General features: G+C 43.5%; 4 protein-coding genes across 8 annotated transcripts; 2 read left to right on the forward strand and 2 right to left on the reverse strand.

Annotated features, from left to right (window-relative positions):
• Positions 1-20273: 20273 nt before the first annotated feature.
• LOC144706158 (RNA helicase family protein) lies at positions 20274-111078 on the forward strand. 2 transcript variants are annotated; one of them, XM_078579065.1, is made up of 34 exons: positions 20275-20642; positions 20787-20895; positions 20966-21204; positions 40825-40975; positions 41058-41452; positions 41558-41770; positions 48580-48691; positions 48786-48953; positions 58427-58506; positions 61114-61236; positions 61420-61506; positions 62038-62138; positions 65281-65338; positions 73084-73149; positions 83457-83539; positions 83620-83803; positions 86966-87118; positions 87252-87353; positions 87428-87580; positions 88913-89017; positions 89348-89488; positions 102756-102845; positions 103006-103062; positions 105454-105537; positions 106177-106275; positions 106345-106485; positions 106603-106673; positions 107215-107284; positions 108053-108145; positions 108922-109137; positions 109361-109453; positions 109793-109915; positions 110097-110195; positions 110811-111078. In XM_078579065.1, the coding sequence occupies exons 1-33, from the start codon at positions 20349-20351 to the stop codon at positions 110166-110168; spliced, it is 4326 nt and encodes a 1441-aa protein (XP_078435191.1). In that variant the 5' UTR covers positions 20275-20348; the 3' UTR covers positions 110169-110195; positions 110811-111078. The 2 variants fall into 2 exon arrangements, with proteins under 2 accessions (XP_078435192.1, XP_078435191.1); XM_078579066.1 differs by lacking the exon at positions 88913-89017 and having other exon boundaries at positions 20274-20642.
• Positions 110666-113074, reverse strand: LOC144706159 (uncharacterized protein At5g49945). The gene is made up of 3 exons (XM_078579067.1): positions 112010-113074; positions 111321-111524; positions 110666-110993 (listed from the first exon to the last, which is right to left on the reverse strand). Exons 1-3 carry the CDS (start codon positions 113036-113038, stop codon positions 110769-110771), a joined length of 1458 nt encoding a protein of 485 aa, XP_078435193.1. The 5' UTR covers positions 113039-113074; the 3' UTR covers positions 110666-110768.
• Positions 113075-113242: 168 nt separating this feature from the next.
• On the forward strand, positions 113243-116680 carry LOC144706162 (Tmem18). Its single transcript, XM_078579072.1, has 4 exons — positions 113243-113444; positions 114288-114393; positions 114496-114644; positions 116474-116680. Exons 1-4 carry the CDS (start codon positions 113286-113288, stop codon positions 116567-116569), a joined length of 510 nt encoding a protein of 169 aa, XP_078435198.1. The 5' UTR covers positions 113243-113285; the 3' UTR covers positions 116570-116680.
• A 22-nt stretch (positions 116681-116702) lies between these two features.
• STOP1 (C2H2 and C2HC zinc fingers superfamily protein) lies at positions 116703-118584 on the reverse strand. Of its 4 annotated transcripts, none has more exons than XM_078579071.1 (3): positions 118412-118584; positions 117560-118247; positions 116703-116998 (listed from the first exon to the last, which is right to left on the reverse strand). In XM_078579071.1, the coding sequence occupies exons 2-3, from the start codon at positions 118243-118245 to the stop codon at positions 116761-116763; spliced, it is 924 nt and encodes a 307-aa protein (XP_078435197.1). In that variant the 5' UTR covers positions 118246-118247; positions 118412-118584; the 3' UTR covers positions 116703-116760. The 4 variants fall into 4 exon arrangements, with proteins under 4 accessions (XP_078435197.1, XP_078435196.1, XP_078435195.1 ...); XM_078579070.1 differs by having other exon boundaries at positions 117560-118266; XM_078579069.1 differs by having other exon boundaries at positions 117560-118305.
• Positions 118585-144179: the final 25595 nt, after the last annotated feature.

Genomic DNA, 144179 nt, shown 5'->3' on the forward strand with positions numbered 1-144179 from the left:
AGTGGGCCACATGTCCTTAATAGCTTGGGCCAATTCCATATTCCCATCTGTAAACAAGACGATGGGATCGAGATTCGTATATGATCAAAATTGTTGAAGAGCCCAAGAGTAGGAGTCAAAGTGCTCGTTGGACAAAAGACAACCAACAGTCAATACTGTCAAACCATGGTTATCGATCACTGTGAACAACACTAGAGGCATGCCAAAGTGATTCGTCTTGTACGTAGCATCGATTTCTAAAACATCGTTGAACTGCACATACTTCTCTTTGCCATTAGCTGAAATCCAGAAAACTCTCTCCAAGCGAAGTGTGCCATCATTCAATTGGAAATTGAAGGACCAACCATGATTGGACATCTCTTTCAATAATTTGACAAAATTGTTAGTCTCGCGAGCTCTGCTAGAAGATTTTTGTAACAAATTCTGTACGTCTCTTATTGTCCACGTAACTATAACATCTGGGAAATGCCCCTGCTCTATCAATGTCTTGATTTGAGAGCACCTGAGCATGCCAAGTTCGTTTAACTCCAGCATTTTTGTTTTCACTTCATCCAGAATGAAGCGATTTTGCGGCATTTGGGCCAATTCAAATTCACTAAAAAGATCGTTATCGTGCTGATTATTTATCTCATACACTTCATAGACGCCCAAGGCTTAATTTAACCGCAGCTTAATTACAAATGGACATTGACATTTCAATGTCCTGTTCTCTCTTTGGAACTCTATAGAAACTGAGGACTGCTTGATTGATGCCTGACCACCGCAAAAACAAAGAAACCTAATGAATTCCAAGTGCTTGGAACTCTTCTTACCAAGGGGGCAGTTGGCATACTCGGTACACTTCTCACGTGCTTGCTCGAGTGTTTCAAAGACATCTCCAACGGATACTTTCTGAGTATCTATAGAAGCCGAAATCAAGTTTCTACGGTTGTTCAAACTCCTTAGAACACCACTAGATGATGCAGCCCAAGCATGAGCAATTGACGATTCGACGACGGGAGCAACACCTAATACTCCCATGCTAGCACAACCAACATCTTCTTTCAAGGAGCTACCGGTGACCAACATCGCTTGAGGCAGCGGTGAAGCAGTTGTATCTTCAGAGATCGTAGCAACCCCAGCTTCAGCACCCTTCATTGCCGAAAACAGTGGAGACAACATGTTTCATTAGATAGATAGATAGATAGATGGATAGATAGATAGATAGATAGATAGATAGATGGATGGATGGATAGATAGATAGATAGATAGATAGATGGATGGATAGATGGAGAGATTGCTGAAAATGCGGACGAAGTAGGGTCCTACCTGGACTTGTCTTTCCCGGTCCATCATCGCGTAGCCTAGTAGCCGTGTCTCGGCGTTGGTGGTCGGGGCAGCGATTGTATGCGCTAACGGGGCTTTTCGAAAGCCGGAGTATCGCCGGAGGATCGCCGGGAAGAGAGAGATAGAGAGAGAGAGAGAGAGAGTAAAGTTAGAGAGAGAGAGGGGATTATGGGTTGCCCAGGAAAACTTCCAGAGAGAGCGTATTTGGTGGTTCCCGGGCTTCCACGCCCAATCCTTGCAAGACACGTGGCTTTTTTTCCATGTGTCCCGGTTGCCCAAGATTCCTTTGGGGCAACTGGTTGCCCGTGTAGCTGGGTGGTATAATTATGCAAAATCTTCTCCATTTCTATACTTACTCTTACCCCTTTCCTATTATCTTCTTCCTTATATATTACTATCATAAAATTTCCTACTCACTACCTACCAAATCTTAATATTCCTCATTACTGTATATATTACCGTAAATATAATCTACATCTTAACTAAACTCTAAGCATAATTATCCCACTACCTATCTTACTTCCTTTATTATGATAACATAAATAAAGTTCATTGTCTACTAGTCACTATATCTAATATCCATGCAACTATTAATTCTAACAAAATTAATAACTTATATTATAAACACATCACCTTTACCTTCTTTATTTTTCTCTCCAACTCTTGCAAATGGTTCCCGCTCACTAATTACTTATCTTCCAAGCTTTCAATATATTCATTATTATTATTCTTATTATTATCACTTATCTTACACAAATTATAACGAATCTCTTTTATTATCATCTTATTTTCACTAACCCTGCCTCAATCATTATATTTACCTCTAAAGGCTAGCCCCTGTGGAGATGATTTCACTCCAACTATACATTTATATGTAATTTATATAAAAGTATAGATTTTATTTGATTTAGGAACATTAATTTTTGACGACATTAAAATTAAGACTGTAATTTTTCCTCATCAGATGTGAATGATGGTAAGGTTGAATTGCTGAAGAGAACGAGGAAGAAGACAGAGGTGAATGAGATATTGAATAAAGGGACTGAGAGACTGGTCGATGTAGAAGACAAGTGATTATTATTGATAGTGCTCTGGTTGATTTCGATGTTGTTCATGAATGAATATCTTTCTTTAAAAAAAATACCACTTCATCATAAAATTCAATTAAAGTCCTTCATAAAGATAGAGCTGGTGGCCTTTTTAAAGGGAAAAAACATGCAGTTACAGAAAACAAAATCACATGTGGAAAGTTAAGAGAGAGTAATGGAGAGAGACATGGGAGTGATGGAGAGATTTTAAGAGAAGAAATATTTTGGTGAGAGAAAAAATTAGAAGATGGCCTTTGTAGAGAAAAGGAAAGAGAGAGAATAACAAATAAAAGTATGGTAGAGTAGCCACTGATGTTGGGAATTGAGATAACGCAAGAGCGATAGGGGAGAGAGAAAAAGTGGGAAAAAAGGAAAGAGGCTGTGTGAGGAGAGAGAACATGTGTTTCTCTCAATTAGAAAAAATCAAGAAAAGGGAGAGAAAATTATGGTGGAATCGTACGAGAAAGAAAGAAGAGAAAAGTCAAAGATAAGAGAGAAAGGGAGCAAGGGTAAGGGAGTGAGAGAAGGGTAAATGAGCCTAGAATAGGCCTCAAACATTTCCCATTGGCAGGTGTGTATATGTTTTAATGGACCAAAACTCTATTTGGCGTGTTGTCTCGTTTTTCAGGTAAACACTCAACTGCACACACACCCATCAAAACAGCACATATGATTTTTTTATTTTTAAACTTCAAAGTTAGATTTCTAAAGTTCTGTAGATATTGTATTTATATAATATATTTACTGAGACTAGGTTTTTTAAAAATATTGGTAATATTGAATATTTTATAGATTATAATGAAATAGTTAGAAATACATTTTAACTAATAAACTTACAAAATTACTATTGAAATACAAACTTACCTTTATAATCATCGGGCGACCACTTAAGATATATCAGATATACATGAATTGTCAAATATATGTTTTTGAAAATGTGATTTGCCTTGATCATATGATAAAATATTAGAAAGAATCGAATATATTATAGATTTGATGCGATTTAAAAGTATAATATGATGTGAGATGACCAGTAGAGGCTATTACATCTTATTTTAATAATTGAACATGGCATAAATAAGGTAATTTTTATAAGAAAGGTACAAGTAAATTTTTGTAGGCGATTTTAGGAAATGAGATGAATCTTATGTTCTGGAAAAGATGATGACATCCACCACATAAAGATTTTTGATAAACCCGAGTGTTTGAATATGGCTTAGAGAAAATATAAAAAAAAATACATTTTGACACAGATTCAACATATTTTTTATTTTATTTATGATGATTAAAAATTATAATATGATGCATAATGACTTATAGTAGTTTTTTTGTATTACATTGATGATAAACATATTCTATAAGTAAAGATTTGTAATTTAGGTGAATTTAGGAATTGATATGAATATTAAGTTATAAAAATCATGAAGGCATCCTCCACTTTACAGATTTCAAATATAAATGAATTTTACATAAAGCTTCTGGAAAATAAAATTTAGTATTGTAATGAAATAAATTTTTAGATATATCTTCAATATATTGATAAAAAATGACACAATTTAAACCTATAATATGCTGTGTGGTGAATCATAGAGTCAGTAATGGCTTATATTGATAATAAAAATATAGTTTAAATAAATGTCTATAAATTAAGTGAATTTGGGAAATATAAATGAATTTATAAACATAGCTTTCTGAATAGAGAATAAAGGTTTTTGGCGATGTGTCCCATCAATCAAGAAATGGGTGCTTGAATGTTGGATCAATTTTTAGAAAATATAAAAGGTTCAACCATATCAATCACCAGGATCTCTGAGCTAAACTCATCGTTCTGTTTGATACCATCGTTGGCATCATCTTCAAGTTCCCACCGACAATATGACATCATTAATAGATTGATGCTCGTTGTTGCCCACCTAGAGCGCTTGTAGTTGATGATGGCACAACCAACATAGAAGAATCTCTGAGGATGCATCACTACTGACATTGTTAGGGAATTCTGTTGCAATCCTTTCTAACTCTAGATACGAGGATCCTCTTGTTATCTGACACCATTATATTAAGGTTTTCTTTTGATAAGAGGTGAGATGATGTACACATCTAGCTCGTGCCCCCATCAATGATGAGAATCTGTTCAACCTTAGGCAACAATGCAATAAGCACTTCACTGAAGACTTCATCCATCCAAGGTAGGCACTATCCCCGCCACATTCTAATCAATGGTGACACTAGATGGATATAATTATGTGAGCACATTATATAATGACATTGTTCCAATAGATGTCATTTACATAACCACAGTTCCATGAAGGCATCAATGAGTGTGCCTATGATGAAGGACCAGTTGTGGGTGAGGTTTGACGGATACTTCTAACCTTTGCTTTCATCGGATCACAAACTCTTAGACGGATGTCTACTGTCACCTTGAGATGGCACCGCCGATCTGAAAAAGGGTCGCATCTCTGACACTTTGCATGAAAATATCCTAATCTGTTGTTTGTGCTTTGATGATAATGCCTCATTTATTGTTAGCACCTTAGGATAGCAAGCGAGTTTGGTAGTCTTCTTAAGGGCTCGTGATATTCCTGTAAAGTTCTATATCATTTTCCAGTCCTCTTCAACCAATACCTTTTTAGCATGTTCAACACCATTATGTCACTGACGTCTCTGTTCTTGATGTTGACAACCAGCATGACATAAGTGAAATCCCACTTCGTTGGGTAGTATAAGGGAACCTTCTGTTGATCAGGAAGCCCATGATACTTGCATAATGTTGTGTAATGCTATTCTCAAGTTTCCCCATGTATTGATTGTATTGATTATCTTCTTGAGCCTAAAAAAATCCCCCACAGAAAATTGAACTATACTCCTGAATTATATTTTTTGATCACTAATGTTGAACTTATTAGTATCGATGTCGTAAAAAATGGTTTACTCTAATGGCACCTCTACAACACAGACTTCTCAACCCAGTTTGAACAACAAGATGATGTGGGAATATTGTGCACATATCTTCTTGCACTAAAATCTGCATACACAGACTTCAATGCTTTGTTAAGAATGGTCGTCATTTTTGCTGTTAGTGCACTATATGGTTGTTGTTACCATGCACATTTGCATACAATGATGACACAATTACATTGAGGACCGACAATAAGCCAATAGTGCGTAATAAAGTCACAAGTGACATGTACCTTTGACTTCAAATTGAAATCTTTCAAATTGTGAATAAGTCATACGAGGTACTTCTTGTTGACGAAATTTTGTGGACACTCTTGCTCATGCTCTTCCATGTTTGGAGGCTTTTCAAATGGGGTATGTCAGGCACCCACTCACATAGTTTCCATTGTGCATCTACCGTATGCATAATCAATCCCAAGAAGGTTATGTTGTCCCTTGAAGTCCCATGCGTCAAGGGTGAGTGACACTCGACCAACATTGGCCAATATTCTTGTATCATCATCATGGTATAGAGAGTGTGCTTTGCCTTGATTCTCCTCAATGTTGGAACAATGATCTCTTCAGGTGCAACATATAAAAGAAGTTGTACTTGTTGCTAATGATATTTCTTAGAATCAGATATATCTATGAACCACGCTAGTTCTTCTCCTCTTTCCTAGTGTACATCAAGTAAAATATAGCTTCATATAGTGTGTCATTTTGAAGAAATATACAACTAGATGGTTATGCCTTGTTTCCCCTTGCTCTCTAGGTCACAATGCATTTTATGGTGGAACCTATAAACATGCATAATAATTTTTTTTGGCAAAAATATGGTGTCTTGTACGACTAACCAGAGGGTTGTGCTTGTAGACCAATCCCGCGGTGCCTTGGATGCCACCAGGTTTAATATATGTGAGGTTGAATGTTTAGAGGAGTTTATAGGCATGGAGCAAGCATAAATATCCCAACTACACACGGACCCCAGTTGCCCACGCCCATGACACAGAGGAAAAAGATTCAACAGTGATACCGCTGCTTGTTGCTAGGGAGACCTCCGGCGCCATCAACTTGTTTTGGTCCCCCCGAGTTGGCAATGGAGTATGTGTTATGTTCGTGCTCATTAGGTATCATCTTGGAGCTCCGTGAAGGGTAAAACATCTAGGCAGGACACCGCGCATTCCCCCCTCCAACATTCCATGTGATACACCACTCAAGGGGCCGTTGGGTACAAGAGTTTGACGTGAGTGGAGAGTTGGCATGTTGAGTCTTTTGATGCGATGGCAGCCTTGGGCCTCGTGAGGAAGATCCTACCAAGCAATATAGAGGGAATGGTTGTGAGAGTGTACCACATAGTTGGCAAGGGCATCTGTCATTTGATTCACCTCTCTTAGTTGGTGGAGAATGCTGGTAAGGCGCATCCAACACTACATGATGTCTCAACATACACCTTGGAGACGCCACTAGGAGCATGAACCTACACGGAGCGTATTGAATAAGAACTATGACTCTGATTCTATGATGATACCTTCAACGTTTCGCTCCTCACGGAGAAGCAAACCGTCGCGTATCGCCATAGCCTTGGCTGATGTGTTAGTATGAACTCCATAGAAATATGAGAAACAAAAAATAATACTCCCTAGGTCTTCTCGAAGGAGACCACCTCCACCAGTTGGCCCCGGGTTCCCTTTGGCCGCACCATCCACATTGAGCTTGACAAAATCCATTGGCAGTGGGTGCCAATGGACAATATGTAGGCAGGTGGTGATGCAAACCATAGCGACCGGGATGCCCTAGTTGTGGATTGCATCACACGTAGGCAGGGAGTGAGTGTCAGGATATAGGTGGTACGAAACGATGGGTTCATCGTAGCCATTTCTTGAAGCGGCTAGTGACATCTTGTGCGCTCATGGTGGACCCTGAAATACAAGAAGACTTTCTCTTTTTCCATATTTCGTATAATAAGTATGTTATGGTAACGTGTAGATAAGGGCTAAGCTTAGATCATGTTGGCGAGATACAGATCTTCTCAAAACACTCTAGTAGTGTTAGTGTAGTATGGAACAGAAAATCAAATGCCAATGGTCAGTAAATTGGCGCCAGATCCCTAAAAAATCTCACTATGGAAGAAGAGATGTTCCATAGTCTCAGCTTGATGAGATACGAGGCAACACTCGCAACACAAACTAATGGAGTGATCAAGATGGGTCACTCGATCTTCCGTAGGTAGGGCATGGTGCATGAATCTCCAAACAAAGAACGGGATACACTTGATAATAGTTGAGTACCAAATGCGTCGACCCCAAGCCTGCATAGGAAATGTTTCTATGAAGTTATTCCAAAACAAATGAGAGGATAAATTCTCATTAGGCGTGAGTGTCTATATAGGACGATTAAGGGTGGTCCCTATGTTAGTGGCCATAGCTGTCAGTAAGAAGTTTAATGAAAGTCCATGTTGCTCCTAGAGGAGTCTAGTGTTCTCCGTTAGCGGACGACGATGGTCGACTAGAGATGGTTGTGTAGAAAAGTAGGGTGGTGAGCTAAGGCGGTATTCGCAGGCCAAGGATTGTACCATGCACTAATTGCGCATTGGTCGATGAGCTAGCAGGCCATTGTGGGTATCTCTACCTAGTCGTGTTGCCAAGTACGCAACCATGTCGGGCTTTTGATATCAGCCTCACCGTTTGAACTTATTTAATCCATAGATGTGAAAGATCTTACCTCATTGTAGGCATTCAATTAAATTTTTATTTTGTCATGTTATTTAGTTCCACTATCACTTTTATAAAATTCAGTCCATAATATGACTCAACTCATTTCATCCTATTGAATTCAAAGTACCCTCCATTAGTTTTTTTTCTAAAAAATATTTAATGCTAATAAGATGGCTTATAAAATGCATTAAAATAACATATTATCCTTGATTCATCAATAACTCAAAGTCTAGAATAATAAAAAAAGAATAGAAAAGATAATGACATGGAAGAAGACAAAATGATACAAGACGAAAAAAGAAGGACATATGAAGAAAATAAAATGAAAAGGAAGTAAAAATGTAAGAAAAAGGTGGAGAGGAAAGCAACAATAAAATAAAAAATATACAAAAAGAGCAGAAAATAAGAACAATAGAGCAAAAAAGGAAGGAAATCATAAATAAGACCAAGAAAATACAAAGATAAGAAAACAAAAGGAACAACACAAGAAAAAAAAGTAGAATCAAATAGGAATAAAAGTAGAAATAAAATAGAAAAAATAACAAAACAGAAAGAAAAGAGGAAGCACCAGAGAACAAATGTACAAGAAAAAACTATGAAGAAAGGAAGATGAAAAGAGGAAGAAAATAAAACAAAAGAACAAGACACCAATAAGAAAATAACAAGACAATGAGAACAAAAAATGAGGAAGCAACGAAGAAAACAAGAAGATTAGAAGAACAAGAAATAATGAAGTAAAGAATAAGGCAAGAAGAACACATGAAAAATTATGGAGGGAGTAAAGAATAAGACAAGGAGAAAAAATGAACAAGAAACGATGAAGCAAATAACAAGAAAAGATGAAAAACAAAGGCGGAAGAAAATAATAAAAAGTGAACAAGAAAAAGTAAATATCAGTATAAGAAAAGAACAAGAAAATTAGAAAAAAATTGGAGGAAAATAAAAAAAGACTAAGAATAAAATAGGAAGAAATGAAGAATAAATGTAGAAGAAAATTAAGGAGAAAACTAATAAGAAAAAGAAGAAAAGTAATACAAAAGAGGAGGAAAATAAAAATAAATGAAGAACAAAAGAGAAAGAAAAGAATAATTGTATAATAAAAGAGGAGGCAAAAATAAAAGAAAAATAAAAGATGAAGGAAAACAAAAAAACAAAAGAAGAAGAAACAACAAGAAAAGAGAACGAGAAGAATAGACAAAAAATAAAAGAAAAGAAAACCATAATTGAATAAGAATAAAAGATGACTGTAATAGGAACAAAAAGACAGATGATTATCTAATGGACAAGAAAGATTAAATCAACAATTCACATATTTTCTATTTCGCTAACAGTACCCTCGGGGGCCCTGATGATGCAATCCCCTCCGGTTGTGGCTTGCTCAGTAGCACGGCGGCTCGCCAAGCCCAATGGTTTGGTGACTCCTGATCAGTGTGGCGCCGGACAGGGCAGCTCTGTGGGATCTCTTTGCATTCCAACTAGTAAAGCACACACCCACATACTTGCCCCCCAGCGTGTGGGGGGAAACCAACTGAGACGGCACCATGACCGCGGTCGGCTGCGCTGCGTTGGGCATGCCCCCGGTTGGCACCATGCCCCCGGTCGACTACGCCAAACGCCCTCACCACTCACACGTTTACATGCCCGCGCCACGCCCCATTCCTCGCCTCTCCACACACGCCGCCCCTTGGGCTTGGAAAGCCCAACGACTGATGCCCAGAAGTGGTTGACGACCAGCACAAAGTGCCACACCATACGCGATAATGTAAATCGACCATTCCATGTTGCAACCCACTGCCCCTCCCCAAGCCCCATGATAGCCTCGTGCCACCCCAAGGGATCCTGGGCAGCAGCAAGATGTAGTGCTATAGGGCAAGAGAGTCTCGTATCACCGAAAAGAAATCCCATAAAGCCGGCCCTACATGGAGGCACAACTGTATTTGTCACCCAACCATTGGGCTTCACAAGGTGACATGCCCTCAAGAGAGAGTGTCGCTAGCGGCCAGATGTGCATCGTGTGGAACACGGGGGGCGCCATCACTGAACCCAACCCCCGCCCGGTGCCCCAGCCCAACGCCATGGCAGTACCCTACCACACCAAGAGACCTTAGGGCCGCAGTAAGATGCAGTGTCTCCTAGCGAGAGTGCAACATGTCAATGAAGAGAAATCCCAAAGAGACTGATGGGACCATCCGCAACAAAAAGCGCCAAGTCAACCCGCGCCAGCACGTGAGCAGCCACGTCGCGAAGCTCGAGTGGACGAGAAGAACCCGGAGTTCAAGCACACGGCGTGATGAGAAGGCATCCCCATTCCTATTTTCCTTGCATTTTTTTGAACCTTTTTCGTTGTGTTTTGTTTGGGGAGGGCCTCCCTGTTTTGGCCCTTCCGTCGTACGCCAAACTGTCGTTTACGGCCCGATTAGGGGGTTGTCCCTAATTACAGGCCTCCCCTAGGGTCCCCTCTCTCCCAATATAAAAGGAGAAGAGAAGCCCTAGAGGAAGGAAGAGAATTTTCTTGAAGTTGATTTGGTTTTGTAGTCTACTAGAATGGGATCCCCTTGAACGAGAAGAAGAAGAAGCCGCCACCCGCCGCCGCCGAGACCCCTATCCTCCGTCGCCGTCGCCATTGCCTAACAGCAAACTTACGCCCGCCCAGTCGACTCCGGCGCGCAGCCTAACGGCTCGACAGCCAAGGGGCCGCCGACCGGCCCGGGCTTGCTCGGCGAAGGAGCTCGGCCGCCCGTACCTCCAGGTCGTCAAGTAGAGCCCAGGGCACCACCGGGCCGCTTGGTTTCCATCCCGAGCCACGGGACCGCCGACGCCTGCCGCAGGGTCGCCAGAGCGCCAGGCCAAGCCGCCGACAGAGGCCCTAACCGCGCTCGTGCGAAGACGGGTTGCCCAGCACCGCGAGCCGAGTTGACTCAGTGGGAGGGTAGACTGATCTCGCACGGAGTTGACTCAGTTTGACTCGGTATTAAGTAACTGCCGAGTCATCACTGAGTCGACTCAGTGTAACTAGGATTTAAGTAGGGGCAGGGGCACTCGAAGGTAAAAAGAGAGATCTGAAGGGGTATTTTCGTCCTAGGCAGAGGAGGACAGTTTAGGGCTCCCGCGAACCGCCTCTACCGCCTCTGCCGCTGCTCGCGACCCCCGACGCCGCCGCCACTACCGCTGCCGCTCTCCGCTAATTGATGTCGCGGTCGTTCGCAAAGCCGCCCGTGGCTGCTCGCTCCCCCCCCCCCCCGCGCTCGTCCCACCCTGCCATTGCGCACCACAGCCGCTGCTGCCGCGGCCACCGCTGCACGCCCCTCGCCGACGCCAATCGCTGCCAAGCACCAGTGCAACCGTCATCGCTTGCCGCTCCCCGCCAGTTGCCATCGTTCGCCGCTCCCACCTCATCCGGCAACGCCCTCCACTCGCCATCGACGTGGCCGCCGCTCGACTCTGCTACCACGGCCGCTCGCCGCTGGCTGCTGCCACCTGCGTCACTCGCTGCCATGCGCCACCGTCGACGGAGCCGCCGCTCGCCATTGCTGCCACGGCCGCTCGCTGCTGGCCGCTGCCACCTGCGCCACGCGCTGCCATGCGCCACCGTCGATGGAGCCGCCGCTCGCCACTGCTGCCACGGCCGCTCACCGCTGGCCGCCGCCACCCGCGCCGCTCCTCGCCATCCGCCGTCGTCGCCGTCGCGCATTGCCACCGCCGACGCTTTTCGCCGTCCCCAATGCTGCCCACCGTCGCCGACAGGCGACGCCGCCCGCTGCTGTCGCCGCCCGCCGCCGCCACCGCTGCCACCTCTGTCGCTCGCCACCACCGCCGCCACCACCGCCGCCACCACCGCCGCCACCCCCGGCCCCGCTCAAGTCCACCACGGGTGTGGTCACCCGGCAAGTTTGTTCGTCGTTCGGGCATCGCCGACTACTCAACCCCCGTCCTGTCTGGCTCGTCGGCCCATCCTTTGCCTCGCTGCCTTAGGCCGCCACTCCAGTAAGGACTCGGCTGCGATCCACCCCGACTACCTGACCTCATCCGCAGGTCACGACGCTACACCCATCCCCTATCGAGTATTATTATTTCTTGCAATATCTCCTCGCGTGCTCCACCGCCGAGGCTCGACCTGCACGTCATCTGTATCCTGGGGTTTGGGTAGAGCACTTGCCCTGATTATTCCACTCACCCACGTCACCGGGAGTAGTTAGTTGGATTGAGGATACCCGCATCGCCAGCGTCCCGTCGATTGATCTAACGGGTCATTGGAGTCGGATCGTACGCGGGACGTACAGGAACTCTTCCAGGGCGCTCGTCTTATCTCGGCTGCTCCGTTGTACTTCTCGTTGTTTTCCTATAAACATTGCATCATTACATTAGATATCGCATGATACTCGTTTTTTCCGTTTTCCCCACCCTGTGTTGCAACGCGCGCCGTCGATCCCGGCCGTCTATGTTGCATCAGAGACGCCCCGCACGACGCCACAAACGATCTGCTGTCATCCAACCATTAAGCTTCACGAGTCGCAATTGGCTGGGATCACATTGTCTGGAACAGAGAGGGTGTTGTGAACAAATCAAACCCCCACATACCGCCCTCACCTGGTGCTACGATAGGCGGCTGCCACCCTATGATAGGGCTTCATGAGTCATAGTGCCATCGAGTGAGAGCGATGCAAGTGATCAAGTGCAAGTCATCTGGTACTTGGAAGGTGCCTTCAGCATACTGAGAGGCATCATCATGGACCAAATATTCCAACCCGGGGAGGATGATGGGGGACCATCTCACTAGCCGAACATGGGACGCCAACAATCTCACCCTGCAGCCTGAGCTGACGCCCACAACCCCGACTTCAAGTACTTACGAGCGTGAGCGTTGATTTATTTTCTTGTATTTTGATTTCTAAACAATCGGATGGGCCATTGTGTTTGGACCTCGTCGGTTGTTTTTCATTTTATTTGTTTTAATGTACATCTTTTGAGGGATAATCCCTCCTCACTAGATAGTTTCCTTTGGTCTGGCCCAATTGTGCATCCTCCCTCCCTATCAAAAGGGATGGCATGCCCAAGGAGGCCTTGGAGTTCATTTGAAACTGAGAGAAAATTCTTCATCTAGGCTCCCGCCTCCTCCCATTAGGAGTTCTCTTTACAGTTTTCTAGAGAGTAGATCATGGGAGCACACGTCATCGCCATCAGCCTCACCTCATCGAGCCACACCTCTGAGGAAGAACCACACTGTCGCCACTTACGCGCACCACCGTAGTGCGAAGACCTCTTTCTTCGAGACTTCTTGAAGCCAACATTCGACAAGCTGGTGCAAGAAGAGTTTTCTTGGAGATCAATTCCAAGAGCGTCCATTCTTGGATGTCCATTCTTGTTTTTCTTTGGGTCAGGCCCGCGTTGACGATGCCACCTAATCTGAGTTCACCATCGTCACTTCTTGAACAACATAACCACTTCTTGGAGCTTTCTTGGAGCTTCTTGGAGCCAAATCAAGAAGATGCCTATCCAAGAATGCATGGCTTGCAAGAAGCACGCCAGTCTCATCAGTGCTCGTCATCATCCCAGCTCTAATTCGGACGATTGCCTCTCCATCACGCCGCCAAGAACCCTTCGTGGGTTGACAACCTTCAAGAAACCACTTCTTGGAGCTTCTTGAAGCAAATTAAAGAAGTTTGCCCCTCCAAGAATGGACAGCTTACAAGAAGCACGCCGGCCTCTTGCTCGTCACCATCCCGGCTCCGTATTAGAAGATTGTCTCTTCGCCTTGCCACCAAGAACCCTTTTGTGGGTTGACGACTTTCCACGAAACCACTTCTTGGAGACTCTTGGATCATATTCGAGAACAATCCACTGGGGTCTTCTTGTTTTCTCTCCCTGCCAAGAACACCCCTCCCTAACCACCTTCTCGGCCGAGCCCATGCTCGAACGCTTTTGCCACGTGCCGACATGCCGCCGCCCACTTGTGCCGCCTGCCCACGATTTCCGTCATCTTCTATGAAACGACTCCTCGCCACGGACTTCTGGGCCTCTACCTATTAGGTACCATCATTTCCCCACTTCAAATTTGCGGTATTATTACTGCTTTCAATGCTGACTTCCGCTACGTGCTCGCTTGCCTAGTATTTACATTGAAATATAGGACTAGCCACCTACTTGTCGAGAGGTAGAGATTTCTTGAGGTAGCAATTAAGTTCACTAGCAACGAAGGTTGTGGATGCCACTGGACATCTCGTGTCCCTCACCACTTAATACATCTAGTTGGTTAGATCGGGACATTAGGAGTCCGACATGGACTTGTCCACACCCGATCCTTTACTTGGTATTTGTCAGAAGTTGTTCCACATTTCTTATTAAATTTCATCGTACTATGCATTCGTCGTGCTAGTTACATATTATCTCACCGTCTCATTGTGTTGTACCACCAGCCGACCGATCCCAACGTTCTCCGTGTTACATCACCACTGCTCCCCTCTGTGCATACACCGGCCTGCTACCATCCTGGGAGAACCTGTAGTATTGTGACCCACTGTGTCACCTGCCAGAGAGCATTAGATGGATGTGACCACTACCGCACTCGCAACCTAGAGGGTGCCATGTGTGCGCCGGGTCATCCGCCCCCTTGATCCTCTCGTTGACGCCTCGTTGATTTCGAAGGACGGTAGTAGGTGCGACCCACGGACTTGCATTGTGCAGCAGAGACGCAGTGATGACAGGTTGCGAAGATATATGCCTGCGCGCACCATTGTCCCCATCCTCCGTCGGGCTTGTCGAAGGAGGGCCTCATTGGTGGGTGAATGGCCAAGCGAGCAACCAACACACCCACACATGTGCGGTTGCACCCCTGGTAGGACCGGTGATCATGTTCCAACTTTGTTTTGAACATGCACCCAATCCGATGGCGGGAGTCAATACCAGTCAGTTTGGGGAACAAGGTAGACCCATAGGTTTGTCGCCCCCATTATCACCTCCACGCCTTAGTCCACTCTCAGCACAACGCACCCATAATCTAGCACATGCAAGGGTGGCCCCTCCGACATGAGCGACAGAGCATTTTAGACATTTTTGAGCTAATAGCTGAGGCTACCGAGGAGATCGGCCATTTATTCCCCAAAGCTAATGCGTCCCGTATATACTCAAAACTAGATTTCCCCCTACAACATGTGGACTTAAAAGTGGGACTCGGTCAACCATTTTTTTTGGCTGGATCACCACCAAATTTTAAGAAACGTTCAGAAATTGTCCATATAAATTGTTCAAAAAAGATGCCCAAAAAAATCACTCAGCTGAGAGATCGCCGGAGAACCCCCACGGCCGCCGCTCGGCCTTGCACAAGCCCCACTTAGGTTGGGGGTGCAACGGTGATCTCATAATTCTTACATCCGCTTCCTGACATCAAGAGAGACCTCTATACATAATTTCAGGTCAAATGGATGCCTACAACTCCAAAAAAATGGTTTCAAGGATTTTTTTCATTGGGACCTCCCTCGTGAGTCGTTTATTGGGCAAAAAAATTGTGTGCCAATTGGAGTGCACACAAAATTTCAGCTCAAATGGAGGCCTACAACGTCGGGAAATTCATTATGAACTTTCCAGGAACCTCCCTTCTCGTGATTTGTATTTTGAAATATGTATCTCTGCCCACCGGTGTCCTTTGCGCCTCAAATTTTATGCAAGGTTTAGTTACAGCCAAAGGAGATGCACACAAAATTTCAGCCCGAAATGAGACCTACATGATATGTAACCAAGAATAAAAAATTCAGTTCTCACCTCTCTTCAATTCTTTTGAGAACCAAAATTGGTCATAATATTTACAATAAACAATTGGATAGGAATACAAAGTTTCAGCTCTTAAAGAGCCTCATAGACAGAAAAAATAAAGAAAAAAATTATTATAACCTACCTCGGAATGCAATATAGCCCAGGCCGCGGGCTTTGTGCGGGTTAAAGGCAGGCGTGGGCGCTTTGTGAGTGCAGACACTCTAGTGGCTTGGGAGCTCTAGGGGCTTGGTTATGGAGGGCCATTGGGAAGATCAAGCCCTAGCTCGTCAACAGTTGCGTCGTGGAGCTCAAGCCAACGTGAAGAACCCGAATTTCTGATATCATGTCTGACAACAGCTTCCTAGCGTCGTTTATTTCTTGCACATGTCAATTTCTTCGACTTTATGGAGGGCCCAGCCCCCACCCCCCATCCCATGTACGGGCCTCCCATGTCCGTTCCATTTTTGCGTGTGTGTTTGTGTTTTTTTGTTTAGACCATAAGGGGAGAGTCCTTGTATGGACATTTTTCCTAACGTCTCCTTCCTCGCCCCTCTTTTCAGTATTATTACATTCTTCAGTGCCATCCTCGTCTGCTCCGCTGACGAGAGTTATCAAGTCATAGGATTGACCATCAAAATCGTGTTAGGGATTTTATTTTTTGGTGTAGGATCTACCTCGCTCTTGGCGACGGTCAAGATGCTCACGGACTGTGATTATCCCCCACCCCAACGGCCTTCGATCGGATCACTGGGGGCATGTTGCCAAGACTCCTTGTGTTGACTATCTGGGTTGTCGTCCTCGATTAGTGGTCTTCTGTCGTACTTCTCGTTGGTTTTCTTCAAACAACGCATCATCTTCCTGTTTGCATCACATTTTCATGTCCTCTCCATGTGGTGTGACAGAAGCCGTTCGATCTATGCACTTCGTGTTACATCACTTGCGAGCTCTACGAGCGTGCGCGGGCACTCTAAGGGCATTGTGCGGGCATTGGAGGGGTGCTATGCAGGCACGCATGGGCACTATAGGGCATTGTTCAGGTGCGCATGGGTGTTGCGCAGGCGTAGTTCGGGCGTGCGGGCATTTAGGCAATGAAGACCCAAATGTTAACCCCCCTTGATCCACTGATGAGCCAACATGAGTCATTCTTATTACAATTTGAGCTAGGTGTGAGCCAGCCTAAACCAGGTGCGAGCCATTCTTGATCCAAGCTGAGCCATGTGTGAGCCACCCTTGAGCCATATGCGAGCAATCCTGAGCTAGGTGTGAGGCACCCTTGAGCCAAGCTAAGCCAGATGGAAACCTGTAAGACAAGCAAAATTGTAATCAGATTATTAAATAAATAAATTAAAAATTGTCCATCGATCATTAAAAATATGACCAAGGAGAATAATAATAAGTAGACGAGATTAATTTTTTTCAATTGATCAATATCAGTGAATTAAAAAGAGGAATATGGAAGAAGAAGAAGATGATGATAAAGTGTTCACTCTCCCGAGTATCAAATTGTTTTATAACCTTGGGTCATCAGAGGAAAGTATTTTTCATTTCATTATAAAAGTTTCATGAAATCATACTGCACAAAGATCTATCCAATGTGTTGTGCATTTGATCCATGGGATGCATGATGCGTGGTTCAGAACTTGACATCACACCGCACATTGATCATACAACTGCATTTGTCTCAAAAAATACTTATCATTCCTCCTATGCTTGTGATGTACCCAACCCAGTTTCCTACACTAACTAACCATATCGTATGACCAAATTAAACCTTGATTTTACTTAACTATGAACCATGGGCATCCGGAGTAGAGAAATTCCCAAATGCACGTGGGAAATTACAACTCTTGATGATGTTGTTGTTTATTCATATGGCTAGTTTTGTACCTAAGGGGGGGTGTGAAATAGATATGTAAAAAATTATATTTTAGTTTTCTAATTTAATTTATAGATGTTACCACATTGATTTTTCTACATGTGATTCATTGATCAATGTATTAGGTAGTCAGTCCAAAGGAGAAGTCAAAGCAAATATGGGTGTAGATGTTACCACATTGATTTGTCAACCTCATTCCAAGAAAACATAATGACGTTCATGATTGCAATTCTTCCAATATTAACTCCCTTATGAGTACTATAGGAAGGCCATCCCTCATCTACCCAGTGTTGGGTGAAGTTTGGTAGGCTCCAATTCGTTCAGGATTATCTCCAATAGTTTTATGCCCACTGCTCTAACTTCTTCGATGGTGAACACCTTCCTCACTTCAGATGAATGTGAATCATGAATGTGAACAAGTGAGCCAAATTTTTAGAGCTGTTACATTTCCACGTGCTTTTACATGAAATTCATATGTCGTTCTTGTCTCCAAGAACTCATGATGGAATATAGACTCAAGGTCCTCCACTCACTTTAAAAGAAACCCCCCTCCATCCTATCTACCATCTGATCTACTTCATCCTGTCCAATAGAGTATATTTTTTAAGGATATTGCTGTCTGATAGAAGGAGCAGAAATGATAGGTCTTACAATGTTCTTTCTATCCCTGATTTTCCCATAATTATCACATCTATCATCTTAATAATGTCATCACATATTTTCCTTTTTATTTTACCTTTTAGGATCTCCATATGAGGCAAAATACTGGCTTGTTATCTATAACTCATAGATAACATGTATGAACATAAGTCTATAACAGACATTTATTTTACCTCACCAATGATGCCGTTGAGTTTTTTAAGAAGCTAATTTTACCAGTTGTACCTATTGTGGCATTATTCCCGATACCACTTTTCCATACACCTCTCAATATAATATCACTTCAGATGTAAACCTTATCATCTTCTTCACATGACTTACACCCCTCTCCTTGAGAAGAAGGTTTTCCACCACCATTCATAACTAGTACGGGTTGATGCTCTAATGACGGCCACATGCAATTTTCCCCCTTTTGTGTTATATTTGATAGCATATATTAGAATAATCTAACATGTGATATTTGAGGAAATGAAGACACTATGAGATGATTAAATGGGGGTATCAAACAGATATTGGAAACTTAACCTATTTTGGAACAGATAATGAAGGGTTGTGAAGGGCGATCGATGATGTCAGATATCAGACTCTAATATCTATGAAATATTAATATGGGGATTTCAAATTATGATATCTCAATATCAAAAACCAATTGGCGAAGTGACTTTGTCTCCCATGGAGAAATTAAAAAAATGTTGTTATAATGTTTGCCATGACCCCAATATCTAAATTGAAATCATACCTTGTAACATCACACTCTACATGGGATTTTGCGGGACACTTGTGCCTTTGATCATTGGGAGCTAGAGGCACACACAGCTGCATCAAGCCGACCAAGATAATTTTTGCCGACTCTAACTGTGGAAGACTAGTTTTTGTTTTTGATGGTCTGTTTTGCATGTGTTAACCATGCAGCAAACGACTCATTAAAATAACAAACGGAAAAAAAATCAATATAAAAACTGTCCAAATTATGGTTTCCCATTAGACTAACATAACAACAGATTAAATCACATTACACAGGTAGACCTAAGATATTCTTATTTAGTATATTGACATGTGAAAATATTTTGTGTATTTGTTTATTTATGCATATATTTTTACTTTTACAAAAACTATTTTAATACAATTAAAAAATATCTTGTGAAACAAAAAGATCCATATTCATAACTCGAATTGAATATCCACATCCAAACCTCAAAATCTAAAGGCGCGTGCCATTTCAAAACTTGATAACATCCAAACTAACACGGTAAATTTCATATATTTTAATTAATAACATATCCATTATGTTATTTTTTGCATATTTGTTGAATTATTATTAATTAAAAAATATAATTCAGACATTATAATTTTGAATTACAGAGTGTATCTTTATCTACTTTTTAGATTTTTCAAGCCAGCTATTGACACAGAAAATTTTACTACTCAGAAATATTGAATAACATTTATTTGACGTCGTTTTGGCAATTTGAATCACTTTATTGGGAATAAGTAATATCTTGCATGTGTACCTTCCCACCTGGCTAAATTATGGCAAATTGGCAACATTATGGCATCATTATTCATGATGAAACGCTATGGCATCATTTACCTTATAGGTGATTTTTTTATTTTGTGGATACATGTAGCATGGGGAGAAAAATTAAAACATTTTACCATTAACTTTAATTTACAGGGCATAGACATGTGGATAAATTTTAAAGTCCTAGCCTTTGATAAATTCGAATTGATAGGCCAGAAATTAAGTTTAATTTACATCAATTAAGGCTTCTGATTTATACAATAATATTTTATAATTTTCTTTTGTCCCCAGTTCTTTGTTGTGCTGTAATTTTCGGCCAGAATTGTGAGGTGAACATATTTTGTTATTTAATCAGACAGTAAAAAAAAGTAATTTTGCGCTTTTCTTGGTTAACATAGAAATCCGTTCAAAGAAGCTAAGGTATTTAATGCGCAGGCGGGAAGCGTTGTGGCTTGTCCTGTGCAGAGTCCGATCCGGCCATGGCGCCGAAGAAGAAGCAGCCTCAGCAGCAGAGACATGGCGCCAAGGGAGCGAAGACGAGCGTGCCTGCCGGCGGGAAGACTGCTCCGAGGCTCGCCATATCGGCGGAGAATGAACGGCGTCTGCGCCGGCTCCTGATGAACACTGAACGACCAGAGTCTTCGGCCGGAATCGATGGCGAGGGGATCTTGTCTCGTGAACAGAAGGCTAAGAAACTCCGATCCATCTACGATAAGCTGTCGCTGGAAGGATTCACGTCGGAGCAGATCGAACGCGCACTTTTTGCCCTTGCAGTATGATCCGAATTTAATGTCTTGCGATTACGCGCTTCACTTCTTTTACTCTGTGGTGTTTCAACATTGTTTCAGAAAAGTTGGAAAGTTTGTCTGGATGCGTTGATTGGTGGATGATTGGAGAATTGTTGTTTTCATGCGCAGGAGGGAGCGACGTTTGAGGCGGCTCTTGACTGGCTTTGTTTTAATTTACGCGGAGATGAACTGCCCCTGAAATTTTCCAGCGCGGGTTCAGTGTCGGCGGTTCACGAAGGTCTGGGGCTGTTTTTCTGTGCCTCAGGTATTCTTATTTTTTTATGATTGATGATCTTCTTCTAATGCAGATGGAGAAATTTCTGTGAAAGTTATTTCGAGAGCTCAAGAGAACTGGGTTCCTACTCAATTCTCGAATGAAGTTGAGGATGAGAGGCTTCCGGTGAAATTTAAGATAAAAGGGGAACGGGAAGAGGCGTCGATAGATATTGGCGAATCTTCACAAGCTGACTGGATTAAGAAATATGTAAGACAACTGGAGGAAGATGAGGAAGATGAAAATATTGAAAAGGAAGATCGAGAAGAAGAGGTAACTGTTGAGCTAAATGCCCTGTGAGCGTTCTACTACTTTGATGAACCTTCTACTACTTTGATGAACTTCAACTTCTATGATTTCTAAAAAAAAAACTTTCAACTTCTATGCATTGATTGATCTGTTTAGTCTACCTATTTATTCTTTGTGCGTTGTTTATGCCTCCTACTGTTCATCTATTCATTTATCTGTCAATGTTTTGACCTTGTACTTTTGTTATTATTTATGTATCTTTTTATTTTTCCTTATGCGTCTGCATCTATTTATACTCCATCTTATTATTTTGCTTCTAGTTATTTGTCTGTCTACTTATGTATGTTATTACTGAACTACTGATTCATCTGTTTATTTTTATTTTTTTGAATTAAAGAGGGAAGATCACCTGAAATCGGTGATCAACCCATAAATAATGATACACATGAACATGCAGTACATAACCAGCATGTTCGTCTCCAATCAACCCTCCCTCCCAAACCAATATGTAATGAGGCTCTCCACATCACGTACCACACTGTCCGTCGAAGCTGCCCTTCCCCTGAACACCACTACATTGTGGTGCAACCATATTGCCCAAACAACGGCAAGGACCCTTCCCCATCTCATCCGTCTCCTGCCTGCACTCCCCTGGATTGAGCCCCAGCATGCCGCATCAGAAGACACTTCCACCCCCATGAGCTTCTGAGCCAATGGACATTCAAAGAAAAGACGTGAACATTTTTCCTCTTCTGAAGATGTATCCGGGAACATACGTTTTCTGAGGGCTCTGGTCATGATTTGTCTCCTAACCACTAGCCATCCAAATATCCGTACTTTGATTGGGACCTTTTGTTTGTGTTAGTTCCACCGGCCCATTGGGCCCTTAAGTCACTATGCCCGTTGGACTCCCATGGTTACGAGATGCCCGTTGGACACCAACGGTCATCTCCCTTTGTTTAAGAGGCTATAAAAACCAATGTAATCTCGATTGTATGAATTATCGTTTTGTGGTTGTTATGAAATACATTATAGCTTATTTTTCGATTATCCTCAAAGGACCTCCCACATTCTCAAACTCACATGGTATCAGAGCAGATTCGAGACAGATTGGTTTCGAAAGGGTAAAGAAGCCGCGGGAAAAAAATCGCTCGGAGCTCTTCCAGCGGAAACCTATCCTCTGGAGGGAACCACATCTCGGCGAAGATAACCTCGAATCTGGTCAGTAGCTCGTTTTTTTTCTGTTGCTTTGACGGAAATCACCCCTACTTTGGCCGCGGAGCTATCCTCGGCGGTCTTCTGTCAACTTCCTTGCAAATACGGCCTGGGAATTATTTTTCTGCGATTTCGCGATTTCGCGATTTCTTCGACGGAAATCACTCCTTCTTTGGCCGTGGAGCTACACTCGGCGGTCGTCTGTGAACTTTCTTGCAAATACAGCCTGGGAGCTATCCTCGACAACTTCTGCAATTTCGCGATCTCGCGATACCTTTGATTTCGCGATTTCTGCGATTTCGCGATTCCTCCTCTTGACGACAGGATATTTGGTGGGCCGTAGCCATTTGGCGACCACTCCTCTCTTCAGGAAGAGTCTCAAGAGCACTTTTTTCTTCAAGTTGGGTGCCGTATCTATTTGGCAGGTTTTCTCGACTGCAGGCCGTATCCACTCGGCACGAGGATATTCTTCTAGCAGTAAGCATCCATTATTCTTTGACTGGTAACTTGCTGTTTGTCCAAGCTTTATTTACCAGCCGTTAAGACTCAATGGGAGGGAAATCAAAATCCAAGATGCTGGAGAGGGAGTTAGAGACCTCAACATCTACGACTAAGGAGGCGGATAATATAGTCTAGAACAGCCTGATATTACCTGATCTGGATATGAAGTATAACGGGATCAATGGGCAGAAATGGGTGACTCTCGCCCAAAGGTCCCTTAAAGCTGCATATTTGGGCAGACATCTAACTGAAGATGCCCCGTCAGAAGATGATCGAAAACTATATATTTGGGAGTCAGAAGAGGCACTCATTGTTCACTGGATGATAAGAAATATGGAAGAAGAACAAAGAGATGACTATCTTCTTATAGACTGTGTTCGTGATCTATGGGAAGAGATAAATAAATCCTGTGCAGAGACTCATAGTGACTTCCGCGTGTTCGACCTACGGGAAACAGGAAAGGACACTGAAGCAAGGCAGTATGTCCATATCCTCATATTCAGCAAAGCTCAAGGCTATTTGGAGGGAATTAGATCTTCTTTGGCCCACCGGTGACAAGAATTCACCATCCTATCTCCGAGAAGTAAAGTTCAGGACACTCACTTTTCTGATGGGTCTAAATCCCGAATATGAAAATTTACGGAGTCAACTATTACACCGAGAAAGGTTTCCGACACTAGCAGAAGCCATCTCCGAACTACAAGGAGCAGAACGTCGGAGAAAATTGACAATCAAAGATGAAGAATCCACTACCCCTGCCTTTGTGGCTCACCTAGCTAAAAAGGGTGAGCCACGGAATAATTCAAGCTCCACGGCACCTCCTCCACCGACTCCTAAAGCAACTCCAAAGGAAGGTAATCCACCAGAAATGCTTGCTTGTGGCTATTGCAGGAAGGAAGGCCACTTGAAAAAGGATTGCAGGAAGTTGGCCTGGAAGGAGGAGCAGATCCGAAAAGGCCTCTGGGTTCCCAGAGACCAGAAAAAGGCATATATTGCAAATGAAGGGGGAGATCCCTCCACTAAGAAGAACAATGATGGAGGCGACATTCAAAAACTCATTCAATCTGAGATAAATAAAATTCTCCAGAAGATAAGCTCAACATCATTGGCCAAATCAGGTGAGCACTTTGCCTTCACTACTTACAATAATATTAGTCCTGTAACATCATCGTGGATTTTGGATTCAGGGGCGACAGATCACATGTCACCCCAAAGATCTTTCTTCAAGTCATACGATTTAGTTTCAAGTGATCATAAAGTTTTCACGGCTAATGGTGGAATTATAAAAGTTGAAGGAAAAAAGACCATTTTTTTCAAAGGAGTACTACTAAAGAATGTTTTACACGTACCTGAATTAAAAGCAAACTTACTTTCCCTAACAAAGTTAGTTATTGATACTGGTTGGAGATTTACCCTCGACTCCGATTCCTGTTTTTTGTGTATTAAGGACACCGGGAAGAAGATTTCATCTGTTAGACAGGAGGGGGGGCTTCTTCTACTAGACGACCTAGAGAAGGATGATAGCCAAAAAGTGGCCTACAACACCACAAGTGAAGAACGGGTCATCCTCCTGCATCGGAGACTAGGACATCCTTCGTTTTCTTTTTTGAAACATGTGTACCCCAACTTGTTTAAGGGGATCATTGTCGACAATCTGATTTGTGAATCTTGCCAATTTGCTAAACACAAAAGAGTCGTTTTTCCTGCTTCAAATCATCGATCTTCCGCTGCATTTGACTGTGTTCATAGTGATGTCTGGGGGCCTTGTTCCACCACTGGTCTCTTCCAGCACAGGTGGTTTATTGTGTTTGTGGATGATTTCACTAGATATACATGGGTATATCTACTGAAATCCAAATCTGAGGTCCCATCCATCATTACTCTTTTTTGCGAGATGATTAGTACTCAGTTTGAAAAAAAGGTTAGAATGTTGAGGACTGATAATGCTAAAGAATATTTCTCCGGAGAAGTAAAAACATATCTTGGAGAGCAGGGAATTGTGCATCAATCCGCGTGTGTGAACACCCCTCAGCAGAATGGTCTCGCTGAGAGGAAAATTGGCCATATTATGTCGGCAGCCAGAGCCCTCCTATTTTAGGAAACTGTCCCAAACAATACTGGAGTGAAGCCGTTGCCACAGCTACACACCTTATAAATCGTACTGCATCTAGAACATTGAATTTTTCTGCCCCCATTAATCTTATGTCTTCTGAATTTCCTCGTGTATGTCTAAGGACTAATCTGCCCGCCAAGATATTTGGTCGTATTGTATATGTACATGCTCACCATGCAGGAAAGTTGGATCCCAGAGCTCTCAAGTGTTTGTTCCTGGGTTATTCGTCTACTCAAAAGGGGTAGCGCTGTTATCACCCCAGCTCAAAGCGACTCTACATTACGGCAGATACTTCTTTTGATGAAGCAAGGATGTTTTATGATTCCGAGAGCCGGCTGGATGGAAATATTGATTCAGCGGTTTCGGAGCTTGGCGACAATGGGAGTTGGGAAACCCCAGTCTCATCTAATATGGGTCAACAGCATCTTGCAGATCAGCTCTTTAGTCCTACTCAGGAGGAGGAACGACCTGATGTCTCAGATGACATTCCAAGCACTGAAGAAACAGCTTATGAGGATATTCCCAGCAATAGTGGCTGGTCAATCGCCGTGAGCAAGGGTGTTCGTGCATGCACACAGACAAAGCGGTATCCAGTTGGCAACTATGTTTCATATACTCAGCTCTCTCCTGAGTATAATAAGATAATTCAAGCACTTGTGACTGTATCCGTTCCTACATCAGTCAAAGAAGCTATGTCGTCCACTGAATGGAAGAGGGCCATGGATGAGGAAATGGAAGCGCTTGAGAGAAATGGTACATGGAAAATGGGTCCTCTCCCAGCTGGAAAAAAGGTTGTCGGCAGCCGATGGGTTTTTACTATTAAGTATCATTCCGACGGCTCAATTGCAAGATACAAGGCTCGCCTAGTTGCTCGCGGGTATACTCAGTCATACGGTATTGATTATAATGAAACCTTTGCCCCTGTTGCCAAGTTAAATACAATTCGAGTCTTAATTGCCTTAGCAGCTTTGTTTGATTGGAAGTTGTATCAATATGATGTCAAGAATGGGTTCTTACATGGCGAGATGGAAGAAGAGGTGTACATGTCACCACCTCCTGGATATTCTTTAAGTAAAAATTTGGCCGATGTATGTCATCTCAAGAAGTCCTTATATGGACTCAAGCAGTCCCCTCGTGCCTGGTTTGGAAAATTCTCCAAAACCATGCTTTCTGCGGGATTCTTTCAGAGTGAAGGAGACCATACTCTATTCATCAAGCATAGTTCACAAGGGAAGGTCGCCATTCTTATTGTATACGTCGACGACATTATTATTACGGGAAATGATGTGGATGAAATCCAGAGTCTTGAAGCACATCTCACTAACTCATTTGATATTAAAGCATTCGGCCTCCTTACCTACTTCTTGGGCATTGAGGTGGCCTATTCCAAGACGGGAATTCTCTTGTCACAACATAATACATCCTGGATCTATTGCGAGAAACAGGTAAGTTGGATTGTCGTTCAGCTACTACTCCTGTCGACATCAATGTTAAGTTAAAAACTGCACAACATGACAAAGATGCCCCAGTGAACAAGACATCCTTTCAGCGACTTATTGGACGGTTGTTGTATCTCAACCACACCCGTCCGGATATTGCCTTTGCTGTTAATTCACTGAGTCAGTTTATGAGTGACCCCCAGGAGTCACACCAAAAAGCAGCCGATCGAATCCTTGCTTATCTTAAAGGTTCTATTGGGCAAGGGCTACTGTTTCGAAAAGGAGGAGAACCGAGTGTCGTTCTCTACACCGATTCTGATTATGCTGGCTCGTTTGAGGACAGTCGGTCCACATCAGGTTATTGCAGCTTTATTGGGGGTAATCTGGTAACATGGCCGAGTAAGAAGCAGAAAGAAGTCTCTCTCTCAAGTGCTGAGGCTGAACTTCGTGCCTTGAAGAAGGGTGTTTGTGAGGGCATGTGGCTCAAAGACCTTTTACAAGATTTATATCTATTTCCCGGGACGGGGATCCATCTTTATTCTGACAGTAAATCGGCCATTGCCATGGCCAAGAATCCTATCCAACATGAACGGACCAAGCATGCCCGAGTCGCCCGACACTACATCAAGCAAAGCATTGATGATGGGTTTATAGTTCCCCACTACTTACCCACTCTGGAACAAGTTGATGACGTTTTCACCAAAGGTCTCCCCGGTCCGCATTTTGAAACGATGGTGTCCAAGTTGGGCATGTTCAACATCTATACCCAACTTGAGGGGGGGTGTTAGTTCCACCGGCCCATTGGGCCCTTAAGTCACTATGCCCGTTGGACTCCCATGGTTATGAGATGACCGTTGGACACCAACGGTCATCTCCCTTTGTTTAAGAGGCTATAAAAGCCAATGTAATCTCGATTGTATGAATTATCGTTTTGTGGTTGTTATGAAATACATTATAGCTTATTTTTCGATTATCCTCAAAGGACCTCCCACATTCTCAAACTCACAGTTTATAAAGAGAACGGCACACACAAGTGGTAGAGTCTGCTTCTGTAGAACCTTCGCTAATCTTCTTGTATGCCTCGCTAACCGAAAAAGCTGTGCCTTTCCACTCCCAGCCATCCCATAGCCCATTCGAAGGACGCTAGTGTGCCAAGGCTTGCTGCATGCTCAGCCATTCATCCACCCTCTGGTCTGTGCATAGGGTTCCATGCATTGTCCCAACAATCTCTGACCGAAGATGAGCCTGTTGGAATAAGTTCCATGCATTGGTTCACCGATTCGTCGGATGAGCGAAGGGAGGTTTTGATGATGACTGATAAGCATGTAAACTTCTTCCCTCAGAATGCTTAGTTCGTCCCCCGGAGTAGATTGGGATGCTTTTCTTTCCTCTAGGTGCATTTCTTCAAAATCATCCTTGGTTTCTTCCTGGGCGGCAGTGGTATGTGCTTGACTTGTACGAGCTGGACGTCCATGGAGCTTCCAACATTGATCAATATTGTGATTCTGCCTTTTACAATACTTGCAGAATAGCCCATCCTTTGATTGGAACTTCTGATTCTTCTGGTTATTCTGAGTCAACTGAGGCTTCTGTGGTACTGTCTTAGACATAAGACTTGTGCCACTATCTCCAGTAAGTGGCTCTGAGGCCACACTCCAAATCGCTCTTCTTCTTCTCGAACAAGTCGGATAGCCTCCTCCAGATCTGGAACCTTCTCACGGTTCAGAATTTGGCTTCTTACAGCCTCATACTCAGCATTCAGACCCATAAGAAACTTATATAGTCTGTCTTTTAATACATAGGTCCATTCTTCAGAATTTGGATTCCTTATAGGGCGATAGTGATCGATCTCTCTCCATATAGTCTGCAGTTCATTCACATATAAGGTCACATTCCTCTCGCCTTGGACCAGGTTGGCTGCCTTGGTCACCAAGCGATAAATTCTCGAGTCTATGCCCTTGGAGCTTCCCTTGCGTGCATGATCCCATATGCCTTTCGCTATCTTTAGCAGCAGGAAATTCTTGTACTCTTCTCCAGCCATGCTTCGCAGGAGACATGCACGGATTAAGGCATCTTCCCATTTCCAAACCCTGTATCCCGGATCTGTAGGATTCAGGGAGAAAAACAGGTGTTCTGAGAGGTCCATACCTTCTAGAATAAGCTCAATGTATTGGGCCCAGTGCAGTGTATTGAGACCATCATATCTTAGTGGCTCTGGAACTCCAGGAAATATTATATTTGTTGAGCGATCATACTCTTGACCTGGTTCTGGGTTTAGCCTCACTCCTTGCATTGTCCCAGAACTGGTTTGGTCTTCTTGGTTGGCCATAGATCTGCCTGCTCCTTCCTTCTTGTAAACCCTACTCTGTCACACCTCAGACAAGGTGGGAGAAGAGAAGAACTTGGTGACCTAGATTAGTGTAGACTGCACGGGGCTTCTACTGTTCCTCCGTGTGAAGATGCTCTGATACCATGTCAGCTCTCAGCTGATCTTGGAGAGAAACAATGTAGAGGCTTCTTCTCCACCTGTCCAAACCCTAGCCGCCAGAGGAAGAACCCAAAGAAATTATGATAACATTCATATTTTCTTAGGTTTACATCATAACCCAGTCCTTATACTGGGTTTACTCGTATTGGGTCTCGTGGACCCAATATGAAGGATCCGGTATACCCATCCATAATTATAAGGGTAGATATCCAATACTGAAAATACATGGGTAAGAAACATAAAAGAGAGAGAGAGAGAGAAAAAGTGGACGTCTGCTGACAATTTCTCATCAAATACAGCATCCTTAGTTACCATGTATTTGCAAGTTATAGGATGATAAAATTTATACCCCTATTGTGTAACAGAATAACCCACAAAAACACATTTTAACCGTTTTGTAGACCACTTATTCTGTTTATGTGCATTATTATACACAGCCAACACAAGCAAATATTTTTGGAGGTAATCCAGTTTTCAATCTTACACTTGGGTAACATGACTCAAGTAATTCAAGAGGACTTTTAAAACCGAGACAGCTAGAAGGAAGTCGATTGATAAGATGTGTAGAAGTCATAACAGCAAAACCCCATAAGTTAATTGGGACATTTCCTTGAATCAATAGTGTTCTCCCTTTATCCACAATGATCTAGTTCATTATGAATGTCCCTCAACTTATTTGAATAAGTGAGGACATCCATATCCATATCCCCCTGTTTGAGAGTATAAGACTGGATGATCAGATTGATGATTTTGGTTTTATCATCCTTCTTAGAATGATTTCGATGAATGGCCTCCCATAGCTTTCTAGACGTGTCATAAGAAGTGTATCTAGTAAGCTGCTTAGAAGAAATTGAGTCGAGTAGCCACCCAAAGACAAGCTCCTCTTCCATGACCCATTTCTGATAATCTGGATGAGACTCACTTGGGCAGTTTTCTGTCAGAAGATGAATGAGCTTTCGTGGCTTTAATGCAGCTCGAATTGTCCTTTCCCAGAGTAAAGATTGCTTCCATTAAAAATATTGCACTTGGCAAGAACAGGAAGATGAGTCAGCCATCGATCAGGGACAACTAGCTGATTCCCTGCTGGAATAGCTGACATTTTTGGGGCCTGAAGCTTGGTCGATTCTTCTGCCATGATCCTTCAGGAAGAACTGGTACAAGATCTTCCAATAGGATGACTTGAGCCTGAAACAAAAAATTCTTGAACACAGCACCCTAAGGCTTCACAACAAGATCCTCCTGAAGGATGACCCTAGGCTTTGTTAGACACAGCTTGAACGTTGCAGGTCACTCCTGCTCTGATACCATGACGAAGGAAGAACGAAGAAAAAAAATTTATTTCACACAAAGAAGATCATCGCATTACAACTGTACATATGCTTTTATACTAGCCACTAACGGCTAGTTTCCAACGGTCATGTAACGGCTAGTTTTACTAGCCGTTACTGCTTTGGTGGGCCTGATATAGAGCCCGATACTGAGCATGGATAGGCCCGATAGGCTTTTCCTTTTATTTGGGCTTCTTGATCAGCCCATGTTTTCGACAAGTTCTATTTCGCTTCCATGCCGCTACAATTTGATACGATCCTCTACCCCCAATGTGTATCTTAAGAAGTTTAGCCCAGTAAGGGCATTTTAGTCATTTCATGTTTAGGGTAGATTGCTTCCTTTTCTTATAAATATGTGTAGCCCTCCCTTGAAGAGGACAGGCAAGACTTATGGTAAGATCGGCCTCTTGGCTCACTATCTCGATCCTCCTTGTCTCGGTCCCGTCCCCTTGACCGTCCAGCGATCCCCTATCCATGAGATCGTCTCACCAGATCTTCAACCGGCTCCCCTCCAATCCGATCCCTACCCTTGCCGTTTGGTTCCCTTCTAGTCTCCGACGATCCCCGCCCCCCTGATCGTCAACCCTTCACCGCGTCATCAGGCGGCTTGTCCCTGGTCAATCCCTGCCCCATCTGTTTGACCCCTCCTATCATTCTCGTTTCAACTCTCCTACCCCAGGAACATCTACCTCGCCTCGCCCTCTACCCTCCATCCGATATGAACCTAGGCTGAGGTTCTGATCACAATTTCACCAGCCACCACGGCTCCATCTATCAGCTGCCGGCCTGGTATGAATGCTGACTGAAAAGGACTGACGAGATGTCTGATCACCTCTCGTAACCTATTTGCCAGAGTCTTTGCAATTATGAGATAGATAGAGTTGGATAAAGAGATGGGTCTAAAATCTTCGAACCTAACTGCACCAGGGAATTTCGGTATAAGAACAATGTAGGGCTTATTAATGCGCTCCAAGCCATAGTTTCCTCTCCAAAATTCCTCCACCGTGTCCATAACCTCCCCTTTGACCTAATCCCAAAACTCCCTGTAGGAAACCACTGGGAACCCATTTGGGCCCGGAGCTCCCTCTCCATTTATCCTTTTCATTGCCTCCTGAACCTCGTCCAATGTGAAAGGCCTCACTAACTCAGTCTGTTGCTCCTTTGGCCACTCTATTGGCCCCAATGCCTCTTCATTTCCATTTGCTCTTGGCACCACGTCTAGAGAATGCCCGGAAGTGTTCTGCCAGCATACATCCTACTGCCCGAGACCCCTCAAACTCTTGGCCGCGACTTGCACCTTCCATTTGTGGTTTGCACTATTCCTTCCGTTTGCTGTTAGGTGAAAAAATATAGTGTTGGCATCGCCCTCTTTCAACCATATTTGTCTTGATCTTTGTCTCCAGTCCATCTCCACCTTCCTGTCCTCCTCGGCAATCGTGTCTCGATAGTTCCTTCACATCTTTATCTCCTCTTCTGTTAATGTTCTTGTATCTTCCAGGTCATCAAACTGCTTGATGCCTAGCAAGGCAGCTGTCCGCCTTCGGTTTCTCTCTTCTGGAATATGTTTCATGGCTCCCCTGAGATGTTCCCGAAGCCCTGCTAGCTTCGGCCTGCCCCTCCTGAGAGTTGCCGCCCCTTGGATATCCTGTCCTGCCCACAATTTCTCCACCTCTTTCTTAAACCCCGCCTCCTGTAGCCAAGATTTGTCAAGTTTGAAATATGTGGATTGGCCCTGCCCCTCCTGTGTCTGCCACATAATGGGTGAATGGTCAGACAATGGCCGCGGTAGTGAGCAAACATCCGCCAGAGAGAATCTCTCAACCAGCTCGATCGAGCACAAGAACCTGTCCAGTCTTGATTGTGATTGCGGACTCTTTGTGCTTCGCCTAGTGTATACACTATCTTTTGGTCCCATTTCATGCAGTCCTGTCTCTGATATAAATGACCTAAAGTCCTCCGAACCCAAGTCCCGGCTGTAAGCTTCATTGGGTCTATCCCACTCCTCAAGTGTGACTTTGAAGTCACCCCCGTACAATAGCGGTAGCCCCTGAAAAGGGAAGCCGCTCTATAGAGCTCCTCATAGAAACGGGTACATGTAAACAAGAAAAGAACAATTCTTGATAGCAAATGAAAGAGATTACAGGGTTTTATAGGAAGCCCTAATGGGCTGACTAGAGAGGGCCCTTAATGGGCTAACAAGAGAGAGAAAATAAAGACATGTAATACTCAGATCAACACTCCCCCTCAAGCTGGAGCGTGGATGTTATCCACACCCAGCTTGGAACAGAGCTCCTCAAACCTAGGGGCATGAAGCCCTTTGGTGAAGATATCTGCAAGCTGTTCAGCGGACGGAACATAAGGCGTGCAAAAATCTCCCGATTCAAGCTTCTCTTTGATGAAATGGTGATCGATCTCGATGTGCTTTGTACGGTCATGCTGAACGGGGTCATGAGCAATGCTAATCGCCGATTTGTTGTCGCAGAACAGCTGGACAGGAGAGGGAACTGGACACCGTAGCTCACGAAGAAGCTGGGTAATCCAAAGTGCTTCACACAGACCATGCGCAAGGGCACGGAACTCCGCTTCAGCACTCGATCGAGAGACCACTTTCGCTTGCTCCTCCAAGTAATCAGATTGCCGCCCAAGAAGGTGCAATACCCAGATGTGGACCGACGATCAACCACAGAGCCGGCATAATCTGCATCGGTGTAGACTTCAAGACGCAGGCGGTATGGCGGCGAAACAATAATCCACGCCAATGGTGCCCTTCAGGAAATGGAGGAGACGATGAGCAGCATGAAAATGGCTCATGCGAGGAGTCTGCATGAACTGACTCAGAACACCCACTGAATATGCAATGTCCGGGCGAGTGTGGGTAAGATAAAGCAGTTTTCCCACAAGTCTTCTATATGGGCCAGGCTCAGCAAGCTCCTCATCCGCATCGGCACCAAGTCGATGGTTCGCATCAATCGGTGTCGAAGCAGGCTTGGCGTCCTCCTTTCCAAGCTCACAGAGAAGGTCCACCGTATCCTTTCTCGACAAATAAAGATCCGCTGGAAGAATAGGCCACCTCTATGCCAAGAAAGTACCTCAACGGGCCAAGATGGCGAATAGCAAATTCCGACGAGAGATACATAGCCAGCTCAGTAATGGTCGCCGATCATCACCCGTAATAATGATGTCATCCACGTACACAAGAAGAATAGCGACTCCCCCTGACGTGGAATGGCGGTAGAAAAGGGTGTGATCACCATTACACTGACGGTATCCACGACGCTGCATGGCCGTCGTGAAACGACCAAACCAGGCACGAGGAGATTGCTTCAAGCCATATAATGCTTTCTTCAGGCGACAGACAACAGACTGCAGAGACGATGGCACTAAGGAAGTGTAGCCAGGAGGTAATGCCATGTAGATCTCCTCAGTCAACTCTCCATGCAGGAAAGCATTCTTCACATCATATTGTTGCAAAATCCAGCCCCGATCCGCAGCAAGGGCCAATAAGATCCGCACAATGTTCAGCTTGGCGACGGGAGCAAAGGTCTCCTGATAATCAATGCCATGTTTCTGAGTGAACCCTTGTGCCACAACCCGGGCTTTGTGGCGCTCAATAGAACCGTCAGAATTATGCTTCACAGCATAGACCCAACGGCTACCCACGAGATGCATCCCGGCCGGTAGAGGAACCAGATCCGACGTTTCATTGTGAGCAAGAGCCTGAAGTTCTTCCGCCATGGCCTGACGCCAATGCGGAAATGAAAGGGCAATGTCCACCGTCTTGGGAAGGGAAGTGGCATCAAGGGAGGTGAGAAGGGCATGATAAGAGGGTGAGAGGCGATGAGAGGAGATAGATTCCGCCAACGGATAGAGGGGAGAGGAACGGGAAGAGGGCAGCACGGCTAATGAGGAGGGGGCAGGAGGGGTGGAGGTTGAGGTAGACGGGGCAGCAGGAGACGAAGAAGGAAGCCGAGGCTTGCGACGAGCAAGGGTAATACCATAGCGTTTTTCAGGCGGGCAGCGACGGATAGGGAGCGGAGGAATCGAAGAAGGTGCAGCAGAAGGGTCGGCGCAGGAGCAGATACTGGAGGAGGCTCCACAGGAGGACTGAGACGGCGGCCGAGGCGGGTCGGGAGGCACAATTGCTGGAGGAGCAACAGGCGGAGACACGTCGGGCGGGGCCGGTGAAGAGGGACGAGGGCGAGGATGAGAGTCGAGTGGATCGGAGGGAGATGGGGACGATGAGGGTTCAGGAGAGGAGGAGGAATAGTAGGGAAGCAATTCATCAAGCGTGGCATCTTTGGTGACGACGAACCGGCGAGAGGGTGGATGATAGCATAAATAGCCTTTTGGGTGGAAGAATAGCCAACAAACACACACTTGATAGCACGGGATCCAGTTTATCGCGACCAAGTTGGTGGTTGGGCGCATAGCATACACATCCAAATACACGAGGAGTAAGATGAGTTCGGAGAGAGAGAGTTGGAAAGGAATGCTGAAGACGGTCAATGGGAGTGGAGTAGTCAAGCACTCGAGATGGAAGGCGATTAAGAAGATGGATGGCGGTGGAGACGGCTTCCCCAAAAATACTTGGGCACATGCATATGGAAGAGAAGGCTCGAGTCATTTCAAAGATGTGACGGAATTTTCTTTCGCAACGCCATTTTGCTGTGGTGTATAGGGACAAGAAGTTTCATGGATAATGCCTTTGTCTTGGAAGAAGGTTCTTAACGTGGTGTTAACGTAGTCTTTAGCATTGTCGGGCGAGGCGGCGAATGGATATAGAGAATTGAGTTTGGATAAGGGAGTAAAATTGAGGAATGACACGAGATATCTCCGATTTGTTCTTCAAGAAATATGCCCACGTGAATCGAGGAGCGTCGTCAATAAAGATGCATAACCACCGAGAACCGGAAGTACTATGAATAGGGAAGGCCCCACACATCGGTGTGAATAAGGGAGAATGGGGTCGAAGAATGAGAAGGCGAGATAGGATCGTGGTACGATGATGTTTGGCAATTCGACAAGCAGTACAAACAAACGGTCCACAGAATGGCCTTGAAAGAGTTTAGGAAAGAGACGATAAAGAGTAGCAAAGAAGGATGGCCGAGGCGTCGATGAAGAAGCCACAAACGCCGTGGGAAGCCGAAAGGGAAACTGCCGCAGCAGCAAAAGCAAGAGAACTCGAACAAGGACGAACAAGATAGAGCCCCTCATGCTCCTCAGCAATGGAAATCGTCCTCCCCGACACCTTATCACGATAAAAACATGAATTAGGAGAGAAGGTAAGGTCTTGTTTCAAGTCGTGAACAAGGCTAGATAGGGAGAGAAGATGATGAGTAAGGCGAGGAACATGAAGAACTTTAGATAGATGCATAGAAGAGGAAAGGGCCACACAACCAATACCCGCCACGGTGAGAAGATCGCCGGAGGCTGTTTTAACTTTGGAGGAGCCAGAAACGGGTGCGTAAGTTTGAAAGGCTCGAGGATTTGGGGTCATGTGGGCGGTGGCACCGGAATCAAGAAGCCAAGTGGAAGAGGAAAAAGAATGGCCAGGAGGGGATGTAGGTGTGGGAAGACTGGTGGACATACCTGCGTGGGCCAAGGAGCATGAGCCCACGACTGGAGGATCAAGCAAGCGGCGTAGACGCTCCATCTCTTCCGGAGTGAAGCTAGCAGGCGAGGCACTAGTCGGGAGAAGACCGTACAGCATAGGCACTTGACCCGGGGGGGGCACGGACGAGGCGGCTGCAGCAAGGTTGCTCGGTTGTGCGCGTTTCCGTTGAAGCTTGTAGCACGTCTCCTTAGAGTGACCTCGCTTCTTGCAGTAATTGCAAAACAGCGAAGGATCACCCTTTGGAGAATCCTCCGTCCGAGCCGTCGGACCACGTGGCAAAGAGCCGGGTGGTGGAGTCGGCGATGGCGTGCGGCGAAGAGGAATGAGCTACAAGTGCCGAAGCCGAGTTCTGGGCCTGCTGAAAGCGGGATTCTTCAACCCGCACACTGTGGAGCGCATCCTTGAAGGTAGGACCAGTCTCCCGATGAATAAGCTGAGCCCGTACAACTTCATATTCCGGGTTCAGTCCCATAAGAAACTGGAAAACCCGAAGTTGAAGAGTATATTGGCGGTCCACCGAATGGGGGTCGGGCGGCATGTAGTAGTCAATTTCATTCCACAACGAAATGAGCTCCGTACTGTACTCCATGATAGACCGGTCCCCTTGACGCAGGTTAGCGGCCCGCTGTACCAATTAAATGCAGTCGCAATGTTGTGCTTCTTGGAGTGGCTCTCAAGTGCTGCTTCCCAGACCGCCGAGCCGACTCTAGAGACATGAATTCACCTTTAACACTAGGTGAAATACTGTCCAAGAGCCAACGATGAACTACCCCCTCAACGTCCAGCCAGTCATAATACTTGGGATCGGTCCGGGAAGGTCCGTCTTCTAGAAGATGGCGCATGAGACGCCCTTTTAAAGTTATCTGGACGTACTGGCGCCATTGCAGGAGATTGAATCCAGTAAACATACCATCCGGAGGCATCCGAGGCAAAGAGGATGGTCCAGAGGAGGACGACCAATTCCCGGGCTCGAGAGGCACCGCAGATGCATGTGGCGTAGATACTGGCGTCGAGTCTGGCGTAACAGTAGAGGTCTGGGCTTCAACCGGGTTCGTCATGATGAAAGCAGAGTAGACCACAGTCAGAAGGCGCCGGAACGACGAGAAGCCGGGACTGCAGGTGCCGAGACGTCGGGCGCTGGGACGGTGGGAGCCGGGATGGCGGGTGCCGGGACGTCGGGCGCCGGGACGGCGGTCGCCGGGACGACGGTCGCCGGGACGGCGAGCGCCGGGACGTCGGTCGCGCCGGGCGGCGCGAGCAGGGCGCGAGCCGAGGCGCGCTTGGCCGGGACGGCGGGCGCCGGAGCGGAAGACGCTGGGACGGCGGACGTTAGAACGGCAAGCGCCTGGGAGGCCTGGAGCGAGACGGCGAGAGACCGGAGCGCGAGATCAGGCGGTTGTGAGAACCGCCGAAGATCGGAGCGCAAGGTCGAGCCCAGGAAACCCAGATTAGGGTTAGGGTTAGGTCTCTGATACCATGTAAACAAGAAAAGAACAATTCTTGATAGCAAATGAAAGAGATTACAGGGTTTTATAGGAAGCCCTAATGGGCTGACTAGAGAGGGCCCTTAATGGGCTAACAAGAGAGAGAAAATAAAGACATGTAATACTCAGATCAACAGTACACAATGCATGTATGTTGGGGCCGTACACTGATATAACCACACATTCAAAGCCATCACTTCTCCTTTTCAACTTTACTGCAGCCACAAATTTTCTGGTCCACGCATCCTCTCTAGAGAACATTTTCTCATTCCAAGCCAACACCACCCCTCCAGAGCGCCCCACCGCATTCACTGCCAGGAAGCCGTCAAGAAAACCTCGGCCGACTTTTTGCCACTCTTTTGTTTCACTTCGCTCCAGCATTGTCTCCTGTATGCAAGCAACTGTAACGGCCCATTCCCGCAAGTATCTTCCCACCACTCCTCGCCTCTGCTCATCCCGCAGGCTGCACACATTCCATTGATAATCTGCTTTCCCTCCCCCCTTTGAGTGCAACCTTTGAATGTTTGCTGCTTCGGCTACCTTGCTTGTCCGATAGTTTCCTATCAGGTCCGTCTCTGCTCTTGTCTGCTCTCTGAACTGTTGTCCCGACAGTGCTCTGTGTCCAGCCGCAAAGTGCAATGTATGCCGCCATAGACACGACCCGGAGAAAGAAGGCTCCTCCCTCCAACCTCCATAGTTCTGCTTTCATCCCTGCTGGGAACTGTGTCCGTAGTCCTTGTTGTACTTCCTCGAGATTGGGTGATCCCTTGACCACAACCCGTGCCAAGCAACCCCTTAACAGTTTGCTGTTGTGCTCTTCCTCCCCCCTTTCCTCGGGCACATTCCTCATTGCACTGCATAAGTCCGGCCCCACTTTCGCTTGCCCCCTCTCCATCATGGCCTTTGCTCCACGGCCTCTTTGTGGCCACACATGCCACCGATGGCCCGTGCCTCTGCATCCGCGGCAGATCATCGGCTCCCGACACTCCCTGGCATAATGCCCTTGCGAGAGGCACCTGTAGCAAGTTGTCAACTGGTAACATTCCCGGATCTCCTTTGCTCCTGTGAGGCCTCGAGTCTTTTTACACCGGGGTTCAACCGTCACCCAGCCTGCCTCCTTGCCTACCTCTTATGTCAGATGGTTCCTGCCTGTATTCCTCCGAGCTTCTCCAATGCACCCTTGTCGATGATGCCTCCCCCTCGATTCATGACTGTTGAGCTCCCTCATCCTCGTCCGGGTCGCACTCGGCTCTACTCCGCCTGGCCTCTGTGGGAATTTCTTCGGTACATCTCCAGGCCTGTCACAATAAGGGTGAGTACGAGTACCCCCAGAGGAGTTACCATACTGAACCCAGCTGCCATCGCCACCTTCACCTCCACCGCGGCGATCATGTTGCTGCCTGGCCCCTCCAAGAAGGTCAGAGACGTCTTCTCCACATGACAAATACTGGTGCCGTTGCTACCTCTGTCGACTCTGTACTGGTGCTGCCTTCCACCGCCAGCAAAATCGTTGTCTCCTCTCTTGCGAGGCAGGCCCTGATCCCACGGCTGTTTGCTCACTTGCGGGTCATTCGACTGTCTGGACAATTCTCTTTGTCGAGCTCCCCATCTATCTCGTCTTTGACTGTCTGTTTCCCTGGGCCACCTGGCTAATCCTCCAACTCTATCTCCTCTTAGACGGTCCATTTTCTCCACTCTAGTGTTCTTTAACAGCAACGTGCTCACCGTTGACCTCTTCCGTTCACCCCCGCTGATCGCTGAAGGCTACCGTTCACCTCCGAGCACCGCCGTGCTCCCCTCCCAATCTCCGGTCACCACCGATCTCCTCTGTTATCCTCCGCCAATCACCAACCACCGCCGTAGACTCTGCTCGCAGCTGATCCGCCGCCAGCTCCGCCGTTCTCTTCCGCCCTATCCACCCTCTGCCCTAGTTGAACCGATCTCCTCCGTCTATCTCTTCCGTTCTCTTCTGCCGATATAAGATCACCGTCGAACACCACCAAGCGCCGCCGTTCTCTGCTACTGTTCTCCAAACTCCGATCTCCCTTTCCGCCCTTGTCCTCTCCTTCTTCATCTGTTTATTAGTATATCTAACTATATATCTTACGTTTAAAATTATCAGGAGAAGGAGATAGAGATTGGAAATGAGAAAGAGAAGGAAGCAAAGATAGATCAGGGCAGAGAGCATGGAAAAGAGCAAGGCACAGAGCAGGGCACCCAGAGGAACCCCTTGGCCCTAGGAGCCGGACAGCTGATGTAGATAAAACCAAAATCAATTAAATTAGGCGATCCCTATACTTAATTAACAAAGGGAAAAATTAACAAAGGGAAGTTAGAATAATACCCCCAGGCCTCACTCTCACCGTCAAGCTTGAGTAAAATTCCATTCCTAGCTTGGAAGATGTACAACAAAGAGAGCTTGGAGAAAATAAAGATAGGAATAAATAGAACAAAAGATATACTCTTTGAAAGAGCGCATGTTGCTGTTGAAGAACAAATGCTGGAAGAAGATCACCAGAAACTCTTTGCTGGTGGAGAAAGGTCACTGTGAGAGAGCCATTAGAAGAAGATGCTCGATCCAGAAAAGATGTCCCTGGTGATGAATAATTCCCATGGTAAGAGAGGGAAATTCTGACAGACGGGTGAAGAATCCGGCCCCAAGAAAAGCTTTGTAAGGACACTGTTATGAATCCCAACCCCTGTGAGGATTACCTCTGTCATTTCTGCGCTAGGGCCATTCGCTTCATGTTAGCTTTCCATGCGTTTCCTCTAAAATAGATGTGTCCCTCCTTGTTGGAGGGTTGGAGGGCAGTGAAGAAGTTATTGGAAGTGTGAAGCTTGGTTCCCTCTAACGCCCACTTTGACCATATCTCCTCTCTTCTACTGCAGACAATTTTCCTGCAAATTGGCAACAACACCCTCTTGCTCCATCCTTGCGGATTCACACTGTCACTCCATACCTCTCTATGTTGAGAATTGTGACATCACCGGGGTTGTAGCAGACATGATATTCTGTATGGTTCGTTACATTGGTAGGTCCTTGACATGATATTGGTAGGTCCTATATGGGAGATCCAAATGATTCTTTTACTACTCACTGTGGTCCATCAGGGTGCTGTGTCACTTGCCCTTTTTTCCCGAGTGTTTGACTTCTTGATCTTTGGTATGGTTTGCTTTAATGGGTTCCTATCTCCTTTCATTATGATGCTTGAATTATTTCAGTGAATTTGTCGGAATGTGTGCCTTTCGTGTATATTTCAAATCTTAGAATGCCTTGTCATCCGTCTTCAGTGTTACTATTTTAATGGTAACTAAAAATTGGTTAATATCACTAATATCTTTTCATCATCGGGCATTGAGAGAAGACCCTTTTTTCTGATAGAATTTTAAAATAGTTTTTCAGCAAATTACAGTTTTACTGACTTTCATGCACCTTATCTTCATTGACGTACACCATACCAGGTGTGTGATACGCAGCGCACGTCATCTGTCGTTGAAGAATACCATTTAGCAAGATTTGCTGCACTTGAAGCGAAAAGAGCCAAGGACAAAAAGAAACAGTCTCATTTTAATGAGATAATTCGTAATCTCAAGCAAGAAATAATTTCATTAGGTTAGTTTCTGTTTCTGGTTTTTTTTATAACCTGTTGCCTTTGCATTTTCTCGTAGCGAGTGATTATTATTCTCTGAGGCAGGACTATTGGATGAGATAAAGGCTGAGCGCGAGGGCCATCTTGAGTCATCTGATTTTGGATTGTCGACATCCACAGAGCTGGATATACTGTCTGATTCGATTAGCCAGTCGTCTCAGCACATTGTACATGAGAGTGAAAATGTAAAGTTTGAAAAACAACACGACTATTCCAATTTAACAGAGATGGAGCTTAGGATGGATCCATTAAGCGTCTCTGCTGAAAAACAAGCCGAAGATGATCTTGACGATTTAGAACTTCCAGAGATAGATAGCTTGTTCTCTGAAGATTTTCAGGCAATTCCAGCGCCAGAGGCTTTGAATCAGTGTGCTAAGCGAACATCTTTTCAGTTTTCGCAAGGAGAGTTTCCACGAGAATTATTTTCACTCTGGAAAAGGGTTAGACACTCATATCATATCTTGCCTTTTTATTTTATGTACTTGTACTGTCTCTTTTTCGTGAATTTTATTATTTAATTTTAATGAGATCAATCTGGGTTACAGGCTGATTCTGTAAGGTCTCCTAAGGCTCTCCTTCAAAAGATATGTCAACATTTAGGGTGGGATGCACCAAAGTATGCAAAAATTTTGGAGAAAGAAAGAAAGTATGCCTATTCTGTCAATATATTGCGTACAGCCATGGGGAGGGGAAAGAGCAGGAAAGCAGGGGGCTTGATTACCTTCCATCTGGCAAATCAGGAGTTTACCTCTGTTGAGGTTTTTTTTTTTTCTGATGATATTAGATTTTTGGAGATGAGAAATAATTGTTCGATCATGTTTTGGCAATACGTGTTCTCTATATTCTGAGCTCCTGTTCTGCAGCACTTAAAAACTTTCATTAACGCAATTTTTGATTGGTTTACGAATCCTTTTTTGATGTTCTCAAGATGATCGCATCAGAAAAACTAGGCTCTCATCTCGTTATTATATTTATTGTATTTGAATACTTTTTTATTAACTTTAGACTATGACGATGACATAGTCCCTGTCGTATTTTGGGTTAATTTCATCCTTTAAACCCCCGAAGGGTGTTTCAGTCTTTTTCTTTCATATGTATTTCACTTTAACTAGGCAGTTCTCCGTTAAGGAGGGGAACTAGGATGTAATATTGAAGGAAAATGTTGCTTCTCCTGTATTTGTCTCCTGATGCGATGCCTCTTCCCTGCACAATGTACATTCCACCAGTGCTCTCCTCTTCTCATGGCGACGCTCTTACCATTTTCTCTTTCTTTTCTCAGCCTCCCCCTGATAAGAACTTTGGGTTTTTGTCAGACGATGTCATGGATTTCTACAGAGAGACCATGCATGCTTTCATGTCATAAGGTAGTCTCAGAATTTAGAGAGCATTTTTTCTAGTTTGTTTAGGAAAATTATTTTGTCGATTTTCCTCGGACTGTAGGTGAATCTGATGCGATACGCACTAGCATCTACGAACATTGACCCCGGGCCACTCAATAGGGCGGCAGGCCTGCCCAGAGAGGTCCAATATCCAGGCTTTCTTAAGCCAGCTAACCGATGGGAGAGGGCAGCTTTTGACTCCTATGTCCATACATGTGAGCATGGGCCGGAACTCCTCCACAATTGCATGACGTTGTCCATCCTGCTGGCTTGATGACATCGTGCACTTCACTGGCCATCTCTCCTCTCCTTCATTCTCGTCTTCTCTTCCTCTCCTCAGAACTACTCTCAGGACATCATGGGAATATTATCATGAATTATTGTGAGATCGGGAGATCAGAGGGAGAGAAAGATATCGTAAACAAAGATAAACTCGTATATTCATCAATCAAAAAACACATGTTGTACATTAGCTTTTATAGCCGTTTAGACAAGAGGGAAAAATACCCGTTGGACTCCAACGGTCATCTCATGACCGTGGGAGTTCAACGGTCACATTAGTAGTCACATGTGAGCCCAATGGGCCAGTGGAGCTAACACCCCCCCTCAAGTTGGGTATAGATGTTGAACATGCCCAACTTGGACACCAATGCTTGAAAGTGAGGGCCCGGAAGGCCCTTGGTGAAAACGTCGGCAACTTGCTCCAGAGTAGGAATATAGTGTGGGACAATAAACCCATCATCAATACTTTTCTTGATGTAATGGCGGGCTACTCTGGCATGCTTGGTCCGTTCATGTTGGACTGGATTCTTGGCCATGGCAATGGCCGATTTACTGTCAGAATAGAGATGTATCCCTGTTCCAGGGAATAGATGTAAGTCCTGTAAAATGTCTTTGAGCCACATGCCCTCACACACGCCCTTCTTCAAGGCACGGAGTTCAGCCTCAGCACTTGAGAGGGAGACTTCTTTCTGTTTCTGGCTGCGCCAGGTAACCAGGTTACCTCCAAGAAAGCTGCAATAACCCGAGGTAGATCGGCTGTCCTCAAACGAGCCAGCATAATCCGAATCGGTGTAGAGAACGACACTAGGTTCTCCGCCCCTTCGAAACAATAAGCCTTGCCCAATAGTACCTTTAAGATAAGCAAGAATGCAGTCAGCCGCTCTTAGGTGTGACTCCCGGGGGTCACTCATAAACTGACTCAGGGAGTTAACTGCAAATGCGATATCAGGACGAGTATGGTTGAGATATAATAATCTGCCAATAAGTCTCTGAAACTACGTCTTGTTTACGGGAGCATCTTTGTCATGCTGTTCAGTTTTCAGCTTAACATTGATGTCAACAGGGGTAGCAGCTGGACGACAATCTAATTTACCAGTTTCCCGCAATAAATCCAAGATATATTTGTGTTGTGACAATAAAATCCCTGTCTTAGAATATGCCACTTCGATACCCAAGAAATAGGTAAGGAGACCAAGAGCCTTAATATCAAATGAGCCAGTGAGATATGTCTCAAGGCGCTGAATTTCATCCGCATCATTTCCCGTGATTATAATATCGTCAACATAGACAATAAGAATAGATATCTTTCCTTGCGCACTATGCTTGATGAATAAAGTATGGTCGCCTTCACTCTGAAAGAATCCAGCAGATAGCATGGTTTTGGAAAATTTTCCAAACCAGCCACGAGGAGATTGTTTGAGACCATATAGAGATTTCCTGAGATGACATACATCCCCCAAGTTTGTGCCTAAAGAATACCCAGGAGGAGGGGACATATATACCTCCTCTTCCAACTCCCCATGTAAGAAAGCATTCTTAACATCATATTGATACAACTTCCAATCAAATAATGCTGCCAAAGCAATTAAGACTCGAATAGTATTTAACTTGGCGACAGGAGTGAATGTTTCATGATAATCAATACTGTATGACTGAGTATATCCCCGGGCAACTAGACGAGCCTTATACCTTGCAATGGAACCATCCGAATGATATTTAATAGTAAAGACCCATCTGCTGCCAACCAGCTTTTTTCCAGCTGGGAGAGGACCCATTACCCATGTGCCATTTCTCTCAAGGGCTTCCATTTCCTCATCCATAGCATTCTTCCATTCGTTGGACGACATAGCTTCTTTAACAGACTGTGGAACCGACACGGTCATTAGAGCTTGAATTATTTTATTATACTCAGGGGAAATCTGAGTATAGGAAACATAGTTGCTAATTGGATACCGCTTTGTCTGTGTACATGCCCGAACACCTTTGCTAATAGCAATAGACCAGCCATGATTGCCGGGTATATCTTCATCAACTGCTTCATCAATTCTCGGAGTACTTTCTAAGACAGCTAGAGGTTCCTCTCCTTGAGTATGAGTTAAAAAAGGTTCTGCCATATGCTGCTGACTCACATTGGACGGTACAGAGATCTCTTGACTCCCATTGTCGCCGAGCTCCTGAACCATTGGGTCAAGATTGCCGTCCAACCGGCTTTCGGAATCATAAAACATCCTTGCCTCATCGAAGGAGGCGTCTGCTGTGACATAGAGGCGTTTTGAGCTGGGATGATAACATCGGTATCCCTTTTGAGTAGAAGAATAACCCAGGAGTAAGCACTTTAGCGCCCTGGGATCCAATTTTCCTGCATGATGAGCATGTACATACACAATACAACCAAATATCTTGGCTGGCAGATTAGTCCTTAAACATAAATGAGGAAATTCAGAAGACATAAGATCAATCGGGGCAGAAAAATTCAAAGTTCTAGATGCAGTGCGATTTATGAGATGTGTAGCCGTTGCAACTGCTTCACTCCAGTATTGTTTAGGACAATTGCCTTGAAATAAAAGGGCTCTGGCTGCAGACATGATATGGCCAATTTTTCTCTCAGCGAGACCATTCTGTCGAGGAGTATTCACACATGATGACTGGTGCGCAATTCCCCTATCGCCTAGATACGTGTTTACTTCTCCGGAGAAGTATTCTTTAGCATTATCGGTCCTTATCTGTCGCACCTTTCTTCCAAACTGAGTATGTATCATTTCGCAAAAAAGGATAACGGCTGATGGAACTTCAGATTTGGATTTCAGTAGATAAACCCATGTATATCTGGTGAAATCATCCACAAACAAAATAAACCATCTGTGCTGGAAGAGGCCAGTGGTGGAACAAGGTCCCCATACATCACTATGAACACATTCAAATGCAGCGGAAGATCTATGATTTGAAACAGGAAAAACGGTTCTTTTATGTTTAGCAAATTGACAAGACTCACAAATCAGATCGTCAATGATAATCCCCTTAAACAGGTTGGGGTATACATGTTTCAAAAGGGAAAATGAAGGATGTCCTAGTCTCCGATGGAGGAGGATGACCCGTTCAGCGCTCTTGGTGTTGTAGACCACCCTGTGGTTATCATCCTCCTCTAGGTCGTCTAGTAGGAGAAGTCCCCCTTCCTGTCTAACAGACGAAATCTTCTTCCCGGTGTCCTTTATGCACAAAAAACAAGAATTGGAGTCGAGGGTAAATCTCCATCCAGTGTCAACAACCAACTGTGTTAGGGAAAGTGAGTTTGCTTTTAATTCAGGTACGTGTAAAACATCCTTTAGTATTACTCCTTTGATAAAAACTGTCCCTCTTCCTTCAACCCTTAAAATCCCACCATTTGCGGTAAAAACCTTATGATTGCTGGAAACCGAGTCATATGATTGAAAAAGGGATCTTTGGGGTGACATGTGATCTGTCGCCCCTGAATCCAAAATCCAAGATGATGATATAGGACTAACATTATTGTAAGTAGTGAAAGCAAAGTGCTCACCTGATCTGGCTAATGAAGTGGAGCTTATCTTCTGTAGAATCTTGCTCATCTCGGATTGGATGAGTTTTTGAATTTCTCCCCCATCATTGCTCTTCTTGGTGGAGGGTTCTCCCCCTTCACTTGCAACATATGCCTTTTTCTGGTCTCTTGGCACCCAGAGACCTTTTCGGATCTGCTCCTTCCAGGCCAGTTTTCTGCAGTCCTTTTTTACGTGGCCTTCCTTCCTGCAATAGCCGCAAACGAGTGGTTCTGGAGGATTACCTTCCTTTGGAGTTACTTTAGGAATCTGTGGAGAAGGCGCCCAAGAGCTTGAATTATTTCGTGGCTCACCCCTTTTGGCTAGGTGAGCTACCGAGGTCGGAGTAGTAGAGTCTTCATCTTTAAGCGTCAATTTTCTCCGCCGTTCTGCTCCTTGCAGTTCGGAGATAGCTTCTGCTAGTGTCGGAAATCTTTCTCGATGTAGAAGTTGGCTTCGTAAATTTTCGTATTCGGGGTTTAAACCCATCAAAAAGGTGAGTGTTCTGAACTTGACCTCTCGGAGATAGGATGGTGAATTCTTATCTCCAGTGGGCCAGAGAAGATCTAGTTCTCTCCAAATAGCTTTGAGCTTTGCTGAATATGAGGATATGGACATACTGCCTTGCTTCAGTGTTCTCTCCTGTTCCCGGAGGTCAAAAACACAAAAGTCGCTGTGGGTTTCTGCACATGATTTATTAATTTCTTCCCAAAGATCTCGAATGCAGTCTATAAGAATATAGTCATCTCGTTGTTCTTCTTCCATATTCCGGATCATCCAATTCACAATAAAGGCCTCCTCCGACTCCCAAATATATAATTTTGGATCCTCCTCTGAAGGGGCATCCTCCGTTAGATGTTTGCCCAAGTACGCAGCTTTGAGAGACCTTTGAGCAAGGGTAACCCATTTCTGCCCATTGAGCCCATTATATTTCATATCCAGATCAGGTAGTATCAACCTGTTCTGGGTTGTAATATCTGCCTCTTTGATAGTAGAAGTTGACGTCTCTAATTCCCTTTCCAACGTCTTGGACCGAGATTTGCCTCCCATGGAATCTAAGCAATTGGTAAATAAAGTGGGGTAGATGAAGAGTTACCGGTCAAAGACAGTTGACGATGGTTGCTCGAAGAAGACGCGTGCGCCGAATGAATACGGCCCGAAGTAAGTAAAAATAGCCAAACTGAAAGAACTGAGAAAAAAGAACTGCAGAACACCGTCGGGCGCAGCTTCCCGTCCGAAATAAGGTGAGTGCCCGAAATAGAAGAAAATCGCCGACTGGATACGGCACCAGGTGAGGAAAAACTGCAAAGCACGGTTGAGAAAGATTCTACGGCCGAAATCTGGCTATTTTCCGTCCGAAAGCTGCCGAAAATCTGCCGAGAGCAGATCTACGACCGAAATCTGGCTTCGCAGGTTCGTTGATAACAATTTCCGTAGGCACAGGAGGTTACGAACGCAGAGCTCCGCCGAGAATAGCTCAACGGACGGGAACAGGTACGATTTCAGGACGACAGAAACACGTCGTAGGGTTGACGAGATCGATTTCCTTCGGAGAGTAGGGTTCCGCGAGAAAGCTTCCAAATTCTCACGGTCTTTCAATCTTTTGAAGTGAAAGAAAATTTTTTGGATTCGCTCTGATACCATGTGAGATCGGGAGATCAGAGGGAGAGAAAGATATCGTAAACAAAGATAAACTCGTATATTCATCAATCAAAAAACACATGTTGTACATTAGCTTTTATAGGCGTTTAGACAAGAGGGAAAAATACCCGTTGGACTCCAACGGTCATCTCATGACCGTGGGAGTTCAACGGTCACATTAGTAGTCACATGTGAGCCCAATGGGCCAGTGGAGCTAACAATTATCGATCAAGAACATTTGGAAGTTACATATCATAACAGAATCTCCATCATCCTATTTACCTTCTCCATGTTGTACCTAAAGACATTTTAGGAAACTGTAGTTCTGATTAAATTTTGAAACTTCTTATGATTTTTAATATAAAAACCTACATGCCTTCTCAAATTTCATTATTTGGGTTATGTGCATCAAAGCACTAACTGGATTATTCGGATAATCTGTTCAAGACTTGGAGATTCACAAGTCGCCAGAGGTACTACAACAGGCTGCCAGAGGGGCTCGTTTTAAATAGTGCGTGGAGCTTTTGACACTTAGGTCACAAATTAGATCAAACGATTGTCCCTTTAGTAGAAAGTTAATACTCGTATTCTTCATTGGGGTTGCCCTTGGGTATAAGCGATGCCTTAATTTCTAGACATAGTTGATTACTATTATCCTAGACCACACATCTTTTCCCTGATCTTGTGTTTGCCATTTTTTTGATTTGTCTGTAGCATGCACAGAACTCTGTGGCAGCATTTGCTCTTTACCAACTATTTCCTGATTATCCTATTCATGAACTAGTCATAGAGCCATACGTTTCAACCATCAGGAAATGGCAAGAAGGTGATTTTATCTGGGCTATACATTTTACGTTCTACTGATACTTTTTTATAATGAAGTGAGCATTATTTAAGTCATTTATGTTGAACATAAACAGGTGAACAAATGGCTAAATCTGTTGTAGATGAGGATGAAAGAAGATCTGGTTTTGTTGAGAACTTACTCAATGTTGAAAGATCAAGTGCACCGCCTTCTGGTGATGTTGCCCATATTAACCTTCTTGAGCTTCCTGAAGAGTTTTCCATTCCTCAAAAAAGAGAAAAAGGTTTGTTCATCATTATTGTCTGCATGCATCTCTTCTCTCTTTTTATATCTTTTTATTTTTTAATTCTATTTTACATAATTACTTATTATTGCATAATTTTAATGAGATCCTTGTTAAACAGATTCAACATTTGTAAGCCTTATTGGGCGCACTCAGACCCAAACCTTATAACCCCATTTGTTATGAGGGGGGACCTCAATGGAATAAAATAACCTTATAACCCCATTTTAATGAGATCCTTGTTAAACAGATTCAACATTCGTAATCCTTATTGGGCGCACATAGACCCAAACCTTATAACCCCATTTGTTATGAGGGGGGACCGCATACGTGTCGGTGTGCGGATGGACACAACCAGCCTCTGGAAACGGATTGATAAGATAGCGTCGAGTGCTTCCCCGAGATGGGACTCTCTACAATGAGACTCAGAAGATCATCTTTGAGCTTCGTGGGGTACTAATGGGGTATCGGGTTCGTAATGTACTAGAGACCTTGGTTAGACCGTTTGGTTGACTACAGCATATTATATCAACGGGTTTGGACTATGGAGACCCGAACGTTGCAATACTAGAAGTTGACATGGATACTGGTCTCTCACCTCCACCTTGGCTTATGCTTAGACAACCAGAAGGTACATGCAGGGTGAAGGTGTCAGTGTGCCACCCCCCAATGACCCCGCCACCAGAGGTGCGAGGGACGAAGGCAAGGCAATGCCCGAGTAACACAATCTTATCAACCGAGATGCAGCAAGGGCAAGACGAAGTATAGGGAAGTCTAACGACATTCTGCAACTGTTGGAGGCTCCATTGATGGCAGAAAAAATAAACGAAGAATCCAACAGGACGATGGCCATTATCAGAGAGGACCTAGAGTAGGTCACGGCATCTCTGGATTTTGCGACGACACAAACCCCACCAGCAGACAACATAGATCTGCAGAATAGTGCACCAACCGCCCAGACGAAGACTAGACGAAAGGTACAAGATGAGAAAGTCATTCTAGAGGGCAATCATCATGCGGGCGGGACTGAATGTCAGGGAACAAGAATTGTGGGAGGAACCAAACTTGGAGCACCAAGAAGATTGCACATGGGACGGCCGATCATGACGGGGGATATCTTTGGCAAACTCATCGGTTATAGAAAAAAACAGTGGTCTGTTTGGGATGAGACAGGTGCAAAGGTATGGTTGGTAGCGGGAAAAGGAGGTTGCCTTCGGTTTGCAGAATTAGGCAAGGCAAGTCAGTTATTGGAGCAACGGGGAACCTGTGAGGATCAGCCCACTATGGTGGAAAACATGAAGGAGCAGAATAAGATGAGTATGAAGGGAGCAGCGGTGGGTCAGGAAGTGGAGGCAGATTCTAGTCGTGAAAGCTATGATAAAAAAGGCAAGAAATCCTTATACGAGACAAACATTGAGATAGATGATTGTATGACAGTGGATGATGTGGTAATCAGATGCCGGGGTGAAGAAGACAGGGATTCCGACTCTCGGATTCAAAAAGTAACAGATGGATTGGGATACTGGCGGGAGCAGAGCACAGAAGGGGTTGATCCGGTACTTCCATGAAATGCATATCATGGAATGTGCAAGGGCTCGGAGACAAGCGGAGAAGAGGTATAGTGGGGAGATACCTACGTGAATGGGGAGCAAATGTGGTGTACTTGCAGGAGACCATGTTGGAAAAGTGTGAGGCGCGGGATTGGAGAATTGCAGGTGGAGATTTCCTCACTGGATACTTGCCTGTGAATGCGGTAGGAAGATCCGGAGGACTGATGGTGGCCTGGAATGAGACATTGTTTTCTAAAGAAGACAGTTGGATGGGACTTTTCAAGGCAGCAGTTCAATTGAAGAGGGGGATAGTTTTCAGATGGTGGTCATATCAGTCTATGGGCTGGTGAACCCAGTTCTCAGGGTATCCCTTTGGGGAGAGCTGGCAGAGGTGGTGTCAAAATATCAAGGATTACCACTACTGTTTGGGGGTGATTTTAATGTGGCGTTGGAGGCGGAAGACAGGCCTAATGGAGCGGGAGGATGTGACCCAGGATCTGAAGAATTCTGGCTCTTATCGCAGATGCATCACTAAAGGAAATGGGGCCAGGGGATTGCACATACACATGGAGGAGCTCGGCGGGCCCTACAACTCTCTTGCGGCTGGATCGATTTCTATGCTCGGTGGAACTCCTTGAAAAATTCCCCCTGGCAGATGTGAGATTGCTTCCTCGATCGTTGTCAGACCACACTCCGATAATTTGGCATTCGCAAGAGAGAACCTCGTGATCCACATATTTACAAATGGACAGGTCTTGGCTTCTAGAAGAGGGCTTCAAGAAGGAGATAACAAGATGGTGGACTGAAGTTCTACAACAGGGGTCTGCCACAATAAACCTGTCCAACAAAATTAGAGCCCTACGCAACCATCTCTTGGAATTGAGAAATCATATAAGAGAGAGGCGAAATAGAAGGTGAGTCAAAGCTCTTGCCAAACTCAGGGTTTTGGTTGACCTAGAAGATGTTGGAGTTTAACACAAGCGGAATCAAGAGAGCGCCATAAACATAGAGAGATAATAGCCAATGAGGATAAGAAAGTGGAGATGGATTGGAGACAGAGGTCGAGACAACTGTGGTTGAAGGAGGGAGACGCCGACACACGATTCTTTCATCTCGTAGCAAATGGGAGGAGGCGAACAAATCAGATATTAAGGGTGCAAGCAGGAAACCAAGAGTACGTCGGTGCTCGAGCTGTTGGCAGAGCACTGACATATCACTTTAGGAGCTTCTCAAGACGAGGGGCTAGACACCAATGGAGGTGGAGTGGAAGAGGAGCAACTAGACTAAATGGGACACAACAAAGAGACCTGGTGCATCCTTTCTCAGAAACAGAAGTCCTAGCTGCAATCAAGGGACTGAATGGGGAAGGAGCCCTGGGGACTGATGGCCTCCCAGTCTTCTTTAATAATGTCTTTTGGGAGACAATCAAGGCAGAGGTAATGGCTATGGTGGAAGAATTTCGACGAGGAAACTTTGGGTTGGAAAAAATCAATCGTGCTTATTTGGTTCTCCTCCCAAAATTTCAAGGGGCTACTAGAGTGGGAGATTTTCGACCTATAGCGCTATTCAATTCCATATATCTTATCATAGCCAAGGTCTTGGCCAATTGGCTCAGGGAAGTGATTGGCAACTTGGTAGCTCCTTTTCAATCTGCCTTTATTCCTGGTAGATAACTGATTGATGGTGCATTCGTTGCATCAGAAATCTTGACCGCATGGGAACGATTGAAAGTTAGAGGGTTCATGTGGAAAGTGGAATCTTATGGGCCTCGATAAGGCATCGTGGTTTTCCAGCCGAATGGGTAGGGTGGATGAAAAGATGTATTACATTTCACTCTTTCGCGGTGCTGGTGAATGGACGCCCCGAAGTTTGTTGGATTCAACCGCAACGAGGGGTTAGACAAGGATGCCCTCTGGCCCCGCTACTTTTTGTCTTGGCCGTGGATGCTCTTTCCATAAGCACAATGAAGGCTTGCTCCAATGGTCTGTTAAACGGTTTTCGGACCCCAAGTTTTCCGGCAGGTATTCCTCTTCTACAATATGCGGACGATACCACCTTTTTCATAGATTGTGCTGAGGAGGAGGCCAAAAACCTATCCATCCTACTTGACCTTTTCGCAGACTGTTCGGGACTACACATTAACCGCGCCAAATCAACCTTTGTCAGGTTCGGATTATTGCAAGAGGAGGAAGTTCTCTGTTCTAGAGCCTTGGGGACACCTAGTGGTACACTTCCCATGAAATATCTGGGTCTCCCATTGACAGGGGGTCGTATCAAATCTATAGGCTGGCATCCAGTAGTGGAGAAGATTGTGTGGAAGTTAGAGGGATGGCAAGGCAGAGTGTTATCGGGGGGGGGGACGATTGGTGCTTCTACGCCACGTGCTGTCAGCGCTACCAATTTTCTACCTCTCAGTGTTGAAACTACTAATGGGGACCAAGAAGCATCTAGAAAGTATGATGAGGAGATTTCTATGGAATAGTTCAGGATCGGAGGAAGGGAGGGGGATATCTCTCGTAGCATGGGATATAGTGTGCAGACCAGTTCGCTTGGGGGGACTAGGAATTCTTAAATTGCAAGATCTCAACCTAGCATTACTGGTCAAGTGGGTGTACAGACTTATGGGATAGGATACATCGATGGCTACACTAGTTTTGAAAGACATGTATGGCTCGAGTTTGAACTGGGAAGTTCGTGGATATCCAGTCCGAGCAGACTTTGCATTCTAGCAAGGGTTGAGGTATGTGTTTCCTCAAGTCCGTGATTTCTTCGAAGCCAAGCTAGGAGATGGCACGTCATTCCGGTTTTGGCTAGACGCATGGCTCCCCCTGGGCAGATTGAAGAAAAAATTCCCATGCTTGTATGCCCTTGCAAGGACCCCCCATGCCACAGTGAGCGAGTGTTGGGATGGCACATGGACCCCATGCCTAGGTGACACCTTATCTGACCAAAGACTGGAAAACTATACAAGGTTGCAGCAAACACTAATCCACCTACGCCCGCGAGGAGAGACAAAGGATGGGTGGAAGTGGATAGGCGCATCCTTTTCTGATCGAGATGCTTATGCGAAGCTTAGCCGCGGAAAGGTAGGGGAGGAATTGAGGATCCCTTACGCTTGTCGCACCATATGGAGACAAAAGTTTCCCCTTAAGGTGAAAATATTCTGTTGGCTGCTCCTCCAACGAAGAATAGTGACGAAGGTTTTTGGGAGGAAATGGCTCCCAGAAGCTTCGGCATTGTGTGCCATGCGTACAAACGGTGATGAGGATTATGCTCACCTCTTTTTTGATTGTTCCTTTGCCCGAACGGTATGGACCTGTGAGCCACTCAAGGGGGTGGATATCTCATCAGAGGTGGCGTTTTGGGAGTCAATACAAAATGGAGCACCTAGGGGGCGAGAGGGACAGGTTCGGCCCTTCGCAGTGCTATGGGCACTATGGCTGCACAGGAACGAAGTCGTCTTCAACGAATGGGAAGCATCGACGGATGTGGTGATACAAGAAGTTGCGGGTTTTACTGTTGCATGGTGTAAAATCCCAAGGCCAAGGCCCTGACCGGCCTTTTAGGCCCTCCATGTACTTATCGTTTATATTTATATCTCACTGGGAAGGTCACCGACTTTGTGTGATCTCCCTTACCCTTATTTCAAAAAAAATAATCCCACCAAGGTCTTCCTCTTCTTCCGCCACGATATGTTCCCTTACAGGAATCATATGAGGAAGAAGGAAGCCGGAGGAGAAAGGCTGCTAACAATTGTTTTTAGACATCAGACATAATTATGACGTGTTGCAATTATATAAGCTAAAGCTTAATAAAGAATATGAGGATTTATTTTTCATGAAATTCAAAACTTGCGAAGCATTTATTTAATTACTCATAATGCAGGATTATGGTTTAGGAAAAAGGTTCATCCATAAGAAGACATGCCTCCCACATAAATAAAATTTACACGATAAATCCAAACCCCTTCTCACTGTTGAACCAGCTCACCATGCCACTCTCCCAACCACCCTCCGCAAATCCTAACTGTAGATCAAGCTCCACAAGGATTTAGGAGGATTGTGTGTGGAGATAGGCCTCATGGAATTGGGAGGCAGGATCCTGGTTCGGCTGCCTTTGGGCATTCTCCAGGTGGGAGAGGTGAAGCCGATGGGGATGGTAAAGGAACATATAAAGGAACATATAATCTGGTGAGTGGATTTAGTCTCGAGAGATTATGGATGCGCATAAATTTCTCTTGCCTAACTGCCAAGGGGCCATTTGGGTTGGTAATTTTCGGCCTGTCTTGTTTTCTAATTTATTATCTCATCATTGCAAAGGTCTTGGACAACAGGTTAAGGGGGTGATTGGAGATGAAGTTGGGTCTTTTCAGTCTGCATTCATTCTTGACAGGCAGCTGGTAGACGGCGCAAAAGTAACAGGTAAAATCCTAGCAGCATGGAAGGTGAAGGGGATCAAAGGGTTCATGTGGAAATGCCACGTTGCGAAGGCATATGATTCCCTTGACTGCAATTTTTTATAGTCCTTGATGAGGAAGAGAGGCTTTCCTCTGAATTGGTAACATGGGTACGTCAACATGTTACATCTCATTCTTTGTCAGACTTGGTGAATGAGTTTCCAAAGGGGAATGTATTAATCTGCAACAAGGGGCCAGACAGGGATGTTTGTTGGCACCATTATTGTTTGTTCTGGCAATGGATGCCCTGGCCACATGCATGTTTCAATCTTGAGCACATGACTTGCTGATGGGTTTCCAGATGGCGAGTTACCCATCTGGCATTCCATTGCTTCAGTGCACAGAACACATTACAGTCGATACGGAAGGCTTTGTGGAAGGAGCTAGGAACCTCTGAACATTATTAAATCTATTTTCAGATTTCTCGGGGCTTTAGATCAATCGCGCTAAATCAGTTTTTGTGGGATTTGGGTTATCGCCAAAGGGAGGGTATAATACTCGGAAGATTAGACATGGCCATTGACGTGGGGATGTCTTTGGTGACTAGTGGTGCAGAAGTTGGAAAGGAGATTGGAGGGATTGCATAACCGACTGGTGTAGAGGGGAGGCCGTTGGGTGCTACTGCGATCGATCCTTTTGGCGATATCAATTTTCAATCTTGATCTTTAAAATGCCTACAAGTGTAGGAAATCGTCTAGATGGCGTGATGATATTTTTTTTCTTGAAAGGATCCGGGTCTGGGAATGCCAAGGGAATGTCTTTGTTGACAGAATGCCTTAACAATCTTCCCATTTCCTTCCAATGAAAAATCATGATGGCGGAGGATCTGGTCATGAATGTCTTGAAGACAACTATGGCTCGGTGTCATGCGGTCAAATCCCGAGCTAGGAACAATGCCTGGATTGAACGCGTGCCGGCCCCAGTACTTGGATGAGATCACTGAGCAGCCTTTGATTGTATAGCGGAAGTCTTGTGCAATAGCTTTAGAATGCTTGGAGGTTAGGGAAAGAGGGTGGGAATGCATCCCCGTACAGGAATAGGTTCATTGCATTAACTATCAGAATGGATTACGTATTATTCATAATGGTTACATGGGGGAACACCAGGTATGATACCGAAGTAACAAGACGAGGCGCCGTGTGCCTGGGTAGTGTCGCTTTTGCGCCTAGAGGCCCACAGTCCCCCGCTTGCGCTTACTGGTGCCGTTGCTACACGCATGCCTCGGGGCAGGCGCTGTGCACTCGTGGGCCTTGGCACTCGACACACCTGCCAGTCCAACCCCAGCCTTGGCGCTCTACACGCCAAGCACCCGCACTAACACCATCGCGTGCGACCCACGTAGGCGCCGCCGTGCTCGACTCCTCAAACTGGGTGCAGCGTGCCCAGCACTACCCGTGGGAGTGCCGTGCGTCCCACAACCATCCCGGCGCTCTCTGTGCGCCAATGCCTTAGTCTCATGGCAGGAAGTCTCCCGCCCTGTGCCCCGCACATGCAGTGCGCGCGGCGTGCGCGCGCTGTTCCCACAGGTGCGCACGCGGTGTGTACCCCTCGTGCAGGCGTGCCCGTGCGTTTTCTGTGCCTCTACCGCCCAGCCTGCACATGCCCCGCGCACATGCGGCGCTGGGAGCCCTCGCGCGCTTACCTCTAGTGGCCCGGTGCACCCAGCCCATGCGTGGCCTTGCCATGATCCACTGCCATTGCGCGTGACGAGCAGGAGCACCAAAAGGGCGTTGATTTTAAAGATCAGGGTCGGGTGTCACCACCCCGATGCGTATGGTGTTTTACGCTTAAGGACTCTATCTCAAAATCATGGGTCCACTACACGGACATAGGCCTTACACTCGGGGCTAGATTGGTAGAAATGAATGGCTTCAGTTTGAGGGGAGTCTACTTTATAGCATGGCATGTGACAGACCTTTCCCCAAAATTAGAAAATTTTGGCCCCAAGCTTGGGGATGTATCTATTTCTAGATTGGTCATGCCAAGGATGGAGAGCATTGGGATGGCACAGGTAACATGATCTTAGAGGGTGCTTTATCAGATCAAAGGGTGGAGGAGCTGCTGGGCATGCAATAGTTAATATTACATCTCCCACCTTTGAGCAGGGCACAAGGTGACCGGGAGTGGGGAGGCACCTTCCTGTCAGTAAGAAATTCCTGAGGGAAGAGTGGAGGCGGATTGCTTGATGAACTGATAACCACCACCTCATGCTGTCTTCTATGGAGGCAGAAGGTTACCATCAAGACGTGAATTTTTGGATGGTTTCCGTTAAGGCGGCGACTAGCGGCTCAAACCATCCGAAAGAGAATGTTCATGGACTCTTCAACAGAATGTGCTATGTGCACAAGAGACGAGAAAGACTGTTCCACCTTTTCTTTGCATGTTCTTTTGCCCACGTGATATGAGCATCGCTACAGATGCCCTGGGTGGACACATCCTATAACAAAGCCTTCTGGGGCCCTATGAGGGAAGGCGGATCTAGGAAGAAGGTGGAATGGGGAAGGCTCTTGGCAGTGCTATGGATGATTTGCTTACATTGTAGTGAAGTGGTTTTTAAGGGGAGGACAACCTTAAAAGATGATGTTTTTCATGACATGTAGTGTTTTGTTGCATAGTGGTTTAGAAGGGAGTAAAAAGGAGCGTCATCCTGGCCATCATTTGTATTAATCATTTATTTATTTTTAGCAGCATCAGGTTGGTCACCATTCTTGGGTGATCTTTCCTATCTTTTCAAATAAAAGGAAAGTACAGTTTACATGAAGTATGGGGACAAACATTTTAAGTGGGGCCAATTAGGACATTTGTAAAAATTGGAGAGCCCAACAGCAAAAGTGATTACAAGATAATATGTAAATAAAGCAGCATAACGCTGATGTTTTCTGTCAAACTTGCATCAGCCCTCCTCTCCTCTCCAGCTGCTCCCTGCCCTGAAGCTCTGTCGGGTAGGGTTTTGGCCAAAAACAACATATTTTCTGTTGAATGGGATAGGCCCACCCTTAAAGGCCATACAGGGTGAGAGGGTGGGGCCCATGTCACGTAAACGAAATGGGCCACTTATAACATGTGGCCCATTAGTAAATGAAGAATAAAATAAAACGAAAGAAAAGGACTGTCTAACATTTTCCACACTTCTCGTTCATAGTTTTCATGGTTTTCAGTAATCCCCGAGGACTAGTTTCCTGCATCATTTCATGGTTTTTTTTTTTAATTTTCACAAAAAAATGATTTTTATGATCCATCTCGTCTCAATGTGAAACCAGTGATACAATTATTTCTGCTTTTAATCTCTTATATCCCAACCTTTGCCTTTGGAAACATATATTTCAAAGATGTCAGATTCTGTGACTACCTTCGTTTTCTCAGTTGACACGCCTTAAAACATTTCACATTAAACGTGTAATACTGGCTTTCTCTCCGTCTCTTCACTTATTGATTTTTCTAAAAGTATTTTCCCAAAATCTTCACAGGAATAAGGTACAATCTGGATGCAGAGAGTGACATGTTGAAAAGGGAAATGAAGAGGAAATTGCAGATGTCCCAGTACAGGGTATGGTTTATTGCCTTCATTCAATTCTTTATTTGGGAAATTTTCCTCACTATGGTACTCCCCTGGTGACCTTTGGTGGCTGTATAGGGTTTGGTAGAAGAATAGGAAAACTTACTAACATGTATTGTTTTCCCCATATTGATGGGTTACAAGTGGGCCGGAAGTAAAAGAAAAGAAATTAAAGTAAAAGATAGAACTAGGACTGGTTGCGTCCAACACGGCCCCTCAAGCTGGCGAATAGATGTTGGGACTCCCTGCTTGCTCAGCAACCTGTTGAAGAGAGATCTGGTCAATCCCTTGGTAAGCACATCTGCAGTCTGGTTAGTTGACTTAACATGTTCAACATGAACATGTCCTTGGTCGATCTTCTCCCTGATCCAATGCTTATGTAGCTCAATATGTATTGTTTTATCATGTAGGACCAGGTTATGAGCAATGTCGATTGCTGCCTTACTGCAATCGATAGGTTTGTTCTGTGCCACCCCAATATCTGTGAGGATATTTCTTATCCATTGAGTCTCACTAATGCCTTTGACTAAGGCTCTGTAAGCTTCAGCACTGTATAATGTTATTACTGATTCTTTCCTGCTCCTCTACTGTTAGAATTAAGGCTAACCAAGTTGGGCCCATTAAGGGCCCAATAAGAGCCCACTAAGGGCCCATTAAGGGCCCAATAGTGAGGAGCCCAATAGGGCTTAATATTAGGTCCAATAAGGACCTTATATTTATTGGGCCTGATTAGCATCAGGCCCAGTCTCCAACGGTCAGAAAAAAAACAGCTGGATGTAACAAGTCCCAACGGTCAGAAAATATGACCGTTGGGAGCACTCTCTCTCCTCTGTGTTTTTTTGTATAAAAGGGCCTGGCGTGAAGTAATAAAGGATCTAGTTTTTTGGCCCCATTTTTCCTGTGTTCTCCTCTCTCATTCTACCACCTCGCATCCCATTCTCTCTAAATTTACATCTACGTTACCACATTTCCTCCTAAGAATGCACAGTACCCTGTCCTAGACCATCTATCTGTCACTGAACCTCTAAAATCTGCATCAGTATACATCTCCACATTGGTGTTCCCATTTTGGCTAAAGAAGATTACTTGACCTGCAGAGGCCTTCAAATATCCTAGTGCAGGAAACTCTGCCTGCAAATGAGACTGTCGTGGACTATCCATTAATCTACTCAACAACCTCCGTGCAAAAGCTTTATCTGGTTTGGTATGATTCAAATAGATGAGTTTCCCAATCAACCTCTGATATTGCCCTTTGTCCACTTGCGCTTCTTCCTCACATAGATTAATGGGTAGAGGAGTGGGTTTGCATCCACTCATTCCTGATTCTTGAAGGAGATCAAGAATATACTTGTCAATCTCACCTTGGTCATACCTTGCCCATGCTTTGACAACTCCCACGACACTGCATCTCCCCTAAATGCCTTTTCTTGTAGCCATGATCTGTCCATCTTGAAGTATGTGGACCTGCTCTGGCCTTCTTGACCCTGCCATACTATCAGGGACTCGTCTGACAACAGTGTGTGGAGTGCTCAGACATCGGCAAACGGGAAACTCTCCACCAATTCCACCAAGCATGGGAATATATCCAAGTGTGAGAACATGGTGGGCCCCTCGTGTGACACGTGCGCACACAGCCCAAAAGCCCCATGTCCTGTAACCCTGCTTCCGATATGGAAACTGAAAGGCTGATGATTCCAAGTCTTGCCTTCCAGCTCCATGGGGTCTATCCTCATCTCCAACATCACATTAAAGTGTGTTTCCCTCTTCTGGTGACGAAACTATGAACTCTGCCTCGCTTTACGCTGGGCTGCCTGCGATCTGCTGGTGGGCCATGCACTCACCGTGGTTGCCATCTTCCTCCACTAAACCTTGCCGGTGGTCCACGAATATGTTGCCGATATTTTTAACTTCATTACCTCTGTTATATCAGTAGGCTATCACTGTCAGTCCTCTGCTGTCACCTATGTCAGCCCTCCGCTTGACGACCCAAGGAGAAGAGTTTCCTTTGACCTACTGCTGCTGGGAAGGTTAGCGGTTGGGAGTAAGAGAGGGGTTGGGTGGGTTGGTGGGGGTTAGATTGCCGTAGGGGTTAAATTGATTAGAATTCAGGCTACTGCGACCCCATAGGCATCTGGGGTGAAACCAAGCATAAATTTGAACAAACTGAAAACTCATAACATTTGAACTGAGGCATGTAAAGATGCCGTGGGTCCTGTTGTATAAAATGTCTTATATGATCATGGAACCAGGGTAAATTTAACCCCTCTGAAAATCATTCAATTAAATATGGGTCCTTGGAATTCTTATGCCCCCCACATTCTCGTCATTTACCTCACATCATTCCCACCAGAACTTCAACCTGGTATCAAAGTCTATCTGAACCATTTAAATCCCTGGAGATTCTGAACCATTTAAAATTTATATGATATAATATTTAATTTATTTGTCATTTTTGCACATGCCATTTTTCCCATAACAAAGATCAGTGATGGTGAAATAATATAATGAATTAGTCAGGAATGATGGCATGAGTTTTTTTTTTGAATAAAATGATGGCGTGATTTTTACTAGCTATTATCATGGTACTTGTCTTCACAGGAAATGCAAAGTGCCAGATCTTCTCTTCCAGTTGCAGCACTCAGAGATCGTTTATTGCTGCTTTTAAAAGAAAATGATGCACTTGTTGTTTGCGGGGAAACAGGATGCGGGAAAACAACACAGGTATGTGTCATGGCAGAAAATGATTATCCAGTTTTATCCACTTGAGCAGTTATATTCTATATACCTATTTCAGTAGTTTTCATTTCTGCAATGGATGACTGCTGGCACCTTTATGGTTGCATTGTTGTTTATATTTTTCTAGTGCATCATTTTAACTTCATTTCTAATCAGATATACTTTTAGGTTCCCCAATTTATCTTGGATGATATGATTGAATCAGGCCGAGGAGCCTATTGTAATATTATCTGTACGCAACCAAGAAGAATTGCGGTAAATAATCCTTTTGGTTTTTCCCATGTCTTATTTTTCTTTTTCTACTGCTTTTGCCATACATTTGATTCTTATATCTCCACTTTTTTGTTGGTTTCGTAATAGTATATAAGATTTATAATCTTGAATACTCCAATTTCATGCACAGTTGTTAATGGAAACTTTCATGTTTCTAATCTTTTTCCTCAGAATAGATCTGATTCCTTTAGTGTTATTCAAATTCAAAGCATTTTTCTTGAAAAAAATAGTTGTTGAATCTGAATTGAAGAGTTGTCTTTTTAGAGCCTGAACTGAAAAATATTCACAATATAATAGGATTTGTATTTCATGTTTGTATTAGTATAAGACTTGTCCTCAGTTTTTGCATCCAAAGCATGAGCCATGATTCTGTCAGGAAAAATGATGGAAAAATGATTTAGAAGGATGAGCCATTTATGGAAAAATGATTTAGAAGGATGTTCTAGGGGATTTATTTTAGAGGATCTTTCAACTTTATATAGCTGTGGTCTTTTTTTTTATCCTCTTATATAGGCCATATCTGTCGCTGAAAGGGTATCAGAGGAGCGTTGTGAACCTCCCCCGGGCTGTAGGAATTCGTTGGTTGGCTACCAAGTTCGTCTGGACAGTGCCAGGTAAGGGAGACTTCTGAGAATATGAACTTTGAAAATATTTTCTTAAATATTTTGTTTTCACATCGCATGGAAGTAGGCAGATCTCCTCTTCCACATAGGTAAGGTCAATGATGGGGACCCCTCTGGAAGACGACCCTTATTGCTTTTGTTTCTCTGTTTGGAACATCTGTGAGGGTTAGTGCGTTATCTTTTTGGATTGATCCTTCTGTTCAAATGCAAACGAGACTTTATTAAGTTATCAGAATACGATAAATGCTTATTTGAGTCAGATTGCATCAAATTCATGAGTGTTATTGATTAAATGGAGTGACATTACAGTCTGGTAGATGAATAATCCCTTGACCATTTTCTTAATCTTTCTTGAAGCGAGTATTCCTTACAGAACGAGAACTTAGTCTTCACTTTCATTCATGAGCTTAGCCCCATTCCTTTTTCCTGCTGCCTTGTGACAAATCCATATGGATATTTTCTGCCCGTGAATGAGAGCGACTACTGAGTCCTCATTCCATATGAAACACCCGTTCCGTTGCTTAACTCTGAAAATTGTACACAATCACTACATTTATTGAGAAATTAGAGTAATATCATTTTACTCTTTAGAATGTTTCTATATTGGGCTATGCATTTTTTTATTTTTGGTTTTCATAGAGGTCTCTGGTAAATGTGAAAGAAATGTCAGCGCCAAGGATGAGAAGAGGAAAGGGACCAAGGAGAGATTGAGAGACAGAATGTAAGGGCTAGGAGAGAGGAAGGAGCTTGAGATCAGAGGGGAAGGGGGATGACCTAGAGAGAGGTTTCATTAGAGATAGAGAGGGAGTGTGTTAGTAGGATGCAAACACAACTTCTGTAGCCCCTTATCCAGTGACTTACCCCAGTGCTTATAGACAAGCCCAAAAAGAGTTAGCACCTATAGTCTTGTTTTTCCTTCCAATAATGTTGTATCGGCAAGTTGGCATTCCACATCAAGTACAAAAGAAAATATTGTCGGAAGCTCTTGACGGGCAAAATCATAGCGCCGTGGCAAAGAGAGGGGAAGAAAAGCTTCATGTGGAAAATTGACTGTGCAAAGGAGTATGACTCTCTTGATTGGGACTTCTTGTGGGCCTTGGTGAGGAAGAGACACGTTCCAGTAGAATGGATGAAATGGGTAAGGAGATGGGTGACTTTCCATTCTTTTTCGGTGATAATGAACATCAAACTAGAGGCCGGATGGATCCATTCCCAAAGGGGAGTTAGGCAAGGATGCCCTTGGCAGGACGCCTTGGCTACCTGTACTATGTAAGTATGCACACGTGGCATGCTGAAGGCTTTCAATCGATGAGCTTTCCAGTAGGCATTCCATACTTTAGTATGCAAACAACACTACCTTCTTAATGGAAGGCTTAGCAGAGGAAGCTTCAAACCTTTCAATGTTATTTGACCTCTTTGGAGACTTCTTGGGCGTGCAGGTAAATCGAACCAGATATGCTTTTCTGGGGCTTGCAGATTAGCAGGAGGAAGAGGTTCATTGCTCTGAGGCTTCATGGACTCCCATTGGGACGTCACTCATGCGCTACCTGGGGTTGCCCTTGACAAAGGGGCAGATGAGTAGGCCCCAATGATTGAGAAGGTGGTAAGGAGACTAAAGGGCGGGCAGAGCCGTGTACTGTCAAAAGTTGGCCGGCAGGTATTGCTGAGGTTGGTGCTCTCTGCAATCTCAAAATTTTACCTCTCAATTTTCAAGCTGCCTAAGGGGATCAGATTCTACCTGGAATTCTCGATGAGTCTCTTTTTCTGGAATGGGCCCTTGCCGGGGAGTAGTAGCAGATCTTCTATGGTATTGTGGGAGGTGGTTTTCTGGCTGGTAGAGCAAAGTGAGCTGGGGGCACTACATCTACAAGACATGAATATTGCATTGTTGACAAAATGGGTGGGCAAAATTGTGGGACCAGAGTAGACATGGCCACAAATGTCTTGAGAGATAGTTATGGATGGAGATGAGCTGAGAATAACGGTCGACCTAATCAAAGGGTAATCCATTTTGTAGCTGGTCCTGAGACAGATTTTCCCTCAAATTCAGATTTTTTTAAACCAAACTATGTGATGGAGCTTTATTCTGCTATTGGACAAATGACTAGTTGGCCCGAGGCAACTTGCAAGAGGCTTTCCCTGTCTCTTTGCATTGACGCGGAACCCAAAAGAGTCGGTGTGAGGACTGTTAGGATGACACATGGAGTCCGATTGTGGTGGGTGCGCTGTCTGATCAGAGGGTGAACAAATTACTGAACATGCAACAACCTATCTTACATCTGCAGCCCACAGATGGAACACAAGACAGTTGGGTGTGGAGGGCTGCATCTGTTTCACTTTGGGATGTATACAAGAGGATCAGAGGGGATATAACAGAGGAGGGGTCCATCATTAGTGCATGTCTGCGTTTATGGACCCACAAGTTCCCATTAAAAGTGCAGATTTTTCAATGGCTGCGTTTTAGGAGATGAGTTATGACAAGAGTCTTCCAAAAGCGTATGAGTGGACAAGGCCAGGAAGACTGCTCTCACATGCTTTTCGTGTTTTCATTCGCTCAGGCAATTTGGAGATTGCAGAAGCTCATCAGGTGGATGTGACATCTTGTGAGGGATGTTGAAGCTCACTCAAGGGTGGTGCATGTAGAGGACACTTGGGGTGGGGAAGGCTTCGTGCAGTGCTCTATTTGATATCACTGCGCCGCAATGAGGTTGTGTTTTAGGGAAGGGCTGTGTTGCTCGATATTGTACTACATAATATGGATAATTGTAACACCTTCTGGTCTAATATGGATTGAAGGACAGGTGGATCAAGCAGGTTGGTCATGCATTTTTCAATAAGATGCATATTGTTGATTTCGAGTTGATTACCAATTTTGGGTGATCTTCCCTTTTTTCTTTAAAAAGAATCCAATTTTGTGTGCATGACCTATTGAATGGATTTCTATGATATATTACAAATAATAATCTGTTAGATAAAATTTGAGGCAATGCACATCATCAATATGACAATGTACTATGTGATTTCTTACTCATTTTCTATCTTTATTTCGTTATCAATCTATGATCTTCATTTCTTCAAAAAAAATCAATCTATGATCTTCAACCTCAATTGGACTTTAAAACACTGAATGCAGGAGTGAGAGAACAAAGCTTCTCTTTTGCACAACTGGAATCCTTCTCCGTCGACTCTCTGTAAGTTCTGTGTTTAGATATGTCATCTGCTTCATATATATGGGCTTAGGCCCTTGTGTATCTCTCCGCTTTCTCTGCCAATATGCATCAAACTATGCTATTGAATGAAGTTTGAGACAGTTATGTTGTATCAGATCCAACGATCTTGGGCTCCTGTTATGTCGTTTCCAATGCCATATTCTGCTCCCCCAGGTCACACATGGTGGTGGCCTCTAGCTTCATCCTTTGCACTGTGTTTTGCATTCTTTCTTACCTGCTTTGTCACACATGACTTCAAAGGCGGCCTCCTTAGTGGCTCTTCTACCAGTGTCTGAATTGTGAATCCACAGAATCAGTTAATACAACTCGTGAGTCCACAACGGGGATTTAAATCCATAAGCACTACTGAGAAAATCTCATGACAGGAAGAGGCCTTGAATAAGGAAAAAAATTATTAAATTAGGGGAGATTTTATATTGCCTGAGGAGTGAATGAACGGGGCTTTCTTGAGGGCCTAAAGTGGAGGGCTTGAAAGGAAGGAGGAAAAGTGACAATGCTTGTGGCCTCCTCTGGCCATGACAATCAGTGGCAAGAGTGGCCTTGAGAATTACAAAAAAGAGTTTTCTGAGCTCTAGCAGACCTGAGAGAAGATTATGGTAGTTATTAAGAGGATTATTTCAGAACATATTCCTGACACCTCATTGCACAACAAGATGGCCCATTAGAATGAAGGGCCTTATGAAGTAAACAGGTCACGTTGAAGAGGAAGTTCATAATTAGCCTTAAATAGAGATCTATGTCTCTACTTCAGCGTGGAGAACTGTATCTATATACGATACATCTCGTGGAAATAGATTGTCCCTGAGCTTAATTCAAACTAGCATGGTTTTCATAAATATCACTGACATTGATTGCCTTCAAAATGCATGTCTCTGGAGAGTGAATGGTATGTGCGTAGCGATAAATCTTCTCAAATAACCTTGACTGGTTTTCACTTGTTTAGCTTTAGCTTGTATTAATTTCCATCAGGAGATTATTGTTTTCACTAGAAGGCAAAATTTTGTGTCTCCTTCTGGCGGCTAGGGTTTAGACAGGTGGACCAAGGAAGTGTGTGAGGAACAACAAAGTGTTTCACCGATGCTGATTATGCAGGATCTCTTGCCTTTTCTCAAGGCAGTAGGCCAGCACAATCTGTCATCTTGTGTGATATTATCGTCCTGCGCCTCCTCAGTGACACCTGCGGAACCTGTAGGAAGCTCATCAGGATGAACATTTCGTCTATCCTCACCAGGAGTTTCATCAGTTGCTTTTGGGGATTCTGGCATTAGATGTTTCTCAAAAGGAAAATGTAATGGTGGTATTTCATAGTCCTTTGCTATGTGTCTTGACATAATAATTTCAGGTTGAATAATAAGTTAACTCACCATTTGCTTGCAACTCTCCTGGGAAAAATAATACGTAGCTTGCTCATTAAAGGTTACATCAGTGGAGATAAATAATTTTCCCAATCGAGGGTGATAACATTTGGACCTTTTTTGGGTAGGAGAATAACCTAGGAAAACACACCTAAGAGACCTGGGCGCCAGCATGCTGGGTGGTCGACTCAGGGGCAACAGACCATATGACCCCAAATCAACCTATCTTCACCACATATTCTCTATGCTGCACTCCAAGGAAGGTGATCACTGCTGGTGGAGAGATACTTCCCGTGACTGGAATTGGAACTGTCTTCATTAATCACCTGGGTCTTCTTAAAGAAGTACTGCATTTACTGGGCCTGAGAGCACAACTTATTTCTCGACAACGACTAGTGAGAGACATTTAGTGTGTTCTGGTCTTAAACTCTGATGAGTGTTTTTTATTTGACAAGGTACTCAACCGAAGAATTGGATCTATTAAAATAAAGAACGGCCTTATTCAAGTGGATGAGAAACCTGGAGATGCTTTGATGGTGGGGAGCCCCAAGCCTACACGAAGAGGGGACGAGGGTGCAGAACTAGAGAAGCTGAAAGAGCTAAAGATTTTGCATTCCAGAACTAGACACCCATCTTTTGATGTTTTGGGAAAAATATTACCTGTTTATGATAAAAACAGTGGTCTATCAAACTTATTTTGTGATGCATGTCAATTTGGAAAACAGAAGCAAGCCTCATTCTCAGGCAATAATGAAAGTAGATATCGTCCATTTGATATGATTCACAGTGATATTTGGGGACCATGCGAAACCCCATCTATTACTAGGAAAACTGGTTCCTTGTGCTTGTTGGTAATTGCACTAGAGTGACATGGGTACATTTGTTCAAATATAAATCTGAAATATCAAAGATCATTAGAGATTTCTGTACAATGATTGAAAATTAGTTCTTTGTCACCATCAAAAAGTTTCGGTCTGACAATGCAAAAGATTACTACAACAACTCCTTGACAACTTTCTTTGGTGATCATGGTATTATCCATGAGTCCTCTCGTGTTAATATGATTGGATCCTTGATAGGATCCTCAACCTTTCTCGGGGTAGTTTCGTCATGTTAGCCCACAGGGGCATTTCAATCATTTGGCTATTACGTATTTCCTTTAAATAGGGATGCACTCCCTTTAGGAGCGCAGCCAAGAAGAAGAAGAAAGAAGTGTTCTTGTCTCCCCTCTCCACATCTAGGTCTGGGCTCCCTCTCTCCCTCTAGGATCCTCGTCCCTCGTGATCGCCTCTTCCTCACCGTGTCTTCAAGCGGCTCGTCCCCAGTCAATCCCTGCCCCATCTGTTCGACCCCTCCGCAGATCATTCCCGTTTGACCTCTTTACCTTGGGAACTTCTACCTCGCCTCGTCCTGTACCCTCCTTCGGATACGAGCCGAGATCCAGGTTCGTATCATAATACTCCCCAGCAAAATGGAGTTGCAGAAAGAAAATTGGACATCTGATTGCTACCACCAGGACATTACTCTTCCAAGGCCAAGTTCCCAACCAATTATGGGGAGATGCAATTTAACTGCTGTATATTTGATTAACATGCTTCCATTCAAGTCACTACATTATCATAGTCTGTTGGAGTTGATGTCGAGGCACTTTCCAGAGGCAACAATACACTCTCCTATTCCCCTAAGAGTATTTGGGTGTACAGTTTTTGCTCATGCTCACAATCCTGGTAGCAAGCTCATGCCAAGATCAATCAAGTGTGTATTTGTGGGATACTCTTCTACTCAGAAGGGTTACAATGTTCCAGCCCGACCTTGAGGAAGTTTTTTATCTCAGCAGATGTGACGTTTAATGAGGACGAAATGTATTACAGCTCATCAAGCAACACTAATGCAGAGAGACTTATCCTAGATTCCATTGAGACAGGAGGCGGGGAAGAACAAGATAATGTTACTACACCTATATTAATCAAGGAGAGTCACCATCCGTCTAGAGAAGGATCTAGTCCTATTATTCTTGAAGACAATAATGCACGGCATCCGTCCAAAGATGTTACAGAACTAGAAGCAGAAAACTCTACCATCGATGAATAGAGACCAATCGAGGAAGATCTTAGTGACGAAGACCTGCAATGGCCGATTGCCCTTAGAAGAGGGAAGCAGACATGCACTCAACCTGGAAGGTATCCACTATCACATGTGGTTAATTATGCAAAAATATCTCACGAACATTGATAATGAAGATAATGAAAATATCTCACGAGAAGTGTAGAAGAAGCTATGAAGATATTGAAATGGAAAGAGGCAATGACATCATAAATGGAAGCATTACTTAAGAGCAACACATGGGAGGTGGTACCAGTCCCAGGAGACCGGAAAGTAGTCAGCTGCAGGTAGGTATATACAATCAAGCATAAGTCAGACGGTTCAATAGAACGTTATAAGGCCAGACTCATGGCCAAAGGATATACCCAATCCTATGTAATAGACTATAAAGAGACACTTGCTCTGGTGGCAAAGCTGAACACTCTGAGAATCCTGATAGCAGTAGCTGCGAAGTTGAGATGGCAGATGTGTCAATACGACTTCAAAAATGCCTTTCTTCACGATGACTTGGACAAAGAGGTATATATGGACTTACCCCCAGGGTATAATGCTGAACACGTGGGGAAAAAGGTGTGTTGATTGAAGAAAGTCCTGTGTTGGTTGAAATAGTCACCCAAGGCATGGTTTGGAAGATTTTTCTCTATCGATGAAAGAAATGGGATATAGTCAAAGTAACTAGGATTATACTTTGTTCATCAAACATTCCCCTTCTAGAGGCATTATAGTTCTCTTGGTAGATGTTGATGATATTATAATCTCATGAGACAACTATGAAGAAATTCAACATCTAAGCAATCAGTTGGGCAAGCTGTTTGATATTAAGTTCACGGGTCTTCTACTGTATTTCCTGGAATTGAAATTGCTTTGTCTGATGAAGGGCTCCTCATTTCTCAAAGTATATAATTGATCTTCTTAATGAGGTTAAGATGACTGATTGTAAACTAGTGTCCATCCCAATTGATGTAGCCTAGAAGCCCAATTTTCTGAGGCCCATTAGCAACTTGTGGCCCAAAAAGGAGATTCTTCTAGAACTGACAGGATTTGCAGAAATTTACCTAGAGCCCTTCAAAATCCTCTGACAAGATTTTCTCTGACTGAATTCTCTGGTAGGATTTTCTCTGACAGGATCTTCTGACAGGATTTTCTCTGACAGGATCCTCTGACAGGATTTTTTCTGATAGGATTATCTCTGACAAGATCTACTGACAGATTCATATCTGACAAAATCCTTTGACAGATTCTTCTTTTGCCAGGATCTCTGCTCTAACTTGTCAGAGGTGCCTGTCTTCTGTTTTGTCTCATCAGGATCTTCTTGAGCCACACAAATATCTACTCACAGCTTCTACATGCCCTCGAATCTGCATGATATATCTGCTTAGGCATATCAGGCTGCTTATTCTCTGTTTTAGGTTGACAGAGTTGTTTTTCTCAATGTTTTGACTTGTCATTTCATGGGTACAGTCATTATGGACGAACCTGCACTTGTTTTAGCCTATATAAAGCCCCCCTGTACCCCTGAATGAGCATAATGGAAATCTGTTATTTTGTGGAAACTGTTATTTCTCCCTCTAGTTGTTCTCTTTGGTAGAGAGTGCTTAGCTGCTTGTTGATTCAAGCAAACCCCTTGTGGACTCAAGGGTTGGAGAAGCTAGTTCTATGGATTCAGGTCTCAACTCCTTCAAGTAGAGCACGGCTTGTGGATTCAAGTGATGTTCCTACACTGTTCGTGTACTAAGGCTGCGTCACCAATTGACCCCAACAGCAAGCGTGGTGTATGTGAAGATAATGCACCTGTCAACAAAGATCAGTGCCAACAATTGGTTGGTACGTTGATATACTTGAGCCATACAGGACCAGATATAGCATTTGCAGTTGGATTATTAAGTCAATTTATGCACAATCCAAAAGAACCTCATTTGCATGCAGCACACATCGTTGTCATATTTGAAAGGTACAACTGGACGAGAGATGTACACAGATGCAGATTATGGAGGATCAATTCTCGATAGAAAGTCGACATCAGGTTATTGTTCACTCATTGGAGGAAGCTTGACTACATGGCAAAGTAAGAAGCAAGATGTAGTTTCAAGATTGAGCTCTGAAGCTGAACTCAGAGCATTAGCTCAAGGAATCTGTGAAGCACTGTGGATGAGAGGAATTCTGGAAGACTTGGGAGTTTGGACTATGTGAAATAGGAGAGCGTTCTGGAGATCTGGCTGGTTGGTTGGAGACATCTTACTGACTGGATATAGTGGGTGAGCATATCTCCCAGTAGTGCTCTGATACCCTATTGCTCCTCAGATGCTTCCTTCCTCCACCTGTCTAAACCCTAGCTTCCAAAAGGAGAAACACAAAAGAAATCTTCTTGTTCCATTCACATTCGACTCCGGTATTTACGTATTGGGCTCCAAAAATATTTGGTCTAAGAAACACAATACTATGGATCCAATAAGAATCAAATCTAGTAGGTATATTTACAATAAGAAAACATCCAGGGTTTTAAGAAATAAGTAAACTAAAAATAAATAGAAAGGGAATGTCTCCATTTTTACGACACACTTTATTTCTCTCTTTCTTGAATTGGACACCTGGCTAAGTGTACCTTTCAATAATGCCACTATGTAAAGAGGAGGCTATAGGTGTAATTCACGAGGTTACAATATGATCTGATTAAGTAGGCTCCCGACAAGTGCAATATTACGCCGAGTATGATTCAGGTAAATTAATCTCCGAATCAGATACTGATATGACTGTTGGTTCACTGGTGAACTTTCCTCTCTGATCCCTAACTGTGTTTGGATCTACTAGAGTGGTCGCAGGTTTACATGCCAGTTGGCTTACTTCTCTTAGAAGATCTAAGATGTCCTTGAGTTGGGACATAAATATGCCATCTTTGGAATAAGCCACCTCCATACCCAAGAAATATCTTAGTCTCCCAAATGACTTAGTATAAAACTCTGTTGCAAGTGATTGCTCGTGATACTTTTCTTGAACTGGATCATTCCTAGTAATAGAAATATTGTCCACATATAGAATCAGGGCTATGTTGCTGATACGTTCTACTCAAGAAAATACCAAAGGAGGCGCAAGTACAAGCAAGGTCGGAGCAACACCTACTCCGGGCTTTGACACCAAGTCAAGATCCAGAGTTGGTTGGACACTATAAATAAAGTGGCCGTGAACCACCTTAACCACTTCTGGCATTTTCTTTCTTTTGGAGGGAAGAAGCGACCGTTCATTCCGTCGGGGTCGACAGCGGGAGAGCGTCGCTGACGGCAAACGCTGCAACAATTCAAGAAGGGAAGGAGGGAACCAGATTGTGGAAGGAGCTACCTCCTCCAGAGAAGCTGTCTCGATCTGAGTTGCGGAAGGAGCTCGTCTTCGAGGAGGAGGGCCGTCCGTTCTGTCTATCTTCTTGATCTCAAATCTTCTTAACGTACATTTTGAGATTGAGGTTTCATTCTGGATTTCTTACCGATTACTACTATCGATACCAGAGTGTATCAGTTACTCAGGACACTTACTTTTGACGAACAAGGTGTGGCCTTTTTGCTTAGGCAATACCCCAATTTCTTCGTAGTCTTAGCAAGTCTTTCAAACCATGTCTGTGGCAACTACTTTAGACCATAAAAAGTCCTCTTCAATTAACAAACATTCCCGTCATATGGGTATGTCTAAATCCTAGAGGTATGGTCACATAAACCATTGTGGTTCATCATGGATAAAATCATTCTTCATGCCATACAGTTGGATATTCCTGGCTACCCAGGCAAACATTTCAAAATAATCAATTTCATAGTATTGTGTGAAACCCTTGGCTACAAGCTGAGCCTCATAGCATTCCAATCCTCCATCTACTCTGTACTTAGAATTTCACTTTTTCCTTCTTTGTGTTGTAAATGTTCCTGTGTGAAAGATCCTGTTGAAAGGGATAAAAGTGGATGTTGGGTGCTGTCTTCTAAGATATATACTTCTAATTAACAAGATTGAAACTTTTTCTTAATTAAATGAGTATTTCTTTTTTATCAAGTAAGCTATGTGAAGCATTACAGCATTATGTAGAAATGAGATTTTTTATTTATATTTGTCATCGGATCGTATTTATCTTTTATTAAATAGCTTTGTCATTAAAATTGAAATCCATAGAATTTGTTTCTAATAATTTCTAGTAAACTAATTTTGGAAAAAACTTGAAATATACTTTTGATTAGACAGTGACACCATATTCATGCTTTATGATATCTCTAGGATGACAAAGATTTGGTCGGTGTCACCCACGTGATTGTCGATGAAGTTCATGAGCGTTCTCTTTTAGTAAGTTCTTTCTTTGGAGCCATAAAATTTATTTTTCTTCTCATTCAATTGTCAAGAACTCTATTGAATATATACGTTTTTGGGCAAAAAAATTCTGATTGAATTGAAGCAAAATATTTTTCTGAAGAAAAATAGGGGAGATCACACAAAATCCATTACCATCACTGCCAAGACCATTATCTGATCATACTCCCATCGTGTGGGCATCAAATGAGACTTTTAAGCGATCCACATATTTTAAGATGGATAAATCATGGTTCCATGAAGTCAATTTCAGGGATGAGATAGAGCAAGCATGGACTGCACAACACAAAGCCGGGTCGGTTACAGAGACAATGGCTGAGAGACAGAAAGGGCTATGACAACATTTGATTGGGTATCAAAAATGGGTTTGGGAAATCAGGAGGAAGGAAGAATGAAGCTCTAACCAGAGTAAAGCAACTGGATAAGTTGGAAGACATTAGAGTAAAAGATGAAGAAGAGGCTCAAGAACATTGAGGATGGCAGGGGGTGGTGGTAGAGGAAGACAAGAAATTAGAGATAGATTGGAGACAACGCCCAAGACAATTATGGTTATGAGCAGGTGACGCAAATACGAGATTCTTCCACCTGGCGGCAAATGCCAGAAAACGTACAAATCGATTATTGAGAATAAAGGTGGAACATCGAGAACACATTGGATCACCGGCAGTGGGACAGGCCATTGCAGACCACTTCCAATCCTTCTCCAAAAAAGGGGAACAAAGCCGGTGGAAGTTGTGTGGGAGGGGGGCAAAGATGGTGAGCCCTGAACATCAAGCGGAATTAATTCATTCGTTTTCAGAAGATGAGGTTAAGGTGGCAATCAAGGAGTTGAATGGGGAGGGAGCTCCAGACGGCATCCCAGTATTCTTTTACAGTGAGTGCTGGAATTTGGGTTGACCGTATGTGATGGCCACGCTTGAAGAATTTAGACCAGGACGAGGGAATATAGAAAATATCAATAGATCGTATTTGTTCCTCTTGCCGAAATGTCAAGCGGCGAATAGAATTGAAGATTTTAGACCCATATCATTGTCAAACTCTATCTATCTCATTATTGCAAAGGTGCTGGCAAATAGGTTGAGGGCCAGGATAGGAGAGCTTGTTGGACCCGCTCAGTCAGCTTTCTTAGACTCTTGGGTGACAGCGCAGTAATTGTGGGAGAAATACTAACAACATGTAATTTTTTGACATGTTGACTGGTTTGGCTCCCTGGATCAGATGTATCTTATGGTCAATGGGCGGAAGATATTGGTGATTTTCGGCCCATCTCCCTCTCTAACTCCATCTATCTCATCATGGCCAAAGTGTTGGCTAATCGCTTGCAGGAAGTGATTGATGGACTCATCAGCCCCTGTCAGTCCGCCTTCATTCCTGGCAGGATGATGACGGACAGCACCGTCCTGGCGGGGGAAATGGTGGCGGCATGGAAGCGCCGAGGAACCACTGCATTCCTATGGAAGGTGGATTTCGCTAAGGCGTATGATTCCTTGGACTGGGGTTTTTTGTGGACGGTGCTGCGTTGGCGAAACTTTCCCGAGATGTGGATCCGGTGGGTGAAACTATGTGTGACAACCCACTCCTTCTCCATTCTGCTTGATGGGCGACCCGAAGGGGGATGGATCCAGCCACAACGTGGGGTTCGACGGGGATGCCCGTTGGCGCCACTGCTATTCGTCCTCGCTGTGGACGCCTTAGCCATATGCACTCAGCAGCTCTGTGGGAGGGAACTGCTCCGGGGATTCCAATCTCCTAGCCAGGCCCAGGGAATCCCGCTATTGCAGTACGCCGACGACACGATATTCTTCATCGAGGGATCGGCTGCGGCGGCGGAGACCGTCTCCACTTTACTTGACTTGTTTGCTGATTTTGCAGGTCTTCGTCTCAATCTGCATAAATCGTCGGTTGTGGGATTTGGCATGACATCAGAGATGGAGCAAAGGTGTGCCGCCATCCTCGATACCCCTCCCCATCCGTTACCTGGGGCTCCCGCTCTCTGGGGGGCAGATCCGGGCCCGATACTGGCAACCAGTTATTGATAACATGGAGAGGCGCCTGGAAGGAATGAAGTCAAGGCTGTTGTCCAAGGGGGGGCAGCTGGTTCTCATCAAGGCGGTGCTCTCGGCCATCTTAACCTTCTATTTGTGAGTATTCCGAGTCCCGGGGACTGTTCAGACCTGCATGGAGTCCCTTATGCGGCGATTCTTCTGGAAAGGCAGCCAACCAGGGGATTGCCGGGGAGCGGCGCGGGTGGCTTGGAAGGACGTATGCCGACCTACCAGAGCCGGAGGCCTCGGCATTCGAGACCTGCAGCTCTCCAATCAGGCACTCCTATCTAAATGGGTATGCCGGTTGTTCCACCCATCGGAAAGTCTAGTGCCTCAGATCCTTCGAGATGCCTACGGCACCAGCCTGGATTGGCACAACCTGGGTGGCCGACAACGCAGGCCGTCTGCGTTCTGGCGAGGTGTTGCACAGGTCGCCCAACTGACTCGTCAGTACTACGGCCCCCAGATTGGCGATGGGAGGACATTTCGATTCTGGCTCGATGATTGGTCGGGGCAAGGGAGGCTAAAGGAGGCATACCCCCGTCTGTTCGCATTAGCGCAGGATCCGGGTGCTACGGTCCGGGAGTGCTGGCGCGGGGGATGGTCGCCAACCTTTTGAGGGCTGCTGTCAGATCAACGACAGCGGGACCTCCTAGAGCTGCGACTTTATATTGGGGCAGCTTACGCCCAATGAGGACGAGGCCGACCGAGTCGTATGGCTAGGAGCCGCTTTCTCCGCAAAAACGGCATACACACGACTATGTCAATCCCAGTCCCCGGCTGCCCCAGATCTACCAGGGGGGTGCCGTCTAGTCTGGAAGCGGAAGATCCCCCTGACAGGGAAGGTATTTGGCTGGCTGCTGCAGAGATGTCGCCTCACTACGCGCTCTGTACGGCAGTGCTGGCTCCCGGGGGAATCAGCCAAGTGTGGCCTGTGCATGGGTGAAATTGAGTACTGTGACCATCTCTTTTTCCGTTGCCCCCTGGCACGGGAGGTGTGGACTACGGAAGACGTCCCTGGTGTGGTCACCCGAGCAGTTGAGTCCTTCTGGACATCGCTCCGGGGAGGACCATACAGGTCACTCCAGAAGCTGTTCTAACCTCCAAGATTACACCGGCAGGATTATCTGTCTTAATCAAATGGCAGGGTCTTCCAGCTTATGATGCGACTTGGGAAGACGCCACCAACATCGCCCGAAGTTTCCCACACTTCAAGCTTGAGGACAAGCTTCAACTCGACGGGGGGAGTATTGATAAGAGATTCCAAAAGGCATATCAAAGGCGTCAGTTTCGCAGGGGGAGAAACGACGCAACAGATGTCGTTTAGCATTCTCACACGCATTGGAAAATAAGGATGCGAAGGAGAAAACCGCACGGAATTTCTTTGAAGAGATCTCAAGCAGCTAAGGGCGGGCGCTGGAGCAGTCAGGAGTTTCCCGACGGCCAGAAGGAGGCTCTACCTCCCCCGCATTACCTCCCTACTCTATCCCCATTCTCCTTCTCTCTGTCAAGTGTATTTCTGTTTTGAATCGCACAACGTTTGCTGAATTACTTTGTGATCATTTGGAGTTATACCAGTGATGTTTAGGTTTTACCTTTGGGAGGTCAGTTAAATATTCTTCCTCGTAAGTGGAGTCGATAGCAAGCAGAAAAGGTTGGACAAAAATATTATGCTCATGTTATTATTATTTTTTTTTGAAACGAAAAAGGGAGTCACCAGAAAGAAGGTGCCCCCATTGCTATAACTATGTAAATCATTACAAGGTATGAACGCCTAGAGGCGAAACACGGCTACATGCCGCGGCACCACACCGAAGCGAGAGCCCTGGCGTCTTGTATGACCACCAGAGCTACTGGTGGGCGACTCTGGAAGATGACCTCATTTTGGTGAAGCCACAAGGACCAAAGGATGGCAAAAAGTCTTTGCCACTCGGCTTCACACCGGTATGGTCCCCCCCGGAGCGATGTCCAGAAGGACTCAACCGATCAGGTGACCACACCAGGGATCTCTTCCGTAGTCCACACCTCCCGCGCCAGGGGGCAGCGGAAGAAAAGATGTTCGCAGTCCTCAAGTTCCCCTCTGCACAGGGCACACTCGGCTGATTCCCCCGGTCGCCAGTTTCGCCGTACACTGCGCGTAGTGAGTCGACGCCTCTGCAGCAACCAGCCAAATATCTTCACGGTCAAGGGGATCTTCCGCTTCCAGATGAGACGACACCCACCGGGGAGGTCTGGGGCAGTCGGGGAGTGAGACTGACAGAGCCGTGAGTATACCGTTCTCGCAGAGAAAGCTGCTCCCCGCCATACGACTCGGTCGGCCCCGTCCTCAGTGGGCGTAAGCTGCACCAGTGAAAGCTTCAACTCCAGGAGGTCCCTTTGTCGTTGATCTGACAGGTGCCCTCGAAATGTCGGCAACCATCCCTCGTGCCAGCACACTCGGACCGCGGCGCGCGGGTCCTGTGCTAGCGCGAACAGGCGGGGGTATTTCTCCTTTAGCCTCCCTTGACCCGACCAATCATTGAGCCAGAAGCGAAAAGTCCCCCCGTCGCCGAGTTGGGGGGCGTAATGCTGCCGAGTCAACTGGGAGACTTGTGATATTCCTCGCCAGAACGCCGACGGCCGCCGTTGGAGTCCGCCCAGGCTGTGCCAATCCAGGCTGGCTCCGTAGGAATCTCGACTGACCTGAGTCGTCAAGCTGTCCAGTGGCTGGAGCATACGGTAGACCCATTTGGACAGGAGTGCCTGGTTGGAAAGCTGAATGTCTCGAATGCCTAGGCCTCCGGATCTGGTTGGTCGGCTTATGTCCTTCCAAGCCACCCGCGCTGCTCCCCGGCAATCCCCTGGTTGACTGCCTTTCCAGAAGAAGCACCTCATAATGGATTCCATGTGGGTCTGGACAGCCCCCGGGACTCGGAATACTGACAAGTAGAGGGTTGGGATGGACGAGAGCACCGCCTTGGTGAGAACCAGCCGCCCCCCCTTGGACAACAGTCTTGACTTCCATCCTTCTAAACGCCGCTCCATGTTCTCAAGAACTGGTTGCCAGTCTCGGGCCCGGATCCGCCCCCCGGAAAGAGGGAGCCCCAGGTAACGGATTGGGAGGGTCTCGACGGGGGTATCGAGGGTGGCTGCACACCGTCGCTCCGTCTCCGGTGTCATACCAAATCCCACAAATGACGATTTCTGCCGATTGAGACGAAGACCTGCAAAATCAGCAAACAAGTCAAGTAAAATGGAGACGGTCTCCGCCGCCTCAGCCGATCCCTCGATGAAGAACATTGTGTCGTCGGCGTACTGCAATAGTGGGATTCCCAGGGGCTGGCTAGGAGATTGGAATCCCCGGAGCAATCCCCTCCCACAAAGCTGCTGAGTGCATACGGCTAAGGCGTCCATGGCAAGGACGAATAACAGTGGCGCCAGTGGGCACCCCTGTCGAACCCCACGGTGCGGATGAATCCAGCCCCCTTGGGGACGTCCGTCAAGCAGGATAGAGAACGCGTGGGTTGTCACGCATTGCTTCATCCACTGGATCCACAACTCGGGGAAGCTTCGCCGGCGCAGCATTGCCCACAAAAAGCCCCAATCCAAGGAATCATATGCCTTAGCAAAATCCACCTTCCATATGAATGCAGTGGTTCCTCGTCGCTTCCATTCCGCCACAATTTCCCCCGCCAAGACGGTGCTGTCTGTCATCATCCTGGCCGGGATGAAGGCTGACTGATAGGGGCTGACGAGTCCGTCAATCACTTCCCGCATGCGATTAGCCAGCACCTTGGCCATGATGAGATAGATGGTATTCCAGAGGGAGATGGGTCGAAAATCACCGATGTCTTCCGCTCCTTGCTTTTTAGGCAACAACACTAGGTGTGATCGGTTAAACCGGGCCATGTTGAGCTCCCCCCTCCATAGTTGTGCCATGGCCTGCAGCAGGTCCGGGCCGATTGCGGGCCAAAATTCTTTGTAGAAGAAGACTGGAATGCCGTCGGGTCCCGGGGCCCCCTCGGCGTTGAGGCCTCGTATAGCCGCCTTAACCTCCTCCTCCGTGAATGGAGTGGTCAGTCCCTGCTTTTGGGTCTCCGTCAGCGTGGCTACGCCGCGGCCCGACCATTGCCAGACATGTCTAGGTCCCTTCCGAGAGACGGCGAAAAAATGTCTTGCAAGAGCCTGGCCAATCTCTGCCGCCTCCATGTGCACCGTGCCCCCCACACGCACTCTGGCTATCCGGTTCCTCCTTCGCCGCCCGTTGGCGCACATGTGGAAAAATCGGGTGTTCGCGTCCCCCTCTTTGAGCCAGAGTTGTCTCGAGCGCTGCCGCCAATCCATTTCTCGTTTGTAATCGTCTTCCGTCATCGTGGATTTGTGCCGACGCTGTTCTTGTATCTCCTCCCCCGTAAGGGGTCTGGTATCTTCGACATCATGCCACTGTTTTATCTGTTCCAAGGCTGCATCTCTACAGTGGCTCCGGTCCGCTCTCCTTTGCTTTTGGGTAGACTTTAGGAACGAGCGGAGGCCACTCAGCTTGGAAGGGAGATCCCGGGCTCCAACTGAGGAGTGCTTCCATGTCTCCCACCACCGCTGGACTTCGTTCCGGAACCCGTCTTCCAGTAGCATTGATCTGTCCAGCTTGAAATAAGTGGACTGTCGACCATCCGGGCTTGGCCGCCACTCTATAGGTGAATGGTCAGACATCGGTCTTGGCAGCGCGACAACTTCAGCCGAAGGGTATGTCTCCATGAGTTCCGCCGAAGAGAGGAATCTGTCCAGCCTCGATAGGGATTGCGGATGGGCGGAGCTGCGCCACGTATACGTGCAATTCGACGGGCCCATTTCCTGAAGACCTTCGGTGGAGATAAAGTCCCAGAGCTGTTGTGACCCACAGTCACGCCCCCCCCCCCCAGCCATTCGGTCGATCTCCCGCTTCTAAGGTGACATTGAAGTCCCCCCCACCAGTAGGGGGAGCCCCCGGAATCGCCCCGCCACCGATTCCAGGTCCTCCCATAATTCTGCGCGGTTGGATGGGGACGCCGGGCCGTACACCGAGATGACCACCCATTGCCAACTGTTCGTGCGGCGTGTCAATTTAACCGCCACTAAATGACGTCCAATCCACCTATCAGCTTCTTCGAAGTGATCCTCAGACCATGCCACTATCACCCCTCCGGCTCGGCCCGTGGCCGGACGTGCCGCGAAGCCCTGGAGATGTCCCGCCCCAAGACATTCCAAATGCGTGCATCGCACGTTTCCAGCATGGTTTCCTGGAGGCAAATGACTGCAGCTTCCCATTCCCGGAGATATTGGCCGATTATCCGTCGCCTACGGGCATCTCGGAGCCCACGAACATTCCATGAGATGCACTTCATGGGGAAGCCGGTTGTACCTCTTCGAGCTGCAGCAGCAATTGCACCCCTGCCGCCTTAGCGATCTTTTCCGCGTCTGGGGATATAACGGGCCAGACTGTGGTCCCATTGAGCTCTTCCAGGTAGGTGTCAACTTCCTGCCGGGACATGATCGTGCTTGGCTTCCGATTGCTACCCTTGCGCTTGTAGTAGAGATGTTGCGCCACTAGCATTCGCTTTGCACGCCCCATATTTACCGCTCGGATGACCCTATTACCGTGGTCCCGATCCTCCCGATTGGGGCGGTGGCTTGTAGCGGTCGAGCCCGCTTACTGAAGCGTCGTAGGGCTCTGGATGTTGTCCGCCACCGGGGGTTGAGGCTGGTCTGAGTCCCCGGGAGCACGGGCGGATATTGGGCTCGGCGAAGGAGGCGTAGGCGCCGTTTGTGGGAGAGCCGGCGTCGTGTCCCCCTCCAAGGTCACTGTCCCCCGGGTGGCAATGGGGGGCTCGTGTTCCGTGGTGAGGGTGGGTGAGTCGTCGGAAGGAGTCGCCGGACCCGTGGTAGAGGACGGGAAGTGCATCGACTGTGCCGCCTCAGTGTTGGACTGCTGCTTCCTCCGGGTTGACGGCGACTGCTCCGTCGCTAGTGGTGACGGCTCCGTACGGGGCGTTAGGGACCCAGTTGTTGGATGTGCGGTCTCTGTTGGCGGGAGGTTATGGGACGACCCCGTCTTGCTTTGGGGTGTTGCTTTGGGGGGGGACTTGTCCACCTCCGGCGACCAGTCCGCGGGTCCGTCGTCTTGGCCTGCTTGACCACTGAACCTTGGTTGCGTCGGCGGAGGGGGGGGCATCGCTACCTGGATCATGTAGGTGACCCCATCTCCTTCGCTAACGACTACCGGCGGGATGGTCGTCCCGGCGGGGACTGCAATCTCTACAGCCACACTCTTCGGGTCACCTGATCTGAGGCCGGTGGAGATGATCCGACGTAGGGCTGAAATAGGCCGTGTAATCTTGGCTACCGGCGCCCATATCCGGCGCCCGAAAGGGATCCCCCGGAGTATAAGCGGCACAATATGTTGGGTGGACTTGTTCGCCCCATCCGCAGGATTTGGCCTGCGCCATATAATTCGGCCGCCTCCGTTGACTTCCTCTTCCTGTCCCCGTGATGCCTGGAAGTTGGCCCTCGTCAGGTTGCGCAGGAAGAAATCACCCGAGGAAAGTCGATGAACATCTGCGCTCCCCGTGTCTGGCCATTTGGACTGAAGGTGTCGCAACTCTTGTTCCACTTTTGGCCGACCACTAGTCACCACCCCAACTAGGCAGAGAGCAGGCAAGCCTGGTGGGGGCCACGTCCAGGCGGGCTCACGATGGTATGTCTGCGCCTGCGGACAGGCGGCCTGTCGGTGCCTCGGGTGGAAGCACAGACGACAGACGACGGGTTCCCGGCACTCCCGAATAAAATGACCTCGTGAGAAGCACCGGAAACACTGCCGTTCGCCCTCCCTGGTGGCTGCCCGGAGGGCGACTGACAGGCGGCGCCTTCGGCGGCGTTGTACTCTAGTCCATCCCGCTTCCTCTTCCTCATCGCTCGGGTCATCTGCTATTTCCCTGACTGCTTCTGCATAGGACCGACGCTGTTTTGGAACTGTCGCCTGGGTCGGTCCAGTAGGGGAATCCGAACCTACCCTGTTGCGAGCGGCCAGAGCAGATGGAGGTGGTGGTCGACGGTGCGGACGCATACGAGAAGGGCTGTGTAGGAGCCGGAGATCTGTACCGACTTGGCCATGTCGGTAGGGGCCTCCTTGGCGGTCGATGGGTCTGTCGCCACCCCGGACCTGCCCGATCAGCAGTAGCAGCCGTCGGGTGGGATGGCCGCTGCCGCGACTGGTGCCGCCGCGGCAACCTCGGTTGTTGAGACTGTTGAGCCTGCGGCCTGTTCCACCCATGCCACGGGTGGGCGCTACTCCTGCGGTCGCCGGTGGAAGAGGTCGGCGTCGGCGGAGAAACGCCGCCGCGGCCTCTCCCACGGCCGGAGCCCGACATCCAGCAAAACCGTTGGGCTCGCTGGCAGCGGGACCGTCGGGGGGGTTGGGGGTGCGGGCATGGGACCGCCGGCGGAGGACCCGTCGGCGGGGAGGGGGACCGCCGGCGGAGGACCCGTCGCCCGGGGGGGGGACCCCCGGCGGAGGACCCGTTGGCGGGGGGGGGGTGGGGTTGGCACGGGACCGCCGGCGGAGGACCCGTCCTTCTGCTCATGTTATTTTGATTGCACCTCTGGATCATGTCCTTCTTAAGAAGGGTAATTAAGAGGAAATCAATAAGAGCGAATGACATAATACTTTGATAGCAGATAGCCAGTGTTTAACCCAGAAACACCTTTCATTGGCCCTCGTTTAAGTCTTCTCCCATACAGTTTGGAATCATCTTCCGGGCCTCTTATGAAATCCATTACCTCTTATTGTAGTCCATTGCGCACTATAACTCCATTCTCATGAAATCGTCTGATCAAACGACAAACCTTTGTTTAGCTTAGTGATGATTCTTACATTTGCCGCGTCTTCCCTGGATTTTTGGTGTAGTCATGAGTTATGGGAAGCATGAATGCCTTTTTATCTTGTTTTGGCCGTTAATCTTCTTATCATTTCTTGAATGCTCAACTTTTATCTCCTCCTTACTTAGTATGTTTAACTTTGACTTGTACTAGTTTCAATTTCCAGAGTTTTAGATACCCTAAACGATTAAGTTTCATGTTTGGAAACAAAGAAAAATCACTGGAAGACTAAAGTCATTTTTTTAGCAAGAAGAAACATTTTTCTGTTGAGACAAACTTTTCCTTCCACTTCAGTGATTCACTAGGTGAAGCATGCCCCATATATATCCACCTTCTTCATTTTTTCAGGGGGATTTTTTGCTCATTGTTCTGAAAAACCTGATTGAGAGACAGGCTTTGAATGGGATACCGAAGTTGAAAGTTGTTCTAATGTATTATTCTCGACCTAACGATTGAACTTTTGCAATTATTTTAGTCACTTTGTCTTGGCCTAACTTAGTATCTGTTCAAGGTCTGCAACGGTTGATTCTACCCTGTTTTCAAGATACCTTGGAAACTGCCCAGTAATCACAGCGAAGGGGAGGACATATCCTGTCGTGTCATCTTTCCTTGAAGATATTTATGAGAAGCTCAAATATTGCCTGCCTTCGGATTCTTCATCTGCAGGAAGACGTTATACGTCAGCAAGAACAAAGGTCAGAATGTTTACCACAGCGTAGGCATCTTCCTGTATTTTGAATGAGTATTTTGATAGGTTTGGATCATTAAGTAAACTTAAGTATAGGATTGCAGTCAAATGAGACAAAATGTGCAAGTTTATTTATGCTTTTTGATATAAAAATGTCTCGGATTCCATAACATGGAAATTTTAAGGAATTTTGGTCGCCCATTCTAGAAATTGGATAGTAGTTATTTATATCAAAAAGCAACAGATACTAGAAGTGGTTGGAGGAAGATAAATAAAATAAGACTTGTAAATCCATGTTTTATGTGAGAGGACTATATGAACGTACAAAGTTGTTACATTTAGACGGTCAAAAGTCATATGATCAGCCAAAAAGTGTTACCAGAGTTTCTAAAAAGTACTGAAATAGAAAAATTAATGATTTCAATGGATTTTGTTTTTTAAGAAAATGATTTGAGAAGATAATACTAGATTGTTCTCAAACTAAATCCTGAACCAATCTGACCTGGGTCCAAAAATCACAAGTTTCTCCAAGAAGAGATCCATAGTTTAATCACTTTTTGTTTATCATGTCATTTTAGCCGATTCATGTTCCTAAGACTATGTATCCTGTTTGTGAGTTCCTTGAGGTTTATCTACTTATCCATGGTTCTCATGTATGCTAATTTTTAGTCCTCTTTGGAATTTAAATCAAATTCTCATTTGGCATGTCAGATTTTTTGCATAGAATATATTTCTAAGATGAGGAAGATTAATGTTGCATTATTTAAAGAGCTGGTGAAAGTTATTACCGTTATCCATATTCTTGGCACCCAGTTCTGTTATGGTTACAGTTATGTCTGTCTTGTGGTGGACAGTGATAGGATCCTAGGGGTAATTTTGTCATGTTAGCCCACACGGGCGTTTTAGTCATTTGCTATTATGTATTTCCCTTTAAAGAGGGATGCCCTCTCTTTAGGAGGGCAGCCAAGAAGATATAAGAAAGAACTTATTGTCTCCCCTCTCCTCGTCTAGGTCTGCCCTCCTTCTCTCCCTCTACGATCCCCGTCCTTAGTGATCGTCTGTATTTCATCGCGTCTCCAGGCGGCTCGTCCCCGGCCGATCCCTACCCCCCTCAGCTCGGCCTTCCCCCGACCATTCCCGTTCTCCTCTCTACCCTGGGAACTTCTACCTAGCCTTAGATTGGAATTTTTTGTTGGCCTCCATGAAAAGGAGTGGCTTCCCCAAAGAATGGATCATGTGGATGAAGAGATGTATTACCTTTCATTTAAACTGTGGTAGTGAATGGGCACTTAGAGGTAGGCAGGATACAAACTACAAAGGGGTGTTAGGTAATGGTGACCACTAGCATCACTACTGTTTATTTTGGCAGTGGATGCACTCGCCATATGTACCAATCAAGTGTGCTACCAAACAAAAGGCTATCCTAATTGCATTCCTTTGTTGCAGTATGCGGATGGCACCACCTTTATTGAAGACTCCATGGAGGAGGCGAGGAGGTTGTCCATTCTACTAGACGAATTTGCAGATTAAAATCAGGTCTTCAAATTAACCGGGCCAAATCAGCTTTGTAGGCAGAGGGTTATCCAATGGGCAGAGGCATTGACAATACCAATTGGGTGATTACTGATGAGGTATTCGGGCCTGCCATTGAAGAGGGGGAGGAGGACGAAAACAGATTGGCAACCTGTTATCGAGAAAGTAGAATGGTAGCTTGAGGGTTGGCAAGCCAAGGTCTTGTCGAGGGGGCGACACTTGGTGCTGTTGTGATTGGTACATTTTGCGATCCCCATATTTCATCTTTCAGTTGACAACATGATGAGATTCTTTTTATGGAGGATACGGGCTAGAACAAAGTCATGGGCTCGCAATGGTTTCATTGGGACATTCCGTGTCAACCTACCAAATTGGGATGACTGAGGGGTTTACACATACATAGTATGAATACAGGACTACTAATGAAATGGCTGGAAAAGATTATGAATACCCTAGATGACCTCACCATTCAAAAACAGCGGGACAACTTCAGGAGGGGGTTGAATTGGGAGAGAAAAGCAACTCCATTCCAAGGGGCGGCACCCTTTTGGCCAGGACTCAAACAGATTTTCCCTTTAATATGGAACTTCTCCACCAAGTGAGGCCATAGCTCTGTATTTCAGTGTAGTTTGGATGCATGTTCGCCACAGGGCACATTGTGTGAAGCCTTCCCTTGCTTATATGCACTCATACAAAGCCCAAACCCCAGGGTTCGGGACTGTTGGGGAGGGTGGAACCTGATGTTAGTTGGTGAATTTTGGGATAGGCTGCAGTCCCTAGGACAGTTAGGCCCCAAGGTGCAGTGAACAAGATGGTTGGACATGGCTCAACGACCCTGTTTGAGTCCAAAATGCTTACATGAGATTCTAAAAGGGGCAAGATGAAGAGCCAAAAATCATCCGGGCATTTAGGTTCATCTGGCGTCAGAAAGTCTCAACAAAGGTATGGATTTTTGTATGGATTCTTTTATGGAGAAGACTAATGACCTGGATCTTTTGCAAAAGGCTATACCCAGATACATCATCGGCATTTGTGTTATGCTCAAGAGAGGAAATAGACTGTCAACACCTATTTTTCGAATGCCTTTTGCTCCCACAATTTGGGCCAGCCAAGAAATATCAATGTTGAATGTGAATTCGAAAGAGGCTGTTTGGCGCGCAATCCAAAGTTATTGTTAAACCCTAACCCTAATCCGGATTTAGGGTAGAGAATGGAAGAACAAAGAGAAGAAACTCACATTAAGAGTAGAACTGTAGAACTCAATGCATCAGACGGCGCCCTAGGGTTTTTTATAAGTAGCCTGGGCGTTTCAGTCATCCAGGCTATCGTGGACCCGATAGCCTGGATCTGCTTCACTTATATCCGATAAGGACATAAGTCTACAGACAATACAAACACGTATAAATACAGATAAATGATAAAACATCATAGGCGGCTGACACCCCCCCTCAAGTGGGTAAGTAGATGCTCCACTTTCCAATTATTGAAGAATGAAATTGTAAATGCAACAATACCATTTAAGAAGGCAAAAACTTGACGATTTTATCATTCTCTTGGATGCTTTGATGATAAAACAAATCTCTGTTTCTTTATTTTTTAAAAACTTTTCTGCCTATCTGCCTCTTTTATGGTTTAGGTCAACCAGAGTTATGTCGGTAACAGACGAGGAAAGAAGCATCTTGCTCTATCTTCTTGGGGAGATGAAGAATCACCCCTGGATGAGTATGTGAATCCTAATTACAATCCAAGTTCTTACGAGGAATACAGTGAGCAGACTCGACAGAACCTGGTGTGCTTTCAGAATGACATTCTTGACCCATAGGACAATAGAAGGCATACTATAGTAAATGCCTTAAAAATTAATGATGCGTTTAAATTTGACACATAAAGTGCTTTTTTCCACAAATGACATGTCCATGCAGAAAAGGTTGAATGAAGATATACTGGACTATGACCTTCTGGAAGATTTAATATTTCATATTGACAACAATTGGCCCCTGGGCGCAATACTTGTTTTTCTACCGGTAATAAATTATGATCCTACATATTTATTCTTTAGCTTGTTTTTTTTGTCAAATTTCCTCATTGTTTATCACAGGGTGTTGCAGAAATTTACCTCTTAATTGAAAGGCTGCGTGGTTCCTACCACTTTAAGGGCACATCATCTGATTGGATTCTTCCTTTACATTCTACTCTCTCTTCTTTGGAGCAAAAAAAAGTGTTTCTATCACCTCCAAGAAATATACGAAAGGTTATCTCCCATTAGTTCAACTTCAGTTACACTAATGCTTTTCACCTGCAGAATGTTTATATTTTGACCGCTTCTATCATTCATGTTGTTGGCTGTTGGATCCCTAGCTTTATGCCTTATCATTCAAGCTGTCCCTTTTCCTTATTAGCAATGGTTGCTTTCACAGTAAAATTCATTTCGACTCTGAAATGTTGTAACTTGACTCTTTGTACACTTGTATTTGAATCCTTACCTTTGTATATATAAAGGAACAAGATTTATGATGCGATCTAAGATCAAATAAATACTCTGTGAAGTCAAGAAGAAAATAAAACATTTATCGCGCGATGTCATGCTCCCTCCAATTGATCTCCTTGTCAAGAAATCCTCTTCTCCTTTTTCCCGTCACATACAACCTTCACCTCTTAGAGAAACTCTATCCAGCCAACTCCAATTGAAACAATGCCTTTCTGTCCCCTCCCCCCCCACCCCCCTACGTATTTTATAGTCTCAGCCTTCCAAGTAATTGTCACTACTGTTATACAACTAGTCTTGAGTACTTACGCCATCACGTGGCCCTCCCATGTGCTGGCTTATCTTCCTTGCTTTGATGGAATCACGGAGTCACCACTTAATTTGCATGAGTCGCTCTTCAGAAAAAGAAGATGAATATTTCTCTCTACTCCCTTGATGCTTCCCCACAACCTTTATTGTCCAACTTCTCCTTTGGAACGGTTACAACTTCCTGGATGAAATAGAATTTATAATTCTTATGTTCACATCACTTCTTCCCTCATCGTTGCTGCGACTTCAGAACATGATGGTGAGCGCTTTGCTCAAGAGCAACATTTTGTTGTAAATTTCAAAATTCACTAATCATAAATTAGTGATCAAGATTTGTCCTTATCATGGTGCATTATTTTTCCTAAGGGACTTGTCCCGATGTGTACTTCTGATGTCCATGGGCTTTTTATTTAACATTTAAATAACATAGAATTATCACCTAATATTTTTATTTGGTTGCATTTATTGAATGTTTAGGTGTTTTTGTTGGGATGTGTTTTATTTCTTGGGATGTGTTTTATTCTGTTGTGTTATTTCTTATAAGGATTCACGTTTGTCATTTTAAAATGGAGGGCAAGAGTAATAAGGGTCCGATAGATTGCAATATTTTTGGAAGGTGGTTACCGTTACATGGAATTTTCATCTACCTTCTGTGAGCTGATACTTTAGGATGGAAAGTTATCTCTGAGATTAAAACTTGGAAAAAAAGACTCATGTTTAATAAAATAGTCCACACTTAAACATTTCTATTGAACATTAACAAACATTTAATTTGTTATCAAATTATAGGTTATTGTTGCAACAGACATCGCAGAGACCAGCATCACGATTGATGACATAGTCTATGTAATTGACTCTGGAAAGCACAAAGAAAAACGATATAATTCCCAAAAGGTGTGGAGTTATTTAAATTCTCTTCCATACATTTTAAAGTCTCTCATTCCTTTTGAATTTAATAGAGTATTCAAAGTTTCATTTGGTGTTCTGTCACAGAATGAGTACATTTGTATGATATACAGTATCCCCACTCTAAATGTGACTGGCTCTTGTTTTCATGGAAGTAGAATGTGCTTTGTTCTTCAACATTTTCCTCGAATTTTATAATGACTTGTTACTTGAAGAGCTTTTACATCACAATCTTTGTCCTTATGTTCTGTCAAAAAACCGTGAAATCTTTGTCCTTATGCTAATGTCACTTGAACTTATTTGGTGTAAAAAAATCAGAGAATGAGTAGCATAGTAGAAGATTGGATTTCACGAGCAAATGCAAAGCAACGACAAGGAAGGGCTGGGCGTGTGAAACCAGGCAATTGCTTTTTCCTGTACACGCGCTACAGATTTGAACAATTCTTGCGGTCTTTTCAGGTATTTTATCTTTATCTTAATCACTTAATAAAAATTTATTTATATTTATTGATATATTTTTCAGTTTTGGGGGTGTGCTAGTATGCTTTACTGTTTTATCATCTTTGATATCTTGCTTTTTAAGCTGCGTAGGGCATGCACAGCTGTTCTTGCTTAAGGTTCTTTATTGGTGTTTTAATTAATTGAACTTCTAAAAAAATCATATGATTGAATTATTTTTTGTTATTTTTATTTTTGAAAAAAGGAAAATCATCCGAAAATGGTGATCAACTTGACGCTATTAAAATAAATAAAATGTTCAGGACACACGATGACCAAAATGGCCCTCCCCTCCCCTCAACTAATATCCCATAAGACACTCCAATTCAAGAAGACAATTGTTCCTTGAGGCTGTCCTTCCCCAAAGCACCACCTCATTACACTGCAGCCAGATTACCCACAGCACCGCGGGAATCCTTCCCATTCCATCGTTTGCCCAGATCTGCATTCTCTGATAGAGTACTAGAAGGCCTTGACAGAAGAGAATCTACCCTTGAGATCCTCTGCGATGCCATATTACTTGGGCAAACTGACATGCAAAAAAGAGATGACAACAGTCTCCCTCACCCCTTTTGCATTTAATGCATTCTGCCAAAGAACATAGGTGCATACCTTTTCAAAAGGCTTGTGTCACTGGTCACCGCCTTATCACCAGCCAACAAAACAGTTGCACCTTTATGTGACCTCTTGTTTCCACAACAAGCCACATATATTAGGTTATACTCCCCCTCTAATCTTCATATAGGCATTGTTGATATAAAAGGAGGTACCATGCCACTCACAGCTGTAAATGAGTGTGCGATCACATCCTTTTGGTGACCCAGATAGGTCTCCAGTCATCCTCCCCTCCTGTCCCCATAAGGGTAAAAACTCCTCATTCTTCCATGCCATTCCCCAAATCTCCAAAACAATTGTCAGCGGAGGCGTGGTGATAGGATCCTCAACCTATTGAGGGGTAGTTTCGTCATGTTAGCCCATAGGGGCATTTCAGTCATTTGGCAATTCTGTATTCCCGCTAAATAGGGATGCCCTCCCTTTAGGAGGGCAGCCAAGAAGATAGAAGAAAGAAGTACTATTGTCTCCCCTCTCCACATCTAGGTCTGGTTTCTCTCTCTCCTTCGACGATCCTCGTCCTTCGTGATTGTCTCTACTATATCGCGTTTTCAGGCGGCTCGTCCCCGGTCGATCCCTACCCCTCAACTCGGCCTTCCCCCAGCCATTCCCGTTTCATCTCTCTACCCGGGGAATTTCTACCTCTCCTTGCCCTCTACCGTCCTTTCGATACGAGCCTAGATCAAGGATCTTATCACGTGGCCATACCCTGAAGACACTCTCAGGGCCTTAAATCTGAACCATCTCAGGTTGCTGGTTTCCTTCCTTTGATTGAGTATGACTGGAGACCTAACAAATGAAACAATAATAAAGAGCATTGTCTATTATAAATTGCAAAAATACACTTGTTAGGATTCTATTATATATTGCAAATTATATATTGCAAAATACAGTTGTTAGGATTCTATTATATATTGCAAGAGATGGGGCCAATTGACTGTTGTTTCACATGGAGGAGTTCGGGGAGAGCGGCTTCTAAGTCTCGGCCGGATAGGTTCTTTTGCTCAGTGGAGTTGATGGAGAGATTCCCGGGGGCAGATGTAAGAGCCTTGCCTAGGCCTATATCGGACCATACACCGATCATGTGGCAGTCTCATGAGGGCCATGGGCGGACCACATACTTTAAATTTGACAAGTCATGGTTACGAGAAGGGGGTTTCAAAGAGGAGATAAAGGACATATGGCGGACAAATTCGGAGCAGGAGCCAGGAGCGAGCAGATTGGCAACTTGCATAGATGGGTTGAGAGATCTCTTGAAAAGCTACAGAAGGAGGATAATGGAGGCGAGATGTAAAGTGAGAGTCGAGGCCCTCACAAGAATTAGAGAACTGGATGAGGTGGAGGAAGGTCGGACATTAATGAGTGCGGAGATTCAGGAGTGAAAGAAGTGGAGATATGTGGTGGCCGAGGAGGATAGGAAGGAGGAAATGGATTGGAGACAAAGATCCCGGCAGCTATGGTTAAAGGAGGGGAATGCAAACACGAGGTTTTTCCACCTTGTAGCAAATGGATGACGGAGAGTGAATCAGATATTATCAGTGAAGGTCGGAACCCAAAGGGTTACAGGGACACGGCAGTGGGTCGAGCAACGGCGGAGCACTTTCGTTTGATGTCACGGGGGGGGGGGGGCGGAACAGTTGGTGGTGGACGGGCCAAGGGGCGCCTCAGATAACGCAAGGGCAGAGAGATGGTCTGGTGCGGCCCTTTGATATGGAGGAGGTTCGGGTAGCTATGGCAGGGCTGAATGGCGAAGGCGCCCCAGGACCGGACGGTAGACCGGTGTTTTTCTACAAGGAGTTCTGGAGTGAGGTCAAAGATGATGTGATCGCCACTTTGGGGGAGCTCAGGAACCCTCAAGCAAATATGGAAAGGATAAACAAATCCTTCTTATTCTTAATACTGAAGCGGCAAGGAGCAGAGAATGTAGGCGACTACCGGCCCATATCGTTATCCAACTCCATATATCTCATTATGGCAAAGGTACTGGCTAATCGATTACAAGGGGTACTTGGGGACTTGGTTGGGCCGTCTCAGTCTGCTTTTGTCCCGGGGAGACAGCTTGTTGACTGTGCAGTCATGGCAGGGGAGATTATTGCTTCGTGGAAGAAGAATGGGACCAAGGGGTTCATGTGGAAGGTAGATTTTGTGAAGGCATATGATTCTTTGGATTGGCGGTTCCTATGGGCAGCGCTACGAAGGCGAGGTTTCCCGGAGGAATGGATCAAATGGGTGAAGCGATGCGTGACGTCTCAGTCAAGGAACGGGTTGGTAAATGGCCACCCAGAAGGGGGGTGGATCAGACCGCAGAGAGGGCTCAGACAAGGATGTCGACTAGCGCCGTTGCTTTTTGTTCTGGCAGCTGATGTACTAGCCATAAGTACTTCTTTGGTATGTGGAACGGGTTGTATTAGAGGTTTTCAGACGCCGAGCCAGCCATTGGGCATCCCTTTGTTACAGTATGCCGATGATACACTGTTCTTCATCGAGGGATCGGTAGAGGAGGCCAAGAATTTGGCAGCACTCTTGCGGGTGTTCGCAGATTGTTTGGGACTGCACATCAACAGAGGAAAATCGAAATTTGTGGGGTTCGGCCTATCGATGGAGGAGGAGACCTTGTGTGCCAGTGCGTTTGAAACGCCAGTGGGTTCATTGCCTATGCGATACCTGGGGCTACCCCTATCTGTTGATAGCCTACAACAAGTAGACTGGCAACCAGTGGTGGAGGTGGAGAGACGGTTGGAGGGTTGGAAGCAAAGAGTCTTGTCACGAGGGGCGAGACTGGTGCTGCTGCGATCGGTATTATCAGCAATTCCAACTTTTTATTTATCCGTGTTTAAAATCCCAGTGGGTGTTGAGAAACGCCTGAGTGAGATCATGCGGAGATTTTTTTGGAAGGGGGCAAATGCAGGGGAAGGACGTGTCATGGCGCTGGTTTCATGGAATGACATCTGCACGCCAACTAAACAGTGGGGACTTGGGGTGCCTGACCTAAATACACTGAATGTGGCGCTATTAACGAAATAGGTTAGATGGATCGTGGGACCGGAGGATGACTTGATTAAGGAGGTGGTGAGAGACAGATACAGATCCAATTTGGATTGGGAGAAGTTGATGCACAAGGTGAGGGGGCAGTCGGCTTTTTGGAGAGGGATGAGGAAGGTGTTTCCCTTGGTCAGGGAGCTTTTTCTGGCCCAATTGGGGAATGGCGCCGGTTTTAGGTTTTGGATGGACAATTGGTCGTCGCATGGACGATTCTGTGATCTGTTCCCTCGACTATATGCCCTTGCTTGTCACCGGCATGCCTTGGTAGATGAGTGTTGGGATGGAGTGTGGTGTCCAACTTTTGCGGCCATCTTATCTAGTCAGCGGTTGGAGGAGTTTTTAAGCATTCAGCAAATTCTGAACAACTGGAGGCCAATGGAAGGGATGACAGATGGGTGGGTATGGGCATTGGGTCTGTTCTCCAGCCGAGGTGTGTACCAGAGTTTGAGACCACACCACTATGAGGACCCAATCATCTTAAGGGCATGTCGCTCAATCTGGAGGCAAAAGATTCCTTTAAAGGTCAGGGTGTTTGCATGGCTGCTCGCCAGGAAGCGGACAATGACCCGCGTGAGATGGCGAAGGTTTTTTCCGGCTGAATCTTCACTATGCCTTGGGTGTACGGAAGAGGAGGAGTGCGAGCATCTTTTCTTCCATTGTCGGCTTGCTCAGGCGCTATGGGCTAGCCAGGGGTTGGCAGAGGTTACGTCGAGCTCGCAGTTATGGGCCACACTGCCGCGGCACCAGCATGAGATTGACAAGGAGCGGAGGATGAGATTCGCGGTGCTTTGAGCGATATGGTCTCACCGCAACGAGGTCGCCTTCAAGGGGGCGGCAATGTCGGTGGAAAGGGCTATAAATGATGTATAGAGGCTGGTTTTTTGTTGGTTTGGTCCTGGATGAGGTGGTGGATATGGGGGGAAGGATGGGCTTATGCTTTTTGGCCTAGACCTGTCCACGTCCGTGTGTTCGGAGGGTCACCAAGTTGGGTGATCTTCTATATTATTCAAAAATATATATATACATATTGCAAAATACGCTTGTTAGGATTCTATTATATAAGAGAATATTCTATTATATATTTGATTGGCAGCTGCTGCCCTGGAGTCTCCCGACAGAGCTGACCATAGCCTCCATAGCCAGTCATCTTCAATATCCCATTGGAATCCCATGTACTTCCAGGTCAATCGGTTCCAGTTCTCTCCTTTCTAGGTAGAGCCCCACACCATTATATCTCCATGCCACCGAATTCCCTCTATATTTAGTCACACTCTCACATATAGGCTGCCATGGATGCTCCTCATATCCAGGGGGCACTTGTACCTAGCCGCCATAGTTACAGTTGCCCCAACATCGGGAATTTCTTCTGAAGCCACCATAGTTACAATGGACCTATACATCCACAGTATCCTGACTATGTCTCTTACCTGACACCTCCAGAGGAGGCTACTACATGGATCCGTCCCCTTCACATCTGCCAGATTCTCTCCCATGCCCTCTGATCCTACTCTGTGAATCACCCTCCTGCACCTTTGGTTTATTGCCTTTGTCTCCTCTTGCTGGGAGTCAAATTTATGGTGGCCCACACCTATGCACCGTCGGAAAATCACTGGCTCTCTACATTCCTGTGTATGGTGGCCCCATTCCAAGCATCTAAAAAAAACTCCCTGCTATGAGCAGTGCCTCGCTCAGGTCATAATACTTTGTCTCAGCATGATCTCACCTTCACCGATCTATCGTCAATTTCCCCCTTATTCAGAATGTTGACTGATTCATCGTTTCTATGACTTTTGCTTTTGCAATCCTTTGGGAACCCTTCTTTGTTCCGCTGAACCTTTCCTATAACACCTGCATGTTGTTGTATGTCACGTGCGCCATTCCAATATACCTGTGCCCACAGCTCGATGAGACCGCCCAGTCCCCTTGAATAAGAATGTACTAGTCCCCTACCAGTGAACTGTGTCATGAGACCGCCATTTCTGGATTAATCACGGTGTGCGTATGATCTCCCTCTTAAGTATTGTAGTTCACAGATTTGTGTATGCAGGATAACCTAGGAAAGGAGTACAACTGAGTGCTTCTAGGCAGAAGAGGAATATGGGAAGGCAGGCAGGAGAGTTAGGTGGTGGGCGAGGAGGGGTGGGGAATCGGCAGAGGTTGCCAGAGGGGCGGATAGGTATATGTTTGGGGGGCATACTTTCGGTTTCTTCTATCCTGATCACCCACGGGAGACCATCCTAAGATATTTTGGAAATTTGATAAGAATGTGAGAGTTCTGATAGGTTTCCCCAGGCCGTTGTTTTCCTTTATATTCATTTAAATAGCACAGCCCTCCTTCTGGGGAGGGTAGACTGGATGTTGGTTCTTAAGTGATTGGGGTTTTCCCTTCCCTCTCATCTCTTCTATATCCACGCTCCATCCCCCTCCACAATCCCCGTCCTCGTGATCGTCTCTGCATCACCGCGTCTTCAGGCGGCTCGTCCTCGGCCGATCCCTACCCCCTCTGCTCGGCCTCCTCTCATATCCTTCCCCTTTCTCCTCTCTACCCCGGGAATTTCTACTCCGCCTCGTCCTCCACTCCTTCTGATACGACCCTAGATCAAGGTTTGTATCATTTTTTGGCTGTAAGGAATAGAGGAGGAGAATCAGCTGTAAGATCATCACCTGCAACTGGGAGGGAAAAGGAGAGTGCTTGAAGGAACAGTGGTGGAGGTAGGTAGGCGGCAGGAAGAACATTGTCGGAGAAGTAGATATGAGATATGATACTGGTATTATCAACAGAGCAGCTGTCTACTTGGAAACGGGAAATTATGAGGACTGCATAAAAGACTGTGACAAGGCTGTTGAAAGGGGGAGAGAGCTGCGGTCTGAATTCAAGATGATTACAAGGGCTCTTACAAGGAAGGGAACTGCGTTTGTGAAACTTGCCAAGTCCTCTAAAGACTATGATATTGCCATCAAGTCTTTCCAAAAAGCATTGACGGAGCACCGAAATCCCGTTTCTGTCAAGAATTGTCTAGGGATAGGTATCACCACCCCTTGTCGATTGATAATACCAGTATCGCCACCCTTTAGTGTTTCTGTCAAGATTTGTCTAGGGATAGGTATCTCCATTGGTGAACAAAAGTAAATGGTTTTCAATTCTGATACGACCCTACATCTGGAGGCATATCCCAGATAGTACAGGCCTCATTCTTTTAGCTGATAAAACTTCATGTTCAGTCACTCGACCAGGCACTCATACAATCCTGGTCTTGGTCAGCAGCCAAATCAGACAAGAGGTGCATAGAAAACAAATGTTTTTTACAATAGTTATCGCCAATCTTCACTACTTTGTTGAGGCCTCTGCTACTGTGTTTGGTTTTGGAATATTCTGAATCCATGTAAGGAATCTGGTAGAAGAGAAATAAGATGACTGAATGATGCCTAATGTTGCACGGGACATCATGGAGTTTGTTTTCATCGCCTTATGTCTTTCTTGAGTCAATAGATGTATAATCTCCCTGTTCATCTTACTTATTAAAATCAAGACAAATAGACTAATACATTATAACTCGGAGATTGTATGTTAGACTTGATGTTTAGCTTACTTGGAGCAGAAGCTGTCTCCTTATTTCCTCAAATATGCTCCAGACCAAAGTTACATTCTAATGAAGGAATGTGATACATGACTATGGATGCCCTACGTAAGGGAACCCTCATGTGTCGGGGGGGGGGGAGGGAGTACATGACAACGTAAGGGTTAAGAAGAAGGGGCAAGGTGTCGAGGGTGGGCACACTTGAAAGTAGGGTTTTGGGTAGAGGGCTCCTGGCCATTCGGCGGGAGAGGATGATGGTAGTGGATTGTGTATGAACTCCTCCCTAAGTTTGCTTGCTTTTTGTCTCTCTATATCAATCGACAAGGGGCTACCAAAATGGTATCAGCACCAGTCTCATTGCTGCAAGTTCGGGCCATGACGAGGATTCTCCTAGAATGACCAGCCCAGCCCTTCCCCGCAGCCCCGAATCATGCAGAGGTTCTGCTTGCCCCTCACTCACGAGGTGGCTGTGAATGATCTTCACCTGGCATTGTCAGATGGACTCCTTTGAAAATCAACCGACTGCCTTCCACGCCAATGCCCAAGCTACCAAGACCTAACTCCTCACAAATCAACAACGCACAACAGTATACTTGACCATCTGACCCAGAAACTTGATTGCATGGAAGCAGCTCTTCATGTTCCTCCCTTCCACGCACGCTGCCGCCACCCTTCCCTTTCCCCCGGCACACCGCTGTGCACGACCCCCTCTCGGTGGAGTTCCCCATTTTCTCGGGTGACAATGCGGATGGGTGGCTGTGTCAAGTGGACGTTGCTATTGCCTCAACTCCATTGGTGAGCCTGACTGTCTCAGTTCAGTCTCGTTAGATCTGGATAGGGCAGCGCTCGACTGGTTCACCCTCTTGGAGGGCAAACAACCATTCTGCCATTGGGAAGACTTTTGAGGAAAGCTTGATCGGAGCTTCAGCACGTCTTCAGATGACAGGTATGACCGACTCTTGAGCTTATGTCAAGATGTCTCTGTCTCAGCTACCAAGGGGAATTCGAGTGACTGGTGGCATACCTACTCCGTCTATCGGATGAAGTTCTCCAGAAGACTCACTTACATTTGCTACAACAAGACATACAAGGCGTTGTGGCCAAGGTGAAGCGCTCCAAACCTGTGGACTTCCACAACACCAGGGGCACGACCATATCTTATGGTTGCACCGCCACTTCAGTTGCCACCACAGCCACAACGCTTGCTGGGCCCTGCCCCGTCCACAACTGCTGAGAACAAGTATGTACCACCTAACCACCAACGATGACTACAACTCACTGAAAATGATTTTGAGGCATGCAAGGCCCATGGACTCTGTTATCGGTGTGATGAAATGTACACCCTTGGTCACTTTGGATGTTGGGAACTCAATCTGATCTTGATCCATGATAATGAGATGGCCGGTCAAGACCAACCGTAGACTGGATGCAAGTGGAAGACGAAGAACCCATGGGGATGGCCTAATTACAGATGTCCCACGTCTCGTTGGCATCGACAGTGAGCCTCGCAATGTGCTGGATGTTGACATTTCAAGGCACCTTATGAGGCTACCCCATCACCATGCTGGTAAATGGGGGAGCTAACCCCAACTTTCTCCTAGACGACATCATTCACTACTTGGAGTTTCCATTGCAACATGCACCACACTACACGATTACAACAGGAGATGGGCACATCATTCAAGGCACCCTGATCGCAAAACAGGTCACAATCACCATCCAGGGCTTGGAAATCACACAGGATTATTTCGGGTCATGCCCTTGGGGGGTAGAGACAAGATACCGAAGCTTTTTGTGATTTGAATGGAATCTTGGAGACAGCACGAGGTCAGAACTCAGAGCATTCTAGATCACCCCCTCAGGAGAAGTAATACTATACTTTCCCCTAGAGGCAGGGAATCCTTTGCGTGGAGAAGGGATGCAGAGATTGAAGCTCTCCAGAAGACTGGAACTTGTTAAACAGAGCCCCTTATTTATCTTTTATTTCACTGTTTTAGTGACCTCTTTATGTGAACTAAGTCACTTAAACTCGACCCAGGTACGGGCCTAGTCTCAAGCGCACTCCAGGCCCAAGCCCGCAATGTAGGTTATTGGTATTTAAACCCCAGACTCTGAGCATGAATTTGAAGTTGTCTTTTTTATTTCTGAAACCCTAAATGTGGAAGCTTACTGCTGGCCTGCTTGCTGTAGCAGAGCTGACATGGTATCAGAGCCAAGACAAGAATACCTCAGGCTCAACTTGTGACTGCCTTCCGCTGCTGATCATCGTCAGCCTCCACACCCAGGGGCTATCACCCCTCCACTCGACGTTTCATCTTCTCTGCCTCTGTGAAATTTGATGAATGTGCAGCGTTTTATGGAGAGAACTTTCAACAGCCAACCAATGCGTCAGCTGATTTACCAGTTGATCCATTGAGTCTGCCATTTCACTTATAGATATCAGAACCAGTGAGTAATATGGAGCAAAACTTCCCGAATGAATCTGATGACACATGTATCCTTGATAGGCAACATCTAGCACTGAGTCATGAACATCCACAAGTGGATAATGCTGAATCAACTCCTGCTATGTTTAAGTCGTGGTCTAGAGAGGTGAACAAACTGACTGACGAAGGCCTTTAGTGGCCCGTTTCATTGCGTAAGGAGACCCGAAGTCGCACTCTGAGACCCCTTTATACCATTCCCAATTATCTGTCCTATGATCATTTAAGTTATGCTTATCAGACTTTTCTCAACAAAGTTGATTCAATTGAAGTACCTAAGTCAGTTGAGCAAGCTTTTCGTAGCAATAAGTGGAGTCACGCTATGGGTACGGAAATGGCAGCATTGAAGAAAAATGTCAATCGGAAGCTAGTACCACTACCTCTTGGTAAGAAAGCTGTCGGATGTAAATGGGTCTATACTCCCAAGTATCGAGCAGATGGAGAATTGGAACACTATAAAGCTCAGCTGGTAGCCAAGGGTTTCACACATTCATATGAAATTGATTATTTTGAAACATTTGCTGGATATTGTCCAGATCCTTGTGGCCTTAGTTGCTCACATAAACTCGAATTTTGGAGGCAGATACGAGAGAGTTTTAGCTGGATACTACCCGTGTTTTCTCCACGGTGAATTGGTGAAGAAGTTGTCATGACCATGCCTCCTGTATGGTTTGTAAATTGAATAAGGCTCTCTATGGTTTAAAGCAGTCTCCACAGATGTGGTTTGGCAGATTTGCCAAGACTATGAAGAAACTAGGTATCATCAAAGCAATGGGGATCACACCCTATTTGTCAAAAGTCAAGTGTCCGGAATAACAGCCCTGATCATCTATGTGGACGATATTTTAATTACTGGGAATGATTCAGTTGAAGTAAAATATCTCCAGGAATCCCGTGCAGCAGAGTTTGATATTAAGTCATTGTGGAGACTAAGATATTTCTTAGGCATGGAGGTAGCTTACTCCAAAGATGGCATATTAATATCACAGCACAAGTACATCTTAGATCTTCTCAAGGAAGCAGGCCAACTAGCGTGTAAACCTTCGAGCACTCTAGTGGATCCAAACACATTGTTAGGGATTTGAGAGGAAAGTCAACCAGTGAACAGAGAGTCATATCAGCAGCTGATCGAGAGATTAATTTATGTGACTCATAATTGGCCTTATATTGCATTTGCTGTAAGACGCCATAGTCAATACGTGCACGAACCCCGTGAAGTACACCTACAGGCCGCTCATCGCGTTCTGGCATACCTAAAAGGTACACCTGGCCAAGGTGTCCAGTTCAAGAAAGGAAGAAATAAAAGTGTTACACTTTACACCGATGGACAGAAGGTCAACGTCAGGGTACTGCGCATATTTGTGTGGCAGTTTGGTGAGTTGGAGAAGTAAAGAACAACATGTTGTTGCCAGGTCTACTGCTGAAGCGAAGTTCAGATCACTGGCTCAAGGTATATTTGAGAGCATCTGGATCAGAGGAATCTTACCTACAGTTCCAATCTGAGGGAACAGTATGTGTATACTGTGACAATAAACCGGTTCAGCATGATCGCACAAAGCATGTTGAGATCGATCACCCCTTATTGTATCTTTTATTTCACTGTTTAATTGACCTCTTTATGTGAATTAAGTCACTTAAACTCGGGCCGGGCCCGGGCCTAGTCTGAGGCCCACTTCAGGCCCAGGCCTGGGCCCAAGCCCACAATGTAAGTCATGGGTATTTAAACCCCAAACTTTGAGCTCGAATTTGAAGTTGTCTTTTCTCTTTCTGAAACCCTAAATGTGGAGGCTGGTTGCTGGTCTGTTCTCCTCCAGCAGAACTAACAAAACCTAGGAGTTAGTACCACTTCATTTTGGCAGAAAGATTTTTGGGTATCAGTGGGTGTACAACATCAAGTAAAACTCGGATGACAAATTGGAGTGATATGATGCTGCCAAAGGATATGACACCATCTAAATGAACATTTGCCCCAGAGGCTAATATTCATTTAAATGTTAAGAAAGCTGGATATTGTCATATCCTTTGCCCCAGTGGCTAAGCTGTTCCTCAATAGTATGGCCAGGATTGTAGCCAAAGGGTACAGCCAGTTATATGATGTTGACTTAACAGATGTTTGCTCTAGTAGAAAAGCTTAACTCTGTTAGGACATTAATTGCAATAGTTGCAAACTCATGATGGGATCTGAATCAGTATGACTAGAAGACTGTATTCTCACATGTAGATGTGGAGGAAGAGTTATTCAAGTGTCTGCTACCCCAAAAACTACTCTACTAAGAAAGGCAACAGCAGACAAAGACTTAGTCTTGATGGAGACCTACTGGAGGCCTTTATCAAAACTAAAGATGTCTTTATAATTTGATGTACTCCTGATTTAGTGAACACTGCTTTTAATATAGCAAAGGAAGCTGTGGGATTATTTCTATAAGTTTTTTATAAATTCTGAGTATGAATGAATGTCCCTGAATAAAATCGGCCGACATCTTGTACCCTGAAGATCAACATAAATTCATACTGATTCTGAGAGCTGACCATATAGGCCTAATGGACTGATGGGTTTACCTATCCTTATCCTGTTCATAATAATGTCTCTTCATTTTCTAGCAATCCATATTCTAACTCTTTGTATATTCTCTCTTCATAATAAGGGGTTGTCCTTTCTCCCATCTAGACTGATAAACTCAATTGCATTGCTATTGCATATGTTCCTCTTTTCTAAGATTTCTCCGGTGGCCTCCTATCTTAACACAATATGTGCATGATGGCAGTATTTGGGGAACAGCAGAATGCACAGATGGCAGTAATGGTGGTGCATAGAATGGCACAGGGGATTATAACACTCACAGAACTGTGCATAATGGTCAGAGGTAGAAGCTCCATACTATTGAGGAGCAGCAACTACACAGAGGATATGACACCATCTAAATGAACATGATACGTGGCCAATAGGGAGGGAGAGAGAGAAGAAATAGAGAAAGCGGTCAAGGGCTTTACATAGAGCAGTCCAATCCAACATAACATAGGATATCCTATCAATCCTTTCCAAGGAACAACTATTTTGGAAGATTTAATTATTTTAGGCTTTGGATGTGCCAAGATTCACGTGCAGTGAAGAGAGTAGAGAAGAAGAGAAGGGACAAGCCCTTAGGGCGACGAGAACAAGAGGAATAGAAATGGGTGTTTTTTTCATTGAAAACAATAGAATATATGCATATAGCCGTGTAACGGCTAGTAGGGCATATCACGTGCTGTACTCACGTGATACGCTCTAACAGGATGCATTTCAACTGGGATTCTTCCTACTATGGCTTATTTCTTGGGCCTTTTTTTAACCTTTTTGATTTTATTAGGAGACCATCAAAGCAAGTCCAAGGTAAGGAGAGTATCTGGGTGTCCTATTACTGTCACACGTTTCTTCTGATTGTCTTGCTGAAATATTTGATTTAAAATACAAATCCTTCGTGAGTTTCTGACATCAATTTATTTTTTAAGCTTTTTCTTTATTTTACTGTGAAGGTGCCCGAGATTTTGCGGGTCCCCTTGACTGAGGTGTCTCTTCAAATAAAATCACTGGGATTGGGTGACATAAGATCTTTCCTAACGAAGGTGAGAAAATTATACAAAACTAGTTTGATGATTTCAATTGAACTCTGACCTCAATTTCACTTAAACCATGAATTGGAGACTGTATCTCTTTCAGTACAAATTTCAAAGGCTGTACATTTTTGGGCCCATTATATGAGGTGCTAAATTTCATATTTTTCAGGCCATTGAAGCACCACGTGAAGAAGCAATCTTAGCTGCAATTGACACACTTCGTGAGGTTTGCATACCATCCAATTACTCATTTAAAAGTATGAATGCTCATTGCCATATTTACTCTAATAGATGACTAGAGATACTTGAGGTTATTTTAGGTTAGAATGCGTTCCTTGTGTCCTTATTATTGGATAATTTTAGAAACTTCAGATTCTTTTGAGATAAATTATTTCTTCTGTTTATCTCATCAACCTGGATAAAGTCATGGGTTCATTTTGAGAGACTTAAACAGAGCAGATTTGGTTCTACTCCCCAAGCAGCAAGGCACGGAAACGACTCGAGGACTTCAGACCAATCTCCTTGTCTAACTCTATATACCTTATCATTGCAAAGGTATTGGCAAACAGATTGAGAGAGGTGATTGGGGAACTTGTGGGACCCTCCCAATCAGCTTTCATACAGGGCTGTTTACTAGTCGACAGTGCCATAGCAGCAGGCGAGATCCTAGCAACATGGATATGAGATGGAACTAAAGGTCTGATGTGGAAGGTTGATTTTGCCAAGGCATATGACACGCTTGACTGGGGATTCCTCTGGGCATCAATGAAAAGGAGGGGCTTCCCGAAAGAATGGGTCACATGAATGAAAAGATGCATCACAACACATTCCTTCTTAGTGTTGGTGAATGGAAGGCCGAAAGGCTGTGTATACAACTGCAAAGGGGGGTGAGGCAAGGGTGCCCGCACGCAACCCTACTGTTTGTGCTAGTGGTAGCCACGTGCACTAATCTAGCATGTACACATGGTCTTCTGAAGGGTTATCAAACTGTTATTGTCCCTGGGGTTATCCGGTTATTGCAGTATGCGAACGACACTACTTTTTTTGTAGAAGGCTCTATAGAGGAGGCAAAAAACCTGTCCACGTTACTCGACCTATTCGCGGACTTCTAGGGCCTACGCATCAATCGGGCTAAGTCTGTATTTGTGAGTTGTGGCCTGTCCTTGGAGGAGGAGGCTCAATGTGCAGAGGCACTGGGAACACCGATTGGTAGCCTCCCTATGAGATATCTGGGTCTACCGTTAACTGGAGGCCGAATGACTATGGCGGATTGGCTGCCGATGATAGAGAAGATCGAGAGGCGGTAGGACGGATGGCAAGTCAAAGTGTTGTCTAGAGGCGGTAGGTTGGTGCTATTGAGGGCGGTCCTGTCCAGAGGCGGTTGATGAGACGCTTCCTCTGGAAAGGCAGTGGTACCGATCAGAGTCGAGGGCTTGCACTGGTTCAATGGGATACCGTATGCAGGCCCACCAAACATGGCGGACTAGGAGTATTACATATTCAAGGCATTATTAGCAAAGTGGGTGACTAGGATCGTGCAACCAAGCGATGACCTCACCATAGGGATCTTGAGAGACAAGTATGGTCGAGGATTGAACTGGGATAAGAAAATAACCCCAATCAAGGGGGTGTCAGCATTCTGGCAAGGCCTCAGACAAATCTTCCCCAAGGTCTTGGAGTTCTACTCTGTCTGAAAAGGCGATGGCTGTCTCTTTAAATTCTGGACAGACCCCTGATCATCGCGCAGTGCCTTGCGAGAAGCATTCCCTCAGATATTTGCACTCGCACAATGCCCCGAGGCTACAGTAGGTAAATGCTGGGACAGTACCTGGAATCCAAGGGTTGATGGTGCCTTGTCAGACCAACGACTAACTGATTTCTTGGGCTTGCAACAAGCTCTAAATCAGATCCGCCCTAACCCAGGTGAATCAGATGGTTGGGATTGGACAACAGCTATGCACGGATCCGACAGGGCAACAAGGAAGACAAAAATATGATCCAGGTGTGTCGAGCCATCTGGCATCTTAAGGTTCCGCTTAAGGCCAAGATTTTTGGGTGGCTCTTGCTCCGAAAGAGACTGATGACCCGCGTCTTTCTCAAGAGGATGTATCCAGATGCCCTGACGGTATGCGTGTTGTGCACATGAGATGACGAATATTGTAATCATTTATTTTTTGGATGCCATTTTGCATGCACAGTTTGGGCCACCCGAGCACAGTTGGCGTTGAACACATCATCAGAGGATGCCTTTTGGGAGTCCATGCAGAGGACCAGTCCCAGACAAAGAGAAGTGGGGGGCCGACCGCTGACAATGCTGTGGGGAATCTGGCTACACATAAATGAGGTGATCTTCCGAGTGGGGAAGGCCTCTACAGACAGGCTCCCCCATGAGATAGAAAGTCTCATAGCACCATGGTTTTCTTCGTGATGCGGATGAAGAGGGAAGAGGAAAATGTATACATGTAATAGAGTCCTAGGGCTCGAACCATGCACTTGTCAGGTGGTTACCGATTTGTTCGGGTGACCGCCTCATATGATTTCAAAACATTTTTTTTTTGAGAAATTTAATTAGGTGGCTGTGTTATGTTTATTTTGTATTTTTATTTTCATGTTGCAGGTTGGAGCCATTGAGGATAATGAAAAGATGACTCCTCTTGGCTATCATCTTGCAAAGCTACCAGTGGACGTCCTCATTGGAAAGGTTGTTTGCTTGTTTTAATTTCTTTACATTAGATGGTGGTAAGATAGACACAATAAGTAGACGTGGTCGTTCTGTTCTTTTTGTGCGAATTTGTCCGAATTGTTCGTTCTATTCGGTTTTATGAACAGAACAAAAAAGAATTCGAACAGAACATCGCACAGACCCGTGCGCGGTTTTTTTGTTCACTTAGTGCAAATTTTGTTCGCGTTTTGCACGAATGTGCGAATTTATGTGAGTATGCGAATTTTGTTCATTTTTTAAAAAAAAAGAACAGAAAAAGAACGAAGCCCTGTGTGGTTCTTTTGTGCGGATTTTTTGTTCGTTTCAAATGAACAGAACAGAACAACCATGTCTACTTGCCAGAATAACCAATTTCACTATTTGAATTTGTGTTATCACACGGACTGGAATTCCATATTTCCTGGCTAGAGACTTCAAAATGTGCAGCCTAAGTCAAGATGTACAACCCAAGCCCATATATTCTTTCCCGATGATCTTTGGCACATTCTATTTCTCTGGATTTTATCACCCATCGTGTTTACAGTTCGAGGCTTAAGTCTCTGTACTACAAGGGCTTTGCAATATTTTTAATTTTCGTTTACCCTTAGAATCCATGATATTAATATTCCTTTATTGCAGATGATGCTGTATGGTGCAATATTTGGCTGCTTGTCACCGATTCTCTCTGTCGCAGCATTTTTAAGCCATAAGTCTCCATTTTTAACATCCAAGGAGGAGGTAATTGCTAATTTGTCTTTTAAAACCACAGCTTTCGGCATTTGAACAAAAATGGGAATTTTATTGCAGAAAGAAACCACTGAGAAAGCAAAGCTAATGCTGTTGGCCTCTAAGATTGATGGAATAACTGATCCCTGTGAAGGAATGAGGCAGTCTGATCACCTTTTAATGATCGTCGCTTACAAGAAATGGTCTCAGATTTTACATAAGGTAATAAAATTCTTTTTATGCTGATTTCCTTGAGTCTTCTATTTTGGACGGCTTATCATTTTTCCTTTTGTATTTTTAATATACCTCTCCTTCTGCTTCTGCTTTGGCAATGATCAGGAGGGAGAAAAGGCTGCACAACAATTTTGCCGTTCCTATAGTTTGAGTTCCTCTGTTATGTTTATGATAAGGTAAATTTCTTGTGCCGAATACTTCTTTTTAAGATTTAGTTTATGTAACTTATTTCACAGGAGAATTTAGCATTATTTTCATAGCTTGCATTGTAAGCCTACTCTTTGGAATGTTCTGCAATGGTGCATAATTTTAGTCCTTAAAACTCCATGATTGAAGATGTAGCAATGTAGTGAAGTTAGATGAAATATACAGTTTTCAGCACTCAGCTCAGTGACTCTGGCAGCATTGGAGGAAAAAGCAGTATTTGAAGAAGAAACCAAGCATTTGTATCTTAAAAAATTATGTAGGATATAAAATTGTGGGGCTGACTGATTCATCAGGTGTTCACCCCTTTTAAATTTCAAAAAAAAATTATGTAGGATATATTGATGGCTTTATTCTCTAATTTTTCTATGATAAAGTGACTATCATCTTCATCGGTACCATATGCTAGACGAACTGCTGAAAGATTCCATCTGCTCATTATGAAAGTCTATTCCATTTGTTAATTTTGATTTCTCTATGCTTTGAGGCATAATTCAATGAGATTTTATACAGGGACATCCGAATACAGTTCGGGAATCTGCTTGCAGATATTGGACTTATCAATCTCCCCACGTACATTCAGGTCATCTTTCTTAAACCCTGACAGTTGATAACAGACAATCAATCATTAGTCTCGCGTGACTTATACCTGATTTTTGAGAAGATTTATGCCTGTCATGGTCCAACAATTTTTTTTTCTCATCTCTAGTTTCTTTGTATTTTTTAATTTAAAATCAGCTGAAATGTTATTGTCTTTATTCGGTTAGTGGTGCAATTTGGGACTCAAATGCGTTTGAACATGAAATGCAATATATCAGTAGTTCCACTCTCTGAGAAATTACATGAACAAAACTTTTTGTCTTTTATGTTCCCTCATTATAACCCTGAAATTTTCTCCTTGCTAAGAGTCTGGTAAGTTTTGATCCTTAGAATTTTTTAGTTGATGGCCAATGGTGAAGCTGACTGTAGAATTGGCTTTTTATTTGCTTGTGTAATTAATCTACCGTATTCAATTATTGTCTGGTACATCGTTATAATAGAGAAAAACCTGAAATTCTGTTTTTTGCGTAATCCTCAACTGCGTACAGCCTTGTAAAATTTTAGAAGTCCATATCTGTCAGTACGAAATTTTGATATGCACACTCTTTCTCGTTCAACTGAAGTCAAGGCTTTGGTGCTGTTTTATTTTATTAACTATGGTCAGGAAAACCAGTTTCCCTCATGCTCGTTGAAGTCCAGTTGTGGGCTGCTTATTACAGCCATCATTAAAAAGATGTCTTCAGTCATTTGAAACTTTAAGACAGTTTTTTATGGTCATTTGATCTAACTCGAAATGACTTTTGTCAAACAGGGATCAGACAAAATGAAAGACAGACTTGATCTATGGTTCAATGATGCAGCCCAAACGTTCAATACGTATTCTAATCATCCGTGTGTAGTAAGGGTATAGACTATGACATTGATATGTTTCCTTCAGTCTGTTTGCTTAATCATATATGTATTACGCAACGATATTTGGCGAATAAAATTAATAGAAATAATATAGAAGTTGGATGTCGGAAGAAAAGGCAGATGAAAAAATATTGTTATGTTTTAGGCAGTCTGTGGTAGACTACAAGTATACCTCTATCTAGAAAGGAATCTTGGAAGGAAACTTTCAGGGATAGAAAAAAAGATTGTAAGATGGCAAGATTGTAAGACAGTAGTTGAGTGCTACAAGTATTTGGGGTAAACAATTCAGAGGTCAAATGACGAAAATACCCTTTGTAGGGACTGGGCATGGTATCACTTAGGGGAGGGCTTCAAGTATTTAAAGGGAAATATGTTGAGGCGAAATGATGAAAATACCGTTCATAGGGATTCAGAAAATTATCACTTAGGGGAGGGCTACAAGTATTTGTAGAGAATTATGATGAGACCGAACAAGGAAATACCCTTTGTTGGGATTCTGGATGGTGTCACTTCTGGGAGGGCTACTGGCATTTAAAGTGAACTTGCTGAAGCCAAGTGACGAATATACCCGTTGTCCGGGTTGGGGGTTGGCATCACTTAGGGGAGGGCTAGATGTATTTAAAGGGAACTATGCTGGGGCCAAATGACGAAAATACCCTTGATAGGGGTTAGAGATCATATCATTTTGATGTTAAGTTTCTTCATTACTTTGATTGTATCACGATGTTCTATGTGATGTGCACTGAAAAAAAATTGTGATTTCTGCAGGCCATTATATGCGCCGGCCTGTATCCTAATGTGGCTGCCACTGAGGCAGGAATAACTGGGCCAGCACAAGGAAACATCAAAGAATATTCTACTTTCATGGGTTCAAAAGGCAGCTCTCTGTGGCATGATGGTAAAAGGGTTGTTCACATACATCCATCATCGGTCAATCACAACATAGAAGAATTTCGCTATCCTTTCCTCGTCTACCTTGAGAAGGTTTCTTAGCTTCATCTTATCTAAGTCACATCTTTAAATTTTCCTACTTTACTTTCCCAATCGATCATGATAACTTTGGTGCTTACAAATTAAAAAGTCTACTAAACGATATCAACATTATTGGGTCGGTTTCCATAATTTAAATTTGCCATTTATCTGATGTTTATGTGATTTAAGCTACTGAACTGTTGGAACCATGATTCAAAGTTTTTCACAAATACAGATTGAAACCAGCAAAGTATTCCTGCGGGAGACGACCATTATCTCGCCATACTCTGTTCTGCTATTTGGTGGCGCCCTCAGTATTCAACATCAGGTGTTGTTTCAATCTGATAATAGCTCAAGATCAATAATTTCGTGGACTTTTTTTTGGATAAAGTATCCTTTCATAGATTTCACTTGTATTTTTATGAGTATTACTATAAAAATAAAAAGAACCAGAATATTCGTATCTGGAAAAGAGAAAACTGATGTATTTCTCACATATGCTTTAATAAATTTCCTGAATGGTAAAACTATCATCAGCCTTGCAGTTTCTTTTATTTTCTTCCTCTCGTCTCATCTCGATCCACCATACAGTTTGCTGCATGAATTATGCTTGAAAGCACAGTTCATTTGAACTTAAGAAACCAAGTTTTCCCTTTATGTGATGCAGATAGGAGTAGTCATTATAGATGGTTGGTTGAAATTGAAGGCATCGGCGCAAACTGCCGTCCTGTTCAAAGAACTCCGGTCAACACTGCACGCTGTTCTACGAGAGTTGATTAAAAAACCAGAGGTAAACGTTACTTTGCTATTGCGTTGCCATCTAAAATTTTCGATCCACATTCTAGATGAGCAATGGGAGACTATCCTTGTGATCCCCAAATTATCATAATTTTTTTTATTTTTTTGATTATTTTTCTTTATCCGATTCGGGTTAAATCAGACATTAAATTAAAGATGGAGGTGAACTTCAGGTGGGCAAGGTGTCGGACAATGAAGTCGTGAGGACAATTGTGCATCTCTTGTTAGAGGAAGATAAACAATAATAGGCTGGCAGCTGAGAACTTCCGCAGGTAGAATTTTGTATTTTCCAAGTTTTTCCATTTCATTTCAGCATAATTATTGGTACCAAAAACTATGCATATGATTTGGTGGATACATTAAATATCTGTAGATGGAAAGAAAAATGGACTGTGTTATCCATCCTCCACCGGATGAAAAGAAATAGCCCTAGGATTTGGGGAAAAACTTTCGAAAAAAAATGACAAGGAGAGAGATCATTTTTCCCTATTTTTCAGTTTCCTCATGATTATTGGTACCAAAAAATATGCTGATGACTTGGGGCATCCCCTGATAATCTAGAGAGAGGAAAGAATAGATTGAGGGTCATTCATTCTCCAGAAGATGAAAAATTAATATCAATAGGAGAGAATAAACGACTGTATGAAAAGAGGAAAATGCCATTTTTACTCCATTTTCCAGTTTCACTGCGGTTAGTGGTACTAAACTACATGCTGATGATTTAGGTCATGCTCTGATGATCTAGAGAAATAAATTTAACCTCATTCATCGTCCAATAGATGAAAATAAATATCCCTAGCAGTTTAAAACAGTTGAAAAAAGAAACAAAATATAGAGGACATAATCTAAGTGCGGACCATTTTGACCCTGGGCATTGATTTTTTCAGCTGGCGGGCTCGCTCTTTCTCCTCTTTCTTTCGGAGGGCCTCCGCGTTGAGCTTGGCCTCTGCCTCCAAAAACTTCTTCTTGTCTGCTTTCTTCCTTTGCAGAGCTTCCTGCCTCGCGTTTTGCAATTCCTTGTATGCCTCCTTCGCCACACTCGCCCTCGCCGACTCCGTCTTGCTCTTTGCCTGTAAGATAGAGAGAAAACCTCAGTACCGAATAAACAAAGGTTAAATTTTATGTAATAAAACCAAGTGGAATGGTTTTCGATTAGGGTGATTGTCACAGTCATCCATGAGTGCCTTGAAAGAATTGACAATTTTATTTCAAAAAAGAAAAGGAAAAAATGACGATTGCAAATCTTGTCCATGTTTGCCATTATCATCATCATCATCATCATCATCATAATCATAATCATAATCATAATCATAATCATCGTCCATGTTTGCCATTTATTGAATTGACGATGACAAGTAGTTTAAATAAATATCTTCAAGATTATGAATGGTTTTTACCTGTGGGCTGAGCTTGTAGCGACCAACAAGATCGATGTAATAGGGAATGAGGGTGACTAGTCTGGTCATATCAGCCATGTTCTTGGCGTCTGGCAGCAAGAATTTGAAGAGGAGCAGTTTCTTGGATGAACCTTGGTAATAGTCGGAGAAGTGCATCGAGATGAAGCCCTTTCCGAATGACTTGAATGACTTCTCTCCAAAAACCTGCAAAGCAACCCAAGGTTTTTATACATTTCTTTACGGTTCAAACCTTTCATCACTGTTATTCAAGGCGCTAAAATTTGCTGTTCCACATCAAATCTTTTATTTTCGTGAGCCAGTAGAGTAAAAATTGAAGAATGTGCAAAATCACTAGACTACCCAATGCCTTGTTCTCTAAAATCTTGCTTAATCTTCTCAAATAAATTGTTCGCTGCCCCCTCAAATCAAGAATTTTACTTGCAATAGGTAAATCGAGCTTGGACATAAGTATGAGCATGATCTTCAGCCAAGCCAACGTCTTTTCTTTTTTTTCTAATAACCTGATCAATATACTTATTGAATGAAGTTCCACTGCAGTAATTACTGCAAGTTCCGCTGCCTTGAATCTCTGAGAGGTATGAAATTTGATTCAAGGCAACCAAACTTTGAGCAGCAAGATGATAAATTGAGTATCAAAAATCGCAAAAAAGCAAGAATGTGAGGCTCACCTGCTCTAGAACAGCTTCAGTGATGAGATCCCCAGCTACTTCCTTTGATTCGGATACAACAAGCAGATCATCAGGCACCCACTTCCTCCCGGCCGGCGGCGTCGTAATCACACTCGCAAATCTCTGCAGATCTCTCTCATCCTTCTGCATCGCCTTGGCGAGCTTCTTCTTCGCCACCGCAAACACCACTTGATCCATAGCCTCATCATTCATGACCACCTCGAAGGTAATGGTGTCCTGCTTGGGGAGAACCAGATCAAGAACCCTAGAAATCAGATCGTGCCGCGACCTCAGATCCATGGTCGCCAGCAGCCCCTGACAAAATCTCCGGCCACTTGCGTAGAACTTGAAGCAATCCGACGCTTCTTTCAGCAACAAGGGCGTGTCCTTCCCATCCCCAGTCCCCAGAAGGCTGAAATTCTTATCGAAAATCGAGTCCTTGGTCGCGAATCTCGACGCCCAGGCGAGCGCGATTTGCTCGTTCTCCTTCTTCCTGGTGAAGTAATTGATGAGGAACGCGATCAGGAAGCTTATGCAGGAGACTTCGATGCCGTATCGTTTGAAGAACGAGGCGCGAGCGGCATCATTCAAAACCTTCGCAGAGGCAACTTCCGGAGAGGGCTTTTCTAGCACAGAAGAAGAGGAATCTTCTGTAGTTTGCGTCGGGATTCCTTCGAACTCGTCCTCGTCCCACTCTTCCGCCATGGAAGCGCTTTTCGGGGCTTCGATCGGGGGAGCCGATTCCTCCGATTGAGGGGGTCCGTGGTCGGATTCCGGAGAGGATTGAGTGAGGGTTGTCGGAAGAGGGGAAAGCGGCGTGTTGGAGGTGAAATCGGGCAGCGGCGGGGAGGAGAAATCCTCGTCTTCTTCCTCGAATCCCTCGAAATCCGCGGCGAGGACGGAGTGGCGAGAGAGCTCGTAGGAGAGAAGAGAGACTATGGAGAGGACGGCTATGGCGTAGCAGAGCGCGTCGCCGCCTCGCGGAAACAAGCAAGCCGCTGCGCTCCTCGTCCACCCCGATTTCGCCATGATCGCGCGAGAAAGAAAACCTTCGATCGACTCCAGTGGAGAAGACGACCATTTAAATACCCCTAATTTAAGGAAGAAAATTCATGGTTTTAATTTTAATTACTTAATTTTTAATGCGTTTGATGTTTTGATGCAGCGGTTATGCACCTTGGTGCGAAGCGCTGTGCACGGGGGAAGGTGCGATGTATTTAGGGCTTTCGGTCGTTTTAATTCGAAATTTGCAGAGGAGCTCGCTTGAGTCTCGGTCATGGCGGTCGCCGGCGCTATGGAAGAACTGAGATCTGCCTTGAGAGATCACGTGGAGCTCGTCGCGGAGTTGGCTGACAGGTTCTCCTCCGAGCTCCGCGGCGGGATCCGTCCGGCGATTGATAATTTCGTCGGGTTCTTCCACGCTATCGATTGGAAGGTTAGATTCCGTTTTCGGTTTTTAAATCGTGTTTCGTTGTCCGTATAGATCTGCATTTCTGGAAATTTGTAGTCTATGTTAATTCTTCAATAATCGTCCTTGAGGAATCTGAAGTCCGCGGCTCTGGTTTAGTACCGAACGACTGTGATTGCTAGATCCGGTTTATCTCGATCTGTTTTCTAGCCGTCCTGTCCGTATCGATTCTGTATCACCTCGTTGTTAGCTTGATACTGTGTGAATGCCTCGCGTTCGTCGGTTGTCGTGCATTCATATCTCAGACGTGAAGTTAATTTGATTTAATAGATTGCAAGCTGGTCATGTGAATGAAAAAGAAAAGTCGATGAGGCTCTTGCACATCACTTCATTTAGCAATTTCATGGCGGGCCAGCTGAGTGAAATTAAAAAATGAACGGTGATTATCTTCAGATGAAGAAAATGACTGGTCGAAGACGGCAGTTTTTTCGTAATATATCTATGGGTAGGATTCATTTAGTATCAACATGGTTGTTATGTGATAGCCTATTTTATTGTGTTATTGCTATTTTACATTATTAAAAAAGAACAGGCCTCAAACGAAATTCAGTTAGCTGAGTTTGGTGAATCAACAGTAGTAAAGATTTCAGGAAATGGGGATACGAACTTAATCATTGAACAACTTCTGTCTCAGTAAAGAAATCATTCAGGCGGAAATTTACCTTTCTCCTTTTTTTGAATGACGAGTATTAACACTTATTTCCGTATCTTTCAAGATGAATGATTTTTGAGAACTTTCGTCTGAACATTTCCTACCATTTTCCTTGTCTTACTAATTTCTTTTTTTCCATTCTATCATTCCTTAAACAGGAGCCTTGGCTGATTGGTCTTCTTCTTTTTCATGCCTCTTTCCTCTTGGTCGCAATCATTTCAAGGAAGAACGTAAATTTACAACTATGCTTATCGATTATTGCATGTAAGTTTGCGGCTTCAGAGTAAAACATAATCTACTCGGATTAGTTTTTTTTTTGTAATCTGGGCTTAACTTTTTCTCTAAATTGCTTGAAAATCGATGCAGTTTCTGGGGTGTTACTCGCTGAGAGAATCAACAGTCTTCTGGGCCACAACTGGGAGAGCTTTGCCGGTCAGAACTACTTCGACTCTAGCGGCGTCTTCATGGCAGTGCTCTGGTCCGGCCCGCTGCTTCTCATATCTATATTCATTGTGGTAAGCTGCCCCTCTCTCTCTCTCTGTCCCTCCCTTTTACTCTCTCTATCTCTCTCTCTCTCTCTCTCTCTCTCTCTCTTTCTCTCGCTGTCTCTCTCTCTTTCTCTCGCTGTCTCTCTCTCTCTCTCTCTCTCTCTCTCTCTCTCTCTCTCTCTCTCTCTCTCTCTGTTTCTCCCTCTGTAGTCTGTATCCCTCTCTCGAACTCTCTTTCCTCACTATCTCTCTGTCGCACCCTCTGTCTCTCCCTCTTTGCCCCTCCCTCTAGCTCTCTCTATCTCTCTCCCTCGCTCTATCTCTCTGTCCCTCCCTTTCACTCTCTCTATCTCTCTCTCTCTCTCTCTCTCTTTTCTGTCCTCCCCTTTTACTCTCTCTCTCTCCCTCTCGCTCTCTCTCTCTGTCCCTCCTCTGTCCTCTCCCTCTTTGTCCCTCCCTCTCACCCTCTCTCTCTCTCTCCCTCGCTCTCTTTTCTGTTCCTCCCTTTTACTCTCTCTCTCTCCCTCTTGCTCTCTCTCTGTCCCTCCTCTGTCCTCTCCCTCTTTGTCCCTCCCTCTAACTCCCTCTCTCTCTTTCTGTCCCTCCCTTTTACTCTCTCTATCTCTGTCCCTCCTCTGTCCTCTCCCTCTTTGTCCCTCCCTCTAACTCCCTCTCTCTCTTTCTGTCCCTCCCTTTTACTCTCTCTATCTCTGTCCCTCCTCTGTCCTCTCCCTCTTTGTCCCTCCCTCTAACTCTCTCTATCTCTCTCCCTCTCTCTCTTTCTGTCCCTCCCTTTTACTCTCTCTATCTCTTTCCCTCGCTGTCTCTCTTTGTCCCTCCTCTGTCCTCTCCCTCTAACTCTCTCTATCTCTCTCTGTCCCTCTTCTATCCTCTCCCTCTAACTCTCTCTATCTCTCTCTCTGTCCCTCTTACTCTCTTTATCTCTCTCCCTCGCTCTCTCTCCCTCACTCTCTCTCTCCCTCTGTCTCTCTCTCTCTCTCTTCCTTTGTTCCTTTAACTCTCTATCTCTCCCTCGCTCTCTCTCTCCCTCAGTGTCTCCCTCTCTGTCTCTCTCTCCATCTCTTTCTCTCTCCCTCTGTCTGTCTCTCTCCTTCTGTATCTCCCTCTCTCTCTCTCTCTTCATCTCTCTCTCTCCCTCAGTCTCTCTCTACACATGTATCTCTCTCTCTGTCTCTCTCTCCATCTCTCTCTCTCTCCCACTGTATACTCCTGTCTCTCACTCCATCTCTCGCTCTCTCTCTACCCTGTATCTCACCCACTCTCTCTCGCCCCCGCTGAAACTCCCTCAGTCTCTCTCCCGCTGTATCTCCTTCTCTCTCTCCCCCCTGTATCTCTCCCTCTCTGTCTCTCTCCCGATGTATCTCCCTCGCTCTCTCTCCTGTCTTTCTCCACCCACTCTCTCTCTCCTACTTTCTCTCCCTCACTCTTTCTCTCTTTCCCTCACTGTCTGTCTCTCTCTTGCTGTGTGTCTCTCCCCTCTCTCTCTCTCTCCCTCACGCACGCACACAGAACTCTCTCTCAAATAACCCACTCATGTCTCTTTCTCACTCCCCCCTCATCTTTCTCTCTCTATCCCTCTCACTTAACCCACCCTTTCTGTCCCCCTTCCTCTCTCTATCGCTCTCAAACTACCCACCCCAATCTCTCTCTCTCTCTCTCTCAAATGGCCCACCTCGGTCCATCTTTTCTCTCGCTCACTACGCTGTAATCCGCCTCCTTTCTCTCTCTACGAAATAACCCACCTCTGTCTCTTTCTCTCTCATATTAGACAACGACCCGCCAATCTCTCTCTCTTCACTAATTGACCCACCCTTTGTCTGTCTGTCTCTCTCCAGGTGAACACCCTTTTTACTTTGGTCAAGCTGATTATCCAGTGGAAGAGGGCCGAACTACGCCACCGCGCTAGACTGGCCCGCGAGAAAACAGAGTAACAACCCAACCCTCATCCACGCCATCTATTCCCCCCCCCCTATCTCTCTCTCCATTATCTTCTTGTACATTCACTTTATTTATACATTCAAGCTACCGCTTCTTTGACCGAATTGCTGATGCGTCAACCGTCAATTGAGAAACGTTGACGAAGTTAACTAAAGGTGAACTAGAATTGTACAAAGCCCGGTCATCAATTATTCAGAGGGCCACATTCGTCGAACAGGAAGGCCCCGTCAGAGGACCACTCAAACTCCAAAGACTCAAAGTCGACGATCGGGGACGACGGCACCATGACGGTGGTGGCGGGCTCTGAGGACGTCGATGGTGGCGGCGACGAGGCGATAGCTGGGACGTGGCCGTGGAACAGCGCCACGTGACCAAAGAGCTTATCCTTGCGGGAGAAGGTCGTCCCACAAGAGCAGACCCACCTGCATATTTTCAGCAATGTCAACGTCATCGTCAACCGTCGGGTATGCTTATAGTGCAGGGACGTGGACGGGACGGTTTCTTTGTCCCGGGACGAAAAAATAGATCCGTCTGCAAGCTTAGACAAAAACCGGGACGGAAATTCGTCCCGGGATGAACAGACGAGACAGTTTTCTTTTAGTTGGACAAAAAAACCTTCCCTCCGGGGTTTCGGACAGGTTTCGTCCTTGCTTTTTTTCGCGCTTCCAAACTGATGCCGCCCAAAAGTAATTGTAATGTCACTCCACTTTCTCTCTCCTCAATATTTCCCTTAAAAACTTAGAAAAATCCATTATCAATTCAATCAGACCTTAGAACTATTTTTATTGGATATTTCGTAGGGGACGAGGGACGGGACGGTTTTTCTCTGTAAGGGACGGATGGGACGATCTTTTCGTCCTGGGACTAAAAAACTGTCCCGTCCGCGACCCTGCTCTGATTCCGACTATCTTCGTCCAGTCCCGTCCACCTTGCTATAGGTATGCTATTTATGTGTTGACGGTTTTTTTCTTAAGGAAACGTACCGGTCTCTGCCGCAGTGCTTCTCGTGGGTCTTGAGATCGGCGACGACGGAGAACTTCTTGCTGTGGCAGCGGCTGCAGGTGAAGCTCTTAGCGCAGTGGCTTCTCTTGTAATGATTCTTCACGCAGAGTATCGTTTTCAAAGGCTGAAACTTGCCGTGTTCCTTGTTCCTCTTGCAACCCTTCACCGGGCAGGAATACCTCTTCCCGCCGCCGCCGCCGCCTTCGCCGCCAGCGCCGCCGCTGGGCTTGGCCAGCGCCGCCACGGTCTTGAACTCGTCGCCGTGGCCTCTCATGTGCATCCTCAGGTTAGCGTCCCGCTTGAATCCCTTCCCGCAGATGACGCAGAAGTGGGCGTGCGGCGCCAGAATCTCCTCCTCCGCCAGCTGCAGAACCTCGTACCGTCTTCCGTCGTCCGTCCCCGCGTCGTCCGTTCCGGCGGGAAGGGTTGGGATTAGGGTTCCAGCCGCGGCGACGAGCTGCGCGGTGATGGAGGTGAGATTCGCCGCTATGAGCTGTTGTTGTTGCTCGTGATGGTGATTCGCGGCGGGGTTTGTGAAGGCGGCGCGCACGGCGGCTTGGATTTGGTGGATTTTGTGCTCCAGCATGGAGAGGTTGTTCAGGATCGCCGCCGGATCGCAGCTCACCTCCTTCTTCGGCTCGCTGATCGATCGCTGGCTCTCCTCCATTCCTGCCGAATCAGATCGCTCCTAACAAGGGATTAAAGCTACTTCCGTCCGATCGCGGCGCTACGGTGAGAATTTTTCAAGTTTTAAATCGTTCCAGAGGAAGAAATCACGAATCGAGATTCGCAAGATCTTGATCGGAAAAGACGGAGAAGAATTTGAAACGCACCGAGATGGATCGTCGGATCTCGGAGGCGGAGGAATTACGAGAACTGATGATCCAGCTCGCGTCGATCGATCTGTCGGCGACTGCGGAGGAAGATCGAGGCCGAAGACAGCGGCTCTCGATTCATCCCCTCTCCTCGCATCTCCGCCGGTTCTCCCTCGATCTTCCTCTTTCCCAGGAAGTAGAAAACATCTCTCAACTGAAGAACCGCAGTCTTTATATAAGAGTCTCCGCTGTGGGGCCCACCCGTGGGAGCCACACGGGATAACGCGTTTCAGAGTTCGCTTAAAATTATCCTGCTCCGCGGTTCAGAGTTACTGATCGGCCTGCAGGTCCTAGTCAAATCTCTCATCGGAATCGATCGACGCCTCAGATCTTGCCACGTCGCAGCCCCCTGCCCTCTTGTCGCCGTCGTCGGCGACGAGGCTTAAGGTATGAGCTCCATTTATTAAACTAGGGCAATCATGCAGATTATTTATTTGTTTTTTCCTCTATGATTTAAGCTGCGTTCAAATCAGCCACGGCAGTCTTACATTTTTTTTTTGTTTTTTTCTCGATCATGCGTATTTTTTCTCCGTGGTGTGTGCTCTATTGGTTTGGAAAAAAACCAATTTTCTTTTTAATTGATAAACTGAACAACTCAGAATGAGTTACCAGAATGAACTGGCGTGTTGCGCTGCCACGTGGACATGGCAACGGTCACATCCACGTGCATGCTGACATTTGTCGGCATTGCCGTCGTCCACGTGGCGACTGGTGGGTCAGCCCCAATTGGGAGAGGTATGAAGTCTTGGTCGTTTCAAATGGACATGAAGGGAAGAAATGGCCAAGGAAAGAGGAAGAGAGAGAATGGTAGTGAGAGAAAGAAATAAACAACGGATAAGATAATGACAATGGGTTTTCAAGAGAAAAGATAAGATAAAGAAAATGAAAATGAGAGAGCCTTCAGGTTTTCTAGTAAATAGAGATATTATTTTTTTTAATATATTGGGAGCTCGATCCTTTTTTGTCTTGTTGTTTATCTGTGATTTTCACGCATCAATTATCCTGGCATCAATTTTGTCTTCATTGAAAGTTGATCGAATAATGTAGTATTGCATCATAATTAAAATAAAATACAAAATAACAATTTATCTGTACAGTTTTAAATAATGTGTGATCTGCACTGTTAGTGTCTTTCCTTCGTTAGCTTGTAGCCAAGATTAGGTATACTTGTTTCAGCATATAAATTAAGAGCCTATTTACTTTGTGACAACAGTATGCTCTGAAATGTTTTGAGAGGAACAATTCCCAAAAAATACCAGGGACATCCCAGGTTCTTCAATTCAAATAAAACACTTTACTATGAGATATCTGTGCATGTCTAAACTTTACTGCGAAATCTCTTCACCATTGTCACTTAGAATCATATTATCATTAAATTAAAATGTCAAATAGCAACTTCATCAAAACTGTTTGGGATACTGTGATAATATTTTTTCCTGGGATGATTTGAGAACACCAGTCCTATAAAATACCCTCAGACATCTCCAGGTTCTTCCATTCTATCTTTAACTAACAAACATCTTCTACATTATCACTTGCAATCATAAGCTCATAAAAATTATGAAATACCAACTTTCGTTAGAGTGTTATAAGTAGTGTATTATCAGCACCGTTTGCTTATATAAAAAAATACAGGAAATTCTTATAAAATTATGAAACAGGTGGAAAATTTGCCAGCAATTAAGACACGCATCAGCTGACAACAACTTGTCATGGGAGAAAAATCCAAGAAAGAAATCAATGTTTTGAACTGGAAAGTCAGATCAATGGTGATGTCAGCTGCCACGTGGAGCATGATAATGGAGCATGGGCCTGCCATGTGATCCTTGCTTTATTATTGAGGGTGAGATGTCTTGATTTTTGAGACAATCTTGGCTGCGGAAACAAAGAGAGTAGTGTGCCAGGAGATAAGACAGAAATGACCTGATAAGAGAGAGAGAGAGAGAGAAACAAAGAAAGAGGAAGAGAGAGTTCATTGGGAAGGATGGGTTGTGGTGAGATGGATCAAACAGGGAAGAAATATTCAAAGCAGGAGAGCTGCAGAGAGAGAAGAAACAGGAAATAAATGTACAAATAAAGAGAGAGAGAGAGAGAGAGAGAAAGATAACAGGAAATTAAGATACAAATAAAAAGAGAGACAGAAGAAAAAGGAAGTAAAGATACTAATAATGAGAAAGAGAGAGGAAACATGAAATAAAGACGATAAGAATGAGTTTGAGGGATAGAGGAAAAAGGAAATAAAGATAAAAAGGTATAGAAATGAGAGAGGAAAAAACCATTAAAGAAATATATAAAGAAAGAAAGATGGAAAAAGATAGATGAAGCATGAAATAAAAATACAAAGAAAAACAGAGACAGAGATGACTGGAATAAAAATACAAATAAAGACAGAGGGAGAGAAAGGAAAAATAAAATAAAGATACCAAGGAGAGAGAGAGAGAGAGGAAACGGGTAATAAACGCACGAAGAAAGAAAGAGAGAGAGAGAGAGAGAGAGAGAGAGAGAGAGAGAGAGAGAGAACAAACAGGAAATAAGCATACAAAGAAAGAGAGAGAGAGTGTGCGTGTGTGAGGAAACATGAAATAAACATACAAAGAGAGAGAGAGAGAGAGAGATAGAGAAGAAACATGAAAGAAAGATACAAATAAAGAGAAGGGGAGAAAAAAGATGAAATAGAAAAATAAAACTACAACAAAAAAGAGAGATAGATTGAGATAACATGAAAATAAGATACAAATAAAGAGAGAGATAGAGATAGAGAGAGAGAGAGAGAGAAGAAACAGTAAATAAAGATACAAATAATGAGAGAGAGTGGAAACAGGAATAAAGATGCAATATAATAGAGACAAGGATTGAGGAAGTAGGAAAGAAAGAAACAGTGAAAGACAGAGAGAGAGAGAGAGAGAAGAAACATGAAAGAAAATTACAAAGAAGGGGAGAAGGAGAAAGAAAGATGAAAAGAGAAATAAAATACAAAGAAAGAGAGAGACAGAGATAACAGGAAATAAAGATACAAATAAAGAGAGAGGGAGAGAGAGGAAATAGGAAACAAGAGAGAGAGAGAGAGAGAGAAAGAGGCAGAAAAAAGGATAGACACATGAAATAAAGATAGAAATAAAGAGAGAGATAGTTAGAGAGAAAGAGAGAACAAACATAAAACAAAGCTAGAAAGAGAGAGAGCAGGAGATAGATACTTGAAAAAGGATATAAACTACAAAAAAAAGATATAGATTGATAGATAGAGATAACAGGAAATAAATATATAAATGAAAAGAGAGAGAGAGAGAGAAACAGTAAATAAAGATACAAATAAAGAAATAAAAGGAAACTGAGGAAACAAAGATAGAGAAAACAAAGATACAAAGAAAGAGACAGAGAGAGAAAGGAAAAGAGAGAGAGAGAGATAGAGAGAGAGAGACAGAACACAGGAAACAAAGACACAAAGAAAGACACAGAGAGAGAGAGAACAGGAAAGAAAGATACAAAGAAAGAGAAGAAGAAAGATGGATGAAACAGGAAACGAAAATACAAATAAAAAGAAAGAGAGATAGAGAAAGATAACAGGAAATAAAGAGAGAGGGAGAGAGGGACAGAGAGAAAATTAGGAAATTAAGATACCAAGAAAGAGACAGAGAGCTAAAAATATGTGTATATAAAATAACGGTACAAATAAATATGAAAGAAGGATACAAAAAGAGATAGAGCAGGAGAAAGATGCATGAAAAAGTAAGTAAAAATTCAAAGAGAGATAGAGGCAGATAACAGAAAATAAATATACAAATAAAGAGTTAAAGAGAGAATAAATTGGGAAAAAGATAAAAACAAAGAGAAAGAAATACAGGAAACATGAGATAAAGATACTGAGAGAGAGAGGGATAGACAAAACAGGAAATAAAGATATAAAGAGAGAGAGGGAGAGGAAACATGAAAGAGAGGTACAAAGAAAGAAAAGGAGAAAGATGAAAGAGGAAATAAAATAAATATATATATATAGAGAGAGAGAGATAAATAAATAGATGTATAGATAGATAAACATAGATAACATGATACAAAGATACACATAAACAGTGAGGGGGAGGGAAACAAGAAATCAAGATGCCAAGAAAGAGAGAACGCGAAACAGGAGAGAGATAGAGAGAGAGAGAGGAAGCAGGAAATAATTATACCAAGAAAGAGATAGAGAGAAAAAGCTAGAAGAAACAGGGAACAAAGATACAAAGAAAGCGGGAGAGAGATAGAAGACCTATGAAAGAAAGATACAAAGATAGAGAGAAGGAGACAAATGGATGAAAAAGGAAATAAAAATATAAAGAAAAGGAGAGAGAGAGAGAGAGAGATAGAGAGAGAGAGGTAGATACATAGATAGAGACAACAGGAATAAATATACAACTTAACAGAGGGACAGAGAGAGGAAACATGAAATAAAGATACCGAGAGAGAGAGAGAGATAGGAAACAGGAAATAAAGATACAAAGATGGCGAGAGAGAAGAAACATGAAAGAAAGATAAAAGAAAGACAGAAGGAGAACAATAGATGAAACAGGAAATAAAAATACAAAGAGAGAGATAGATACATAGATAGAGATAACAGGAAATAAAGATACCAATAAAGAAAGAGGGAGAGTGAGGAAACATGAAATAAAGATACCAAGAAAGAGAGAAGAAATATAGATACTTAAAAAGCGAGAGAGAGAGAGAGAGAGAGAGAGAGAGAAGAAACATGAAAGAAAGATAGAAAGAGAGGGGAAAGATAGATGAAACAGAAAACAAAAGTACAAAGATAAATAGAGATAGAGATAACAGGAAATAAAGATGGAAATAAAGGGAGAGAGAGATAGAGAAGAAACAGGATATAAAGATACAAATAAAGAGAGAGGAAGCGGGAAATAAGGATACTGAGAAAGAGGGAGGGAGAGATAGAGTAAATATAAAACAAAGATACAAAGAAAGAGAGAGAGAGAGAGAGAGGGAGAAAGACAAATGAAATAAGAATAAGGATACGAAGAGAGAGAGAAAGAGAGAGAGAGAGGAAATAAAGATACAAGGAAAGAGAGTGGGAGAGAGATAAAAGTGTTGTAACTCGTTGAAGAGAAACAATGACCCAAGACGCTACGGTGAAATGCGTAAGCAACTCGGACGTGATAACTGTGTCGGTGTATAGAGACAGGAAACAAGAACCTCTTTACGTCAACGGCGAGACGTCAACGTGCAAGGCTCTTGGTGCAGGGCAACGACTTCTCGTATGGTGCTATGGAGCAACTCCTCAAACTCCCAAGACAAGGGAGCGGCCACCAAGGAGTGATGAAGACAAACCAAAGGAGAGAGAGAGAGGAGAAGAGAGGAAGAGACAAGAAGAATGAACAGAAAACTCATATGCCTTGCATTTCAGAATAGATTTTCCCTCTATATATAGAGGGCCAATTACAGTTTCAGGGAATTTGAAAGGTCTGGAATATGAAAAGCCAAGAGCCTTTTCATATTCTCCGAAGAAGCATCTTCATATTCCCACAAAGACACAAGAGGAGGGGGGTTAAAACTTTTCAACTCCCCCTTCCTTTATTGGGGTTTGACTAGTCAAGCCCTCCCCCTTCACATTCCCGTAATGGGGGGGCTGACACACCCCAACAAAAAGAAACATAAAATAAAGATACAAGGAAAGAGAGTGGGAGAGAGATAAAAGAAACATGAAATAAGATACAAAGAAAGAGAGAGAGACAGAAAAAAAATAGGAAACAAAGTGAGAGGTAGCAAGGTAGAGGAAACCGGAAACAAATATACAATGACAGAGAGGGAGAGAGATGGATGACACAGGAAAGGATTATACGGATAAACAGAGGGGGAGAGAAGGAGAAAAATGGAAAGAAATATACAAAGAGATTGGGGGAGAGATGAAGGAAACAGGTGAGAAATATACAAAGAAAGAGAGGGAGAGAGATAGATGAAAAAGGAGAGAAATATACAATGAAAGAGAGGGAGAGAGATAGAGGAAATAAATATACAAAGAAAGAGAGGGAGAGAGATAGATGAAAAAAGAGAGAAATATACAAAGAAAGAGAGGGAGAGAGATAGAGGAAAGAGGATAGATATATACAAAGAAAGAGAGGGAAAGAGATAGATGAAAAAAGAGAGAAATATACAAAGAAAGAGAGGGAGAGAGATAGAGGATACAGGAGAGAAATATACAAAGAAAGATAGGGAGAGAGATAGAGGTCATGGAATGACAAACGAAGAGAGAGAAGTGAGCTAGAGAGAGAAAGAGAGAAGCAACATGGGTATCGAAAGAGTGGGGAGAAACCAATGGACAGAGAAAGAGAGGAGAGCAAAAGAAAAAACGAGGTCTAGAGAAATATGGAAGAGGGAGAGCGTCTGAGTTCAATTTACCAGTGTTGGTTTATGCGTAAGGGAGATGGAGAGCAAAACTTTCAGGTACTTGACGCTTCAATACCCGGATCTTATTCCTGAACTTAAACAAATGAAGTATGGAGGGAACTACCAAGCTAACTTCAATTTTTAATCATAGTGTACATTCGGTTAAACATTATGAAAAGTGTGGTTTTTCAACATTTGAAATAAAACTTTAGGTTGTGTGCCGAAGTCAAGCATGGGACAACGGTGGATAAGGCGTATAAAGAATGAAAGGGACATGAACAGAGATTTATGGAGGAGAGATTGAGGGGTACCTAGGGTTCTCCATAAGAGTGAGTTCCATGACCTCAGAATACCATTTGTTGATTTGGGAATTCTTCCTCTTTTCATAAATTACAATGATGATACCTAGACTGAGTGATTAGAAGTACGGAGAGAGTTCAATCCTTCAAAATTAGACATTGCTACAGTGTTCAAGACGTTTATGAGCACATCTCATTGTCAATTTGTGACTTTCACAAATGAGACTTTTATGAACAGTTATCTCATCATCTTCTCCTAAATGAAATGGTGATCTTTTTATGTGTTCCTCCATCATCCAATAAACTTCATGTGTCACTCTGAGTTTTGTATCAACACAGTATAAGAATAATAATCCAGAGAGATATTAATTATGATACTATTCTTACTAGAATATATTTTTAGTATCATTATTTATGTTAATTGATATTCAGATTATATGTAAGATAGGATAGCTATATCTAGTAAGTAAATGGATATTAAGATCTAACGATTTAGGGAATAGTATGCTTATTTATAGCCGAAAATAAGAGTAAAGGGATATAAGAATTATGATGATAGTAAGGAAGAAATTATTTAATTTCATTTAGATTAATGAAGTGTAGAAAGATGTATATACGATAAAAGTTTCATATTAAGAGAGATAGGGTGAGTACAGGTTTGGATTTCAAAAGAGTTTACTTAATTAGATAAAGAGGGAGAGGATAAGAAAAGATAGAGAGGAGAATCAAAGTAATTAAGTAGTAAACATTTATAATATTGTCTGGCTGATAAGCCAAAAATAGGGGTAAATTTTATGAAATGTTAAACCCTTGTCGTTGTCAATTTCAGCTTATACAATAAAATTTATAAAACCTCACTTAAGATGCACAATGATGAGTATAGGTATTTTCCAAGGGAAGCGAGTAAGGAGTTCAATTTGATAATTTTTTTGATAATTAGGATTAACTTGATCTTCAATGAAGATCAAATTAACCTAATTAGACAAGGAATTTAGAGAGGGAGGTAGAAGAGATGAGAAGAGTAGAAGAAATTAGGGAACTCTACGTTGAATTAATTGATCCAAATGAAAGGATCAAGGAATTCAATTTAGAGGGACTAAGAAGAAATTTTTGATTTAGTTGGTTGGTTTTTGTAAATTTGATAATTCAGAACTAACTACACTATTAGATAAAAACTAAAAAAAGAAATTTTAATACCCTAGAATTTAAAGTTTTTTAGAGTTTTCTTTGGGAATGCACTTGCATACCTAGTTAAATCTCTCAATTTCTCCTCCCAATCCTAATCAGGGCTTGTACATGCCACTCAAGCCAAGCGATTTAGAGGTTCAGACCAGGATCAAGAAAAAAAATCAAGAAATTGAACTAATTTCATTCAAAATGCACCAAAATTCAAATACAATGAAGGGAAATGTACCAAACTGGTTGATCCAGGCTGGGGCTCCTCTTTGTCTTGCAGCTGTGATAGAGAACCATCAAGAATGACCCTCTCCTCTCGAAATTTGGCTTTTATACTTAGGTTAAATGGTAAAAATTACCATTTTACCCCTAATTAGTGATTAATTTTTATGTATCAATGTAGGCTTGGTTGATGATCCAACCGTACAGATAGAAAGAGGGGATCAAGATGAGCAAATCCATAAAAAAATTGTCTCGATCGGACTTCTGGATCAAAAGTTATTAATAAATGCATTTAAACCAATTTTAACCCTTGGATTTAAATCATTTATTTAAATATTTTCTTTTGAGACACGCAATGATGTGTCGAGCGTTCATTGGCCGGCGACAGTTCAACTTCTAAGGGCGGATTCAATCTTGTTGCGCCACGTACACCCGCCCAGTGGCCTCTATCACTGCCCGCCGTCGGATTCTCGTCCGATGGCTGTGATGAGGCTACGTCGTCGCCCACAAAGGTCGCCCTGACATTTTACATATAAATCCTTTGTGAAACGAAAAATTGCCGCCCGACGCCGCCAAAACATAATTTCGTGTATACCCCTTGAGCATTCTCTCTCCTCTGGTTTTTTCCTAAAAACATTCAAACAAGTATTATATAATTGCAATAAAACCCTAGAATATTTTAAATAGTATCTTTACGCCTGCAACCACGACCGAGAGCTATTTTGAGGGTATCATTACAACAAAACTTTACAAAAAGGCCCTCCAAAGTTTGAAAATAATCTTAATACTCATTTTCCTTATAAATATACTTTTTTTCTTAGAAAAATAGCATTTCTTCTTCAAATAAATCTCAGAAAAATCCATAAAAAATCGTAAAAAATCCTAGAAAATTCTAGAAAATTCACTGATTCATCCGCGTACTGATAAATCTCGAAATTAAATATTAAACTTGCCATTTTCATTCAAAAATAATTATTTGAAGCTCAAATAGATCCCTTAAAATTCATAGAATTAATATAAAATTAGGGAAAAATCAGAAATCACTTAAAAACAGTATTTTCATGAAAATAGATGGTAACAACCCCATTTTAAGCTCTTTAAATGCATAAAATTGTGTGAATAGCATGAAATAAAGACCGAATTTAGGGTGTTATCACTGGCCAATAGAGGGTAATGGGGAGGTGGTATAAATAAATTTGAATTATATAGTTTGTATATTTAATACATAATTTTGGGTATTTTATTATATGATAAAAATGATAGAAAATAAGGGAAAATCAGACAAAATGGTTTGCGCCCGGTAGATGTTTATCAAAATGCCTCAAAGAAGCCAGTATTCAAACTTCTCTTTCAAATCCAACTCGACAAGTGATTCAATGAAACTATGTGTAAATATAAGATGTTACTCAACTAATTTTCATCCACATTGAGTTAACAAGATATCAGATCTGCCCTGATTGATGAACAGGGGGTTGGGGCACCGATTGCCACCCTCTAGCCTTGGTGTGCCTACCCTTCTTTTCTCCTCCGTGCTATCACAGATCTTGATCTTTTTCCACTTTGTTAGGCACCATCCAGAAGCTCCTAAACTCCTCTCAGGTAGTCACAACCTAGGAAACACTGATATCCCTCTGAAAGGGTTGCCTTCTTTCTCCCTATTCTTATAGCGAGAGACGAAGACTTTTGGGGTCATATTAAGGCCTTTAGGGTCCATAGAGTCTTCCTTCGACCCTCAATTGCATGCAACCCAATCCAACAACCTTCCCATGGCCACTAGATTGGTTTACAATCAGCCGTCTCTGGCCTCCATCGGCCAGCCGATGGGGACGATGACCAGGGGGTGGAGAAGGACAGGTTTACCTCCCGGTGGTTTGATCTCCACAATATAGGTCCAACAAATGTAATTAAGTCGCAGCAGTGGACCTTTTTCTTTTTTTTGGTGTACATCCCCTCCTTGTCTGCTCACCCTGTCAGCCCCCTCATCAACATGTTGCCCTCTGAGTTGGTCCATTGTGTGGCCCCATCTTTCTCACCAACATCCACCAACAAATTAGAAACCTATAGGAAGAAATAAGGATGATTACTTTAAGTATTTTAAATCTCATAATTAAAAGCAGCCCGTTATGATGGGGGCTTCTGGCCGGGTTCAGCCTGAATTCCAATTGATTTTTCTTTCTTATTTTCTTAAGATTGTAGCCCATTAGGCTACAATCTATCTCCTTGTTTGGTCAGCCGGGCCACCTACAGACTTAAACCCATGGAAATCAGTCATGTTAAAACATATTTTGAATGAGATTTATTGGGCCTGAAAACTATGTAAAAATTATAATATAAAGTTTATTTTAACAAAATGGGCCAATTAAGCATGAAATATGAATCATATCAAAATGAGGAAAATATCTATAAAGTGATGCCAAACATAGCCCTTTGGTATGTATGATTGCATGTATCAAAATGGATTATCATTGGGACCCCAAAATGGTGTGTGAATGAGAGAGAGACACCATGAGACAGTTTGTGCAAATTTTTGATTGCACGAGAGGTACTGTGCAATGCGCGATACAAATTCGTGCAAAAATTTGCACCGCACATCGCACAGATTCGCACAAAATCAGAATTATTATATTCCGCCCTTAGAATTTTTATTGCATATTTATGCCTGTAACGCCCAACTGAGAGCTATTTTAAGAGTATGTATGCAACAAAAATTTAAGAAATGTCCCCTCAAATTTTGAAATGGCATGGAAATCGTATTTTCCTTATAGTTGTACCCATTTTATATTTTAAAAATCATTTCTTCCTCAAATAAATTCCCAAAAAAATTGACAAAATTCTAGAAAAATTATAGAAAATTCATAACTTCATTTGAACATTAATTATTCTTCAACTAAGTATTTAAATCTGCCAGTTTCATTTAAATAGAGTTTTTCCAGGCTTAAATAAATTTCATAGAATTCATGAATTAACAGGAAAATAGGGGAAAATCTGGCAATCACTTAAAATAAAAATTAAAATGTAAATATATAATAAAAATCATATTTAAAACTATTAAATTGGATAAAAATGTGCTAATTACAAAAATTAAATGACAAATGATAACATTAATCAATTCCAGGTTTATTAAAAATTTCTCATATTTATGATTCCATGACTTAAATATTTATTATTATACAGTAAATATTTAATGTTCCATGGAAATTAATTTCTAACTATGAATTTGTCACAATGAAAATAGTTTATCGTCATTAGGTACCTACTGGATAATTATTTGGAATAAATTATTTATTATTCTTTAAAGTAAATATTTCACATTTTAATTTACATCACAAATATTTTTAGTTATATACAGTAAATATTCCATGTTCCATGAGTAAGTTTTTATAACTATGAACTTGTCACAATAAAATTAGTTTATCGTCATTAGGTATCTACTGGATAATTATTCGGAATAAATTATTTATTATTCTATACAGTAAATATTTCACATTTTAATTTCCATAAAAAATAGTTTTTGTAATATACAGTAAATATTCCATGTTCCATGAGTAAATAAAAATAGTTTATCGTCATTAGGTATCTACTGGATAATTATTCCAAATAAATTATTTATTATTCTATACAGTAAATGTTTCATATTTTAATTTCCATAAAAAATAGTTTTAGTAATATACAGTAAATATTCCATGTTCCATGAGTAAATTTTTATAACTATGAACTTGTCACAATAAAAATAGTTTATCGTCATTAGGTATTACTGGATAAATTATACGGAATAAATTATTTATTATTATATACAGTAAATGTTTCATGTTTTAATTTCCATCAAAAATGTTTTTAGTAATGTACAGTAAATATTCCATGTTCCATGAGTAAATTTTTATTACTATGAACTTGTCACAATGCAAATAGTTTATCGTCATTAGGTATTGCTCGATAATTATTCCAAATAAATTATTTATTACTATGAAATTAACATTTACTGATTAGGTGAAAATAATAATATTTTATTGTCATCAGATTTGTGGACTGTAATAATAGGTTGTTTAGAAATATTTAATCTTTAAAATGAACATTTATTTTAGTCAGTCCTCTTTATTTAAGACCTACTTGAGGTATGAATGTCATAAATAAAAAATTTAAGACTTACTTGAAGTACAAATGCCACAACTAGTTTCAACGCATAAAGAAATGTATAAATGGTTCAACAAGTTGAAGGAAAAAGAAATGAACTTAATGAACACTTGGGTCATCATCACTATCTTTGTATGTTTTCTCGATACCATTGTCGTCATTGTCATCCGCTAGCCACCAACACTTGAGCGTCATTAGTAATTAGATGCTCTCTACTGACAACGTGGAACGCTTGTAGTTGATGACAGCACGACTCGTTGCGGAGACTAATAAGAATTCCTTCACAACCATTACCAAGCTTGGCTATGAGTGTTCTGTTACTTTCCACCAATACAATGGTTCTGTCCCCTTCAGAGGAGTTGAGCTATGTACACATCTACCTCATGCCCTAGACTAAGGGTTGGTGTGTGCTCAATGTCTGGTAACAACTCAGCTAGTGCTTCACTAAAGAAAGTTGTAGACGTCCACTCTAGCCGAAAACATCTAGAAGAGTCTATACGAATTGCGCTTCCAGCATCGGTGACCTTGGGAAATGCAATAAGCTTTGCACATACATGATTGTTTCATCTCGGTCGTCGCGGTCAAGTAATTGTAGCTTCATGGAGAGATCAATGAGCGCAACAATGGTGAAGGCCTGGTTTCCAGTAAGGATTGATACATATCTACTCATCTTGGTCTTCATCGCCTCACAAGCCTTATACACTAATGGCTGATGTTCAGTGTGATGGAAATCTATGTGGCCGACAAGCCAATCACACATTCCACATCTCGTTCTATGTTCATTAATACAACACATTCGTTATAGTGCACGTGTGATGCTTATAATGAAGTCCATGAATATATCATTGGGCTTAGTGAATTATGATGAGATCGTAATACAGAGATCAATAGTCTTTAAGCATGTGTTCCAAATATTCATATTCAAATGATACACGAGAAGGACATCAAAGTATCTGGATAGAATAGAACTATCTAGCCTCACACATATGATGAGTATGGCCGGTCCCGTAACTATTAGTGTGGAGACACTAAGTATATATAGTGGGCACTCTTTAGTGGAAAGAGTTCACTGAATTGATCTGTACGAATCCCTGAATGGTATTATACCAAACTGTGAATCAGGTTGATTCACCTTACGGTTGTGTAAGTGGTCCTCAGACCTAAGACACTAAAGACGTCTTATGGACGGACGGTTGTACTTTGACTATGGCCAACGAGTCCCTAATCATGAGATTATAAACGGCCTTAATTTGGGTACATCAAGAAGTTCACGAAGAAGATTGAGTGGTCAAGATGGGATCGTCCACCCTCAGTATTAGAGGTGACAGCTCAAGGAAGATGATGAGATGAAGTCCTTGGCCAAGGCAGTGAAATATCGTAGAAGAGTTCTCCCATGATTTCCAAATGCATCATTACTAACTCGGATGATCGATTAGGGTTTGATAGTTGACTATAGCCAAAGTCATCCAAGGAGCGTCAATTGGATGAGGAATTATACGTACGTCCATGAGTGAGTCGATATACACTCCTTTGTATCTTCTAAAGCACAAGGTGTAGCTTAGCACCCCACGTGTTGGAGACTCGACCTATCGATTGAGTTAAATCGTTCCAACATTAATTAATCTATATGTCGATATAGTTAATTAATTTGGAAGACCAATAAAGGTTATTGGGCTGCTGGAGTCATTAACTAGTTTGATACATGGGCATAGAGGGTCACATGCAAATGGTCTTTTGGACGTCAGAAGATATACTTAAGTTTTGGGAGTTTTTATGAAAATTACCAACTTAGTGTAAAGAGGGGAAGGCTTTGATTGAAATTCACTCAGGCCAGAATTATTCAGGGGTATTTTCCCTTCTTCTCCCTTATCCCCACACCCCTTCTCCATGCATGATGCGATCAGAACGACGTAATGATTACGTTGGAGGTAGAACGGGGCTCGCTAAGGAGGAGATTCGACATGCCAAGGATCGCGTGGATATGTCTAGAGGCTTCACACTTGAGCTGCTCGAATCCTCTCACTCCGGGATCCAAGAAATCACGCATGCGATCTGTGCAAAGGTACTTCGTTTCATGAGTTTTGTTGATGTCGTTTTTATTCCATTACGTGTCTTACGCTACGTGGAATCCTCGTCTTCATCCATGTCAAGGCCTCTAGAACCCAACAGTGGTGTCAGAGCTAGGTTGTGCCTTGATTTGGATGAAGAACAGCATCAAATACGTCCAAAATGGAGTGCAAAAAGATAGCTTTTTGATAACTTACAAATTAAACATGATTAATTAATGAATTTTACATTATATTTATGTGTTTTAATGACTATATTTGCATGTTATCATATTAAAATAAAGATAAATCATTTGCCCTTTCATTTTATTATTATTTCTGATTTTTTATCATTTTTTACATGGAATTTAACCTCATTTCAGTGAATAAATATTTTTTTACAGGGCTTTAAATACTTGTTTAAAGGTTGGTAAGTGTTTTCATGATTTTTCTGGAATTTTTCCATATTTTTATATAATTTTTTGACCATTATATAGCCAAGAAATGATTTTTACATATTTAAATAACACATATTTAATTTATTTGGCATTTATAATATATTTAAATATTTACTAAGGGGTATCCACGTCATTCGCCCGAAATTCGGGCGAATAAATGGATATATTTATTTAAATAAGAATAGAAGAGAGAGAGAAGAATAGTCAAATATTGAGGCTATAAGATTTAAATATATTTAAAAAGAGAGAGAAGAATTTGTCAAACATTGCACCTATATGATTTAAATATATTTAAAAAGAGAGAGAAGAATAGTCAAACATTGCTGCTATATGATTTAAATATATTTAAAAAGAGAGAGAAGAATAGTTAAACATTGCGGCTATACGATTTAAATATATTTAAAAAGAGAGAGAAGAATAGTCAAACATTGCGGCTATATGATTTAAATATATATATATATATATATATCTTTATTTTTTAGATGGGAGAATATTCTCCAATCATTGTGGGCGCTGATGACGCGGACAATCACATGTCAGGACGTGATCCGAGGACGGGGACAATGAGAAAAATGCATTCTGACCAATAGAAAAGCGCCATTTCCTAACTTATTGGAGGAGAGATAAATTTAATCTAACCGCTAAGATTAATCCTCACTAAAACGTTGATATCTTGAGATCTAGAAGTCCGATTGGGCTGAAATTTAGAGGGTAGGTTCGTCTTTTCTCCCTCTACAATCCCGACGTTTGGATCTTTAAATGGAGGTCTGGAAAAGGGCGAAAAACACTTTTGGATGCTCTCCCCAAAGCAATTGGCCAGGAAGGACACAGGAGGCATTCTTGAAGTCGACAGATCTTGCTTCTGAACTCAAATTTGTAAGTCTCTGATTTGTATTTCAATCATCTTCTTGAACGATTCTAAAAAGCCAAGGCATGGGCGAAATGTACATGCCTAGAAGTTTGTTTTGAATGAAATTACCACTTCATTTTGATTCCGATTCAAGATCTGATTTTTGTTCCTTAATTATAAATCAATTTAGAACATTTCTGCATCATTAGATTTTTTATTTAGGGTCGGATTTCATCTTTTCCCCAAATTCTTCACTTTCTCTCTCTAGGTTAATTTGTTTAGTTTCTCTCTCTAGATTTCAATTTTTATTGTTTAGGAATTTAATTTAATATATAAAAAACCTAAAAATAAAATTTGAATCGAAAATTCATCTATCTTAAAGTCCAAATTAAAAATCCATTTCTTGATCATTTAATTCCCAATTTTAATTCATAAAAGTTGTTTAAAATTTTTTAATAATTGGGAAATTAATAATCTGAATTAATCTGAGATTATAATTAAAATATTCATATCTTGAATTTTCTGACCGAAATATTAAAAATCAAAATTAAGTTTTACTTAATTTTGATTAATTAAAGAATATTATTAAGGATAATGAAGATTTATTAATTGCAAAATTAAATCATCTTTGAATTAATTCATTGAAATTGGATAAAAATTCTCATTTTTTGCCTCCCTGTGGTTTGACCCCTTGCTCTGTATTTTATATTTAGTGAATAAGGGAAATTATAAATTTTATTGTATAAGTCTAAATCCAAAATCAATGACATTTTTATGTGCATTTTTAGGCTTATCACTTTTGCACTTGTTTGGTTCATCTCTGTTCGGATGTGTTCCCCGGTTCCATTTTTGGCTCTCTAGAGTGTTTGAACGCACCTCATTTAGTGGTTGAAAGGGGTATGTTCAGAGTGGAACAGGCCTCCTCGTTCATCCTGAACGGGGCATGTGATTTCCTAAGGGCGGAACGGGCCCCGCTTAGCGGAATGGGGCCACCGTAGGGCGGAACGGGGCCGTATTCGACTTGAACGGAGCCTCCTCCTCAGGGCGGAATGGGGCCTCGTTTGGCCTGAACAGGGCCTGTTCAGCAGCGGCAGGCCACGACGGCTCATCGACGGGCCAGATCGGGTCTAACCGGCCTAGTAACCACCACCAGATGGTGGGGCCCGCCTATGGATGAGCGGGCACCACCTGGCGCGGACCAAGTCAAGGATCAGATCCTCTAATGGTGGGCCCCACATTTGAATGTGGGCCTAGGTGGCGGGCGTCAGCTAGGCTGGCTGACCGTTGGGCCCGTGCCACCTAGGCGGACGTCTCGGGTGGCAGGCGACAGCTAGGCTGGCCGTTCACTAGACTTGCGCCACCTAGGCGCCCGTCCCACATGGCGGTGCAACGTTGTAGGCATCAGTTAGGCTGGCCGCCAGTAGGGCCTGTGCCACGTAGGATGGCGTCCTACGTGTTGGGTGCCAGTCAAGCGGGATTGGCGCTAGCTGGGAGCCATGTAGGCTCTGAGCCTATGTGGCAGATGCCAGGTAGGTGGGTCTGGCGCCAGCTGGCGCCACATGGGCGCGCCCGTGGCAGTTAGGTAGAAAAAAACATGTTTTTTTAATGTTGCGTCTAAGGGGTTTTGAACCCCAAACCTGGTGGTCGGTGGGCGAACCCCACTAATTATATCCTTTAAAATCAGAATATTTAATTTACCGTAAATAATTTTGAAATAAATTATTTTAGGCATGAAATAAAAAACAATCTGGAAAAATCAGGAAAATTATATTATTGATTTCTTGACACGAAAAAATTTTAATGTTGAATTTTAATGTCTAATAAATCATAAATATAAATTGGAAATATTGATTTCCCTTTATTTGAGTTGAATAAGTTAAATTATTCAATATCAAATAAATTCCAGAAAAATAGGGATAATATGTATTTCATTTTATTCATGAACATAAATTAAAATTTAATTTATTTGATGTTAATAAAATTCCTTATCTTTGGGAATACATATATATTTGGAATAATTGAGTGGAATAATTTAAGAGTTAAATTATTAAATTTATTAAAATTCCTATAACCATTTTAAATTGATTAAATGGTTGTTTCTTGATTTATTTATCATGATTGTCATGATTTTTAAATTTGGCAATGATTTAATGTAATTAAATTTTTCTTTAATATTGCATTTCTTTATTTGATTTATTATTTGCAATGTTATATTGTGGAATGTTGGATGGAATGAGATAGTAGAAAATTTTAGATGGACTTAATGTAGGATCCCTAAGTTTTGGTTATCCAAGATAGAGAGATATTGGGCTTAAAATTTTGACTATGATTGATAGTCAATATACATTCACATCCTTTTCCCATTAACAAGATATATGTATAATTCATATGCCTTAGATGAAGACACATGTGATATGAGATATCACATAGTGCTCCTCGTGATAGCTGAGACCAAACCTGAAACCCCTCAAATTAAACTTTGAGCCGTAGCGCGAGAGTGACAAACTCAAGCATGGTCCTCCTTCATTATAGTCTTAGGATCCAAATCCCTTCATATTGGGTTGGTGGAGTCAACTCTAGGCTCACTTATTTGGGAGGCGGGACTAAGTACTAGTGTATGACACAAGGCTGGGGTAGAGGAACCGTGTAGTTTGATGGGGGTATACTCTAGGATTATATGCAAAGCTATTTCTGTCAAGTAATGAAGGTAATGCTTAGACCAAACTCAGTGGTTGGTGGGGGTATACTCCAGGCCGCATGAGCGTTGGGGACCAAACTACGATCAGATATTGTAATTGGTTGCAAGTCCCATGAGATGGGTGCTCAATGATATGTATTATGATTGGTGGGGGGTATACTCTAGGTCATAGTATGTGTTTTGAGATTCTGATCCCCACTAGGAGAATGTCGGTTTCTCTGTTTCCGTGCACGTGAGGGTTGTATGGATTGATAAATTTTAGTGGGAGTCCTCATTGATGAATAGAACATCGGCTAAAACTTTCTAGGTCTTTCATTGACCTAATCTCCTATAAACACCCGTCGTCAAGTAGCCCATTATATTGCATGTTTGATGCAACTCATTGACAAGTCGATAATTTATGATGTGCTCATGGACTTGATGAGAGTCTTCAAGTCTAAAAGGTTACTTTATGTCCTTAGAAATGATGACAATGTTGATAATGGGATACGAGCAAGAAGTTAGAAGTGAAAAGTTTGCTATGACATGGTTCAATGTTAACGCACCGATAATGAGTGTTAGTTATTGAGGTAGCATGAAGACAAAGAACATAAAACCATGTAATACTATATGATAGTTATTTGGATGTGAAATCCAAGAATTTATTCAAGGCTCACATGTTCAGTATCTTCTGCATATGGGGATATGATGAAGACGATTGAAATGACGAGAGAGTGATATATACTTGCAAAATGGTTCTCTGTTCAATTTATTATTGATTTCTTCATTCTTCATGACTCAAACTTAACTTGCTTAAGAATTTCAAAGGTGAACCTTTAGAAGGTAACATCGTAAGAAACCTTATTTGGTATGACCAATGGGAAAGTGTGTTGGGTTTGGTGCCTTGGTTCGTCCATGGAAAACACGGTGCCATGGATGCCTAAGTGTGTCGATCGATTCATAATCAATCTTTGAAACAAAACATTGAAAGTACCTTTTGGGTAACTCGTTCCACCCTTGACTTTGTCGCTTCGAGATTGTTCTGAAGCCGTTCACGCGTCCGATCTCTAGAAGTATCCACGCGATCACTCGGCACTTGGATCTCCACGTCTTCTGCTTCAACTCTTCTTGAATATCTTGACGATCTACTCACCATGAAGACACTATTCCTTGGTGCCATGGATGCCTAAGTGTGTCGATAGATTCATAATCAATCTTTGAAACAAAACATTGAAAGTCCTTTTGGGTAACTCGTTCCACCCTTGACTTTGTCGCTCCGAAATTGTTCTGAAGCCGTTCATGCGTCCGATCTCTAGAAGTATCCACGTGATCACTCGCCGCTTGGATCTCCACGTCTTTTGCTTCAACTCTTCTTGAATATCTTGAAGATCTACTCACCATGAAGACACTATTACTTGGATGAGTGGATAGGAGAGTAGAGAAAGGGAGGGACACTCAAATCAGGATTGCATGGGTGCTTAAAATGAGACCCCTTTCCCTCTTTATATTTTACTTAAGGTTTTCTAAAACACCCTCCAAAAAAAAATTATCCACCAATGCCCTTATGACCTCGTGCGTGTGACCCTCTAGGCCCATGTATCATTCTAGTTAATAACTTTATGGCCCAATAATATTTATTGACCAACCTTATTAATTAACTATATCAATATATAGATTAATTAAATAAGGATCGATTTAACCCAATCGATAGGTTAAGTTTCCAGCTCGTGGGGTGCCAAGCTACACCTCGTGTTCTAGAAGATACCGAGTAGTCTCAAACTCTCTCATGGAACCTTTACCGTCATCGGTTACCGTATATGTATAATCCATCATCCGCGTGAGACTCTCGAACGACTTAGGGTATGGTTTATCGTCAAACCCTAATCCATCATTGGATTAGTACTGATGTGTAACAGGGATCATTGGAGAACGCCTTCTCCAATATCCTTACTACCCTGGCCAGGGCTTTTTCTGCATCGTCTTCCTCGAGTCAGTCTCCTCTTATACCGAGGGCGGATGATCCCATCTTGACCACTCAATCATCTTTGTAAGCTTCTTACTACATCCGATCTATAACTTATTTGAATCCCATGATTAGAGGCTTGTGAGTCATAGTCAAAACGTAGTCGTCCACTCACGAGATGTCCTTGGTGTCTCAGGTCAGTAGATCACTTATACAACCGTGACTTGAATCAACCTAATTGACATTATTCAGGGATTTATACAGATCAATTCAGTGAACTCTTTCTCCAAAGAGTACCCACTATCTGTCCTTAGTGTAGCCATACTAATAGCCACATGATCAGCTATACTTATCATACAAGTAGGATCAGCTAGTGTTATTCTATCCGGATAATTTAATGTACGTCTCGACTATCCATTGAATAGGAATATTTAGAATATATGTTTAAAGACTAGTGATCAACGTATTATGATCTCATCATAATTCACTAAGTCATTGCACGTATTCATGGACATCATTATAAACATCACACGGAATATTAATGAACGCAAATACTTTTTTCAACGAACTTAAGTAAACATGGTAGTATAATTGGCTTGACGGCCACATAATATCCATCAAGGTGTTCCATGCCCTTGAGAAGAAAAAAGGAACAAAGCATGTAAAGGTATCCCTATCACGCATGGATATAAGCAGCAACAATTATTTACACAATGGTCTGAAAGGTCACTTGAAGACGAACTACGCATAGCAATTCGTTAAGATTGCTTAGAGGAAGTTGAAACATATGGATGTTTTAATTGCTTAACATGTGGAAGAAAGTTGAGGAAAAGGAAACATGAATTTGAGGCTAGGAAGTATCGTAAAGGTTACGATGATCACTATGTGGATAGTGAACCTCAAATTTTCTCTTGGGAGATATGGTATTTTTAGAATATAATCATGTTCCTAGCATGAAGAAGAACATCACATCTGTTATGAACAGATTTCGATAGTCCCTTACTATTGAGAATAATAGTTGTTCTATTAATCTGAGAAATAATTTGATTGCTTTTGTCGTGGGATTGTTATGGTATTTATGACCACTATCATTATCACTGATGATGATAATTTTAGCCATCATCACCCATCAAGGAATAGTTTGCATGGCCTAGTTGATGGAAATATATGGGGCTCGCAAGCCAATCACACATTTCACATCTTATTCCATGTTCATTAATACAACATATTCATTATAGTGCACGTGTAATGCTTATAATGAAGTCCATGAATACATGATCGAGCTTAGTGAATTATGATGAGATTGTAATATGGAGATCACTAGAATTTAAGCACGTGTTCTAAACATTCATATTCGAAGGATACGTGAGAAGGACATTGAAGTATCCAGATAGAATAATACTATCTACCCTCACTCATATGATGAGTATGGCCAGTCCCACAGCCATTAATGTGGTGACACTAAGGATAGATAGTGGATGCTCTGTAGTGAAAAGAGTTCACTGAATTGATCTATACGAATCCCTGAATGGTATTATACCAAACTGTCAATCAAGTTGATTCACATTAGAGTTGTGTAAGTGGTCCCTATACTTGAGATACCAAAGACGTCTTGTAAAAGGACGGTTGTACTTTGACTATGGCGAACAAGTCTCTAATCATGGGATTATAAACGGTCTTAGTTAGGGTACATCAAGAAGTTCACGAAGAAGATTGAGTGGTTAAGAACAGATCATACACCCTTGGTATAATAGTACGAATGTTTAGAACACATGCTTAAATAATAGTGATCTCTGTATTACGATCTCATCATAATTCACTAAGCCCGATCATGTATTCATGGACTTCATTATGAGCATCACGTGTGCACTATAATGAATATGTTATATTAATGAACATGGAACAAGATGTGGAATGCGTAATTGGCTTGGCAGCCACGTATATTTCCATCATGCCTCCCACTCGTTTACGGCTAGTTGTACTGGTGGGCTTGTTATGGGCTCAATATGCTCTTTTTGAATCAACAAGGGCCCAAATCGCCAAGCCTATTTGGCCTAAAATCAATAAGTTAATATTGGGGGAGCATCATATATTTTCCAAGACACCTCTTTAGGTATCAAAAGAAAATTCTATAACTTGTGCTCAAGATGGGATTTTTTTCCCTTCTTATAAGAGCAGACTGACTCATGGTGGAAGATGGAAGTTAAATCCATTGCCAGTGTGGTGATATATTAAAGAATTATTCTCTGATGATTTATCCATGCATTGTTACAAACTAAAATGGCCTGTTAGGGTTTCACAATAAAGGAGGATTATTTTCAAATGGTAATCAATTGCATTTCAGATTACATTAGAGAGTTCACATACTCCTTTTTGTCTTCTAGAGAATGAGGTTCAGTTTGAGACACCACACGCTAGAAACTCAACTTATTAATTGGGCTAAGTAGATCATTAATTAAGTAATATGCATGTTGGTATAGTTAGTTATGGACAAGATGAATGCAATGATCAGAGGGACGATTAGGAAGAGAAAGGGGAGATAAATTCAAGGGAAATTCATTTTATATTCATATATGTATATTCAATTAATATATTTTATCCGAATTCAGTATCTAAATATTATTTAGAACATTCAACTTGACATTGTGCAATAGTAGAACAATCATTATGAACCAACATCTCCTTTCAGAATGATCTGAAGGTAAAGAGGAAGAATTGAAATCATTTAAAATCATATCCTTGTGAAAAAAGGACCATAAATTATAATCATATCCTCCTCGACATAGTCTGCTCGTGTCTGTGGAGACCTGAATGAAAGAGGTGAATAAGATATCAATTAAGAAGACTGTAGGAGTCAACACCATCGCAACTAGTGAATAGTTTTACATGTTCTCAGACCTGTAGAAGATTTCGGGGATGAGGAACAGTGCAATGGTGCGATGATCATTTTGGTCAAACTGGACATGATACTACTGAATATTCATTTTTTAATTGTTGGTGCAATCTCCTCATCTTTTGTTAACAGTGCCTCTGAGAGTGACATGTGTCCCTACGCTTTAATCAATGAATATGATCATTTTACGATGTGGTGATGTATAGTCGCGCACCACATCAACGTTTTAGCTTCTCTTTTTTATAAATAAAAATGACAAGCTAACGTATGTCATTTTTTTCAAAAAATGCAAAAACTTTACAAAAATTGTGCAACATGGTGACTCATTTTTGCATGCCACATCATCATCACTTTAGCTTTTTATGAGGGCAGTCATACACATGCGCGTCATGTGTACTCGCATAACTGATGATTTTTTTATTAGCATGCATTACATGTGGGCTTACAAGAGTTTAAATTTTTGCAATGAGCTACGCTGATCATTGTGAAAAGTTGTGATTGGTTGGCATTTGTTTGAATCAAATGATGAAACATGGCGGGGCAAGATATAAGATCATAAATATATTATCTTAACATAAATGATAAGTGATTAAAATAAAATAATTTTATGAATTATAAAATTAATATCTTAATGAATATAATGTCAAAAAGTCAAAAAAGTATATGATAAATCATAAAATTAATTTATTTAATAATAAGATGTCCAAAAATCCTTAAAATACCATTAAATCCACAAAAATCAGAATTTGACTCTATAAATGGATATAGTCATTTTAAGCTTGATAATATGTGTATATCATTATTTCAATGTATAAAATATGTAAATTACATATAGATAACCAAATATTTTTTTGTAGTATCATGTAAGATAATAGTTTTTAACTACAATGATATTTTGGAATATTTTATTACACAACTAGATTTCTTTTTCCATCAAAACATAAATATCCTTCAAATTTAAGTCCTCATTTGGGTAAACCTTAATTGATAGATATTATGCAGTCTTCAATGTAAATCACACCACCATGTTTCATTTAAGTTCATTGAATAAAAGATGTATTCATTTTTATTCTAGTATGATGTTGAAATTGAATTTCATGAACACATACAATGACCTAGTGAATTATGATGAGACTATAATATAGTGATCTCTAGTATTTAAACGCATTCTATATATTCCTATTTGATGGATAATCAAGATGAACATTGAATTATCTGGGTAGAATAGAACTATCTTATCCTACTTATACGATAAGTATGGTTGATCATGTGGTTGTTAGTGTGGCGACACTAAGGAAAGAAAGGGGGTGCTCTCTAGAGAAAGGGTTTACTCAACTAAGCCAACGAATCCGTGAATGGTATTATACCTAAACGTCAATCAAGTTGTTTCATGTCACAGTTGTATAAGTGATACATTGAACTAAGACACCAAGGACATCTCATGGATAGACAACTATATTTTTACTACGGCTTAATGAGTGTCTAACCACAAGATTTAAATAAGTCATAGCTCAGATATAGGAAGGAGCCACTGAGATGATTTAGTGCTCAAGACGGGATCATCCGCCCTCAGTATAAGAGGAGATTGACCCAAGCTAGACAATGCAGTTAAATCCTAGGCCAGGGTAGTGAGGATATTGGAGGAGGCATTCTCCAATGATCCTCATTGCACATCAGTACTAATCGAATGACGGATTCGAGTTTGACTATCAACCATACCCTAAGTTATTCAAGAGTTTCACGTAGGTAAAGGATTATACAGTGGCGGTAACCAATTCTGCTAAAGGTTCCAAGAGAGAGTTTGAACACTACTCGGTATCTTCTAGAGCAAGAGGTGTAGCTTGGCCCCCCATGGTCGGGAAACTTAACCTATCAATTTTTTTAAATTGATCCTTTGTTAATTAATATATACATTGATATAATTAATTAATAAGGCTGGCTAATATTTTTTATTGGGACGATAACGTTATTAACTAGAATGGTACATGGGCCTAGAGGGTCACATGCATAAGATCATAGGGGCATTGGTGACTACATTTTACTTGATGGGTTTTTGAGAAAAATTGTATGTGAAATGTCGATTCGGAAAGGGGCATCCATTTTAGGCACCTAAGCAACAGCTAGATTGTGTGCCACTCCTTTCTTCCTTATGGGAATTTCTCCACTCACCCAAGAAGAGAGTCTTCCTGATGAGAAGGTCTACAAGGTTTTCAAGAACAAGTGGTGATCCAAGAGCAACTGGATCATGTAGATACTTTTGGAGGCCACACACATGAAATGCTTCAGAACAATCTCAAAGTGAGCAAGTCACGGGTGGAATAAGTTTCCCAGAAGGTACATATGATTTATTAGATTTTAGAGATCAATTTGAAATTGATTAATGCTTCTGTTGCATAAAAAACAGTTTTTTGTCATTCAACAAAGGCACAAGAACCCAAAAATAATAACCACATAACCAAAGAAGAAATTGTTATCATATGGTTCATAATACCCATATTTGTTAAAAAACATAATCTTAACTTTTTGTTGATGTTAAAATTGTTTCAGCATCAAATTTATAGAATGGGACCTCCTTTCACATTACATATAATGACAATAATCATTATATTTTGAAAAAATATTATGATTTCATTGTTACTGAGT

Source organism: Wolffia australiana, chromosome 7, assembly GCF_029677425.1.
Source record: "Wolffia australiana isolate 7733 chromosome 7, ASM2967742v1".
NCBI lineage: Eukaryota > Viridiplantae > Streptophyta > Magnoliopsida > Alismatales > Araceae > Wolffia > Wolffia australiana.

Coding starts and splice junctions, on each gene's coding strand:
- LOC144706158 (XM_078579065.1), top strand. CDS start 20,349: ATGGCGCCGAAGAAGAAGCAGCCTCAGCAGCAGAGACATGGCGCCAAG. Junction 58,507..61,113: donor TGCAGATGTCCCAGTACAGG/GTATGGTTTATT, acceptor TTGTCTTCACAG/GAAATGCAAAGTGCCAGATC. Junction 83,540..83,619: donor AAGTTGAAAGTTGTTCTAAT/GTATTATTCTCG, acceptor TATCTGTTCAAG/GTCTGCAACGGTTGATTCTA.
- LOC144706159 (XM_078579067.1), bottom strand. CDS start 113,038: ATGGCGAAATCGGGGTGGACGAGGAGCGCAGCGGCTTGCTTGTTTCCG. Junction 111,525..112,009: donor CTGAAGCTGTTCTAGAGCAG/GTGAGCCTCACA, acceptor GTTGCTTTGCAG/GTTTTTGGAGAGAAGTCATT. Junction 110,994..111,320: donor GCTACAAGCTCAGCCCACAG/GTAAAAACCATT, acceptor TCTATCTTACAG/GCAAAGAGCAAGACGGAGTC.
- LOC144706162 (XM_078579072.1), top strand. CDS start 113,286: ATGGCGGTCGCCGGCGCTATGGAAGAACTGAGATCTGCCTTGAGAGAT. Junction 114,394..114,495: donor ATGCTTATCGATTATTGCAT/GTAAGTTTGCGG, acceptor AAATCGATGCAG/TTTCTGGGGTGTTACTCGCT. Junction 114,645..116,473: donor TCATATCTATATTCATTGTG/GTAAGCTGCCCC, acceptor GTCTCTCTCCAG/GTGAACACCCTTTTTACTTT.
- STOP1 (XM_078579071.1), bottom strand. CDS start 118,245: ATGGAGGAGAGCCAGCGATCGATCAGCGAGCCGAAGAAGGAGGTGAGC. Junction 116,999..117,559: donor AAGCACTGCGGCAGAGACCG/GTACGTTTCCTT, acceptor GAAAATATGCAG/GTGGGTCTGCTCTTGTGGGA.